Source organism: Chiloscyllium plagiosum, unplaced genomic scaffold (assembly GCF_037043375.1).
Source record: "Chiloscyllium plagiosum isolate Xiang-an unplaced genomic scaffold, Cpla_swu_hap1 HiC_scaffold_31, whole genome shotgun sequence".
In the NCBI taxonomy this organism is placed as follows: Eukaryota; Metazoa; Chordata; class Chondrichthyes; order Orectolobiformes; family Hemiscylliidae; genus Chiloscyllium; species Chiloscyllium plagiosum.
Window position 1 is genome coordinate 76,596,470 of NW_028270169.1, and position 144,179 is coordinate 76,740,648.

The 144,179-nt window shown below is 44.3% G+C and overlaps 18 non-coding genes across 18 annotated transcripts; all 18 read right to left on the minus strand.

The window, feature by feature from the left end:
• Window positions 1–30,987: 30,987 nt before the first annotated feature.
• trnal-caa (transfer RNA leucine (anticodon CAA)) lies at window positions 30,988–31,060 on the minus strand. Its single transcript has one exon. It is a non-coding gene; the product is annotated as a tRNA-Leu (tRNA).
• A 1,540-nt stretch (window positions 31,061–32,600) lies between these two features.
• On the minus strand, window positions 32,601–32,682 carry trnal-uag (transfer RNA leucine (anticodon UAG)). The gene has a single exon. It is a non-coding gene; the product is annotated as a tRNA-Leu (tRNA).
• Window positions 32,683–35,520: 2,838 nt separating this feature from the next.
• Window positions 35,521–35,602, minus strand: trnal-uag (transfer RNA leucine (anticodon UAG)). The gene is given in 2 exon segments: window positions 35,521–35,557; window positions 35,565–35,602. It is a non-coding gene; the product is annotated as a tRNA-Leu (tRNA).
• A 1,644-nt stretch (window positions 35,603–37,246) lies between these two features.
• Window positions 37,247–37,319, minus strand: trnav-uac (transfer RNA valine (anticodon UAC)). Its single transcript has one exon. It is a non-coding gene; the product is annotated as a tRNA-Val (tRNA).
• A 1,121-nt stretch (window positions 37,320–38,440) lies between these two features.
• trnal-uag (transfer RNA leucine (anticodon UAG)) lies at window positions 38,441–38,522 on the minus strand. The gene is given in 2 exon segments: window positions 38,441–38,477; window positions 38,485–38,522. It is a non-coding gene; the product is annotated as a tRNA-Leu (tRNA).
• Window positions 38,523–40,166: 1,644 nt separating this feature from the next.
• On the minus strand, window positions 40,167–40,239 carry trnav-uac (transfer RNA valine (anticodon UAC)). The gene has a single exon. It is a non-coding gene; the product is annotated as a tRNA-Val (tRNA).
• Window positions 40,240–41,367: 1,128 nt separating this feature from the next.
• Window positions 41,368–41,449, minus strand: trnal-uag (transfer RNA leucine (anticodon UAG)). The gene has a single exon. It is a non-coding gene; the product is annotated as a tRNA-Leu (tRNA).
• A 1,644-nt stretch (window positions 41,450–43,093) lies between these two features.
• On the minus strand, window positions 43,094–43,166 carry trnav-uac (transfer RNA valine (anticodon UAC)). Its single transcript has one exon. It is a non-coding gene; the product is annotated as a tRNA-Val (tRNA).
• A 4,056-nt stretch (window positions 43,167–47,222) lies between these two features.
• On the minus strand, window positions 47,223–47,304 carry trnal-uag (transfer RNA leucine (anticodon UAG)). The gene has a single exon. It is a non-coding gene; the product is annotated as a tRNA-Leu (tRNA).
• Window positions 47,305–50,150: 2,846 nt separating this feature from the next.
• Window positions 50,151–50,232, minus strand: trnal-uag (transfer RNA leucine (anticodon UAG)). The gene has a single exon. It is a non-coding gene; the product is annotated as a tRNA-Leu (tRNA).
• A 2,846-nt stretch (window positions 50,233–53,078) lies between these two features.
• Window positions 53,079–53,160, minus strand: trnal-uag (transfer RNA leucine (anticodon UAG)). Its single transcript has one exon. It is a non-coding gene; the product is annotated as a tRNA-Leu (tRNA).
• A 2,846-nt stretch (window positions 53,161–56,006) lies between these two features.
• On the minus strand, window positions 56,007–56,088 carry trnal-uag (transfer RNA leucine (anticodon UAG)). Its single transcript has one exon. It is a non-coding gene; the product is annotated as a tRNA-Leu (tRNA).
• An 8,701-nt stretch (window positions 56,089–64,789) lies between these two features.
• trnal-uag (transfer RNA leucine (anticodon UAG)) lies at window positions 64,790–64,871 on the minus strand. Its single transcript has one exon. It is a non-coding gene; the product is annotated as a tRNA-Leu (tRNA).
• Window positions 64,872–67,717: 2,846 nt separating this feature from the next.
• trnal-uag (transfer RNA leucine (anticodon UAG)) lies at window positions 67,718–67,799 on the minus strand. The gene has a single exon. It is a non-coding gene; the product is annotated as a tRNA-Leu (tRNA).
• A 2,846-nt stretch (window positions 67,800–70,645) lies between these two features.
• Window positions 70,646–70,727, minus strand: trnal-uag (transfer RNA leucine (anticodon UAG)). Its single transcript has one exon. It is a non-coding gene; the product is annotated as a tRNA-Leu (tRNA).
• Window positions 70,728–72,372: 1,645 nt separating this feature from the next.
• trnav-uac (transfer RNA valine (anticodon UAC)) lies at window positions 72,373–72,445 on the minus strand. The gene has a single exon. It is a non-coding gene; the product is annotated as a tRNA-Val (tRNA).
• A 4,056-nt stretch (window positions 72,446–76,501) lies between these two features.
• On the minus strand, window positions 76,502–76,583 carry trnal-uag (transfer RNA leucine (anticodon UAG)). The gene has a single exon. It is a non-coding gene; the product is annotated as a tRNA-Leu (tRNA).
• A 1,644-nt stretch (window positions 76,584–78,227) lies between these two features.
• On the minus strand, window positions 78,228–78,300 carry trnav-uac (transfer RNA valine (anticodon UAC)). The gene has a single exon. It is a non-coding gene; the product is annotated as a tRNA-Val (tRNA).
• Between the last annotated feature and the right edge of the window lie 65,879 nt (window positions 78,301–144,179).

Genomic DNA, 144,179 nt, shown 5'->3' on the forward strand with positions numbered 1-144,179 from the left:
CAACTCCCAACCCAAGTGAACCTCCTGTGCCTGTACATCCTTGCTAATGTAAGGGGACCAAACCTGTACACAGTACTACAGGTGTGGCCTCACCAGCACCCTGTACAGCTGCAGCATAACCATCCCTCTAGCAATGAAGGACAATATTCCCTTCACTGCCATAATTACCTGCTGCACCTGCAAACCAACTTCCTGTGATTCATGCACAAGGACACCCAGCTCCCTCTGCACAGCAGCATGCTGCAAGTTTTCACCATTTCATCATCAGTTTGCTGTTAGTCCAACCAAAATGGATATCCTCACATTTCCCAACATTGTCCTCCATCCACCAGATCTTTACCCACTCACTTAACCTATCTGTATCCCTGTGCAGACTGACAGTGGCCTCTGCAGACATTGCTCTCCCTTATCTTTGTATCAAATGTGAACTCTGACACCGTACACTTGGTCCTCAACTCCAAAACACTTGTGTAAATTATAAACAGTTGTCGTGCCAACAGTAATCCAAACAACTATTTATCACCATTCTTTATTTTTTGTTGGTTAACCGATCCTGTATCAATGATAATTACCCACAATGCCATGCATCTTTACCTTATTCAGCAGCCTTTTGTGTGGCAACTTATCGAATACCTACTGGAAATCCAGATACACCACATCCACCGAGTCCGCCTTGTCCAACGCGCTCGTCGAATCTTCAAATAATTCCAGTAAATGCGTTATACATGACCTACGTTCCATGAATCCATGCTGTGTCTGTTCAATGAGACAATTTCTACCCAGATATCTCACCACTACTTCCTTGAGAGATTCAAGCATTTTCTCCAATAAAGAAGTTACGCTAACGGGTCCTTTTTGAAAAATAGTGGCACCACATTGGCAGCTTCCATTCCGTCAAAACCATCCCAGAATCCAACAAATTTTAGTGAATTATCATGAGTTGTATTAGCTATTCCACCCGCACCCCGCCCCCCCCCCCCCCCGCCATTTCTTTTTTTTTCCCTGGGATGCATTCCATCAGGGCCAGGAGATCCATTTACCTTTAGGCTGTTATCTTTCCCAACATAAACTCTTTACTGAGAATGATTGCATCTCTGTCCTCATCTGCCATTCCCTCCATAGGCCTGCGATGATGAGAGTACATAGACAGTATGTTCCTGTTATAGCCAAGGCTAGTAGGAGTAGAGAATACTGCCTGTCGAGAGAAGTTGAAGGCCTGGTCAAGAAAATGAAGGAGGGATATGGCAGGTACAGACAGCTGGGTTTGTGTGACTCCCTAGAGGAGTGTAGGGGCAGTAGGAGTATAGTCGAGGTAAACCACAAGGGCAAAAATGGGACATGAGATAGCTTTTAGGAAATAGGTTTAAGGAGAATCCAAAGTGATTGTACAAATACACTAAGGACAAACGAGTAACCAGGCAGAGAATAGGTACCCGCAAAAATCATCAAGGCTGTCTGTGAAACCGCAGGAGGTGGGAGAGATTCTATATGAGATTCTTTTACTGAAAGAGGATGTGGCAGCTAGAGTGTTTGGAGAAATAAATAGTGATAACGTGATAAGTGTCCACATTACAGAGGAGGGGGTACTGGATGTCTTAAACGGTAGCAAGGTGGATAAATCTCTGGGACCGGCTCAGGTGTAACCCAGAACTTTGTGGGAATCTAGGGAAGTATTTGCTGGACCCCTCGCTGAGATATTTGTGTCATTGATAGTCACAGGTGAGGTGCTGGAAGATGGGCGCAATTATTTGAGAAAGATGGGAAGGAAAGGCCAGGGAACAATAGACCAGTGAGTCTAAAATCAGTGGCAGAGAAGTTGTTGGATGTGATTCTCGGAGACATGATTTACATGTAATTGGAAAGGCAAGAAGTGATGAGGGAGAGGCAGCATGGCTTTGTATATGGAAGTCACTAACTTGGACTCCAGGAAGACACAAGGTTCTACATAACAGACTGGTTAGCAAGTTTGCGACTGTAGAATACAGGGAGGACTAGCTATTTAGATACAGAATTGTCTAGAAAGTCATAGAGATGTATAACATGGAAACAGACCCTTCAGTCCGTACCGTCCATGCCAACTACTTACCCAACCCAACAACTGTGTGATAAATATGCTGTCAGGCTGGGTGCTGGGTCCACTGCTTTTTGTCATTTATATCAATGGTTTCTATGTGAATAAATGAGGTATGGTTAGTAGGTTTACACTAGACACCAAAATTGGAGGTGTAATGGACAGTGAAGACGTTTACCTCAGTACATTGGGACTTCAATCAAATGGGCGAAGGGGTGGCAGATGGGTTTAATTTAGATAAATATGAGGTTCTGCATTTTGGAAAACCAAATCAGATCAGGGCTTGTACACTTAATGAGGAGGTCTTGGGGTGTGTTGCTGAACAAAGAGACCTTGGAATGCAGGTTCACACTTCCTTGAAAGTGGAATCTTGGTAGGCTAGTGAAGAAGGTGTTTTGTATTGAGCATAGGAGTTGCGACATTATTTTGGGGCTGTACAGGGCATTGATTCAGCTACTTCTCGAATTATGCTTTCAATCCTGGTCTCCCCGCTATAGGAATGATGTTGTGAAACGTGAAAGGATTCAGAAAAGATGCACAAAGATGTTGCCAGGGTTGAGAGTTTGAGATATAGGGAGAGGCTGAATTGGCTGGGGCTGTTTTCCCTGGGACATCGCATGCTGAGAGGTGACCTCAGTGGTTGACACACTCGTGAGGGACATGGTGATGGTGAACAGCCAGGGTATTTTTCCCACGTTAGGTGGGTCCAAATCCAGAGAGCACAGGCTTACGTTGTGAGGGAAAAGATTTAAAAGGGAAGTGAGGGGCAATGTTTTCAAGCTGAACATGGTATATGTACGGAATGAGCTGCCAGAGAAAGTGTGGAGGCTGGTACAATTGCAACATTTAAAAGGCATCTGATTGGATATGTGATCAGGCAAGTTTGAGAAGGATATGAGCCAAGTCCTGGCAAATGGGATGAGATTAATTTAGGATATCTGGTGGACATGGACAAGTTGGATCAAGGGGTCAGTTTCTGTGCTGTACATTTCTATGACATTAATAAATTAAAATTAAGATCGGTTTCTCTTTTATGGAGAGTTAGCAGAAGGTCAGAAAATTCTCCTTGGAGCTGAGAAGGTTAAGCAGTGATTTCAACGAGCAGCAGAATTGTTTCCAGGAAATTTAATTTACAGAGAGACAGCATGAGAAATTATTAACATTGTCACAATTTTTATGAACTACTTTCAGGTAACTGACAAATAATTCAGGGTAAAAACGTGAAGATTATTTTACTCAGTAAGTTCTGAGCATCTGGAACAGTTTGATCGACAGCTGGATGCAGATTCAGTAGTTATTGTCAAAACAAATTTGCAATTTTCCTTCTTAAAGGAAAGATTTGGGGGGCTATGTCCAAATGGAAGGTGAGTTGGGACTGACTGGCACCATCTCCAGAGGGAGAGTGTACAGCCCCATTGGGCTGAATAGCCCCCAGCCCCTGTTCTCTGAGATACTGTCCCATTCACTGTGAATGATAAAGCTCATCACAGGGCAGAGCCATAGACATGTACAGCATGAAAACACACTCTTTGGTTAAACTGGTCTATGCCGACCAGATATCCCAACCTAATCTAGTCCCATTTGCCAACATTTGGCACATATCCCTCTACTCCCTTACTATTCATATACCCATCCAGATGCCAAATAGTATAATTGTACCAACCTCCTCCACTTCCCGAGAGAAGATTCCATCCACGCACCAACTCCACTGTGAAAGAAATTGCCCCTCAGATCCATTTTAAGTCTTTCCCTTCTCATCTTAAACCTATGCCCTCTCGCTCTGGACTCCTCCATCCCAGGGAAGAGACCTTGTCTATTTATCCTATCCATGCCCCTCATGATTTAATAAACCTTTGAGGTCACCCCTCAGCCTCTTATGCACCTGGGAGGATCCCACCACTTCTGTCACAATGGAGCCTGGCTGATTGACACAGCTTCAGACGAATAGGACAGTTGGCGTGATCCTCCAGCCAAAAGAAGTGAATGAGGGGTGGGTCCAGCGGGCCAACACCTGACCATGAGCTTTGCAGGCGCAGTGTCACTGTGAGGGGGGAGGGGTCTCAGTGAGTGGAAAGGGACGAGGAGAGAGATGGAGTTAGTGTGGACTGGGAGGGTTGATAAACACGATTTCAGTCTGCTAGACCTGAAAAAAATACTCGGGGTAAATTAAAACCAAAAGTAAATCACGCACAACAACCAGCATCTGTGAAGAGAAATCAGTTTGCATTTGGATCCGGTGACGCTTACTCAGGTACTGATATTACTGAGAAAACAACGATTGGTTTATATGCAGAAGATAGGGACTAAGGAGTAAATGATAGGTGGGGTTAGAGTCCAAAGAGAGAGAGAAAGAGAGAGGAGCAGTTGGACAAAGGAGTGGATGTCAATCTGGCTGGGGGAGGGTAAATAGCTGTTTATGGGGACTGTTAGTGGTTACCCATATTTAGTGTGGAATAGCAGGCTATGTAATAACAAGGCCTGGTATGTGAGGTAGGGGGCAAAGAAACTAGAACGTGGGAGAGTTCAGGACCTAAAATTATTGAATTCGATGTTGAAGTCAGAGGACTGCAGGGTCCCCGAGTGGGAGATGAAGTGTTGTTCTTCCAGCTTGCTTTAAAGTGTGGCGCTGGAAAAGCACAACAATTCAGGCATCATCCAAGGAACAGGAGAATCGGCATATTGGGCATATATGCACTTAATCAGAAATGTGGGAGTGGGGGAAGCGGGCTGAGAGATAAATAGGGAGGGGTGTATGGAGTTGGGGGGGAAGGGAGCTAGGAAAAGACTAGGTAGATGTAGATGGGGTAGTGGTGAGAGAGTGGAATGGATAATTGGGAAGGAAGATGGACAGGTGGGACAGTTTAAGAGGCCAGTGCTGAGTTGGAGGGTTGAATCTGTGATAAGGTGGGGGAGAGGAAATGAGGAAACCTTGATGCTGTGTGGTTGAAAAGTCCCATGGTGAAAGATGAGGTGTTCTTCCACCAGGCGTCGGGTGGCTCGGATTTGGGGGTGGCTGACACCCAGGAATTGCATGTCCTTGGCAGCGTGGTGGCGGAGGGGGGTAGCTGAAGTGGTTGGCCACAGGGCGGTGGGCTTGGTAGGTGCATGTTCCCTGAAATATTCCACAAGTTGGCATCCTGACTCCCCACTGTAGAGGAGACCACATCGAGAGCAAAGGACACAAAAGGTGAGGTGTTTGGATGTGCAGGAAAATCTCTGCTGGATATGAGAGGGTCCTGTGGTGCCTTGGATGGAGGTGAGGGAGGAGGTGTGGGCACAGGTGGCAAGTGAAGATGCTGGGAGTGGAGAATACTTTGGTGGGGAGCATGGATCTAATGAGGAAGTGACAGAGGGAATGGTCTCTGGAATGCTGAAAGGGGTGGGGAGGGAAATATATCTCTGGTGGTGAGGTCTGATTGTAGGTGGTTGAAATGGCAGACGATGATGCATTGTATGTGGGTGGAAGGTGAGGACTAGGGGGATTCCATCCTTTTTGCAGTTGGAGATGTGGGTGCCAAGGGCAGTTGTGTGGGAAGTGGAGGAGATACATGGGAGGGGAAATTGCAGTCCTTGAAATCGGAGGCCATTTGGTATGTTCTGAAGTGTTCTGCCAGCTTGCATCAAGCTTCACTGGAACACTGCAGTAAGCATGAGACAGAGATGTTGGCCTGGGAACAGCCTTGTGTGTTAAAGTGGGGGGCAAGTGGATGCTCCGGGTCTTTTTTGCAACAGAACGTAGATCATCAGCCGCCATTTCCACCACCGCTACTGAGATGCTACCAGGTTCCTGCCTCCTCCCTTAACAGCTTTCCGCCCTCCCAGCCGGATCGTTATCCACACTTTTGTCTTTCCAAATGTTCCAGTCTCTCTTTGGGCTCTGTCTCCACCTATTATTTACTCTTTAACCCCTATCTCCTGTAGTCCAAAGATGTGCAGGTTAGGAGAATTGGCCCAGCTAAATTTCACGTCTTGTTCAGGGATGTGCATTAGTCCAGGGAATTGGTGAGTAATAGGGTAGGAGTATGGGTCTGGGTGGGTGTGGAATTGTTGGGCCGAAGGGCCTGTTTCCTGTGGGGATTCTAATTTTCCCAGCTGCCATCGGTTCTGAGGAAGGGTCACTGGACTCGTGATGACCCTTGGTGTGTGCAGGAGGAGGAAACGGGAAAGGGGAGAGTGGCAGCAGAAACTGGATGAAATGTATCAGTGTAGACTGGACTCTGTGCAGGTCGTTAATCTGAATTAGAAACTCTTGGTCCCACATTTGCAGCAAAGTGGAAGATGGCTTGGGCCTCAGGCAGTGAGAGGTGCTGGGTTATGGCTGCCATCTTTATCTGGGGCCAAGGTACAGCAAGGAGCATGCACGTGTCCTCTTCCGGGGTGGGGGTGGTGTGATTTGAAGAGGAGCATCCAACACATACCATAAGAAGTGTTTGCCTTCACTCTTCATCTTGCACTGACTATAAGCTTTGTTTTGTGAATTCATTTTGTGGATATTAATTGAGACTGGGATCTCAAAAGTAAGTTTCTACAGTCCACAGAGTCATCACGATCTGAATAGCATTGGCATTTAACTGTGAAAGGAGAAAGGTTTGTCTGTTCTGTCTGTGGGAAAATATTTTCAATATTTTTGTCAAGCAAAAAGCAGAAAGATGTTCAAGTTCATGTTTGGATCACCCTTTGGATATGTGTTTAATCTTGGCCCTGTAGCTGTGGAAGGAGGTAATGGCCTGAGAGAGAGCGCAGATTTATCCAAATTACACCTCGTCTCTTTGCAGGAACTGTCAGATTTAGTCTCAATCATCCACTTTACGATGTTAACTCCCTACTTCCAATTCCCTGCAAATTTCTCATTGAAATTCCTTTCGGACTCAAATTCCAGGACCATTTCAGATGGAATGTTCCAGATTCTGACAACTGTCTGTTCATTCAGAAACTGCTGAAGTCCATTTTGACTCTGGGGTGACAAAGGGCTGAACTGAGAGATGAGATGCTGTTCCTGAGCTCCCATTGAGATGCATTGGAACCGTACAGGAGGCTGAGGGCAGTGTCGGTAAGAGCAGACAATGACAATGACAGGGCTGCACTGTGAGGGCTGCATGAATCAATGGGGGTGTTTTGGAGTTGGGTGTAAACAGAGTGAGGTGAGACAGGGAGAAGGTGAAGCTGAAACTCCGTTTTACTTCAGGCCTTTCAGAAATTGACAGTCCCAATGGGAATAATCAATTTGTCAGTGATACCTGCAGAGTCTTTCAGTTTTTAAAAGTACAACATATCAGCTAAAGTAAAGATTTTTTTAAATTATAATGGGCATGTTTGAAGTGAAGGAAGGTTGCTCACTCATTTAAATTCTCTTAATGGGAGTAACTAGATGAATGTAGTGAGATGTTGTTACTGGAGCCTTCAGACCTGTGGTGTGCTCCTCTTGCACATGTGGGACATAAGGGATGCTTCCAGTGTCCGTGACGACTATGTGCGCAGGCAGTGTGCCCATCTGTAGCTACTGAGAAACTGTTTTTCAGACCTGGAGCTGAGAGTGGACTCACTGTGGAGCAATACTGAGAATGTTATGGACAGCACGGTTAGTGAGTTAGTCACACTGCAGGTGAGGGTTACACTGGCAGAAAGGGAATGGGTGACCATCAGATCAAGTAAAAGGCTCAGGGGGGGAGTGCAGGACTCCCCAGCGGTTATTCCCTTCTCATACAGATACTGTGCACCGCTTGGGATTCTATAAGGGGGGAACAGGTGGGGTGGCCTCTCAGAGGAAATCAGCAACAGCCAGATTCATGACAACGCAGATAGCTCCGCTGCACAGAACGGGAGGAGGGAGAATGGCAGAGCTATAGCGACAGGGGATCCACTAGTCAGGGTCCGAGACAGGCGCGTCTGTGACCACAGACATGAACCTGGGACAGTAGAATTGAACCCAGGTCCATTAATTAATAAGTGCACAGACCAATAAAGGGCAGCGTCCCAAATGCAACCTTCAGCACTTGATCACCCTGAAGCTCTACTTTCCAGGGACTGTGCACTTGTTCTGAGCCCTTCAGAGGGATTGAAGGGGCTGTGGAGAAAACAGGAACAGGGTTGTGTTGCAGATCTATAAAATAACTGTCTCCCTCCTGTCTCGGTCTCCCCCCTCTGTCTCCCACCTTCCATCGTACCACCTCCCCACCGCAGGGAAAAGACCTTATGTATTTACCCTATCCATGCCCCTACTGATTTTATAAACCTCTATAAGGTCACCCATCACCCTCTGACGCTCCAGGGGAAACAGTGTATTCAGCCTCTACCTGTAGCTCAAATCCTCCAACCCTGGCAACATTCTTGTAATTCTTTTCTGAACCCTTTCAAGTTTCACAATGTTGTTTTGATAGGAAGGAGACCAGAATTGCACACAATATTCCAAGAGTGACCTAACCAATGTCCTGTACAGCTGCAATATGATCTCCCAACTCCTATACTCAATATTCTGACCAATAAAGGAAAGCATACTATACACCTTCTTCACTATCCTATCTTCCTGCGATTGCTTTCAAGGAGCTATGAACCTGCACTCCAATGTCTCTTTGTTCAGGAGCACTCCCGAGGACCTTACCATTAAGTGTAAACATCCTGCTAATATTTGCTTTTCCAAAATGCAGCACCACACATTTATCTAAATTAAACTCCATCTGCCACTCCTCAGCACATTCAACCATCTGATCAAGATCCCGTTATAATGTGAGGTAATCCTCTTTACTGTCCACTACACCTCCAATGTTGGTGTCATCTTACTAACAATACTTCCTATATTCACATCCAAATCATTTATATAAATTATGAAAATTAGTGGATCCAGCACCGATCCTTTGTGACACTCCACTAGTCACAGGTCTCCAATCTCAAATGCAACCTTCCACCACTACCCTCCGTCTTCTACCTTTGAGCCAGTTTTGTATCCAAATGGCTAGTTCTCTCTATCTTCTGTGAGATCTAACCTTGCTAACTAGTCTCCCATGGGGAACCTTGTTGAGCACCTTACTGAAGTCCATGTAGATCGTTTCCACCGCTTTGCCCTCATCAATCCTCTTTGTTACTTCTTCAAAAAAATTGACTCGTTCATGAGAGGTGATTTCTCACACACAAAGCCGTTATTAATATCCACGACTTAACTGTACATTGGGGTCTGCGTCATCCAATTATAGGTGTTAATATTGTGGATAAAGTTCATGTACACCAGCTTTGTGTTAGTGACTGTGTCTTGAATCTTGTTAATAACACCAATGCCGGTTAGTTCCTTTTGAACGGCAGTCCTTCCGTCTGCTCTGTCTCCTCCATCCCCACCGTAGACAGTAAGTGGGAGAAGCTCATGTAGTTTCCATGTGAGTGAGACTGAGAAAATCTTCCCTTCATTCCACTAGCCCACCAGGAAATGGTGGTAGTGTCCTGACCTTTGAACCACGAGGTTTGGGTTCAAAGTTGAGTAACAGCATCTTTGAAGAGGCTGTTTGGAAAACATGCCCAAGCTCCCAACTGTCCCTGCCTGAGCCTCCAAACAGAATCTGCCTGTAGTTTCTCTCCTGTCAGACTCTCCCATTGCAGAGTTTGTCCAGGATCCCCTCCTGCTGCTGCACTTCTCCTGTCCCTCACTGACCTGTCCATCCCCCAGTGTCCTCCACATTCATTCATTGTTTACCATCCCATTGTCCCAGTCTTCCAGCCCCGCCCCCTCCACCCTATTGGGCAGCAACTGCTGTCAATCACCCAGGCTCCTGTGTGATCTGGAGCATGCTCTGTAGGAGGGGCAACCAGTGCACAGGCGCAGTGCTGGCCAATTGTTGGCATATGTGCAGTATGGGTCAGTGCCAGGGAGGGAGGCTGTGGATGTGTGGGATTAATCTGTCATTGGCTGCTCCCTCCCTTCCTCCCTCTGAGAACAGAACCCAGGGGAATGGTCCCAGCCCTGGTATCGTGACAAGTGGTCAGCGTATCAGTGGGGGGAGCATTTTGCAGAAAGTTATCAGAACTCCTGTGAAGATTCAGGAATGTCATGGAAAGGAACAAGGATGGGCCTCCAATTAAAGTTCTAATTTGGTTCATTTTAGTTCAACCAGATATGATTTGGCCAGTGTGTGCAGGATAGTTCTTGTCAGAGGGTCGGTGTGGGGAAAATAAATAAGTGATTCCAGATTGGGGAAAAAAATCAGTTTGGGTCTGACCAGGAAGGAAACCCTGGGAGGTGGAGGAGGATTCACCAACACCCAAGAGGCTCTGAGTCAGAGTAATACACTTCATTAGATTAGATTTCCTACAGTGAGGAAACAGGCCCTTCGGTCCACACCGACCGTCGGAAGAGTAACCCACCCAGACCCATTCCCATGGCCGATTCACCTGATCTGTGCATCTTTGGATTGTGGAAGGAAACCGGAGCACCCGGAGGAAACCCACGCAGACACTGGGAGAATGTGCAAACTCCACACAGGCAGTCACCCAAGGCTGGAATCGAACCTGGGACCCTAGTGCTGTGAGGCAGCAGTGCCATCATGCCACCCTTTGTTTTTGGTTCTTAGCCTGCAGGCAGGAGCAAGGAAGCTGAATTCAAGGAGAGGAGAGAGAGTGTGAGAACTGGGTGTGGAGGAAAGGAGTGAGGAGATTGGTTTGGTCTTCAGTTAACAAGAGAGAGAAATTGTGAGACTGAGATTTAAAGCTTTGGGGTAACAAGGAAACTACAATTTAATACTATCATTGTCTTAGAAAGATCCATCCGGTATTAACGGTAGTATCTTGTTTTCTCTGTACGGTACTGAAATGGTGGATTTGCAGATGAGAAATTCAAATTGAACTTCATGTTCAGTTTTGATAGTTGCTTGATCCGTGCCGATCTGAATATCATTGGCCTTTTCATGTGGAAGGAAAGGTGTGTATTCTGTCCGTGTGCAAATATTTCAAATATCACTGTGACTGGAAAAACTACTGAGACACAGCCAAGTCCATGTTAGCGTGGTGACTGTGGAGAGAGATTTCATTTGTTTTTAAAAGTCTGAAAAACATGGCACATTTCCCTGGAACAATTAAGTTACAGATTTGTTTTGTATGAGGACAAGGTTTTAATTAACCATGCAACCAGAAAGAGACCAGGATACCTGCACCATGGAACAAATGATGAAAACAGGGTTGTTGTCAAGGAGTTAATTATCGATCATGGATTGTAATTCATTGGCGTTGTCACATCGGTTCCAGCGCCGTGGGGAAATATTGGAAATGTGATGAATGTAATGTAGGTTTCAGTTATTAAACTGTAAAAAGTGCAGAAGAAATTTACAAAGATTTTTGCCAGGGCTCTGAGTTATAGGAAGAGGTTGGACAAGCAAGGATTTGTTTTGTTTAGAGCAGAGGAAACGGGGGGGGGGGGGTCTTTTCTAGAAGTGTATAAGACCATTAGAGGCATGGGTAAGGTGAACGCACTCAGTCTTTTGCCCAAGGAATCAAGGACTGGAGGGCATCAGTTTAAGGTTATAGGAGAAAGAATGAAAGGGAACCTAAGGGGCAACAGTTTTACACAGAGGGTCGTATGTATATGGACTGAGCTGCCAGTGGAGGTCGTTGAGGTGGGCACATTAACAAAATGTAAAATACATTTGGACAAATACATGGATAGCAAAGGGTCAGAAGCAGATGGGCCAAGTGCAGAGAATTCGGGTTCACGTGGATGGACATTTTGGACGGCATGGGCCAGTTTGGGCCAAAGGGCCAGCCTCTGCTATAGGATGCTCTGACTCCAAGTATATTTACTATTTCTCCTGCGGTCTCTGGTAGCACCCTAGGATGGATTTCATCTGAGCAAGGAGACTTATCTACCTTTAGCTCCATTAGCTTTCCCAGCTCTAACGTTTTTTGATGATGGTTGTTTTTTGGTCCTCACCTTCCTCAGTCTCCTTATCAATTACTGGCATGTTCTTCGTATCCTCCACTGTGAAGACTGACTGCTGTGTACTCATATTCCTGAACCCTGATGGATAGGAATAACTGGACACAGAACTCTGAGAAGTCTTCTTTGAGTCTTTATTGATGAAACATGGCAGTTGCATGGATAGTGTACATGCAAAACACCTCCAGGCAGCATCAGGTAACTCCCCGCCTGTCCGGTGTTCCACTCCCATTCTTATACCTTTGTGGTTTGTGGTTTTGAGTGGAGGCTGTCGCTCAATATTTTCTCCAAGGCAACGGCAGTTAAAAAGTCGCGTTCAGCTCAACACTTTGTGGTTAAATCACATATCCCTCCCCCACACCCCTGCGGCTCAGTCACGTATCTGACAGGCACTTCAGTTTCAGTGAGGCTGTCTGTCAGGATTCTGATGTGGAAGAACTGGTGTTGGAGCGGGGTGGGCAAAGTTTAAAAACCACACATCACCAAGTTGTACTTCCAAATAAACCTGTTGGACTATAAGTTTTTGCAGTGTGCTGTGAGTTTTAACTTGATCAGGATTATCTCTATGGTAACAGTTAAGTGCTTCAACAATTACAGAGGCCATATGTTCCCCACATAATAGGTTCCCCTCTAGCAGTGCAAACTGCTATTCTGGCCCTGGGGATAGCTACTCAATCCCATCTAGCTTTCTGTGGATCTTTAAAGTTTTTTCTAATCTCCTAGTCACTCCTTGGTCTTTGCCAATTTGTATGCTTTCTATTTCAATTTGATAGACTCCCTTATTTCCTTAGACACCCATGGCAGATTACTCCTTTTCCTACAGTCCTCCCTTTTCACTGATATATGCTTTTGCTGAGCAGTTTGAAAAATTCTTTGATATTCCTCCACTGTCTGTCAACTGTCCCACTCTAAAGTCTTTGCTTCCAGTCTACATTAGCCAACTCCTGCCTCACCCTATTGTAGGTCTCCTTTGTTTAAGCACAGGATCTTGCGATTGGATTTAATCTTCCAGCTTTCCTTCTGTATTCTAAATTCAACCATACTTAACACAAGTCTTTTATCAGATTGCGAGGTGAGGCGATGTTACCTGGGTGTTTTGGTTTTCATTGTCAGAGACATTCACTTTGTGATAAATTATAGGATAGATATTCACAACAGAGTATTCTGGACGGTGTGAATGTACTACACAGTCTAAAACCATAAATTACTGTCTCCCCTCAGTTTACATGATTTGAGATGCCGGTGTTGGACTGGGGTGAACAAAATTTTAAAAATCACACAACGCCAGGTATAGTCCAACAGGTTTAATTGGAAGCACACGAGCTTTCGGAGTGTCGCTCCTTCATCATGATCCAATTAAACCTGTTGGACTATAACCTGTTGTTGTATGATTTTTAACTCACCTCAGTTTAAAATTGCAAAATCATTATCTCCTACATACTTCCTCACTATCTAAGTTTGGAACGCTAATCCACCTGACTATCCTGCTTTTTCCAAAAATCTCCTTTGGTGAAGTTGGTGAGTTTTGGATTCAGCTTTCCAGTTATTACCGTAAGAAGATAAGACCTGGGCACAGGAGAGGCAATGTAGCCCTTCGAACCAGCTCCACCATTTAATATGGTGATGATTGAGCTCACCTCGGTCTCAGCTGGATTTTCCTGTCTGCTCTCTCTCACCCTTCAACTCATTGCAAATTCAACATCTGTATCTCTTCAGTAAATGTGCTCATTGTCCTGGCATCCACCGCATTTTGAATAGGGAATTCCACAGATTCACAGCACATTGAGATAAGTACATTCTTCTTCATGAGAATAGAATAGATTCCCTACAGTGCAGAAACAGGGTATTCGTCTATGGAGTCCACACCAACCCGATAATGAGCATCCCATTCAGACTCACCCATTCCCTGTATTTCCCATGGTTAATGGCTTAACTTGCACAGGCATGGACACTGTGGGAGTTTAGCATAGCCAATCCACTTAACCTGCACATCTTTGGACTGAGAAATGAAACTGGAGCACCCAGAGGAAACTCGCACAGACACGGGGAGAACGTGTAAACTCCACACAGTCGCTTCAGGCTGGAATCAAATCCAGGTCCCTGACGCTGTGAGTCAGCAATGCTAAACATTGAGCCACCTCTGCTTAAATCATCTCCTCCTATTAACCACCCCACGCCCCAGTTGGCTGAATCTATATTCCTTACATCAGAAAATCAGGTTGTGGAAGCAGATGTCTCAGTAAAACCCAGTGACAGTCCATATGTTCTGTGTGTCTGAATGGGGATCCTATACACAACACCCTGCAGTCCACACTTTTCATTTTCTTTCCAGAGACATGGCTCCAATGGCTTCATGGGGGCTACAACTCCCACAATCCCTGAAGCAGGGACCACACGTGTGTGGAGAAACCCGTCACTGTACATGTATAGAATGTTGGCGGGTTTTGGAGCATGTGTTTTGGGTAAGTATACTTTGCGGAAAGTATTTCACACTGTGTGATTGGCTGGAGGAAGAATGCATCTGCTTATGGTATTGAAAAGTTGGGGGGTCAAATTGTTACCACACCCATGTAGGACCATTCTCCATCCCCAATTCATTGTAATAGTGGGAATCAACTAATGGGGAACGAAGAAGGATCTGACCCATTCTCCCAGACTGAAGGTCCCTCTTCTGTCCAGGATCTGCCACCTCCCTTTCTGTTTCCTTTTGTTTCATTCTGTTGTTATATTATTGACTTGCAGCAACTGAAGGGAAAGGAAATGAACCCAGAAAGGGTGCAGAGTCTAACCAGGGACGGGAAGTGGTGGTTTATCAGCAACTCCCGTGAGAATGGGAAGTGTGTACATTAGGGGGTAGCAGAGTCAGAATGGTGGGAGAGCGTAAGTGGGCTGGAGGGTTACGGCTTTGGGGGAAGAAAGAGGAAACATATTCCAGAGAAACGAGAATTAATTGTCTGCTCTGAATTTCTAATCTGTACATATTCCTTTATACAGGGTGCTAGATGGTGAAGATTTGCAGACTGAAATCTCAACATCATGTGCCGATCGTCATAAAGTTAACCAGAATTTGAAGTACCAAAGATGGAGAATCACTCGGCCAAAATCCTGCAACACTCTCCCTCCCAGCATTATCGGTCTATCTGCGCCAAATGGACTGTGAATGGTACAAGACAGCAGCTCACTACCATCTTCTCAAGGGTAACGAGAGATGGGGAATAAATGCTGGCTGAGCCAGTGATGCCCATATCCTGGAAATGGTTTCTATCTCTAGTTGCTGAAACCCAATTGATGTTACTGCAGGATGAAGAGGGAGGCTGAGTACATCCTCCAGGAAGAGCACCATCACATTACCCCCACCTACACCCACACAGTAACACAGCAACGTAACTGGAACAAAAGGCAGTGAAGCCAAAGGAGGGCTTAGATATAGTTCTTTGAGATAAAATCATCAAAGGGGATTGGAACACAGCAGGAACAGGAGACTGAGCTGGATGGTCAGCTGCTTCCCATTGAATGGTGGAGCAGGATCGAAAGGCCTCCTCCTTCTGCTATCTCCCAGGTATGTACATAACCATGGAGCCCGGGTAGGAAGAAGTGAGCAGGGCACGGATTCTCCAGCCGATTGCACTTCCACATCAGTTTTCAGCGAGGGATGGTTTGATGGATTTTATTTAACATTTAGGTCTTTCACACAAGGTTTGTGACTTTGTTTTGCTTTAAATGTAAACGTTTATTCCACAATAAATAAATCTAAAAGAAAAGACACGGAATATCTAAATATGAAAGTTTTAATGTTTCAAATGCCCTTTAGAACAAAATCGTGTCTACTCCTGTACACCATCACTACCCAGTTACTCACACTCTAGGGAAACATTCCCTCCCTTTCTGAACCTTTGTTTTGCTTTAACCGCTTTTCAGTTCGCGTTCTCTGTGCTGTGAAGCATTCTTTTTTCTCCTGCACAGAAGTGTTATCACATTCGGCGGAGCAACCTTCCCACCATCAACATCATCATTCCACCGTTTTGGTTTTTGTTAATATATAATCACCGGCAGTAAACTATTTGTAAACCAATTGAATATTTCCAAACAAAGCCCATTACGGGCCAAGCAAACCATCACAAGTGACAGAATGGGAAGGGACTGTATCAAAGTAAAGTTGTGGGGATGGGGCAGCGGTGGAGATAAAGCACTGTATTCCCTGCAGTGCTCACCTCTATCTAAAGGCATCGAGAGCATTGACACACACCACATGCTCCTTCTCCAAGGACACCCTGCTGTGTAGCCTTTATCCTCAATCATAGAATAGAATCCCGATAGTGGGGAAGGAGAGCATTGGCCCGTCAAACCCCACCGACCTTTTGAAGAACATCACGCCCAGAGCACTCTATCCCTGTAATACTGACTTTCCCATGGCTATTCACCTTGTCTGCACATTCCTGGATCCTGTGGACAATTTAGCACAACCGATCCACCTGAACATCACATCTTTGGACAGTGGGAGGAAACCAGAGCACCTGGAGGGGACCCACACTGTCATGGGGAGAATGTGGGAACTCCACACAGGCCGTCGGCCAAAGCTGGACACCAAGCTTGTACCTGATGCTGTGAAGCAGCTGTGCTACAATCACAATTTAAATCAAAACAGATGATATCTGCTCATTGTCACATTGCTGTTTGTGGAGACTTATGCCCAGAGAGACATCCTGAGATTCATAAAGTAGCAATATGAATTCAGTCAACTCCAGCCCAGTTAATGTTATTAACAGCCACACATCAGTACTCCAACAGTGTCATCATGTACAAGGTCCAGTCCTGACTCTGATGAACAGTAACTGCAGAATCAGAGTCCTGCAGTGATGTGTGAACTCTACCCCACATGGAGAAGGGGGATGACCACTTCCCTGTGTGCACTTACTGGTCTCTCAGTCCTGTTGAAGATGCAGCAAATCCCTTGTCACACAGAGAGGTAAACAGCTTCTACCTCGTGTGGTCTCGCTGTGGTATCAGCAGGCCGGATGAATCACTGAATCCCTTGCACATTGAGCGTTTGAATGGCCTCTCCCCTGTGTGGCCTCGCTGGGGTCTCAGGGGGGAAGGATGAATCACTGAATCCCTTCTCACACACTGAGCATCTGAATGGCCTCTCCTCTGTGTGGTCTTACTGAGGTCTCAGGAGGCAGGATGCATCACTGAATCCCTCTCACACACTGAGCATCTGAATGGCCTCTCCCCCTGTGTGGGCTCACTGGGGTCTGGGGGGAGGGATGAATCACTCAATCCCTTCTCACACACTGAGCATCTGAATGGCCTCTCCCCCTGTGTGGGCTCACTGGGGTCTCAGCAGCTGCGGCATTTGAGTGTGTCTAATCCCACACTGGGAGCAAGTGAATGACATTTTCCCCTGAGTGAGTTCTCTGGTGTTTCAGCTGGTCAGAGGACTGAGTAAACCCTTTCCCACAAACTGAACAGGTGAATGGCCTCTCCCCAGTGGGAATGCACTGATGTCTTTGCAGATGAGAAGAGATTTGAATGAATCCTTTATCATACATGGAGCAAGTGAAGGTTCTCAATCCTCTGTGCCCTCTCTGGTGCCTCAGCAGATTGCAAGATCGAGTAAACCCTTTCCCACACGCGAGGCAGGTGAGCAGCCTCTCCGCAGTGTGACTGTGTTGGTGAGTGTCCCACTGGGAGGGGTAGGTGAATTCCTTCGTTCCTTCCCCACATTTACACAGCCTCACGCTGGTCCTGTAATCATGGTGTCTTCCCAGATCACATGACCAGTTAAATCCTCAACCATGCGCACAACATGGGAATGGTTTCTCTGGGCTGGGAATGCTGCTTTCCCTTCCATATTACCCATAATGATCAGGACCTGTGGAATTGGGTGGCTCTCATATCGCTTTCAAGTGTGAATTTCCCATCCGTGAATCCTTTGGTAGTAAAACAAGTTTATCTCTGTCCTTATTGCAATAATATTGTAGGAGGAATTGAGAACAGTTCGTAATTTACTCTATTGTTCGTTTCTGATCAGGATCTGATTTCTCTGCTCTCAAGGTTGACATCAGTCTGTCTCACACATTGTTTCTATCCCTTTAAATTGGAACAGCAGTGAAGGACAGTGTTCCTTTAAACAGCCAGCCTCTGCACATGCTCCAATGGCTCAAATGAGCAACTTAAAGCTGGAGCTATGCTTTCGTGTCTCCATGGGAATGGGGAGAAGCTGGAAAAGAGGCTGGATCAATGAAAGGAAGTGAATTTCCCAGGCTTTGGAGAAGCAAAGACAAAACTGCAGGACAGAGTCTGAGTGGGACTAAGTTTTTTTTTATCAATCGCAACTTTAGTTTTTTTTTTTGTCCCTCTGACTCCTACCTCATCCCACAACGCCCAGCTCCAGCTTTTCCTTTAGTTCTCTGAACGTGGAAAACTTGAACAATGCAATGATCTCAGTTATGTGTCCCACTGTCATCATGATGCTGAAAGTAAGTTCGCAACATTTTAAACAACTTTGTGCACTTAACCAGCAGAACTGACACCTCCTCCATTACTTACACTTCTTGACCCATGATACCAGCTTCTATGACAGTTATAATTCTTTGACCACTTGGTTAAAGCCAGGTAAGTCAGTTCCAACAACTATTAATAGATCGTATCGAAAGAGGGTGCCCCTCAACTGACATTCATTTCCCAAATGTGTTTTTTTTTTCTTTGAAAACACTTGACATGGCTGGCAACCTGGCAATACAGCATACAGTAAATTGACAGTCTCATTAGCCACTTCCAATCCATGAAGCAGCCAGTAACATACACCAGTGAATTGATTTCTAACAACAGCATTGCCCTCTCAGGAGAGATTGAGGAGAATGAAGCTGTCTTCTTGAGCGTATCTGAACATGAAACACTTGAAATGAATAAAATTTTAAAGAGCTCAGTAGGATCGATACAGTAAGGATGTGCTCCCTGGCTGGTGTGTCTGGAATGAAATAAACACTAACTGTGGTATCTTTAACCAGCGTCCCCTTCAGCTGCATCAATGTTGTGTATTTCTGAGCTCATCCAGTTTCACTGTCTTGAGCATTCCCATTGTTAACTGCTGTAATGTTGGGGGCCATGCAAATTCATGAGATTTGGAATTCTATTCCCAAACCTCAACCGTCTGTCATTCACTTTTACTCACTGAGACACTCCTTCAATTTGCCCTCTTTACCAAACTTTCCTTCGCCTGCTCTGATTTTCCCTTATTTGGCTCAGAATTAAGTGACCACAGAACTTTTATAGTGTAAAAGGAGGCGATTTGGCTCATCAGCTCCCCAAAGAATCCTCTTCCCTCATGCTTTTCTTCTATCTTTTCCCCATTCTTCCTCTTCCGATGTTGAAGAGAGGCAAGGTGGCGGAGTGGTTAGCACGGCTACCTCACAGCGCCTGCCACCCGGTTTCAATTTCCACCTTGAGCAACTGTCTGTGTGGAGTTTGCACATTCTCCCCATGTCTGCGTAGGTTTCCTCCCACTGTCCAAAAATATGCAGATTAGCTGAATTGGCCATGCTAATTTGCCCGTAGTGTTAGGTGTAGGGGAATGGGTCTGGGTAGGTTGCTCTTCAGAGGTTCAGTGTGGAATTGTTGGGCCGAAGGGCCTGTTTCCACACTGTAGGGAATCTAATGTTCACTTCATTGTACCTGGCTCCATTAGCAGTGGATTCCTAATCTCAACCTTTTGCAGAATGAAAATGGTTTGTCTAAATGTCGCATGTGCATCGTTGCCAATTACATTGCATCGGTGCCTCACCATTCATGATTCTTTCACAAATGTGAACAGTTGGATTAGGATTCCTTTTTAGCAGCTTCCCTTCCATCCGGGCTGCAGGTTATGTTTGCAGTCAGGAGGAGTCCATGGACAGTGTACATATTCACTGTGACAGGTTCTAGCCTCTGTGCAGTTCCCTGAATGGTCAGCTTCCCAACATTCAGTGACGTATCAGTTCCATGTTCCTGATCCTGAGCTGTGCACGGTGGAAGCCACAGGGATGTTGAAGGGTCTTCACTTGGTTAAAACTAATCTGTAGAACCAGAATGCACAGCATGAGAGAGGCGGGTTACTGTCTCAACAATAGTTAGAGGAGAATATGAGAGTCCACTTGGTCCATCAAGTCCACTCTGCCATTCATCAAAGTCATCGCTCACCCAATTGTGGCCTTCCCTTCATTTTCCTGGCAGGACTTGCTTCTTCTCTGTCCGTTTGTCTGTGCCTGGTTAACAAGCGAGATGAAGTGTGCAGGGACAAGCAGTGGACTTGATACCTGGTTATCCAGCGAGATGAAGTGTGCGGGGACAAGCAATGGACTTGATGCCTTCCAGAACTATTGGACCCTTAGAACACAGGGTGTCTAACAGACATGGAGAAACACATTCTGATTAAATTAGACAGCTTCCCATGTCCCATTCCATTGTTTTGGACTTTGTTGCTGATTTTGGTTTATTTTAAATTTTGGTTTATTTTAAATTGATTGGATTAAAAATTAAGTATAGAAAACAGCGAAGAGGAAGCCCCTTCAGATCGCTATACAGAGGCTGTAAGCTCTCCCACGGACTGTATAAAAAGCCAATGGACTGTTCTCAGCCTCTGCCCAGTGCTCTCTCCTTTCACATTGGTGAGGGTGCTGACTGGGTGACAGGTTACCATCCCTGATGAACATGAGTGAATCCTTTGGTAATTAAACAACAATCTGATAGGTTTTATGTTCACTATTCCATACTGACAAACCCACCAATTACTACATTAATTCCCCCTGATTTCACAAGCTGCCTTTCAGTTTATTCTTTATCTCAAACATTGAAAAATTATGTCAATTCTAAAGTGTTTTATAAAATGGGGACATGCAGTTAAGAGACAGATCAAACATCACCCCAAGATCAAAGAGAGATACTTCATTTAATATAAAATGTATAGTGCTAGCTTTTAGAACATTTAGAGTGAGGAGAAACTGTACTTATTCTGTGTGGTCTGGGCTTCACGTTAACATGTGCCTTTTTGAAACTAAACCAATGTCACATGGACAAGAAACTGTGGATATGGCGGGGTGGTTGGGGGGGGGGGGGGACTGTGGGAAGGCTTTCAATTACCCATCCAATCTGTAAACACATTGGTAAAGTCAGATCAGGGAGAAACGTTCACCTGGTCGAAGTGAGGGAAGGAATTCATAAAGTCCTCTCACCTCCTGGCTCAGCAGTGTCTTCACTCCGTTCTGCTGCTCTGTGTGTGACAAGGAATTCATTCAGACCTCCAACCTGCTGACACACCAGTGAGCCCACACTGGGGAGAGACTGTTCCCCTGCTCTGCGTGTGACAAGGAATTCATTCAGACTTCCCACCTGCTGACACACCAATGAGAGCACACTGAGGAGAGACTGTTCCCCTGCTCTGAATGGGACGAGGAGTTCATTCCGAAAATCCACCTACTGACACACCAGTGAGCCCACACTGGGGAGAGACTGTTCCCCTGCTCTGTGTGTGACAAGGAATTCATTCAGACCTCCCACCTGCTGACACACTAGTAGGTCCACATTGGTGAGAGAGTGTTCCCCTGCTCTGAATGTGGGAAGAAATGCACTGTCATTCTTGGTGAATTAATTACCAGCGAGTTCCCACAGAATGACAATGATTGGATTTTTGATTTTGTTTGTTCACAGGATCATCGCATCCCTTTCTGGGGCAGCATTTATCAACCAATAAAACTATCCAGAGGATATTGAATAATCAACCACATTGTCATGTCTCAGTATTCACATGTCGGCCCGACCAGGTGAAGATGGCAGCTTCCCTTCATGAAAGGGTATGAGTGAACCAAATGGGAATTCAAACCAATTGACGGGATACAATGAGGCGAACCTTTTTATACTCCAGAATTATATTACATGCGAATTTCACTATTTGCAAACTACTGTCAGTTGGAGTTCCTTAACCACACAATTTTACCGTGACAGCAAAGTTTTCTTTCAGGCAAAGTTGCATTATTGTTTAAGCAACTTATACTGTGAATAAGGTATAACAGTATACCTGCTTCATTATGTTTAAATATTGTGTGCGTGTTTTTACACTGATTATGCAGAACATGATTACCTGGAGCAGTTGATCAAATGGCACACTCCTGGTCTCGATAGGTGCAGGTTAATAAAGGTTTTGTTGCTATGTATGGTGAGCATGCAGTTTTGTTGATCAGCTCTTACACCAGTAGTTAACTATCCAGATTCTATGTCACATAGCCATGAGACAAGAGGGTTCAAATAATTGATTGACACAGTAAGAAACCGGCCTGAGAAGCAGATTATTTCTGGGTTCAGTCCTGGATATGGTTTATATATGAAAATAGCATATAGGAATATATTGGAGAGCAGGAGGCTGACCTTCAACAATAACAAGACTGCCCCATTATTCGCCAACAGCCAGTTGGTCTTCTGTATCAGTGAACCATAGGATACTTTCTTCATATATCATTCATTTCTTAATTAGTCAAATGATTCATTCTTAAACTCGATAAATTCTTTGGAAATTTCGATAAATTGCCAACTGCATATCGTCAGTAATTTTAATCATGAACCACCTAAAATCAACAAACTCCATATCCCGAAAAATAGTCTGAGGTTGTGGATCAACCACGCATTAGGAAGGATGGCAGAGTCCCTGAGAAGGGGACAGATCACCCACACATTGGGAAGGATGGCAGGGTCCCTGAGAGGGGGCAGACCACCCACACAATTGGAAGGATGGCAGGGACCCTGAGAGGGTACAGTTTATCCACACATTGGGAAAAATGGCAGTGTCCATGAGAGGGGGCAGATCACCCACACATTGGGATGGATTGCAAGGTTACTGAGAGGGGGCAGATCACCCATACATTGAGAAGGATTGCAGGGTCTCTGAGAGGGGGCAGATTATCCACACATTGGAAGGATGGCAGGGTCCCTGAGAGGGGACAGACCACCCACACATTGGGATGGATGGCAGGGTTTCTGAGAGGGGGCAGATCACCCATACATTGGGATGGATGGCAGGGTTACTGAGAGGGGACAAATCACCCATACATTGGAAAGTATCGCAGGTCCCTGAGAGGGACAGATCATCCACGCATTGGGAAGCATGGCAGTATCCCTGAGGTGAGGATAGATCACACACATATTGGGAAGGATGGCAGGGTCATTGAGAGGGGGGACAGATCACCCAAACATTGGGAAGGATAGCAGGGTCCCTGAGAGGGGGCAGATCACCCATACATTGGAAAGGATGGCAGTGCCCCTGAGAGGGGCTGATTACACAAACATTGGGAAGGATGGCAGGTTCCCTGAGAGGGGGCAGATCACCCATACATTTGGAAGGATGGCAGGATGCCTGAGAGGGGGCAGATTATCCACTCATTGGAAAACATGGCGGGATCCATGAGAGGAGGCAGATAACCCAGACAATGTGAAGGAAGGCAGTGTACCTGAGATGGGGGCCAATCACACACACATTGGGAAGGATAGCAGTGTCCCTGAGAAGGACAGATCACTCACACATTGGGAAGGATGGCAGGGTTCCTGATAGGGGACAGTTCACCCAAAGTTTGGGAAGGATGGCAGGGTCACTGAGAGGGGGCTGATGATCCACATAATGGGAAGGATGGCAGGATTACTGAGAGGGGGACAGTTCACCCAAAGTTTGGGAAGGATGGCAGGGTCACTGAGAGGGGGCTGATGATCCACATAATGGGAAGGATGGCAGGATTACTGTGAGGGGGACAGATCACCCACACATTGGGAAGGATGGCAGGTTCCCTGAGAGGGGGCAGATCATCCACACATTGGGAAGGATTGCAGAGTCCCTGAGAGGGGACAGATCACCCAGACTTTGGGAAGGATGGCAGGGTCACTGAGAGGGGGCAGATCACCCACACATTGGGCAGGATGGCAGTATCCCTGAGAGGGACAGATCACCCAGACTTTGGGAAGGATGGCAGGGTCCCTGAGATGTGGCAGATCACCCACACAATGGGAAGGATGGCAGGGTCACTGAGAGGGGGGCAGATCACCCACACAATGGGAAGGATGGTAGAGTCACTGAGGGGGACTGATTAACCATACATTGCAGAGGATGGCAGGGTCCATGAGAGGGGGCATATCACCCACACATTGGGGAGGAGAGCAGGGTCCATGAGAGGGGGCAGATCACCCACATATTCGGAAGGATGGCAGTGTCCCTGAGAGAGGGTAGATCACCCACATATTGGGAAGGATGGCAGTATCCCTGAGAGAGGACAGATCACCCACACTTTGGGAAGGTTGGCAGGTTCCCTGAGAGGGTACAGATCACCCACACATTGTGAAGGATGGCAATGTCCCTGAGAGGAGACAGATCACCCACACATTGGGACGGATGGCAGAGTCCATGGAAGGGGTCCAATCACCCACGCAATGGGAAGGATGACAGGGTCACTGAGAGGGGGCAGATCACCCACACATTGGGAAGGATGGCAGAGTCCCTGAGAGGGTGGAGATCACCCACACTTTGGGAAAGATGGCAGTATACCTGAGAGGGGGCAGCTTACCGACACATTGGGCACGATGGCAGGGTCCGTGAGAGGGACAGATCACCCACACATTGGGAAAGATGGCGGTATCTCTGAGAGGGGCAGATCAGCCACACATTGGTAAGGTTGGCAGGTTCCCTGAGAAGGGGCAGATCACCCACATATTGAGAATGATGGCAGTGTCCCTGAGCGGGAGAGACCACCCACTCATTGGGAAAGATGGCAGTGTCCCTGAGAGGGGGCAATTCACTAATTCATTGGAAAGGATGGCAGGATCCCTGAGAGAGGGCAGATCACCCACACAATTGGAAGGATGCCTGTGTCCCTGAGAGGGTGCAGGTCACCCAAACATTTGGAAGAATGGCAGTTTACCTGAGAGGGGCAGATCACCCACACATTGGAAAGGATGGCAGGGTCCCTGAGAGGGGCAGATCACCCACACAATGGGAAGGATGGCAGGGCCCCTAAGAAGGGAACAGAAGACCCACACATTGGGAAGGATGGCAGGGTCCCTGTGAGAGGGCAGATCACACACGAAGTGGGATGGATGGCAGTGTCCCAGAGAGGGACAGATCAACCACACACTGGGAAGGATGGCGGTGTCCCTGAGAAGGGCAGATCACACACACTTTTTGAAGGATGGCAGGGTCCCTGAAAGGGGGAAGATCAACAACACAATGGGAAGAATGGCAGGATCCCTGAGATGTGGCAGATCACCCACACATTGGGAAGGATGGCAGGGTCTCTGAGAGGGGGCAGATCACCACACAATGGGCAGGATGGCAGGATCACTGAGAGGGGAGATATCATCCATGCATTGGAAAGGGTAGCAGGGTCCCTGGGAGTGGGCAGATGACCCACACATTGGGAAGAATGGCAGGGTCCCTGAGATGTGGCAGATCACCCACACATTGGGAAGAATGGCAGGCTCTCTGAGATGTGGCAGATCACCCACACATTGGGAAGGATTGCAGGGTCTCTGAGATGTGGCAGATCACCCACACATTGGGAAGGATTGCAGGGTCTCTGAGAGGGGGCAGATCACCCACACATTGGGAAGGATGGCAGGGTCTCTGAGAGGGGGCAAATCACCAACACATTGGGAATGATGGCAGGGTCCCTGAGAGAGGGCAGATCACCCAAACAATGGGAAGGATGGCAGTGTCACTAAAGGGGGACAGATCACCCATACAATGGGAAGGATGGCAGGATCACTGAGAGAGGGACAGATCACCCACATATTGGGAAGGATGGCAGGGTCACTGTGAGAGTGGCAGATCACCCTCACAATGGGAAGGATGGCAGGGTCACTGAGAGAGGGGCAGATCACCCACATATTGGGAAGGATGGCAGGGTGCCTGAGGGGGGCAGATCAACCACACATTGGGAAGTGTGGCAGGGCTCCTGTGAGGGACAGATCTCCCACACATTTGGAAAGATGGCAGTGTCCCTGAGAGGGGACAGATCACTCACACATTGAGAAGGATGGCAGGGCCCCTGAGAGCGACATATCACCCACACATTGAGAAGGATGGCAGGGTCCCTGAGAGGGGGCAGATCACCCACACATTGGGAAGGATGGCAGGGTCACTGAGAGAGGAACAGATCACCCATACATTGGGAATGATGGCAGGGACCCTGAGAGAGGGCAGATCACCCACACAATGGGAAGGATGGCAGTGTCCCTGAGAGGAGGCAGGTCACCCACACATTGGGAGGATGGCAGGGTCCTTGAAAGGGGCAAATCAGCTACACATTGCGAAGAATGGCAGGTTCCCTGACAGGGGGCAGATCACCCACACTTTGGGAAGGAAGGCCCTGTCTCTGAGAGGGGACAGATCACCCACACATTGGGAAGGATGGCAGGGTCCCTGAGAGGGGACAGATCACCCACACATTGGGAAGGATGGCAGTGTCCCTGAGAGGAACAGATCAACCACATTGGCGAATTGGAGAGTGAAGGGAGTTTTGACAGAGTTTATGGGTTTATGATTGGTGTAGATAATGTAGATGAAAACAGATTATTCCTATCAACTGAAGGAAATGGACGATGAGATACAAACGTTAAGATTTTGGACCGATTGACAGGGTGGATTTGATGAAGTGGTTACGCGGAAGGGATTCTATACCCATTGTATCTTAATGATAGATAGTGGAGCTGAGCATGGTGAAGCGCTGTATTTAATCTCCAGTTTCCGTCAAACCATGGGTTTGAATTATCCCAGTACCAGAACCACAAGTGACGTACCTCACATAGTCACATCGATGGGCCTGGGTAATTTCCAGTTTTTGATTGTTCCTTTTCCTCTGTGTGTTTGCAGACGCCTCAAACTCTCTGACACTCTCGGTGATATAAGCAGAAAATTGGTGACAGACTCTGAAGACAGTGAGAGCTCCAGCTGTTCACCGCCGTTCAGATCCCCGCTAACCTTCCTGCTTTAGAGAAATCGGCATGCCTGGTTGGTGGCAGGCTGTGTGGCTCAAATGGGCAGCAGCGGGCTGCAAGATAAAGGTTGGTAGTTTGAGACCATCCAGGTTTGGAGCTTGGGTTGTTCCAGATCAGACTATGGGAATACCACCCTACCTCCATTTAAACCGGAAAATCCATGGCAAGATTGATTTGCAACCCAAACCATTGATGATTCTGTGTTCCCTGACCCCACACGGAGTACGATAAGGACAAACACTGCTCTCTCCAGTCCCCCCGCTGTCAACAAAAGGTGGCCACTGCAGCTCCCTGCACAGCCCTGGGACACAGCTTACAGAAACTCCCCCCTCATGAACGGCGCTTCCCGTGTGAAAATTTTACATTTAATACGGTTACGGCTGCAATCCAACCCCTGTCCCCAAGACAGCTTCTAAGCTGCAGGATTTTGTGATGAGAACAGTGTTATGACGTTGAAGGTGTGCCCTCCACCTTTAAATGAGAGTGAATGCTGTTCAGAACTGACAGCTGACAAATACCTGTGATGACCAGCTAGCAGTCTCAGCGTGCACTGGAAAATTGGAAAGATGTAACATTTGGCTGTGAAACAAGTCGGAGTTGGTTTCTAATTAGGAAACAATTCCTATTTTACCAATCAGTTTAAATTATGTCTCAAAATACTAAAATCCAATCGCGTTTCAATTTGGTGTTTAGCAACACTGCAGAACCGAGGACTTCCATAATGTTGCCTCCACTGACCATTCTCCATGAAACATGCACAGGTCCTCAGCTGAGGAATTTTGTGGGGAAACTTAGCTCCTTGGCTTTGAACCGGGCCGTCTGCCCAAGGAAAGTAAATGTGGTACTGCTTTTAGTGGAAGGATCAGAGCACGGTAACTCAACTCTGAAAGAGAATGGTTACCTGCGTTGCACACATCTGTGCATATTCAGAACCAGTTGGAGAAAACCGAAACAATGTTTCACCCAGTAATGAAACAGGATTGCATTATTTTTCACCACTCGAGCATGTATGAGCGAGAAAATTCAAAGTCACGTTTGCTGATATGAACAGCAAGTTAGAAAGCTCTGCTCATGTCAGTCTGAAAGGCTGCCATCGGGAATAAGGCTATTCGTGCCGGATTTTGACGCGGGGCGCTTATGTGTATGAGGTGACTCCAACACCCACTACACGACAGAAAGCATTCCCGCAAGTAACTGGTCTTCAGAGTCGTAAAAGCAGTACCACATTTACAGCCGTTTCATCTTTATGTTTCCAGGAGCTGGTTGTTCTCCAGCGTAACTGGCATCATTGAAAAATTAAGAAAATCACGTGGAAATTGCTCACAAAGTATAATTGTCAGGGGCGCACAGTTTGGAATGTAGGGCTAGTCTGAAAATGCCGGGACAACTTTCCTTTCATCGTCAGGCATAACCTTAAGGAAGGTTTGTCAACGGAATACTTACGTTTTTGCTTTCGGCAATATACGGTGAGGTGAAAACTGGAGAGCATCGGTTTAAGGTGAAATTGGTAAAATATAAAAAAGGATTAGAGGCACCTTTCCCACACAGAAGGCTGTGCGTGTATGGAATCAGCTACCAGATGAAGTGGAGGAGGCGAGGACACTCAGAAGATTTCAAAGGCAATTGGATGAATTTCTGGATAGCAAGGGTTTAGTGGGATAGGGGCTAAATGCTGAGAATTTTTTTAAAATGCACTTTCAGAGATTTCGAAGCATTAATGCTGTTCTGGGGACAGTCCGAGGGCAATCAGCCATAAACGACTCCAAGATCCTTCAGCAGAGCAATTCCATATTATGCTCCCAACATATATTGGAATCTTAGTGCACTGTCACCTCCCGAAAAACTCTGAAATGAGGGAAAACAAAGAACCGAATATGAATGGGCCATGAAAAGTGAATATTCCCAAACACAGTCTCGTTTAGATTAGTTAGCCCATCCGATCAGCAGTGCCTGCTGCCCATGTCTCCAGGACAGAAGTGAAGGATATGAGAGAAATGTAAGACCATATGACATCACAATTAACCGGAATTATTTACCCTTTCGCCAGAACACCAAATAACGAGAAGTAAAGTCACTGCAGGATTTTGTTTCACACCAGCGATGAAATATCAATCTCCGTTCGGTTTCAGCAAAAACAGTGAACAACACAACTTGGCCGGAATATGAAGCAGTAGTGGAACCGCATGAGGCTCGGGATTTTCGTGTGGGAGGCGAATGAGAACACGACAGCGTGGACACTGGCAGGTTGGAGAGGGTGCACTCTCCCACATCAGAGATACATTTCCAATAAGCAAAGTTAGCTGGTCGTGTTGGAATTTAAACACTGAACATCAACACGCTGCAGTAAAATAGGCAAAGCACACAAATGGTGGGATTGAAACACACGCCTCGTTCGAGATTCGAACCACAACACAGCGCCTCCGACCACTTGGCCACAAGACCAGCCGCCGCAGTCGCACATTTTCTTACACTTTCAATGATGCGCCTGCAAAACAACAGAATCAAAGTCCCAGGGAAAGAGTTCCCCCAATCCCTGTCCTGCTCGCCCTGCTGCTTGGATCTGCCCAGCTACAATATCCGTTTTGCAGCAGATAATGATAACCCTTCAATCCACACAAAAACCAATGGGAAGCTGATCCTACTTTTTGAGACTCGTTTCAGCCACAAATGTGATGTCTGTATGAGAGAATTATGATTCGATTATGATTCAACAAAGAAACCATGAGCTGCCTGACATTACTGGAAATGCGATTCTTGCCTGGTAAATAATTTCTCCCATTGCTGCAAGATAAAGGTTCGTTTACGCGGAACATGAACCATACCGGACTACAGGGAAAATGCACAAAGCTGAGCAGGCCGTGTTCCACATCATACCGTGCAGGATACTTACGGTTACGACATCTGTTATGCAGATTTAACGTCCCAAAGAATATTCTCGACCTGAAAAGTGGAGGCAGCATTCCAATCCGAGAAGGAAAGATCACTGCAGAGATGTTCACTCCTGGACATGAGTTGGAAACCTGTGTGGAAATCGACGAGAAGCGACTCAAAACATTTTGCTAAATGCCATGGTGCTTTTTAGAAATGCAGTTTCTGTTCACCTCAATCTAAAAGGCAGTTTCTGAACATAGTAACAGAAGGCAAAAGGTAATTAGCTCACCCCACCCCCTTCTCCGGAAGTGGTGCTAACTGCCCTTGAGTGCTTTTTGTTCTCGATGTGAAGAGCTCTCACGCCTGAGTCACCTTCACGTCTCGCTGCTGAGTGAATCACAAAGAAGGACTTTCACCAGAGCTGCAACTGCCTCACTTCCCCACTCGCCCTCCCCGTGTACATTTTCCTGCTCGTCAGTGATTTAAAGAAAACCAAATGGATGCGATGTCATTCTGTAGCCTCTCTGTCGATTCCTCCGTTTCAGTTCCAACATGACTTAGATCTCGGGGCGCACCTTAATACTAGCGACGCTATGAAATCACAGGTCCAGCGGTTCCTCTGAGAGTGTAATTTCTTTCATTGCTGTTGCTGGTTGAATGAGCCACTAACGTGCGACTTGCTCCAAACATGATTCAGGACCTCTGGTGCCAATTCTCGCACGTTGAATAACGACAGACAGCTTCCAAATGAGGGCTTTCAGAGACGACTTTGGGCTACATTTGACAGACAGACAAGTTCAGGAATTCGTGGTGCGCTGTGACACCAGCGCATCAGTTTCTTCCCTGTCTTTGAACCGGGCCGCCTGCGCAAGGAATGCAAATGCGGTACTGCTTTTCGTGGAAGGATCAGAAAGTGGAAACTACACTCTCAAACAGAATGGCATATGATCAGAACCAGGTTGGAGAAAAACTTTACAATGCTTTGCACAGTAATTAAATGGAATTGCATTACATTACATTTCACTACGAGAGCAGATGTTCAAGCAAATTCGAAGGCAGGTTTGCAGATGGGAAAGCAAGCAAGAAAACTCAGTTCTTGTCCATGGAAAAGGCAGCAGCTGAAGAACAAAGCAGTTTCTGCCCAGTTTTGAACTGGGGACCTTTCGCGTTTGAAGCGAACGTGATGACCACTACACTACAGAAACAAGCTGCAGGCGCGCGTCCTGCAGCTCAGTGGCATCCAGCACTGAAAGTTGAAGCCATTCCACGTTTCACCTTTCTGTTTCCAATGTCTCGTTGTTGTCCAGCGGAATTGACATCTTCAAAACGTAAAAAAAAGACATGTGAAATTGATGACAAAATATAGACAAAGATGTCGTTAATGTTTGTACCGTAGGGCGAGTTGGAATAGTTTGGGACGACTTTTCCTGCAGCGGAACGGCTGCGACATGATCTGATGGAACGGTTGTAAACTGAGTATTTATGTGTTTTACCCAAGTTGGGGTGAGTTGAAAACTCGAGAGCATAGGTTTAAGGTGAGTGGGCTAAAATTGACAAAGGACCTGAGGCACATTTCCCACACAGAAGGTTGTGCGTGTTTGGAATGATCTACCAGAGGAAGTGGAGGAGGCTATTACTCTCAGAAAATTGCAAAAGTAATTGGATGAGTTTCTGGATAGGATGGGTTTAAAGGGATAGGGGCCAAATGCTGGGAAACGGGTTTTGTTTAATTTTGGCTATATGGTGAGCATAGAGGAGATACACCGAAGTATCTGTTTCCACGCGGTGTGCGCCAATAACATTGTGTTGCTTACACCGGCTGTAAAGGATTACTTTTTAGCGGAGTTTGCCGTCGCAGTCTGTGGCACAATCATTTAGTCTGTTCGACTGCTCACGGGAAAGGTGGTATTGTGAAACACTGCAGAAACGAACGACTTCCTTACTTTTGCTCCGACTGACCATACTCCGGGAAATTTTCCCAGATTCTCAGTTGAGGATTTTTGCAGCTGGAAGTTACCTCAGAAACCCTGTTAATTCGTAATGTATTGAGCGAATCGCAAAACACAAAGCATTTAACACGGAACACAAACAAAACTGGCAAACCAAATGCATTTTCAGACACAGGGATGCATGAATGCTAAATGTGAGACAGGCCGGGGGCATGAGTCATAAAGTAATCTCACAACAAACAACAGGGCAATTCCAAACTACTCTTTCAAACATACTGCAGCCTGAGTGCACCACCACTTCCCAGACAATGCTGAAAAGAGAGAAAGAAAGAACACAATAAGAATGGGCCATAAAAAAGTGAATTTCACCAATCACAGTCTCGATTACATTACCTTTCCCTTCCGATGTCGCCAGGACAGAAATAAAGGAAATGGGAGAAATTCAAAAACATGTGACATCGCAATTCATTGGAACGATTTTCCCATTGGCCAGAAAACAAAATAACGACGTGTCGTGCCACCGCAGGACTTTGTTTCACAACAGCAATGAAATAACAGTCGCCATTCGGTTCCAGTAAACGCTCAACTTGTCTGGGACAGCAGAGCTGTTTGCGATTTTCCACGCGGGAGGCGAACACGATCATGACAGCACAGACACCGGAAAAGCCGGAACTTTCCCACACCACAGTTAATTGCCCGGGAAGCAAACCCATTTTTCTTCGGTTTTCAACAGAAATGCAGCAGGAGTCGAAACAGAATTGAAACAAGCTGCGTCGTTGAAAACGGTCAGCAGAAATGGCAGCGGTGGGATTCGAACCCACGCCTCTGTCGAGACAGGAGCCTAAATCCAGCGCCTTAGACCGCTCGGCCACACTACCAGCCAGCCGCGCTTCCCCATTTTCTTGCACTTCCAATTGTGCTCCTGCATAACAGCAGATGCAAAGCCACGTGAAAAGGGTTCCATGATCCCTCTCCGACTCGCACAGCTGCTGGGATGTGCCCGTCTACAATATCAATTTCGCAGCAGATAATGATAGCCCATCAATCCAGACAACTATCAATGGTAAGCTGAGTCTATCTTCTCAGAATCTTTTCAACTACAAATGTATCTGTGAGTGCGTGAGAACATACGATCGGTTATGATTTGGTCAAATTACCATGAGCTGCTTGACATTACTGCAATTTCGATTCTTGCTTTGTTAAATGATTTCACCCTTTGATCGAAACAGGACAACTTTCACGTTTACACGGAACATGAAACACACCGGACTACAGGGAAAATGCACAAAGCTGAGCAGGCCGTGTTCCACATCATACCGCGCAGCATCGTTTCAGTCACTCTTTTGCAGAATAAGAGTCCCAAAGAATGTTCTTCACCCTAAAACCGGAGGTAGCATTACAATCCGAGAACGACAGATCACATTGTGAGGATGCTCTGACCTCGGAGCCAGTTCGAGATGCCACTTTCCTTGCCTTTTTGCCTTAACCGTGCAATTCGCTGCAGAGATGTTCACACTGGATATGAGCCACATGGATACCAACTGTGTCGACGAGAAGCGACTCAATAAATTTTGCTAAATTCCACGGTGCTTATTAGAAATGCAGTTTCTGTTCACATCAATCTAAAAGGCAGTTTCTGAACATAGTAACAGAAGGCAAAAGGTAATTAGCTCACCCCACCCCCTTCTCCGGAAGAGGTGCTAACTGCCCTTGAGTGCTTTTTGTTCTCGATGTGAAGAGCTCTCACGCCTGAGTCACCTTCACGTATCTGGCTGCTGAGTGAATCACAAAGAAGGAATTTCACCAGAGCTGCAACTGCCTCACTTCCCCACTCGCCCTCCCTGTGTACATTTTCCTGCTCGTCAGTGATTTAAAGAAAACCAAATGGATGCGATGTCATTCTGTAGCCTCTCTGTCGATTCCTCCGTTTCAGTTCCAACATGACTTAGATCTCGGGGCGCACCTTAATACTAGCGACGCTATGAAATCACAGGTCCAGCGGTTCCTCTGAGAGTGTAATTTCTTTCATTGCTGTTGCTGGTTGAATGAGCCACTAACGTGCGACTTGCTCCAAACATGATTCAGGACCTCTGGTGCCAATTCTCGCACGTTGAATAACGACAGACAGCTTCCAAATGAGGGCTTTCAGAGACGACTTTGGGCTACATTTGACAGACAGACAAGTTCAGGAATTCGTGGTGCGCTGTGACACCAGCGCATCAGTTTCTTCCCTGTCTTTGAACCGAGCCGCCTGCGCAAGGAATGCAAATGCGGTACTGCTTTTCGTGGAAGGATCAGAAAGTGGAAACTACACTCTCAAACAGAATGGCATATGATCAGAACCAGGTTGGAGAAAAACTTTACAATGCTTTGCACAGTAATTAAATGGAATTGCATTACATTACATTTCACTACGAGAGCAGATTTGTTCAAGCAAATTCGAAGGCAGGTTTGCAGATGGGAAAGCAAGCAAGGAAACTCCGTTCTTGTCCATGTAAAATGCGGCAGTTGAAGAACAAAGCAGTTTCTGCCCAGTTTCGAACTGGGGACCTTTCGCACGTAAGGCGAACGTGATGACCACTACACTACAGAAACAAGGCGCAGTCGCCGCTGCTAAGGCTCAGTGGCATCCAGCACTGAAAGTTGAAGCCCTTTCTCCTTTCTGTTTCCAATAGCTCGTTGTTTCATGGGACTTGTTTAATTTTGGCTATGTGGTGAGCATGGACGAGATACACCGAAGTATCTGTTTCCACGCGGTGTGCGCCAATAACATTGTGTTGCTTACACCGGCTGTAAAGGATTACTTTTTAGCGGAGTTTGCCGTCGCAGTCTGTGGCACAATCATTTAGTCTGTTCGACTGCTCACTGGAAAGGTGGTATTGTGAAACACTGCAGAAACGAACGACTTCCTTACTTTTGCTCCGACTGACCATACTCCGGGAAATTTTCCCAGATTCTCAGTTGAGGATTTTTGCAGCTGGAAGTTACCTCAGAAACCCTGTTAATTCGTAATGTATTGAGCGAATCGCAAAACACAAAGCATTTAACACGGAACACAAACAAAACTGGCAAACCAAATGCATTTTCAGACACAGGGATGCATGAATGCTAAATGTGAGACAGGCCGGGGGCATGAGTCATAAAGTAATCTCACAACAAACAACAGGGCAATTCCAAACTACTCTTTCAAACATACTGCAGCCTGAGTGCACCACCACTTCCCAGACAATGCTGAAAAGAGAGAAAGAAAGAACACAATAAGAATGGGCCATAAAAAAGTGAATTTCACCAATCACAGTCTCGATTACATTACCTTTCCCTTCCGATGTCGCCAGGACGGAAATAAAGGAAATGGGAGAAATTCAAAAACATGTGACATCGCAATTCATTGGAACGATTTTCCCATTGGCCAGAAAACAAAATAACGACGAGTCGTGCCACCGCAGGACTTTGTTTCACAACAGCAATGAAATAACAGTCGCCATTCGGTTCCAATAAACGCTCAACTTGTCTGGGACAGCAGAGCTGTTTGCGATTTTCCACGCGGGAGGCGAACACGATCATGACAGCACAGACACCGGAAAAGCCGGAACTTTCCCACACCACAGTTAATTGCCCGGGAAGCAAACCCATTTTTCTTCGGTTTTCAACAGAAATGCAGCAGGAGTCGAAACAGCATTGAAACAAGCTGCGTCGTTGAAAACGGTCAGCAGAAATGGCAGCGGTGGGATTCGAACCCACGCCTCTGTCGAGACAGTAGCCTAAATCCAGCGCCTTAGACCGCTCGGCCACACTACCAACCAGCCGCGCTTCCCCATTTTCTTGCACTTCCAATTGTGCTCCTGCATAACAGCAGATGCAAAGCCACGTGAAAAGGGTTCCATGATCCCTCTCCGACTCGCACAGCTGCTGGGATGTGCCCGTCTACAATATCAATTTCGCAGCAGATAATGATAGCCCATCAATCCAGACAACTATCAATGGTAAGCTGAGTCTATCTTCTCAGAATCTTTTCAACTACAAATGTATCTGTGAGTGCGTGAGAACATACGATCGGTTATGATTTGGTCAAATTACCATGAGCTGCTTGACATTACTGCAATTTCGATTCTTGCTTTGTTAAATGATTTCACCCTTTGATCGAAACAGGACAACTTTCACGTTTACACGGAACATGAAACACACCGGACTACAGGGAAAATGCACAACGCTGAGCAGGCCGTGTTCCACATCATACCGCGCAGCATCGTTTCAGTCACTGTTTTGCAGAATAAGAGTCCCAAAGAATGTTCTTCACCCTAAAACCGGAGGTAGCATTACAATCCGAGAACGACAGATCACATTGTGAGGATGCTCTGACCTCGGAGCCAGTTCGAGATGCCACTTTCCTTGCCTTTTTGCCTTAACCGTGCAATTCGCTGCAGAGATGTTCACACTGGATATGAGCCACATGGATACCAACTGTGTCGACGAGAAGCGACTCAATAAATTTTGCTAAATTCCACGGTGCTTATTAGAAATGCAGTTTCTGTTCACATCAATCTAAAAGGCAGTTTCTGAACATAGTAACAGAAGGCAAAAGGTAATTAGCTCACCCCACCCCCTTCTCCGGAAGAGGTGCTAACTGCCCTTGAGTGCTTTTTGTTCTCGATGTGAAGAGCTCTCACGCCTGAGTCACCTTCACGTATCTGGCTGCTGAGTGAATCACAAAGAAGGAATTTCACCAGAGCTGCAACTGCCTCACTTCCCCACTCGCCCTCCCTGTGTACATTTTCCTGCTCGTCAGTGATTTAAAGAAAACCAAATGGATGCGATGTCATTCTGTAGCCTCTCTGTCGATTCCTCCGTTTCAGTTCCAACATGACTTAGATCTCGGGGCGCACCTTAATACTAGCGACGCTATGAAATCACAGGTCCAGCGGTTCCTCTGAGAGTGTAATTTCTTTCATTGCTGTTGCTGGTTGAATGAGCCACTAACGTGCGACTTGCTCCAAACATGATTCAGGACCTCTGGTGCCAATTCTCGCACGTTGAATAACGACAGACAGCTTCCAAATGAGGGCTTTCAGAGACGACTTTGGGCTACATTTGACAGACAGACAAGTTCAGGAATTCGTGGTGCGCTGTGACACCAGCGCATCAGTTTCTTCCCTGTCTTTGAACCGAGCCGCCTGCGCAAGGAATGCAAATGCGGTACTGCTTTTCGTGGAAGGATCAGAAAGTGGAAACTACACTCTCAAACAGAATGGCATATGATCAGAACCAGGTTGGAGAAAAACTTTACAATGCTTTGCACAGTAATTAAATGGAATTGCATTACATTACATTTCACTACGAGAGCAGATTTGTTCAAGCAAATTCGAAGGCAGGTTTGCAGATGGGAAAGCAAGCAAGGAAACTCCGTTCTTGTCCATGTAAAATGCGGCAGTTGAAGAACAAAGCAGTTTCTGCCCAGTTTCGAACTGGGGACCTTTCGCGCGTAAGGCGAACGTGATGACCACTACACTACAGAAACAAGGCGCAGTCGCCGCTGCTAAGGCTCAGTGGCATCCAGCACTGAAAGTTGAAGCCCTTTCTCCTTTCTGTTTCCAATAGCTCGTTGTTTCATGGGACTTGTTTAATTTTGGCTATGTGGTGAGCATGGACGAGATACACCGAAGTATCTGTTTCCACGCGGTGTGCGCCAATAACATTGTGTTGCTTACACCGGCTGTAAAGGATTACTTTTTAGCGGAGTTTGCCGTCGCAGTCTGTGGCACAATCATTTAGTCTGTTCGACTGCTCACTGGAAAGGTGGTATTGTGAAACACTGCAGAAACGAACGACTTCCTTACTTTTGCTCCGACTGACCATACTCCGGGAAATTTTCCCAGATTCTCAGTTGAGGATTTTTGCAGCTGGAAGTTACCTCAGAAACCCTGTTAATTCGTAATGTATTGAGCGAATCGCAAAACACAAAGCATTTAACACGGAACACAAACAAAACTGGCAAACCAAATGCATTTTCAGACACAGGGATGCATGAATGCTAAATGTGAGACAGGCCGGGGGCATGAGTCATAAAGTAATCTCACAACAAACAACAGGGCAATTCCAAACTACTCTTTCAAACATACTGCAGCCTGAGTGCACCACCACTTCCCAGACAATGCTGAAAAGAGAGAAAGAAAGAACACAATAAGAATGGGCCATAAAAAAGTGAATTTCACCAATCACAGTCTCGATTACATTACCTTTCCCTTCCGATGTCGCCAGGACGGAAATAAAGGAAATGGGAGAAATTCAAAAACATGTGACATCGCAATTCATTGGAACGATTTTCCCATTGGCCAGAAAACAAAATAACGACGAGTCGTGCCACCGCAGGACTTTGTTTCACAACAGCAATGAAATAACAGTCGCCATTCGGTTCCAATAAACGCTCAACTTGTCTGGGACAGCAGAGCTGTTTGCGATTTTCCACGCGGGAGGCGAACACGATCATGACAGCACAGACACCGGAAAAGCCGGAACTTTCCCACACCACAGTTAATTGCCCGGGAAGCAAACCCATTTTTCTTCGGTTTTCAACAGAAATGCAGCAGGAGTCGAAACAGCATTGAAACAAGCTGCGTCGTTGAAAACGGTCAGCAGAAATGGCAGCGGTGGGATTCGAACCCACGCCTCTGTCGAGACAGTAGCCTAAATCCAGCGCCTTAGACCGCTCGGCCACACTACCAACCAGCCGCGCTTCCCCATTTTCTTGCACTTCCAATTGTGCTCCTGCATAACAGCAGATGCAAAGCCACGTGAAAAGGGTTCCATGATCCCTCTCCGACTCGCACAGCTGCTGGGATGTGCCCGTCTACAATATCAATTTCGCAGCAGATAATGATAGCCCATCAATCCAGACAACTATCAATGGTAAGCTGAGTCTATCTTCTCAGAATCTTTTCAACTACAAATGTATCTGTGAGTGCGTGAGAACATACGATCGGTTATGATTTGGTCAAATTACCATGAGCTGCTTGACATTACTGCAATTTCGATTCTTGCTTTGTTAAATGATTTCACCCTTTGATCGAAACAGGACAACTTTCACGTTTACACGGAACATGAAACACACCGGACTACAGGGAAAATGCACAACGCTGAGCAGGCCGTGTTCCACATCATACCGCGCAGCATCGTTTCAGTCACTGTTTTGCAGAATAAGAGTCCCAAAGAATGTTCTTCACCCTAAAACCGGAGGTAGCATTACAATCCGAGAACGACAGATCACATTGTGAGGATGCTCTGACCTCGGAGCCAGTTCGAGATGACACTTTCCTTGCCTTTTTGCCTTAACCGTGCAATTCGCTGCAGAGATGTTCACACTGGATATGAGGCACATGGATACCAACTGTGTCGACGAGAAGCGACTCAATAAATTTTGCTAAATTCCACGGTGCTTATTAGAAATGCAGTTTCTGTTCACATCAATCTAAAAGGCAGTTTCTGAACATAGTAACAGAAGGCAAAAGGTAATTAGCTCACCCCACCCCCTTCTCCGGAAGAGGTGCTAACTGCCCTTGAGTGCTTTTTGTTCTCGATGTGAAGAGCTCTCACGCCTGAGTCACCTTCACGTATCTGGCTGCTGAGTGAATCACAAAGAAGGAATTTCACCAGAGCTGCAACTGCCTCACTTCCCCACTCGCCCTCCCTGTGTACATTTTCCTGCTCGTCAGTGATTTAAAGAAAACCAAATGGATGCGATGTCATTCTGTAGCCTCTCTGTCGATTCCTCCGTTTCAGTTCCAACATGACTTAGATCTCGGGGCGCACCTTAATACTAGCGACGCTATGAAATCACAGGTCCAGCGGTTCCTCTGAGAGTGTAATTTCTTTCATTGCTGTTGCTGGTTGAATGAGCCACTAACGTGCGACTTGCTCCAAACATGACTCAGGACCTCTGGTGCCAATTCTCGCACGTTGAATAACGACAGACAGCTTCCAAATGAGGGCTTTCAGAGACGACTTTGGGCTACATTTGACAGACAGACAAGTTCAGGAATTCGTGGTGCGCTGTGACACCAGCGCATCAGTTTCTTCCCTGTCTTTGAACCGGGCCGCCTGCGCAAGGAATGCAAATGCGGTACTGCTTTTCGTGGAAGGATCAGAAAGTGGAAACTACACTCTCAAACAGAATGGCATATGATCAGAACCAGGTTGGAGAAAAACTTTACAATACTTTGCACAGTAATTAAATGGAATTGCATTACATTACATTTCACTACGAGAGCAGATTTGTTCAAGCAAATTCGAAGGCAGGTTTGCAGATGGGAAAGCAAGCAAGGAAACTCCGTTCTTGTCCATGTAAAATGCGGCAGTTGAAGAACAAAGCAGTTTCTGCCCAGTTTCGAACTGGGGACCTTTCGCGCGTAAGGCGAACGTGATGACCACTACACTACAGAAACAAGGCGCAGTCGCCGCTGCCAAGGCTCAGTGGCATCCAGCACTGAAAGTTGAAGCCCTTTTTCCTTTCACCTTTCTGTTTCCAATAGCTCGTTGTTTCATGGGACTTGTTTAATTTTGGCTATGTGGTGAGCATGGACGAGATACACCGAAGTATCTGTTTCCACGCGGTGTGCGCCAATAACATTGTCTTGCTTACACCGGCTGTAAAGGATTACTTTTTAGCGGAGTTTGCCGTCGCAGTCTGTGGCACAATCATTTAGTCTGTTCGACTGCTCACTGGAAAGGTGGTATTGTGAAACACTGCAGAAACGAACGACTTCCTTACTTTTGCTCTGACTGACCACACTCCGGGAAATTTTCCCAGATTCTCAGTTGAGGATTTTTGCAGCTGGAAGTTACCTCAGAAACCCTGTTAATTCGTAATGTATTGAGCGAATCGCAAAACACAAAGCATTTAACACGGAACACAAACAAAACTGGCAAACCAAATGCATTTTCAGACACAGGGATGCATGAATGCTAAATGTGAGACAGGCCGGGGGCATGAGTCATAAAGTAATCTCACAACAAACAACAGGGCAATTCCAAACTACTCTTTCAAACATACTGCAGCCTGAGTGCACCACCACTTCCCAGACAATGCTGAAAAGAGAGAAAGAAAGAACACAATAAGAATGGGCCATAAAAAAGTGAATTTCACCAATCACAGTCTCGATTACATTACCTTTCCCTTCCGATGTCGCCAGGACGGAAATAAAGGAAATGGGAGAAATTCAAAAACATGTGACATCGCAATTCATTGGAACGATTTTCCCATTGGCCAGAAAACAAAATAACGACGAGTCGTGCCACCGCAGGACTTTGTTTCACAACAGCAATGAAATAACAGTCGCCATTCGGTTCCAGTAAACGCTCAACTTGTCTGGGACAGCAGAGCTGTTTGCGATTTTCCACGCGGGAGGCGAACACGATCATGACAGCACAGACACCGGAAAAGCCGGAACTTTCCCACACCACAGTTAATTGCCCGGGAAGCAAACCCATTTTTCTTCGGTTTTCAACAGAAATGCAGCAGGAGTCGAAACAGCATTGAAACAAGCTGCGTCGTTGAAAACGGTCAGCAGAAATGGCAGCGGTGGGATTCGAACCCACGCCTCTGTCGAGACAGGAGCCTAAATCCAGCGCCTTAGACCGCTCGGCCACACTACCAGCCAGCCGCGCTGCTCCATTTTCTTGCACTTCCAATTGTGCTCCTGCATAACAGCAGATGCAAAGCCACGTGAAAAGGGTTCCATGATCCCTCTCCGACTCGCACAGCTGCTGGGATGTGCCCGTCTACAATATCAATTTCGCAGCAGATAATGATAGCCCATCAATCCAGACAACTATCAATGGTAAGCTGAGTCTATCTTCTCAGAATCTTTTCAACTACAAATGTATCTGTGAGTGCGTGAGAACATACGATCGGTTATGATTTGGTCAAATTACCATGAGCTGCTTGACATTACTGCAATTTCGATTCTTGCTTTGTTAAATGATTTCACCCTTTGATCGAAACAGGACAACTTTCACGTTTACACGGAACATGAAACACACCGGACTACAGGGAAAATGCACAAAGCTGAGCAGGCCGTGTTCCACATCATACCGCGCAGCATCGTTTCAGTCACTGTTTTGCAGAATAAGAGTCCCAAAGAATGTTCTTCACCCTAAAACCGGAGGTAGCATTACAATCCGAGAACGACAGATCACATTGTGAGGATGCTCTGACCTCGGAGCCAGTTCGAGATGCCACTTTCCTTGCCTTTTTGCCTTAACCGTGCAATTCGCTGCAGAGATGTTCACACTGGATATGAGCCACATGGATACCAACTGTGTCGACGAGAAGCGACTCAATAAATTTTGCTAAATTCCACGGTGCTTATTAGAAATGCAGTTTCTGTTCACATCAATCTAAAAGGCAGTTTCTGAACATAGTAACAGAAGGCAAAAGGTAATTAGCTCACCCCACCCCCTTCTCCGGAAGAGGTGCTAACTGCCCTTGAGTGCTTTTTGTTCTCGATGTGAAGAGCTCTCACGCCTGAGTCACCTTCACGTATCTGGCTGCTGAGAGAATCACAAAGAAGGAATTTCACCAGAGCTGCAACTGCCTCACTTCCCCACTCGCCCTCCCTGTGTACATTTTCCTGCTCGTCAGTGATTTAAAGAAAACCAAATGGATGCGATGTCATTCTGTAGCCTCTCTGTCGATTCCTCCGTTTCAGTTCCAACATGACTTAGATCTCGGGGCGCACCTTAATACTAGCGACGCTATGAAATCACAGGTCCAGCGGTTCCTCTGAGAGTGTAATTTCTTTCATTGCTGTTGCTGGTTGAATGAGACACTAACGTGCGACTTGCTCCAAACATGACTCAGGACCTCTGGTGCCAATTCTCGCACGTTGAATAACGACAGACAGCTTCCAAATGAGGGCTTTCAGAGACGACTTTGGGCTACATTTGACAGACAGACAAGTTCAGGAATTCGTGGTGCGCTGTGACACCAGCGCATCAGTTTCTTCCCTGTCTTTGAACCGGGCCGCCTGCGCAAGGAATGCAAATGCGGTACTGCTTTTCGTGGAAGGATCAGAAAGTGGAAACTACACTCTCAAACAGAATGGCATATGATCAGAACCAGGTTGGAGAAAAACTTTACAATACTTTGCACAGTAATTAAATGGAATTGCATTACATTACATTTCACTACGAGAGCAGATTTGTTCAAGCAAATTCGAAGGCAGGTTTGCAGATGGGAAAGCAAGCAAGGAAACTCCGTTCTTGTCCATGTAAAATGCGGCAGTTGAAGAACAAAGCAGTTTCTGCCCAGTTTCGAACTGGGGACCTTTCGCGCGTAAGGCGAACGTGATGACCACTACACTACAGAAACAAGGCGCAGTCGCCGCTGCCAAGGCTCAGTGGCATCCAGCACTGAAAGTTGAAGCCCTTTTTCCTTTCACCTTTCTGTTTCCAATAGCTCGTTGTTTCATGGGACTTGTTTAATTTTGGCTATGTGGTGAGCATGGACGAGATACACCGAAGTATCTGTTTCCACGCGGTGTGCGCCAATAACATTGTCTTGCTTACACCGGCTGTAAAGGATTACTTTTTAGCGGAGTTTGCCGTCGCAGTCTGTGGCACAATCATTTAGTCTGTTCGACTGCTCACTGGAAAGGTGGTATTGTGAAACACTGCAGAAACGAACGACTTCCTTACTTTTGCTCTGACTGACCACACTCCGGGAAATTTTCCCAGATTCTCAGTTGAGGATTTTTGCAGCTGGAAGTTACCTCAGAAACCCTGTTAATTCGTAATGTATTGAGCGAATCGCAAAACAGAAAGCATTTAACACGGAACACAAACAAAACTGGCAAACCAAATGCATTTTCAGACACAGGGATGCATGAATGCTAAATGTGAGACAGGCCGGGGGCATGAGTCATAAAGTAATCTCACAACAAACAACAGGGCAATTCCAAACTACTCTTTCAAACATACTGCAGCCTGAGTGCACCACCACTTCCCAGACAATGCTGAAAAGAGAGAAAGAAAGAACACAATAAGAATGGGCCATAAAAAAGTGAATTTCACCAATCACAGTCTCGATTACATTACCTTTCCCTTCCGATGTCGCCAGGACGGAAATAAAGGAAATGGGAGAAATTCAATAACATGTGACATCGCAATTCATTGGAACGTTTTTCCCATTGGCCAGAAAACAAAATAACGACGAGTCGTGCCACCGCAGGACTTTGTTTCACAACAGCAATGAAATAACAGTCGCCATTCGGTTCCAGTAAACGCTCAACTTGTCTGGGACAGCAGAGCTGTTTGCGATTTTCCACGCGGGAGGCGAACACGATCATGACAGCACAGACACCGGAAAAGCCGGAACTTTCCCACACCACAGTTAATTGCCCGGGAAGCAAACGCATTTTTCATCGGTTTTCAACAGAAATGCAGCAGGAGTCGAAACAGCATTGAAACAAGCTGCGTGGTTGAAAACGGTCAGTAGAAATGGCAGCGGTAGGATTCGAACCCACGACTCTGTCGAGACAGGGGCCTAAATCCAGCGCCTTAGACCGCACGGCCACAATACCAGCCAGCCACGCTTCCCCATTTTCTTGCACTTCCAATTGTGCTCCTGCATAACAGCAGATGCAAAACCACGTGAAAAGGGTTCCATGATCCCTCTCCGACTCGCACAGCTGCTGGGATGTGCCCGTCTACAATATCAATTTCGCAGCAGATAATGATAGCCCATCAATCCAGACAACTATCAATGGTAAGCTGAGTCTATCTTCTCAGAATCTTTTCAACTACAAATGTATCTGTGAGTGCGTGAGAACATACGATCGGTTATGATTTGGTCAAATTACCATGAGCTGCTTGACATTACTGCAATTTCGATTCTTGCTTTGTTAAATGATTTCACCCTTTGATCGAAACAGGACAACTTTCACGTTTACACGGAACATGAAACACACCGGACTACAGGGAAAATGCACAAAGCTGAGCAGGCCGTGTTCCACATCATACCGCGCAGCATCGTTTCAGTCACTGTTTTGCAGAATAAGAGTCCCAAAGAATGTTCTTCACCCTAAAACCGGAGGTAGCATTACAATCCGAGAACGACAGATCACATTGTGAGGATGCTCTGACCTCGGAGCCAGTTCGAGATGACACTTTCCTTGCCTTTTTGCCTTAACCGTGCAATTCGCTGCAGAGATGTTCACACCTGGATATGAGCCACATGGATACCAACTGTGTCGACGAGAAGCGACTCAATAAATTTTGCTAAATTCCACGGTGCTTATTAGAAATGCAGTTTCTGTTCACATCAATCTAAAAGGCAGTTTCTGAACATAGTAACAGAAGGCAAAAGGTAATTAGCTCACCCCACCCCCTTCTCCGGAAGAGGTGCTAACTGCCCTTGAGTGCTTTTTGTTCTCGATGTGAAGAGCTCTCACGCCTGAGTCACCTTCACGTATCTGGCTGCTGAGTGAATCACAAAGAAGGAATTTCACCAGAGCTGCAACTGCCTCACTTCCCCACTCGCCCTCCCTGTGTACATTTTCCTGCTCGTCAGTGATTTAAAGAAAACCAAATGGATGCGATGTCATTCTGTAGCCTCTCTGTCGATTCCTCCGTTTCAGTTCCAACATGACTTAGATCTCGGGGCGCACCTTAATACTAGCGACGCTATGAAATCACAGCTCCAGCGGTTACTCTGAGAGTGTAATTTCTTTCATTGCTGTTGCTGGTTGAATGAGCCACTAACGTGCGACTTGCTCCAAACATGATTCAGGACCTCTGGTGCCAATTCTCGCACGTTGAATAACGACAGACAGCTTCCAAATGAGGGCTTTCAGAGACGACTTTGGGCTACATTTGACAGACAGACAAGTTCAGGAATTCGTGGTGCGCTGTGACACCAGCGCATCAGTTTCTTCCCTGTCTTTGAACCGGGCCGCCTGCGCAAGGAATGCAAATGCGGTACTGCTTTTCGTGGAAGGATCAGAAAGTGGAAACTACACTCTCAAACAGAATGGCATATGATCAGAACCAGGTTGGAGAAAAACTTTACAATGCTTTGCACAGTAATTAAATGGAATTGCATTACATTACATTTCACTACGAGAGCAGATTTGTTCAAGCAAATTCGAAGGCAGGTTTGCAGATGGGAAAGCAAGCAAGGAAACTCCGTTCTTGTCCATGTAAAATGCGGCAGTTGAAGAACAAAGCAGTTCCTGCCCAGTTTCGAACTGGGGACCTTTCGCGCGTAAGGCGAAGGTGATGACCACTACACTACAGAAACAAGGCGCAGTCGCCGCTGCTAAGGCTCAGTGGCATCCAGCACTGAAAGTTGAAGCCCTTTTTCCTTTCACCTTTCTGTTTCCAATAGCTCGTTGTTTCATGGGACTTGTTTAATTTTGGCTATGTGGTGAGCATGGACGAGATACACCGAAGTATCTGTTTCCACGCGGTGTGCGCCAATAACATTGTGTTGCTTACACCGGCTGTAAAGGATTACATTTTAGCGGAGTTTGCCGTCGCAGTCTGTGGCACAATCATTTAGTCTGTTCGACTGCTCACTGGAAAGGTGGTATTGTGAAACACTGCAGAAACGAACGACTTCCTTACTTTTGCTCCGACTGACCATACTCCGGGAAATTTTCCCAGATTCTCAGTTGAGGATTTTTGCAGCTGGAAGTTACCTCAGAAACCCTGTTAATTCGTAATGTATTGAGCGAATCGCAAAACACAAAGCATTTAACACGGAACACAAACAAAACTGGCAAACCAAATGCATTTTCAGACACAGGGATGCATGAATGCTAAATGTGAGACAGGCCGGGGGCATGAGTCATAAAGTAATCTCACAACAAACAACAGGGCAATTCCAAACTACTCTTTCAAACATACTGCAGCCTGAGTGCACCACCACTTCCCAGACAATGCTGAAAAGAGAGAAAGAAAGAACACAATAAGAATGGGCCATAAAAAAGTGAATTTCACCAATCACAGTCTCGATTACATTACCTTTCCCTTCCGATGTCGCCAGGACGGAAATAAAGGAAATGGGAGAAATTCAAAAACATGTGACATCGCAATTCATTGGAACGATTTTCCCATTGGCCAGAAAACAAAATAACGACGAGTCGTGCCACCGCAGGACTTTGTTTCACAACAGCAATGAAATAACAGTCGCCATTCGGTTCCAGTAAACGCTCAACTTGTCTGGGACAGCAGAGCTGTTTGCGATTTTCCACGCGGGAGGCGAACACGATCATGACAGCACAGACACCGGAAAAGCCGGAACTTTCCCACACCACAGTTAATTGCCCGGGAAGCAAACCCATTTTTCTTCGGTTTTCAACAGAAATGCAGCAAGAGTCGAAACAGCATTGAAACAAGCTGCGTCGTTGAAAACGGTCAGCAGAAATGACAGCGGTGGGATTCGAACCCACGCCTCTGTCGAGACAGGAGCCTAAATCCAGCGCCTTAGACCGCTCGGCCACACTACCAGCCAGCCGCGCTTCCCCATTTTCTTGCACTTCCAATTGTGCTCCTGCATAACAGCAGATGCAAAGCCACGTGAAAAGGGTTCCATGATCCCTCTCCGACTCGCACAGCTGCTGGGATGTGCCCGTCTACAATATCAATTTCGCAGCAGATAATGATAGCCCATCAATCCAGACAACTATCAATGGTAAGCTGAGTCTATCTTCTCAGAATCTTTTCAACTACAAATGTATCTGTGAGTGCGTGAGAACATACGATCGGTTATGATTTGGTCAAATTACCATGAGCTGCTTGACATTACTGCAATTTCGATTCTTGCTTTGTTAAATGATTTCACCCTTTGATCGAAACAGGACAACTTTCACGTTTACACGGAACATGAAACACACCGGACTACAGGGAAAATGCACAAAGCTGAGCAGGCCGTGTTCCACATCATACCGCGCAGCATCGTTTCAGTCACTGTTTTGCAGAATAAGAGTCCCAAAGAATGTTCTTCACCCTAAAACCGGAGGTAGCATTACAATCCGAGAACGACAGATCACATTGTGAGGATGCTCTGACCTCGGAGCCAGTTCGAGATGCCACTTTCCTTGCCTTTTTGCCTTAACCGTGCAATTCGCTGCAGAGATGTTCACACCTGGATATGAGCCACATGGATACCAACTGTGTCGACGAGAAGCGACTCAATAAATTTTGCTAAATTCCACGGTGCTTATTAGAAATGCAGTTTCTGTTCACATCAATCTAAAAGGCAGTTTCTGAACATAGTAACAGAAGGCAAAAGGTAATTAGCTCACCCCACCCCCTTCTCCGGAAGAGGTGCTAACTGCCCTTGAGTGCTTTTTGTTTTCGATGTGAAGAGCTCTCACGCCTGAGTCACCTTCACGTATCTGGCTGCTGAGTGAATCACAAAGAAGGAATTTCACCAGAGCTGCAACTGCCTCACTTCCCCACTCGCCCTCCCTGTGTACATTTTCCTGCTCGTCAGTGATTTAAAGAAAACCAAATGGATGCGATGTCATTCTGTAGCCTCTCTGTCGATTCCTCCGTTTCAGTTCCAACATGACTTAGATCTCGGGGCGCACCTTAATACTAGCGACGCTATGAAATCACAGGTCCAGCGGTTCCTCTGAGAGTGTAATTTCTTTCATTGCTGTTGCTGGTTGAATGAGCCACTAACGTGCGACTTGCTCCAAACATGATTCAGGACCTCTGGTGCCAATTCTCGCACGTTGAATAACGACAGACATCTTCCAAATGAGGGCTTTCAGAGACGACTTTGGGCTACATTTGACAGACAGACAAGTTCAGGAATTCGTGGTGCGCTGTGACACCAGCGCATCAGTTTCTTCCCTGTCTTTGAACCGGGCCGCCTGCGCAAGGAATGCAAATGCGGTACTGCTTTTCGTGGAAGGATCAGAAAGTGGAAACTACACTCTCAAACAGAATGGCATATGATCAGAACCAGGTTGGAGAAAAACTTTACAATGCTTTGCACAGTAATTAAATGGAATTGCATTACATTACATTTCACTACGAGAGCAGATTTGTTCAAGCAAATTCGAAGGCAGGTTTGCAGATGGGAAAGCAAGCAAGGAAACTCCGTTCTTGTCCATGTAAAATGCGGCAGTTGAAGAACAAAGCAGTTCCTGCCCAGTTTCGAACTGGGGACCTTTCGCGCGTAAGGCGAAGGTGATGACCACTACACTACAGAAACAAGGCGCAGTCGCCGCTGCTAAGGCTCAGTGGCATCCAGCACTGAAAGTTGAAGCCCTTTTTCCTTTCACCTTTCTGTTTCCAATAGCTCGTTGTTTCATGGGACTTGTTTAATTTTGGCTATGTGGTGAGCATGGACGAGATACACCGAAGTATCTGTTTCCACGCGGTGTGCGCCAATAACATTGTGTTGCTTACACCGGCTGTAAAGGATTACATTTTAGCGGAGTTTGCCGTCGCAGTCTGTGGCACAATCATTTAGTCTGTTCGACTGCTCACTGGAAAGGTGGTATTGTGAAACACTGCAGAAACGAACGACTTCCTTACTTTTGCTCCGACTGACCATACTCCGGGAAATTTTCCCAGATTCTCAGTTGAGGATTTTTGCAGCTGGAAGTTACCTCAGAAACCCTGTTAATTCGTAATGTATTGAGCGAATCGCAAAACACAAAGCATTTAACACGGAACACAAACAAAACTGGCAAACCAAATGCATTTTCAGACACAGGGATGCATGAATGCTAAATGTGAGACAGGCCGGGGGCATGAGTCATAAAGTAATCTCACAACAAACAACAGGGCAATTCCAAACTACTCTTTCAAACATACTGCAGCCTGAGTGCACCACCACTTCCCAGACAATGCTGAAAAGAGAGAAAGAAAGAACACAATAAGAATGGGCCATAAAAAAGTGAATTTCACCAATCACAGTCTCGATTACATTACCTTTCCCTTCCGATGTCGCCAGGACGGAAATAAAGGAAATGGGAGAAATTCAAAAACATGTGACATCGCAATTCATTGGAACGATTTTCCCATTGGCCAGAAAACAAAATAACGACGAGTCGTGCCACCGCAGGACTTTGTTTCACAACAGCAATGAAATAACAGTCGCCATTCGGTTCCAGTAAACGCTCAACTTGTCTGGGACAGCAGAGCTGTTTGCGATTTTCCACGCGGGAGGCGAACACGATCATGACAGCACAGACACCGGAAAAGCCGGAACTTTCCCACACCACAGTTAATTGCCCGGGAAGCAAACCCATTTTTCTTCGGTTTTCAACAGAAATGCAGCAAGAGTCGAAACAGCATTGAAACAAGCTGCGTCGTTGAAAACGGTCAGCAGAAATGACAGCGGTGGGATTCGAACCCACGCCTCTGTCGAGACAGGAGCCTAAATCCAGCGCCTTAGACCGCTCGGCCACACTACCAGCCAGCCGCGCTTCCCCATTTTCTTGCACTTCCAATTGTGCTCCTGCATAACAGCAGATGCAAAGCCACGTGAAAAGGGTTCCATGATCCCTCTCCGACTCGCACAGCTGCTGGGATGTGCCCGTCTACAATATCAATTTCGCAGCAGATAATGATAGCCCATCAATCCAGACAACTATCAATGGTAAGCTGAGTCTATCTTCTCAGAATCTTTTCAACTACAAATGTATCTGTGAGTGCGTGAGAACATACGATCGGTTATGATTTGGTCAAATTACCATGAGCTGCTTGACATTACTGCAATTTCGATTCTTGCTTTGTTAAATGATTTCACCCTTTGATCGAAACAGGACAACTTTCACGTTTACACGGAACATGAAACACACCGGACTACAGGGAAAATGCACAAAGCTGAGCAGGCCGTGTTCCACATCATACCGCGCAGCATCGTTTCAGTCACTGTTTTGCAGAATAAGAGTCCCAAAGAATGTTCTTCACCCTAAAACCGGAGGTAGCATTACAATCCGAGAACGACAGATCACATTGTGAGGATGCTCTGACCTCGGAGCCAGTTCGAGATGCCACTTTCCTTGCCTTTTTGCCTTAACCGTGCAATTCGCTGCAGAGATGTTCACACCTGGATATGAGCCACATGGATACCAACTGTGTCGACGAGAAGCGACTCAATAAATTTTGCTAAATTCCACGGTGCTTATTAGAAATGCAGTTTCTGTTCACATCAATCTAAAAGGCAGTTTCTGAACATAGTAACAGAAGGCAAAAGGTAATTAGCTCACCCCACCCCCTTCTCCGGAAGAGGTGCTAACTGCCCTTGAGTGCTTTTTGTTTTCGATGTGAAGAGCTCTCACGCCTGAGTCACCTTCACGTATCTGGCTGCTGAGTGAATCACAAAGAAGGAATTTCACCAGAGCTGCAACTGCCTCACTTCCCCACTCGCCCTCCCTGTGTACATTTTCCTGCTCGTCAGTGATTTAAAGAAAACCAAATGGATGCGATGTCATTCTGTAGCCTCTCTGTCGATTCCTCCGTTTCAGTTCCAACATGACTTAGATCTCGGGGCGCACCTTAATACTAGCGACGCTATGAAATCACAGGTCCAGCGGTTCCTCTGAGAGTGTAATTTCTTTCATTGCTGTTGCTGGTTGAATGAGCCACTAACGTGCGACTTGCTCCAAACATGATTCAGGACCTCTGGTGCCAATTCTCGCACGTTGAATAACGACAGACATCTTCCAAATGAGGGCTTTCAGAGACGACTTTGGGCTACATTTGACAGACAGACAAGTTCAGGAATTCGTGGTGCGCTGTGACACCAGCGCATCAGTTTCTTCCCTGTCTTTGAACCGGGCCGCCTGCGCAAGGAATGCAAATGCGGTACTGCTTTTCGTGGAAGGATCAGAAAGTGGAAACTACACTCTCAAACAGAATGGCATATGATCAGAACCAGGTTGGAGAAAAACTTTACAATGCTTTGCACAGTAATTAAATGGAATTGCATTACATTACATTTCACTACGAGAGCAGATTTGTTCAAGCAAATTCGAAGGCAGGTTTGCAGATGGGAAAGCAAGCAAGGAAACTCCGTTCTTGTCCATGTAAAATGCGGCAGTTGAAGAACAAAGCAGTTCCTGCCCAGTTTCGAACTGGGGACCTTTCGCGCGTAAGGCGAAGGTGATGACCACTACACTACAGAAACAAGGCGCAGTCGCCGCTGCTAAGGCTCAGTGGCATCCAGCACTGAAAGTTGAAGCCCTTTTTCCTTTCACCTTTCTGTTTCCAATAGCTCGTTGTTTCATGGGACTTGTTTAATTTTGGCTATGTGGTGAGCATGGACGAGATACACCGAAGTATCTGTTTCCACGCGGTGTGCGCCAATAACATTGTGTTGCTTACACCGGCTGTAAAGGATTACATTTTAGCGGAGTTTGCCGTCGCAGTCTGTGGCACAATCATTTAGTCTGTTCGACTGCTCACTGGAAAGGTGGTATTGTGAAACACTGCAGAAACGAACGACTTCCTTACTTTTGCTCCGACTGACCATACTCCGGGAAATTTTCCCAGATTCTCAGTTGAGGATTTTTGCAGCTGGAAGTTACCTCAGAAACCCTGTTAATTCGTAATGTATTGAGCGAATCGCAAAACACAAAGCATTTAACACGGAACACAAACAAAACTGGCAAACCAAATGCATTTTCAGACACAGGGATGCATGAATGCTAAATGTGAGACAGGCCGGGGGCATGAGTCATAAAGTAATCTCACAACAAACAACAGGGCAATTCCAAACTACTCTTTCAAACATACTGCAGCCTGAGTGCACCACCACTTCCCAGACAATGCTGAAAAGAGAGAAAGAAAGAACACAATAAGAATGGGCCATAAAAAAGTGAATTTCACCAATCACAGTCTCGATTACATTACCTTTCCCTTCCGATGTCGCCAGGACGGAAATAAAGGAAATGGGAGAAATTCAAAAACATGTGACATCGCAATTCATTGGAACGATTTTCCCATTGGCCAGAAAACAAAATAACGACGAGTCGTGCCACCGCAGGACTTTGTTTCACAACAGCAATGAAATAACAGTCGCCATTCGGTTCCAGTAAACGCTCAACTTGTCTGGGACAGCAGAGCTGTTTGCGATTTTCCACGCGGGAGGCGAACACGATCATGACAGCACAGACACCGGAAAAGCCGGAACTTTCCCACACCACAGTTAATTGCCCGGGAAGCAAACCCATTTTTCTTCGGTTTTCAACAGAAATGCAGCAAGAGTCGAAACAGCATTGAAACAAGCTGCGTCGTTGAAAACGGTCAGCAGAAATGACAGCGGTGGGATTCGAACCCACGCCTCTGTCGAGACAGGAGCCTAAATCCAGCGCCTTAGACCGCTCGGCCACACTACCAGCCAGCCGCGCTTCCCCATTTTCTTGCACTTCCAATTGTGCTCCTGCATAACAGCAGATGCAAAGCCACGTGAAAAGGGTTCCATGATCCCTCTCCGACTCGCACAGCTGCTGGGATGTGCCCGTCTACAATATCAATTTCGCAGCAGATAATGATAGCCCATCAATCCAGACAACTATCAATGGTAAGCTGAGTCTATCTTCTCAGAATCTTTTCAACTACAAATGTATCTGTGAGTGCGTGAGAACATACGATCGGTTATGATTTGGTCAAATTACCATGAGCTGCTTGACATTACTGCAATTTCGATTCTTGCTTTGTTAAATGATTTCACCCTTTGATCGAAACAGGACAACTTTCACGTTTACACGGAACATGAAACACACCGGACTACAGGGAAAATGCACAAAGCTGAGCAGGCCGTGTTCCACATCATACCGCGCAGCATCGTTTCAGTCACTGTTTTGCAGAATAAGAGTCCCAAAGAATGTTCTTCACCCTAAAACCGGAGGTAGCATTACAATCCGAGAACGACAGATCACATTGTGAGGATGCTCTGACCTCGGAGCCAGTTCGAGATGCCACTTTCCTTGCCTTTTTGCCTTAACCGTGCAATTCGCTGCAGAGATGTTCACACCTGGATATGAGCCACATGGATACCAACTGTGTCGACGAGAAGCGACTCAATAAATTTTGCTAAATTCCACGGTGCTTATTAGAAATGCAGTTTCTGTTCACATCAATCTAAAAGGCAGTTTCTGAACATAGTAACAGAAGGCAAAAGGTAATTAGCTCACCCCACCCCCTTCTCCGGAAGAGGTGCTAACTGCCCTTGAGTGCTTTTTGTTTTCGATGTGAAGAGCTCTCACGCCTGAGTCACCTTCACGTATCTGGCTGCTGAGTGAATCACAAAGAAGGAATTTCACCAGAGCTGCAACTGCCTCACTTCCCCACTCGCCCTCCCTGTGTACATTTTCCTGCTCGTCAGTGATTTAAAGAAAACCAAATGGATGCGATGTCATTCTGTAGCCTCTCTGTCGATTCCTCCGTTTCAGTTCCAACATGACTTAGATCTCGGGGCGCACCTTAATACTAGCGACGCTATGAAATCACAGGTCCAGCGGTTCCTCTGAGAGTGTAATTTCTTTCATTGCTGTTGCTGGTTGAATGAGCCACTAACGTGCGACTTGCTCCAAACATGATTCAGGACCTCTGGTGCCAATTCTCGCACGTTGAATAACGACAGACATCTTCCAAATGAGGGCTTTCAGAGACGACTTTGGGCTACATTTGACAGACAGACAAGTTCAGGAATTCGTGGTGCGCTGTGACACCAGCGCATCAGTTTCTTCCCTGTCTTTGAACCGGGCCGCCTGCGCAAGGAATGCAAATGCGGTACTGCTTTTCGTGGAAGGATCAGAAAGTGGAAACTACACTCTCAAACAGAATGGCATATGATCAGAACCAGGTTGGAGAAAAACTTTACAATGCTTTGCACAGTAATTAAATGGAATTGCATTACATTACATTTCACTACGAGAGCAGATTTGTTGAAGCAAATTCGAAGGTAGGTTTGCAGATGGGAAAGCAAGCAAGGAAACTCCGTTCTTGTCCATGTAAAATGCGGCAGTTGAAGAACAAAGCAGTTTCTGCCCACTTTCGAACTGGGGACCTTTCGCGCGTAAGGCGAACGTGATGACCACTACACTACAGAAACAAGGCGCAGTCGCCGCTGCTAAGGCTCAGTGGCATCCAGCACTGAAAGTTGAAGCCCTTTTTCCTTTCACCTTTCTGTTTCCAATAGCTCGTTGTTTCATGGGACTTGTTTAATTTTGGCTATGTGGTGAGCATGGACGAGATACACCGAAGTATCTGTTTCCACGCGGTGTGCGCCAATAACATTGTGTTGCTGACACCGGCTGTAAAGGATTACTTTTTAGCGGAGTTTGCCGTCGCAGTCTGTGGCACAATCATTTAGTCTGTTCGACTGCTCACTGGAAAGGTGGTATTGTGAAACACTGCAGAAACGAACGACTTCCTTACTTTTGCTCCGACTGACCATACTCCGGGAAATTTTCCCAGATTCTCAGTTGAGGATTTTTGCAGCTGGAAGTTACCTCAGAAACCCTGTTAATTCGTAATGTATTGAGCGAATCGCAAAACACAAAGCATTTAACACGGAACACAAACAAAACTGGCAAACCAAATGCATTTTCAGACACAGGGATGCATGAATGCTAAATGTGAGACAGGCCGGGGGCATGAGTCATAAAGTAATCTCACAACAAACAACAGGGCAATTCCAAACTACTCTTTCAAACATACTGCAGCCTGAGTGCACCACCACTTCCCAGACAATGCTGAAAAGAGAGAAAGAAAGAACACAATAAGAATGGGCCATAAAAAAGTGAATTTCACCAATCACAGTCTCGATTACATTACCTTTCCCTTCCGATGTCGCCAGGACGGAAATAAAGGAAATGGGAGAAATTCAAAAACATGTGACATCGCAATTCATTGGAACGATTTTCCCATTGGCCAGAAAACAAAATAACGACGAGTCGTGCCACCGCAGGACTTTGTTTCACAACAGCAATGAAATAACAGTCGCCATTCGGTTCCAGTAAACGCTCAACTTGTCTGGGACAGCAGAGCTGTTTGCGATTTTCCACGCGGGAGGCGAACACGATCATGACAGCACAGACACCGGAAAAGCCGGAACTTTCCCACACCACAGTTAATTGCCCGGGAAGCAAACCCATTTTTCTTCGGTTTTCAACAGAAATGCAGCAGGAGTCGAAACAGCATTGAAACAAGCTGCGTCGTTGAAAACGGTCAGCAGAAACGGCAGCGGTGGGATTCGAACCCACGCCTCTGTCGAGACAGGAGCCTAAATCCAGCGCCTTAGACCGCTCGGCCACACTACCAGCCAGCCGCGCTGCTCCATTTTCTTGCACTTCCAATTGTGCTCCTGCATAACAGCAGATGCAAAGCCACGTGAAAAGGGTTCCATGATCCCTCTCCGACTCGCACAGCTGCTGGGATGTGCCCGTCTCCAATATCAATTTCGCAGCAGATAATGATAGCCCATCAATCCAGACAACTATCAATGGTAAGCTGAGTCTATCTTCTCAGAATCTTTTCAACTACAAATGTATCTGTGAGTGCGTGAGAACATACGATCGGTTATGATTTGGTCAAATTACCATGAGCTGCTTGACATTACTGCAATTTCGATTCTTGCTTTGTTAAATGATTTCACCCTTTGATCGAAACAGGACAACTTTCACGTTTACACGGAACATGAAACACACCGGACTACAGGGAAAATGCACAAAGCTGAGCAGGCCGTGTTCCACATCATACCGCGCAGCATCGTTTCAGTCACTGTTTTGCAGAATAAGAGTCCCAAAGAATGTTCTTCACCCTAAAACCGGAGGTAGCATTACAATCCGAGAACGACAGATCACATTGTGAGGATGCTCTGACCTCGGAGCCAGTTCGAGATGCCACTTTCCTTGCCTTTTTGCCTTAACCGTGCAATTCGCTGCAGAGATGTTCACACTGGATATGAGCCACATGGATACCAACTGTGTCGACGAGAAGCGACTCAATAAATTTTGCTAAATTCCACGGTGCTTATTAGAAATGCAGTTTCTGTTCACATCAATCTAAAAGGCAGTTTCTGAACATAGTAACAGAAGGCAAAAGGTAATTAGCTCACCCCACCCCCTTCTCCGGAAGAGGTGCTAACTGCCCTTGAGTGCTTTTTGTTCTCGATGTGAAGAGCTCTCACGCCTGAGTCACCTTCACGTATCTGGCTGCTGAGTGAATCACAAAGAAGGAATTTCACCAGAGCTGCAACTGCCTCACTTCCCCACTCGCCCTCCCTGTGTACATTTTCCTGCTCGTCAGTGATTTAAAGAAAACCAAATGGATGCGATGTCATTCTGTAGCCTCTCTGTCGATTCCTCCGTTTCAGTTCCAACATGACTTAGATCTCGGGGCGCACCTTAATACTAGCGACGCTATGAAATCACAGGTCCAGCGGTTCCTCTGAGAGTGTAATTTCTTTCATTGCTGTTGCTGGTTGAATGAGCCACTAACGTGCGACTTGCTCCAAACATGATTCAGGACCTCTGGTGCCAATTCTCGCACGTTGAATAACGACAGACAGCTTCCAAATGAGGGCTTTCAGAGACGACTTTGGGCTACATTTGACAGACAGACAAGTTCAGGAATTCGTGGTGCGCTGTGACACCAGCGCATCAGTTTCTTCCCTGTCTTTGAACCGGGCCGCCTGCGCAAGGAATGCAAATGCGGTACTGCTTTTCGTGGAAGGATCAGAAAGTGGAAACTACACTCTCAAACAGAATGGCATATGATCAGAACCAGGTTGGAGAAAAACTTTACAATGCTTTGCACAGTAATTAAATGGAATTGCATTACATTACATTTCACTACGAGAGCAGATTTGTTCAAGCAAATTCGAAGGCAGGTTTGCAGATGGGAAAGCAAGCAAGGAAACTCCGTTCTTGTCCATGTAAAATGCGGCAGTTGAAGAACAAAGCAGTTTCTGCCCACTTTCGAACTGGGGACCTTTCGCGCGTAAGGCGAACGTGATGACCACTACACTACAGAAACAAGGCGCAGTCGCCGCTGCTAAGGCTCAGTAGCATCCAGCACTGAAAGTTGAAGCCCTTTTTCCTTTCACCTTTCTGTTTCCAATAGCTCGTTGTTTCATGGGACTTGTTTAATTTTGGCTATGTGGTGAGCATGGACGAGATACACCGAAGTATCTGTTTCCACGCGGTGTGCGCCAATAACATTGTGCTGCTTACACCGGCTGTAAAGGATTACTTTTTAGCGGAGTTTGCCGTCGCAGTCTGTGGCACAATCATTTAGTCTGTTCGACTGCTCACTGGAAAGGTGGTATTGTGAAACACTGCAGAAACGAACGACTTCCTTACTTTTGCTCCGACTGACCATATTCCGGGAAATTTTCCCAGATTCTCAGTTGAGGATTTTTGCAGCTGGAAGTTACCTCAGAAACCCTGTTAATTCGTAATGTATTGAGCGAATCGCAAAACACAAAGCATTTAACACGGAACACAAACAAAACTGGCAAACCAAATGCATTTTCAGACACAGGGATGCATGAATGCTAAATGTGAGACAGGCCGGGTGCATGAGTCATAAAGTAATCTCACAACAAACAACAGGGCAATTCCAAACTACTCTTTCAAACATACTGCAGCCTGAGTGCACCACCACTTCCCAGACAATGCTGAAAAGAGAGAAAGAAAGAACACAATAAGAATGGGCCATAAAAAAGTGGATTTCACCAATCACAGTCTCGATTACATGACCTTTCCCTTCCGATGTCGCCAGGACGGAAATAAAGGAAATGGGAGAAATTCAAAAACATGTGACATCGCAATTCATTGGAACGATTTTCCCATTGGCCAGAAAACAAAATAACGACGTGTCGTGCCACCGCAGGACTTTGTTTCACAACAGCAATGAAATAACAGTCGCCATTCGGTTCCAGTAAACGCTCAACTTGTCTGGGACAGCAGAGCTGTTTGCGATTTTCCACGCGGGAGGCGAACACGATCATGACAGCACAGACACCGGAAAAGCTGGAACTTTCCCACACCACAGTTAATTGCCCGGGAAGCAAACCCATTTTTCTTCGGTTTTCAACAGAAATGCAGCAGGAGTCGAAACAGCATTGAAACAAGCTGCGTCGTTGAAAATGGTCAGCTGAAATGGCAGCGGTGGGATTCGAACCCACGCCGCTGTCGAGACAGGAGCCTAAATCCAGCGCCTTAGACCGCTCGGCCACACTACCAGCCAGCCGCGCTTCTCCATTTTCTTGCACTTCCAATTGTGCTCCTGCATAACAGCAGATGCAAAGCCACGTGAATAGGGTTCCATGATCCCTCTCCGACTCGCACAGCTGCTGGGATGTGCCCGTCTACAATATCAATTTCGCAGCAGATAATGATAGCCCATCAATCCAGACAACTATCAATGGTAAGCTGAGTCTATCTTCTCAGAATCTTTTCAACTACAAATGTATCTGTGAGTGCGTGAGAACATACGATCGGTTATGATTTGGTCAAATTACCATGAGCTGCTTGACATTACTGCAATTTCGATTCTTGCTTTGTTAAATGATTTCACCCTTTGATCGAAACAGGACAACTTTCACGTTTACACGGAACATGAAACACACCGGACTACAGGGAAAATGCACAAAGCTGAGCAGGCCGTGTTCCACATCATACCGCGCAGCATCGTTTCAGTCACTGTTTTGCAGAATAAGAGTCCCAAAGAATGTTCTTCACCCTAAAACCGGAGGTAGCATTACAATCCGAGAACGACAGATCACATTGTGAGGATGCTCTGACCTCGGAGCCAGTTCGAGATGCCACTTTCCTTGCCTTTTTGCCTTAACCGTGCAATTCGCTGCAGAGATGTTCACACCTGGATATGAGCCACATGGATACCAACTGTGTCGACGAGAAGCGACTCAATAAATTTTGCTAAATTCCACGGTGCTTATTAGAAATGCAGTTTCTGTTCACATCAATCTAAAAGGCAGTTTCTGAACATAGTAACAGAAGGCAAAAGGTAATTAGCTCACCCCACCCCCTTCTCCGGAAGAGGTGCTAACTGCCCTTGAGTGCTTTTTGTTCTCGATGTGAAGAGCTCTCACGCCTGAGTCACCTTCACGTATCTGGCTGCTGAGTGAATCACAAAGAAGGAATTTCACCAGAGCTGCAACTGCCTCACTTCCCCACTCGCCCTCCCTGTGTACATTTTCCTGCTCGTCAGTGATTTAAAGAAAACCAAATGGATGCGATGTCATTCTGTAGCCTCTCTGTCGATTCCTCCGTTTCAGTTCCAACATGACTTAGATCTCGGGGCGCACCTTAATACTAACGACGCTATGAAATCACAGGTCCAGCGGTTCCTCTGAGAGTGTAATTTCTTTCATTGCTGTTGCTGGTTGAATGAGCCACTAACGTGCGACTTGCTCCAAACATGATTCAGGACCTCTGGTGCCAATTCTCGCACGTTGAATAACGACAGACAGCTTCCAAATGAGGGCTTTCAGAGACGACTTTGGGCTACATTTGACAGACAGACAAGTTCAGGAATTCGTGGTGCGCTGTGACACCAGCGCATCAGTTTCTTCCCTGTCTTTGAACCGGGCCGCCTGCGCAAGGAATGCAAATGCGGTACTGCTTTTCGTGGAAGGATCAGAAAGTGGAAACTACACTCTCAAACAGAATGGCATATGATCAGAACCAGGTTGGGGAAAAACTTTACAATGCTTTGCACAGTAATTAAATGGAATTGCATTACATTACATTTCACTACGAGAGCAGATTTGTTCAAGCAAATTCGAAGGCAGGTTTGCAGATGAGAAAGCAAGCAAGGAAACTCCGTTCTTGACAATGTAAAATGCGGCAGTTGAAGAACAAAGCAGTTTCGGCCCAGTTTCGAACTGGGGACCTTTCGCGCGTAAGGCGAACATGATGACCACTACACTACAGAAACAAGGCGCAGTCGCCGCTGCTAAGGCTCACTGGCCTCCAGCACTGAAAGTTGAAGCCCTTTTTCCTTTCACCTTTCTGTTTCCAATAGCTCGTTGTTTCATGGGACTTGTTTAATTTTGGCTATGTGGTGAGCATGGACGAGATACACCGAAGTATCTGTTTCCACGCGGTGTGCGCCAATAACATTGTGTTGCTTACACCGGCTGTAAAGGATTACTTTTTAGCGGAGTTTGCCGTCGCAGTGTGTGGCACAATCATTTAGTCTGTTCGACTGCTCACTGGAAAGGTGGTATTGTGAAACACTGCAGAAACGAACGACTTCCTTACTTTTGCTCCGACTGACCATACTCCGGGAAATTTTCCCAGATTCTCAGTTGAGGATTTTTGCAGCTGGAAGTTACCTCAGAAACCCTGTTAATTCGTAATGTATTGAGCGAATCGCAAAACACAAAGCATTTAACACGGAACACAAACAAAACTGGCAAACCAAATGCATTTTCAGACACAGGGATGCATGAATGCTAAATGTGAGACAGGCCGGGTGCATGAGTCATAAAGTAATCTCACAACAAACAACAGGGCAATTCCAAACTACTCTTTCAAACATACTGCAGCCTGAGTGCACCACCACTTCCCAGACAATGCTGAAAAGAGAGAAAGAAAGAACACAATAAGAATGGGCCATAAAAAAGTGAATTTCACCAATCACAGTCTCGATTACATTACCTTTCCCTTCCGATGTCGCCAGGACGGAAATAAAGGAAATGGGAGAAATTCAAAAACATGTGACATCGCAATTCATTGGAACGATTTTCCCATTGGCCAGAAAACAAAATAACGACGAGTCGTGCCACCGCAGGACTTTGTTTCACAACAGCAATGAAATAACAGTCGCCATTCGGTTCCAGTAAACGCTCAACTTGTCTGGGACAGCAGAGCTGTTTGCGATTTTCCACGCGGGAGGCGAACACGATCATGACAGCACAGACACCGGAAAAGCCGGAACTTTCCCACACCACAGTTAATTGCCCGGGAAGCAAACCCATTTTTCTTCGGTTTTCAACAGAAATGCAGCAGGAGTCGAAACAGCATTGAAACAAGCTGCGTCGTTGAAAACGGTCAGCAGAAATGGCAGCGGTGGGTTTCGAACCCACGCCTCTGTCGAGACAGGAGCCTAAATCCAGCGCCTTAGACCGCTCGGCCACACTACCAGCCAGCCGCGCTTCCCCATTTTCTTGCACTTCCAATTGTGCTCCTGCATAACAGCAGATGCAAAGCCACGTGAATAGGGTTCCATGATCCCTCTCCGACTCGCACAGCTGCTGGGATGTGCCCGTCTCCAATATCAATTTCGCAGCAGATAATGATAGCCCATCAATCCAGACAACTATCAATGGTAAGCTGAGTCTATCTTCTCAGAATCTTTTCAACTACAAATGTATCTGTGAGTGCGTGAGAACATACGATCGGTTATGATTTGGTCAAATTACCATGAGCTGCTTGACATTACTGCAATTTCGATTCTTGCTTTGTTAAATGATTTCACCCTTTGATCGAAACAGGACAACTTTCACGTTTACACGGAACATGAAACACACCGGACTACAGGGAAAATGCACAAAGCTGAGCAGGCCGTGTTCCACATCATACCGCGCAGCATCGTTTCAGTCACTGTTTTGCAGAATAAGAGTCCCAAAGAATGTTCTTCACCCTAAAACCGGAGGTAGCATTACAATCCGAGAACGACAGATCACATTGTGAGGATGCTCTGACCTCGGAGCCAGTTCGAGATGCCACTTTCCTTGCCTTTTTGCCTTAACCGTGCAATTCGCTGCAGAGATGTTCACACCTGGATATGAGCCACATGGATACCAACTGTGTCGACGAGAAGCGACTCAATAAATTTTGCTAAATTCCACGGTGCTTATTAGAAATGCAGTTTCTGTTCACATCAATCTAAAAGGCAGTTTCTGAACATAGTAACAGAAGGCAAAAGGTAATTAGCTCACCCCACCCCCTTCTCCGGAAGAGGTGCTAACTGCCCTTGAGTGCTTTTTGTTCTCGATGTGAAGAGCTCTCACGCCTGAGTCACCTTCACGTATCTGGCTGCTGAGTGAATCACAAAGAAGGAATTTCACCAGAGCTGCAACTGCCTCACTTCCCCACTCGCCCTCCCTGTGTACATTTTCCTGCTCGTCAGTGATTTAAAGAAAACCAAATGGATGCGATGTCATTCTGTAGCCTCTCTGTCGATTCCTCCGTTTCAGTTCCAACATGACTTAGATCTCGGGGCGCACCTTAATACTAACGACGCTATGAAATCACAGGTCCAGCGGTTCCTCTGAGAGTGTAATTTCTTTCATTGCTGTTGCTGGTTGAATGAGCCACTAACGTGCGACTTGCTCCAAACATGATTCAGGACCTCTGGTGCCAATTCTCGCACGTTGAATAACGACAGACAGCTTCCAAATGAGGGCTTTCAGAGACGACTTTGGGCTACATTTGACAGACAGACAAGTTCAGGAATTCGTGGTGCGCTGTGACACCAGCGCATCAGTTTCTTCCCTGTCTTTGAACCGGGCCGCCTGCGCAAGGAATGCAAATGCGGTACTGCTTTTCGTGGAAGGATCAGAAAGTGGAAACTACACTCTCAAACAGAATGGCATATGATCAGAACCAGGTTGTAGAAAAACTTTACAATGCTTTGCACAGTAATTAAATGGAATTGCATTACATTACATTTCACTACGAGAGCAGATTTGTTCAAGCAAATTCGAAGGCAGGTTTGCAGATGGGAAAGCAAGCAAGGAAACTCCGTTCTTGTCCATGTAAAATGCGGCAGTTGAAGAACAAAGCAGTTTCGGCCCAGTTTCGAACTGGGGACCGTTCGCGCGTAAGGCGAACGTGATGACCACTACACTACAGAAACAAGGCGCAGTCGCCGCTGCTAAGGCTCAGTGGCATCCAGCACTGAAAGTTGAAGCCCTTTTTCCTTTCACCTTTCTGTTTCCAATAGCTCGTTGTTTCATGGGACTTGTTTAATTTTGGCTATGTGGTGAGCATGGACGAGATACACCGAAGTATCTGTTTCCACGCGGTGTGCGCCAATAACATTGTGTTGCTTACACCGGCTGTAAAGGATTACTTTTTAGCGGAGTTTGCCGTCGCAGTGTGTGGCACAATCATTTAGTCTGTTCGACTGCTCACTGGAAAGGTGGTATTGTGAAACACTGCAGAAACGAACGACTTCCTTACTTTTGCTCCGACTGACCATACTCCGGGAAATTTTCCCAGATTCTCAGTTGAGGATTTTTGCAGCTGGAAGTTACCTCAGAAACCCTGTTAATTCGTAATGTATTGAGCGAATCGCAAAACACAAAGCATTTAACACGGAACACAAACAAAACTGGCAAACCAAATGCATTTTTAGACACAGGGATGCATGAATGCTAAATGTGAGACAGGCCGGGGGCATGAGTCATAAAGTAATCTCACAACAAACAACAGGGCAATTCCAAACTACTCTTTCAAACATACTGCAGCCTGAGTGCACCACCACTTCCCAGACAATGCTGAAAAGAGAGAAAGAAAGAACACAATAAGAATGGGCCATAAAAAAGTGAATTTCACCAATCACAGTCTCGATTACATTACCTTTCCCTTCCGATGTCGCCAGGACGGAAATAAAGGAAATGGGAGAAATTCAAAAACATGTGACATCGCAATTCATTGGAACGATTTTCCCATTGGCCAGAAAACAAAATAACGACGAGTCGTGCCACCGCAGGACTTTGTTTCACAACAGCAATGAAATAACAGTCGCCATTCGGTTCCAGTAAACGCTCAACTTGTCTGGGACAGCAGAGCTGTTTGCGATTTTCCACGCGGGAGGCGAACACGATCATGACAGCACAGACACCGGAAAAGCCGGAACTTTCCCACACCACAGTTAATTGCCCGGGAAGCAAACCCATTTTTCTTGGGTTTTCAACAGAAATGCAGCAGGAGTCGAAACAGCATTGAAACAAGCTGCGTCGTTGAAAACGGTCAGCAGAAATGGCAGCGGTGGGATTCGAACCCACGCCTCTGTCGAGACAGGAGCCTAAATCCAGCGCCTTAGACCGCTCGGCCACACTACCAGCCAGCCGCGCTTCCCCATTTTCTTGCACTTCCAATTGTGCTCCTGCATAACAGCAGATGCAAAGCCACGTGAAAAGGGTTCCATGATCCCTCTCCGACTCGCACAGCTGCTGGGATGTGCCCGTCTACAATATCAATTTCGCAGCAGATAATGATAGCCCATCAATCCAGACAACTATCAATGGTAAGCTGAGTCTATCTTCTCAGAATCTTTTCAACTACAAATGTATCTGTGAGTGCGTGAGAACATACGATCGGTTATGATTTGGTCAAATTACCATGAGCTGCTTGACATTACTGCAATTTCGATTCTTGCTTTGTTAAATGATTTCACCCTTTGATCGAAACAGGACAACTTTCACGTTTACACGGAACATGAAACACACCGGACTACAGGGAAAATGCACAAAGCTGAGCAGGCCGTGTTCCACATCATACCGCGCAGCATCGTTTCAGTCACTGTTTTGCAGAATAAGAGTCCCAAAGAATGTTCTTCACCCTAAAACCGGAGGTAGCATTACAATCCGAGAACGACAGATCACATTGTGAGGATGCTCTGACCTCGGAGCCAGTTCGAGATGCCACTTTCCTTGCCTTTTTGCCTTAACCGTGCAATTCGCTGCAGAGATGTTCACACCTGGATATGAGCCACATGGATACCAACTGTGTCGACGAGAAGCGACTCAATAAATTTTGCTAAATTCCACGGTGCTTATTAGAAATGCAGTTTCTGTTCACATCAATCTAAAAGGCAGTTTCTGAACATAGTAACAGAAGGCAAAAGGTAATTAGCTCACCCCACCCCCTTCTCCGGAAGAGGTGCTAACTGCCCTTGAGTGCTTTTTGTTCTCGATGTGAAGAGCTCTCACGCCTGAGTCACCTTCACGTATCTGGCTGCTGAGTGAATCACAAAGAAGGAATTTCACCAGAGCTGCAACTGCCTCACTTCCCCACTCGCCCTCCCTGTGTACATTTTCCTGCTCGTCAGTGATTTAAAGAAAACCAAATGGATGCGATGTCATTCTGTAGCCTCTCTGTCGATTCCTCCGTTTCAGTTCCAACATGACTTAGATCTCGGGGCGCACCTTAATACTAGCGACGCTATGAAATCACAGGTCCAGCGGTTCCTCTGAGAGTGTAATTTCTTTCATTGCTGTTGCTGGTTGAATGAGCCACTAACGTGCGACTTGCTCCAAACATGATTCAGGACCTCTGGTGCCAATTCTCGCACGTTGAATAACGACAGACAGCTTCCAAATGAGGGCTTTCAGAGACGACTTTGGGCTACATTTGACAGACAGACAAGTTCAGGAATTCGTGGTGCGCTGTGACACCAGCGCATCAGTTTCTTCCCTGTCTTTGAACCGGGCCGCCTGCGCAAGGAATGCAAATGCGGTACTGCTTTTCGTGGAAGGATCAGAAAGTGGAAACTACACTCTCAAACAGAATGGCATATGATCAGAACCAGGTTGGAGAAAAACTTTACAATGCTTTGCACAGTAATTAAATGGAATTGCATTACATTACATTTCACTACGAGAGCAGATTTGTTCAAGCAAATTCGAAGGCAGGTTTGCAGATGGGAAAGCAAGCAAGGAAACTCCGTTCTTGTCCATGTAAAATGCGGCAGTTGAAGAACAAAGCAGTTTCTGCCCACTTTCGAACTGGGGACCTTTCGCGCGTAAGGCGAACGTGATGACCACTACACTACAGAAACAAGGCGCAGTCGCCGCTGCTAAGGCTCAGTGGCATCCAGCACTGAAAGTTGAAGCCCTTTTTCCTTTCACCTTTCTGTTTCCAATAGCTCGTTGTTTCATGGGACTTGTTTAATTTTGGCTATGTGGTGAGCATGGACGAGATACACCGAAGTATCTGTTTCCACGCGGTGTGCGCCAATAACATTGTCTTGCTTACACCGGCTGTAAAGGATTACTTTTTAGCGGAGTTTGCCGTCGCAGTCTGTGGCACAATCATTTAGTCTGTTCGACTGCTCACTGGAAAGGTGGTATTGTGAAACACTGCAGAAACGAACGACTTCCTTACTTTTGCTCCGACTGACCATACTCCGGGAAATTTTCCCAGATTCTCAGTTGAGGATTTTTGCAGCTGGAAGTTACCTCAGAAACCCTGTTAATTCGTAATGTATTGAGCGAATCGCAAAACACAAAGCATTTAACACGGAACACAAACAAAACTGGCAAACCAAATGCATTTTCAGACACAGGGATGCATGAATGCTAAATGTGAGACAGGCCGGGGGCATGAGTCATAAAGTAATCTCACAACAAACAACAGGGCAATTCCAAACTACTCTTTCAAACATACTGCAGCCTGAGTGCACCACCACTTCCCAGACAATGCTGAAAAGAGAGAAAGAAAGAACACAATAAGAATGGGCCATAAAAAAGTGAATTTCACCAATCACAGTCTCGATTACATTACCTTTCCCTTCCGATGTCGCCAGGACGGAAATAAAGGAAATGGGAGAAATTCAAAAACATGTGACATCGCAATTCATTGGAACGATTTTCCCATTGGCCAGAAAACAAAATAACGACGAGTCGTGCCACCGCAGGACTTTGTTTCACAACAGCAATGAAATAACAGTCGCCATTCGGTTCCAGTAAACGCTCAACTTGTCTGGGACAGCAGAGCTGTTTGCGATTTTCCACGCGGGAGGCGAACACGATCATGACAGCACAGACACCGGAAAAGCCGGAACTTTCCCACACCACAGTTAATTGCCCGGGAAGCAAACTCATTTTTCTTCGGTTTTCAACAGAAATGCAGCAGGAGTCGAAACAGCATTGAAACAAGCTGCGTCGTTGAAAACGGTCAGCAGAAATGGCAGCGGTGGGATTCGAACCCACGCCTCTGTCGAGACAGGAGCCTAAATCCAGCGCCTTAGACCGCTCGGCCACACTACCAGCCAGCCGCGGCTCCCCATTTTCTTGCACTTCCAATTGTGCTCCTGCATAACAGCAGATGCAAAGCCACGTGAAAAGGGTTCCATGATCCCTCTCCGACTCGCACAGCTGCTGGGATGTGCCCGTCTACAATATCAATTTCGCAGCAGATAATGATAGCCCATCAATCCAGACAACTATCAATGGTAAGCTGAGTCTATCTTCTCAGAATCTTTTCAACTACAAATGTATCTGTGAGTGCGTGAGAACATACGATCGGTTATGATTTGGTCAAATTACCATGAGCTGCTTGACATTACTGCAATTTCGATTCTTGCTTTGTTAAATGATTTCACCCTTTGATCGAAACAGGACAACTTTCACGTTTACACGGAACATGAAACACACCGGACTACAGGGAAAATGCACAAAGCTGAGCAGGCCGTGTTCCACATCATACCGCGCAGTATCGTTTCAGTCACTGTTTTGCAGAATAAGAGTCCCAAAGAATGTTCTTCACCCTAAAACCGGAGGTAGCATTACAATCCGAGAACGACAGATCACATTGTGAGGATGCTCTGACCTCGGAGCCAGTTCGAGATGCCACTTTCCTTGCCTTTTTGCCTTAACCGTGCAATTCGCTGCAGAGATGTTCACACCTGGATATGAGCCACATGGATACCAACTGTGTCGACGAGAAGCGACTCAATAAATTTTGCTAAATTCCACGGTGCTTATTAGAAATGCAGTTTCTGTTCACATCAATCTAAAAGGCAGTTTCTGAACATAGTAACAGAAGGCAAAAGGTAATTAGCTCACCCCACCCCCTTCTCCGGAAGAGGTGTTAACTGCCCTTGAGTGCTTTTTGTTCTCGATGTGAAGAGCTCTCACGCCTGAGTCACCTTCACGTATCTGGCTGCTGAGTGAATCACAAAGAAGGAATTTCACCAGAGCTGCAACTGCCTCACTTCCCCACTCGCCCTCCCTGTGTACATTTTCCTGCTCGTCAGTGATTTAAAGAAAACCAAATGGATGCGATGTCATTCTGTAGCCTCTCTGTCGATTCCTCCGTTTCAGTTCCAACATGACTTAGATCTCGGGGCGCACATTAATACTAGCGACGCTATGAAATCACAGGTCCAGCGGTTCCTCTGAGAGTGTAATTTCTTTCATTGCTGTTGCTGGTTGAATGAGCCACTAACGTGCGACTTGCTCCAAACATGATTCAGGACCTCTGGTGCCAATTCTCGCACGTTGAATAACGACAGACAGCTTCCAAATGAGGGCTTTCAGAGACGACTTTGGGCTACATTTGACAGACAGACAAGTTCAGGAATTCGTGGTGCGCTGTGACACCAGCGCATCAGTTTCTTCCCTGTCTTTGAACCGGGCCGCCTGCGCAAGGAATGCAAATGCGGTACTGCTTTTCGTGGAAGGATCAGAAAGTGGAAACTACACTCTCAAACAGAATGGCATATGATCAGAACCAGGTTGGAGAAAAACTTTACAATGCTTTGCACAGTAATTAAATGGAATTGCATTACATTACATTTCACTACGAGAGCAGATTTGTTCAAGCAAATTCGAAGGCAGGTTTGCAGATGGGAAAGCAAGCAAGGAAACTCCGTTCTTGTCCATGTAAAATGCGGCAGTTGAAGAACAAAGCAGTTTCTGCCCACTTTCGAACTGGGGACCTTTCGCGCGTAAGGCGAACGTGATGACCACTACACTACAGAAACAAGGCGCAGTCGCCGCTGCTAAGGCTCAGTGGCATCCAGCACTGAAAGTTGAAGCCCTTTTTCCTTTCACCTTTCTGTTTCCAATAGCTCGTTGTTTCATGGGACTTGTTTAATTTTGGCTATGTGGTGAGCATGGACGAGATACACCGAAGTATCTGTTTCCACGCGGTGTGCGCCAATAACATTGTCTTGCTTACACCGGCTGTAAAGGATTACTTTTTAGCGGAGTTTGCCGTCGCAGTCTGTGGCACAATCATTTAGTCTGTTCGACTGCTCACTGGAAAGGTGGTATTGTGAAACACTGCAGAAACGAACGACTTCCTTACTTTTGCTCCGACTGACCATACTCCGGGAAATTTTCCCAGATTCTCAGTTGAGGATTTTTGCAGCTGGAAGTTACCTCAGAAACCCTGTTAATTCGTAATGTATTGAGCGAATCGCAAAACACAAAGCATTTAACACGGAACACAAACAAAACTGGCAAACCAAATGCATTTTCAGACACAGGGATGCATGAATGCTAAATGTGAGACAGGCCGGGGGCATGAGTCATAAAGTAATCTCACAACAAACAACAGGGCAATTCCAAACTACTCTTTCAAACATACTGCAGCCTGAGTGCACCACCACTTCCCAGACAATGCTGAAAAGAGAGAAAGAAAGAACACAATAAGAATGGGCCATAAAAAAGTGGATTTCACCAATCACAGTCTCGATTACATTACCTTTCCCTTCCGATGTCGCCAGGACGGAAATAAAGGAAATGGGAGAAATTCAAAAACATGTGACATCGCAATTCATTGGAACGATTTTCCCATTGGCCAGAAAACAAAATAACGACGTGTCGTGCCACCGCAGGACTTTGTTTCACAACAGCAATGAAATAACAGTCGCCATTCGGTTCCAGTAAACGCTCAACTTGTCTGGGACAGCAGAGCTGTTTGCGATTTTCCACGCGGGAGGCGAACACGATCATGACAGCACAGACACCGGAAAAGCCGGAACTTTCCCACACCACAGTTAATTGCCCGGGAAGCAAGCCCATTTTGCTTCGGTTTTCAACAGAAATGCAGCAGGAGTCGAAACAGCATTGAAACAAGCTGCGTCGTTGAAAACGGTCAGCAGAAATGGCAGCGGTGGGATTCGAACCCACGCCTCTGTCGAGACAGGAGCCTAAATCCAGCGCCTTAGACCGCTCGGCCACACTACCAGCCAGCCGCGCTTCCCCATTTTCTTGCACTTCCAATTGTGCTCCTGCATAACAGCAGATGCAAAGCCACGTGAAAAGGGTTCCATGATCCCTCTCCGACTCTCACAGCTGCTGGGATGTGCCCGTCTACAATATCAATTTCGCAGCAGATAATGATAGCCCATCAATCCAGACAACTATCAATGGTAAGCTGAGTCTATCTTCTCAGAATCTTTTCAACTACAAATGTATCTGTGAGTGCGTGAGAACATACGATCGGTTATGATTTGGTCAAATTACCATGAGCTGCTTGACATTACTGCAATTTCGATTCTTGCTTTGTTAAATGATTTCACCCTTTGATCGAAACAGGACAACTTTCACGTTTACACGGAACATGAAACACACCGGACTACAGGGAAAATGCACAAAGCTGAGCAGGCCGTGTTCCACATCATACCGCGCAGCATCGTTTCAGTCACTGTTTTGCAGAATAAGAGTCCCAAAGAATGTTCTTCACCCTAAAACCGGAGGTAGCATTACAATCCGAGAACGACAGATCACATTGTGAGGATGCTCTGACCTCGGAGCCAGTTCGAGATGCCACTTTCCTTGCCTTTTTACCTTAACCGTGCAATTCGCTGCAGAGATGTTCACACCTGGATATGAGCCACATGGATACCAACTGTGTCGACGAGAAGCGACTCAATAAATTTTGCTAAATTCCACGGTGCTTATTAGAAATGCAGTTTCTGTTCACATCAATCTAAAAGGCAGTTTCTGAACATAGTAACAGAAGGCAAAAGGTAATTAGCTCACCCCACCCCCTTCTCCGGAAGAGGTGCTAACTGCCCTTGAGTGCTTTTTGTTCTCGATGTGAAGAGCTCTCACGCCTGAGTCACCTTCACGTATCTGGCTGCTGAGTGAATCACAAAGAAGGAATTTCACCAGAGCTGCAACTGCCTCACTTCCCCACTCGCCCTCCCTGTGTACATTTTCCTGCTCGTCAGTGATTTAATGAAAACCAAATGGATGCGATGTCATTCTGTAGCCTCTCTGTCGATTCCTCCGTTTCAGTTCCAACATGACTTAGATCTCGGGGCGCACATTAATACTAGCGACGCTATGAAATCACAGGTCCAGCGGTTCCTCTGAGAGTGTAATTTCTTTCATTGCTGTTGCTGGTTGAATGAGCCACTAATGTGCGACTTGCTCCAAACATGATTCAGGACCTCTGGTGCCAATTCTCGCACGTTGAATAACGACAGACAGCTTCCAAATGAGGACTTTCAGAGACGACTTTGGGCTACATTTGACAGACAGACAAGTTCAGGAATTCGTGGTGCGCTGTGACACCAGCGCATCAGTTTCTTCCCTGTCTTTGAACCGGGCCGCCTGCGCAAGGAATGCAAATGCGGTACTGCTTTTCGTGGAAGGATCAGAAAGTGGAAACTACACTCTCAAACAGAATGGCATATGATCAGAACCAGGTTGGGGAAAAACTTTACAATGCTTTGCACAGTAATTAAATGGAATTGCATTACATTACATTTCACTACGAGAGCAGATTTGTTCAAGCAAATTCGAAGGCAGGTTTGCAGATGGGAAAGCAAGCAAGGAAACTCCGTTCTTGTCCATGTAAAATGCGGCAGTTGAAGAACAAAGCAGTTTCTGCCCAGTTTCGAACTGGGGACCTTTCGCGCGTAAGGCGAACGTGATGACCACTACACTACAGAAACAAGGCGCAGTTGCCGCTGCTAAGGCTCAGTGGCATCCAGCACTGAAAGTTGAAGCCCTTTTTCCTTTCACCTTTCTGTTTCCAATAGCTCGTTGTTTCATGGGACTTGTTTAATTTTGGCTATGTGGTGAGCATGGACGAGATACACCGAAGTATCTGTTTCCACGCGGTGTGCGCCAATAACATTGTGTTGCTTACACCGGCTGTAAAGGATTACTTTTTAGCGGAGTTTGCCGTCGCAGTCTGTGGCACAATCATTTAGTCTGTTAGACTGTTCACTGGAAAGGTGGTATTGTGAAACACTGCAGAAACGAACGACTTCCTTACTTTTGCTCCGACTGACCATACTCCGGGAAATTTTCCCAGATTCTCAGTTGAGGATTTTTGCAGCTGGAAGTTACCTCAGAAACCCTGTTAATTCGTAATGTATTGAGCGAATCGCAAAACACAAAGCATTTAACACGGAACACAAACAAAACTGGCAAACCAAATGCATTTTCAGACACAGGGATGCATGAATGCTAAATGTGAGACAGGCCGGGGGCATGAGTCATAAAGTAATCTCACAACAAACAACAGGGCAATTCCAAACTACTCTTTCAAACATACTGCAGCCTGAGTGCACCACCACTTCCCAGACAATGCTGAAAAGAGAGAAAGAAAGAACACAATAAGAATGGGCCATAAAAAAGTGGATTTCACCAATCACAGTCTCGATTACACTACCTTTCCCTTCCGATGTCGCCAGGACGGAAATAAAGGAAATGGGAGAAATTCAAAAACATGTGACATCGCAATTCATTGGAACGATTTTCCCATTGGCCAGAAAACAAAATAACGACGTGTCGTGCCACCGCAGGACTTTGTTTCACAACAGCAATGAAATAACAGTCGCCATTCGGTTCCAGTAAACGCTCAACTTGTCTGGGACAGCAGAGCTGTTTGCGATTTTCCACGCGGGAGGCGAACACGATCATGACAGCACAGACACCGGAAAAGCTGGAACTTTCCCACACCACAGTTAATTGCCCGGGAAGCAAACCCATTTTTCTTCGGTTTTCAACAGAAATGCAGCAGGAGTCGAAACAGCATTGAAACAAGCTGCGTCGTTGAAAATGGTCAGCAGAAATGGCAGCGGTGGGATTCGAACCCACGCCGCTGTCGAGACAGTAGCCTAAATCCAGCGCCTTAGACCGCTCGGCCACACTACCAGCCAGCCGCGCTTCTCCATTTTCTTGCACTTCCAATTGTGCTCCTGCATAACAGCAGATGCAAAGCCACGTGAAAAGGGTTCCATGATCCCTCTCCGACTCGCACAGCTGCTGGGATGTGCCCGTCTACAATATCAATTTCGCAGCAGATAATGATAGCCCATCAATCCAGACAACTATCAATGGTAAGCTGAGTCTATCTTCTCAGAATCTTTTCAACTACAAATGTATCTGTGAGTGCGTGAGAACATACGATCGGTTATGATTTGGTCAAATTACCATGAGCTGCTTGACATTACTGCAATTTCGATTCTTGCTTTGTTAAATGATTTCACCCTTTGATCGAAACAGGACAACTTTCACGTTTACACGGAACATGAAACACACCGGACTACAGGGAAAATGCACAAAGCTGAGCAGGCCGTGTTCCACATCATACCGCGCAGCATCGTTTCAGTCACTGTTTTGCAGAATAAGAGTCCCAAAGAATGTTCTTCACCCTAAAACCGGAGGTAGCATTACAATCCGAGAACGACAGATCACATTGTGAGGATGCTCTGACCTCGGAGCCAGTTCGAGATGCCACTTTCCTTGCCTTTTTGCCTTAACCGTGCAATTCGCTGCAGAGATGTTCACACCTGGATATGAGCCACATGGATACCAACTGTGTCGACGAGAAGCGACTCAATAAATTTTGCTAAATTCCACGGTGCTTATTAGAAATGCAGTTTCTGTTCACATCAATCTAAAAGGCAGTTTCTGAACATAGTAACAGAAGGCAAAAGGTAATTAGCTCACCCCACCCCCTTCTCCGGAAGAGGTGCTAACTGCCCTTGAGTGCTTTTTGTTCTCAATGTGAAGAGCTCTCACGCCTGTGTCACCTTCACGTATCTGGCTGCTGAGTGAATCACAAAGAAGGAATTTCACCAGAGCTGCAACTGCCTCACTTCCCCACTCGCCCTCCCTGTGTACATTTTCCTGCTCGTCAGTGACTTCAAGGAAACCAAATGGATGCGATGTCATTCTGTAGCCTCTCTGTCGATTCCTCCGTTTCAGTTCCAACATGACTTAGATCTCGGGGCGCACCTTAATACTAGCGACGCTATGAAATCACAGGTCCAGCGGTTCCTCTGAGAGTGTAATTTCTTTCATTGCTGTTGCTGGTTGAATGAGCCATTAACGTGCGACTTGCTCCAAACATGATTCAGGACCTCTGGTGCCAATTCTCGCACGTTGAATAACGACAGACAGTTTCCAAATGAGGGCTTTCAGAGACGACTTTGGGCTACATTTGACAGACAGACAAGTTCAGGAATTCGTGGTGCGCTGTGACACCAGCGCATCAGTTTCTTCCCTGTCTTAGAACCGGGCCGCCTGCGCAAGGAATGCAAATGCGGTACTGCTTTTCGTGGAAGGATCAGAAAGTGGAAACTACACTCTCAAACAGAATGGCATGTGATCAGAACCAGGTTGGAGAAAAACTTTACAATGCTTTGCACAGTAATTAAATGGAATTGCATTACATTACATTTCACTACGAGAGCAGATTTGTTCAAGCAAATTCGAAGGCAGGTTTGCAGATGGGAAAGCAAGCAAGGAAACTCCGTTCTTGTCCATGTAAAATGCGGCAGTTGAAGAACAAGGCAGATTCGGCCCAGTTTCGAACTGGGGACTTTTCGCGTGTAAGGCGAACGTGATGACCACTACACTACAGAAACAAGGCGCAGTCCACGCTGCTAAGGCTCAGTGGCATCCAGCACTGAAAGTTGAAGCCCTTTTTCCTTTCACCTTTCTGTTTCCAATAGCTCGTTGTTTCATGGGACTTGTTTAATTTTGGCTATGTGGTGAGCATGGACGAGATACACCGAAGTATCTGTTTCCACGCGGTGTGCGCCAATAACATTGTGTTGCTTACACCGGCTGTAAAGGATTACTTTTTAGCGGAGTTTGCCGTCGCAGTCTGTGGCACAATCATTTAGTCTGTTCGACTGCTCACGGGAAAGGTGGTATTGTGAAACACTGCAGAAACGAACGACTTCCTTACTTTTGCTCCGACTGACCATACTCCGGGAAATTTTCCCAGATTCTCAGTTGAGGATTTTTGCAGCTGGAAGTTACCTCAGAAACCCTGTTAATTCGTAATGTATTGAGCGAATCGCAAAACACAAAGCATTTAACACGGAACACAAACAAAACTGGCAAACCAAATGCATTTTCAGACACAGGGATGCATGAATGCTAAATGTGAGACAGGCCGGGGGCATGAGTCATAAAGTAATCTCACAACAAACAACAGGGCAATTCCAAACTACTCTTTCAAACATACTGCAGCCTGAGTGCACCACCACTTCCCAGACAATGCTGAAAAGAGAGAAAGAAAGAACACAATAAGAATGGGCCATAAAAAAGTGGATTTCACCAATCACAGTCTCGATTACATTACCTTTCCCTTCCGATGTCGCCAGGACGGAAATAAAGGAAATGGGAGAAATTCAAAAACATGTGACATCGCAATTCATTGGAACGATTTTCCCATTGGCCAGAAAACAAAATAACGACGTGTCGTGCCACCGCAGGACTTTGTTTCACAACAGCAATGAAATAACAGTCGCCATTCGGTTCCAGTAAACGCTCAACTTGTCTGGGACAGCAGAGCTGTTTGCGATTTTCCACGCGGGAGGCGAACACGATCATGACAGCACAGACACCGGAAAAGCCGGAACTTTCCCACACCACAGTTAATTGCCCGGGAAGCAAGCCCATTTTGCTTCGGTTTTCAACAGAAATGCAGCAGGAGTCGAAACAGCATTGAAACAAGCTGCGTCGTTGAAAACGGTCAGCAGAAATGGCAGCGGTGGGATTCGAACCCACGCCTCTGTCGAGACAGGAGCCTAAATCCAGCGCCTTAGACCGCTCGGCCACACTACCAGCCAGCCGCGCTTCCCCATTTTCTTGCACTTCCAATTGTGCTCCTGCATAACAGCAGATGCAAAGCCACGTGAAAAGGGTTCCATGATCCCTCTCCGACTCGCACAGCTGCTGGGATGTACCCGTCTACAATATCAATTTCGCAGCAGATAATGATAGCCCATCAATCCAGACAACTATCAATGGTAAGCTGAGTCTATCTTCTCAGAATCTTTTCAACTACAAATGTATCTGTGAGTGCGTGAGAACATACGATCGGTTATGATTTGGTCAAATTACCATGAGCTGCTTGACATTACTGCAATTTCGATTCTTGCTTTGTTAAATGATTTCACCCTTTGATCGAAACAGGACAACTTTCACGTTTACACGGAACATGAAACACACCGGACTACAGGGAAAATGCACAAAGCTGAGCAGGCCGTGTTCCACATCATACCGCGCAGCATCGTTTCAGTCACTGTTTTGCAGAATAAGAGTCCCAAAGAATGTTCTTCACCCTAAAACCGGAGGTAGCATTACAATCCGAGAACGACAGATCACATTGTGAGGATGCTCTGACCTCGGAGCCAGTTCGAGATGCCACTTTCCTTGCCTTTTTGCCTTAACCGTGCAATTCGCTGCAGAGATGTTCACACTGGATATGAGCCACATGGATACCAACTGTGTCGACGAGAAGCGACTCAATAAATTTTGCTAAATTCCACGGTGCTTATTAGAAATGCAGTTTCTGTTCACATCAATCTAAAAGGCAGTTTCTGAACATAGTAACAGAAGGCAAAAGGTAATTAGCTCACCCCACCCCCTTCTCCGGAAGAGGTGCTAACTGCCCTTGAGTGCTTTTTGTTCTCAATGTGAAGAGCTCTCACGCCTGAGTCACCTTCACGTATCTGGCTGCTGAGTGAATCACAAAGAAGGAATTTCACCAGAGCTGCAACTGCCTCACTTCCCCACTCGCCCTCCCTGTGTACATTTTCCTGCTCGTCAGTGATTTAATGAAAACCAAATGGATGCGATGTCATTCTGTAGCCTCTCTGTCGATTCCTCCGTTTCAGTTCCAACATGACTTAGATCTCGGGGCGCACCTTAATACTAGCGACGCTATGAAATCACAGGTCCAGCGGTTCCTCTGAGAGTGTAATTTCTTTCATTGCTGTTGCTGGTTGAATGAGCCACTAACGTGCGACTTGCTCCAAACATGATTCAGGACCTCTGGTGCCAATTCTCGCACGTTGAATAACAACAGACAGTTTCCAAATGAGGGCTTTCAGAGACGACTTTGGGCTACATTTGACAGACAGACAAGTTCAGGAATTCGTGGTGCGCTGTGACACCAGCGCATCAGTTTCTTCCCTGTCTTTGAACCGGGCCGCCTGCGCAAGGAATGCAAATGCGGTACTGCTTTTCGTGGAAGGATCAGAAAGTGGAAACTACACTCTCAAACAGAATGGCATATGATCAGAACCAGGTTGGAGAAAAACTTTACAATGCTTTGCACAGTAATTAAATGGAATTGCATTACATTACATTTCACTACGAGAGCAGATTTGTTCAAGCAAATTCGAAGGCAGGTTTGCAGATGGGAAAGCAAGCAAGGAAACTCCGTTCTTGTCCATGTAAAATGCGGCAGTTGAAGTACAAGGCAGTTTCTGCCCAGTTTCGAACTGGGGACCTTTCGCGCGTAAGGCGAACGTGATGACCACTACACTACAGAAACAAGGCGCAGTCGCCGCTGCTAAGGCTCAGTGGCATCCAGCACTGAAAGTTGAAGCCCTTTTTCCTTTCACCTTTCTGTTTCCAATAGCTCGTTGTTTCATGGGACTTGTTTAATTTTGGCTATGTGGTGAGCATGGACGAGATACACCGAAGTATCTGTTTCCACGCGGTGTGCGCCAATAACATTGTGTTGCTTACACCGGCTGTAAAGGATTACTTTTTAGCGGAGTTTGCCGTCGCAGTCTGTGGCACAATCATTTAGTCTGTTCGACTGCTCACTGGAAAGGTGGTATTGTGAAACACTGCAGAAACGAACGACTTCCTTACTTTTGCTCCGACTGACCATACTCCGGGAAATTTTCCCAGATTCTCAGTTGAGGATTTTTGCAGCTGGAAGTTACCTCAGAAACCCTGTTAATTCGTAATGTATTGAGCGAATCGCAAAACACAAAGCATTTAACACGGAACACAAACAAAACTGGCAAACCAAATGCATTTTCAGACACAGGGATGCATGAATGCTAAATGTGAGACAGGCCGGGGGCATGAGTCATAAAGTAATCTCACAACAAACAACAGGGCAATTCCAAACTACTCTTTCAAACATACTGCAGCCTGAGTGCACCACCACTTCCCAGACAATGCTGAAAAGAGAGAAAGAAAGAACACAATAAGAATGGGCCATAAAAAAGTGAATTTCACCAATCACAGTCTCGATTACATTACCTTTCCCTTCCGATGTCGCCAGGACGGAAATAAAGGAAATGGGAGAAATTCAAAAACATGTGACATCGCAATTCATTGGAACGATTTTCCCATTGGCCAGAAAACAAAATAACGACGAGTCGTGCCACCGCAGGACTTTGTTTCACAACAGCAATGAAATAACAGTCGCCATTCGGTTCCAGTAAACGCTCAACTTGTCTGGGACAGCAGAGCTGTTTGCGATTTTCCACGCGGGAGGCGAACACGATCATGACAGCACAGACACCGGAAAAGCCGGAACTTTCCCACACCACAGTGAATTGCCCGGGAAGCAAACCCATTTTTCTTCGGTTTTCAACAGAAATGCAGCAGGAGTCGAAACAGCATTGAAACAAGCTGCGTCGTTGAAAACTGTCAGCAGAAATGGCAGCGGTGGGATTCGCACCCACGCCTCTGTCGAGACAGGAGCCTAAATCCAGCGCCTTAGACCGCTCGGCCACACTACCAGCCAGCTGCGTTTCTCCATTTTCTTGCACTTCCAATTGTGCTCCTGCATAACAGCAGATGCAAAGCCACGTGAAAAGGGTTCCATGATCCCTCTCCGACTCGCACAGCTGCTGGGATGTGCCCGTCTACAATATCAATTTCGCAGCAGATAATGATAGCCCATCAATCCAGACAACTATCAATGGTAAGCTGAGTCTATCTTCTCAGAATCTTTTCAACTACAAATGTATCTGTGAGTGCGTGAGAACATACGATCGGTTATGATTTGGTCAAATTACCATGAGCTGCTTGACATTACTGCAATTTCGATTCTTGCTTTGTTAAATGATTTCACCCTTTGATCGAAACAGGACAACTTTCACGTTTACACGGAACATGAAACACACCGGACTACAGGGAAAATGCACAAAGCTGAGCAGGCCGTGTTCCACATCATACCGCGCAGCATCGTTTCAGTCACTGTTTTGCAGAATAAGAGTCCCAAAGAATGTTCTTCACCCTAAAACCGGAGGTAGCATTACAATCCGAGAACGACAGATCACATTGTGAGGATGCTCTGACCTCGGAGCCAGTTCGAGATGCCACTTTCCTTGCCTTTTTGCCTTAACCGTGCAATTCGCTGCAGAGATGTTCACACCTGGATATGAGCCACATGGATACCAACTGAGTCGACGAGAAGCGACTCAATAAATTTTGCTAAATTCCACGGTGCTTATTAGAAATGCAGTTTCTGTTCACATCAATCTAAAAGGCAGTTTCTGAACATAGTAACAGAAGGCAAAAGGTAATTAGCTCACCCCACCCCCTTCTCCGGAAGAGGTGCTAACTGCCCTTGAGTGCTTTTTGTTCTCGATGTGAAGAGCTCTCACGCCTGAGTCACCTTCACGTATCTGGCTGCTGAGTGAATCACAAAGAAGGAATTTCACCAGAGCTGCAACTGCCTCACTTCCCCACTCGCCCTCCCTGTGTACATTTTCCTGCTCGTCAGTGATTTAAAGAAAACCAAATGGATGCGATGTCATTCTGTAGCCTCTCTGTCGATTCCTCCGTTTCAGTTCCAACATGACTTAGATCTCGGGGCGCACCTTAATACTAGCGACGCTGTGAAATCACAGGTCCAGCGGTTCCTCTGAGAGTGTAATTTCTTTCATTGCTGTTGCTAATTGAATGAGCCACTAACGTGCGAATTGCTCCAAAACATGATTCAGGACCTCTGGTGACAATTCTCGCACGTTGAATAACGACAGACAGCTTCCAAATGAGGGCTATCAGAGACGACTTTGGGCTACATTTGACAGACAGACAAGTTCAGGAATTCGTGGTGCGCTGTGACACCAGCGCATCAGCTTCTTCCCTGCCTTGAAAACGGGCCGCCTGCGCAAGGAATGCAAATGCGGTACTGCTTTTCGCTGAAGGATCAGAACGCGGGAACTGCACTCTCAAACAGAATGGCGTATGTTCAGAACCAGGTTGGAGAAAACCTTAACAACGTTTCCCCCAATAATTTAATGGAATTGCATTACTTTTCACCCCGAGAGCAGGTTTGCGTGAGCAAACTCAAATCCAGGTTTGCGAATGGCAAAGCAAGCAAGAAAGCTCCATTCCCGCTCGTCTAAAAGGCTCCTGTTGGGAACAGGGCTGTTTCTGCCCACTTTCATACTGGGGAACCTTTCCTGTGAAAGGCGAACGTGATAACCATGACACTTCAGAAACAAGTCGCGCCGGGAGCTGTTGCTGTTCAGCGGTGTCCAGCACTTACATTTGCTGCCGTTCTACGCTTCATCTTTCTGTCTCCAATAGCTCGTTGTTGTCCAGCGTTATTGGCATCATCGAAAAGGTTAGAATATCACGTAAAATTGCTTACAGAATAGAGACAAGGATGTTGTCAGGGTGACAATGTTTGGACTGCAGGGTGAGGCAGTACGGAAAGTTTGTAAACTGAGTGTTTCAGTTTTTTACCCAAGGTGGGGCGAGTTGAAAACTCGAGAGCATAGGTTTAAGGTGAGAATTTCCATAATTTTAAGAGAGACCTGAGGCACCTTTTCCACAGAAGGTTGTGCGTGTTTGGAATGAGCTACCAGAGGAAGTGGAGGAGGCTAGTACACTCAGAAGATTTCAAAGGCAACCGAATGAATTTCTGGATAGGAAGGGTCTAGAGGGATAGGAGCCACAATTAGACACACAGGACTTGAACAATTATTAAATATTACATATTAGCAACAATTGTTCTTGTAAACAGTTCATAGCAAACTTGAAAATGATTAAAAATCTCATATTGCTATCCATAATGTGTAGAACTGAGCAGTAATTATTGGAATCCAAAACATTCAGCAGCGTCTTAACTTATAAGGCCCAATATTAATCCAACGATTACTGTGAACATTCAAATGCTGTTAGTGCATGATGGGAAATGATTGGTTTGTTTGTGGATGTGTTGACCTGAAATATAAGATACATCTTTCATTGTAATACTGGCACTAATAAATAATGGAGTCAGCTATTATGTGAATCTTGCGATGCATGTTACAAAACATCAACTAAATTTCTGTATGACTGTTGGAATGACAATGAATTGACAATTAGTTTTAGAATTCTGACAAAGTAAATTATACAATATTTCCCAACGAGTTTGCTCTGATGTCGATTAGATATTTAGTAAAGTAAATGAACTGAGAATTAAAATACTGGTATGATGAGTTCGATAAAAACTGACACGTAGCAAGTATTGATCAGAATTGTGCTGTCATTTAAAACTCTCAGTTATCGAAGAATTCTAAGCTTCGTGGTGCTGCTAGAATTACAATATGTAATTGTTGCAATTTTTGTGTCATTAATGTTTTGACATTTATGACAGAATAACAAAGAAAATAAGTGGATAAAGAACATAGGTATGAGAAAAATACAGTCAATGGCATTTATAGAGAAATTGCTTTGAATATTGTCTCTGGAAAAAAAAACTGCTGATCATGTTTAATGGGGATCTGATCAAAATGTACTGAGTCACAATTACACTTTTGTATGGGTGATTGAGCTGGATTGCCCATACCGTGAACTTGCGTCATCTCAATACATGCTTTGAATTTTTTTAGATTAGATCTCCCACAGTGTGGAAACTGGGCCTTCAGGCCAACAAATCCACACCGACACTCCGAAGAGTAACCCACCCAGTCCCATTTCCCTCTGACTAATGCACCTAACACTATGGGCAATTTAGCACAGCCAATTCACCTGACCTACACATCTTCGGACTGTGGGAAGAAACCAGGGCAAACCCACACAGATACGGAGAAAATGTGCAAACTCCATACAGACAGTTGCCCGAGGCTGGTATTGATTACTATGAGCATTCTCAGCTGTAAGTATTTTAGTTTGATTATTGCCCTAGGAAAGATGTAGCATGTAAATAATACAAAGGTATCTCTTGCTTATCTTTCTGTGGGGCGATAGCATTATTTTAATAGCATTTTGCTGTGACCTTGGTTGGATATTAATTAAGACTGGTAACACCCTGTGGATTAAAATATAGTAGCTGGCTTTAAGGATAGATGAAAAATAAGAACCATTCACCGAATGTTGAACAAAATTATTTTTTTTGCTCAAAAATGCAGGGAATACATGAAAAAAGTATATGTATTGGTTTCCTTGTAGAGCATCGTTATTTAAAATTATGTCATTATTCTTATCAATGTTGATATATTTGTGTCAGAATTAGGAAGAAAAAATGCATAGAGTCAAAGTGAACATTATACTGAACAAAAGCTACATTAAATGTCATTTGACTGAAAAAGGAATTTTCATAAATACGTCATCAATGTACATTGACATATAACATTAAAATAAGAATGACAAGACTGGAACAAGTTCAAAGCAGTTTTCTAATTATGAAACGAAAACAATAAACAGTTTGCAGCACGCATGAATTAAAGAAGCAATCTTTAATGTGACATGTCAGCTGAAGACCACTTCCCATTTTCCAGAAATGCAGACTGCCAAAAATTCAAAATTTAGTGTTGTTGAGTAATACAGTAAAATGTGTGCAACATGAGCTTTCTCTTGCACACAGGAAAGAACAAGAAAATGTAAAAGATTTTCAGCATGAAATAGATTTATTTCTTAGTATTGCAGTCAATATTCATTCAAAAGTGTAATTGTTGGTTTAAGCAGCAGACATTGTGTTTCATTACTGAGCTGAAATGTCAGATATAGATTGCATTTATTGGATGGACTGAGGGCCAAAAGTTTACCGTGGTAATTGCTCTCAGGAACAATAAAATACTTAGGTTACTCTACTGAACAGTAATTAGATGCTCATGAAGATCTGTGTTCCCCAATGTGCTGTGTTTTGTGTGAGCACTGATTTCAATAATGCAGATGGAATAATTTGGTATCAATGATCTTATTTAAAATTAATGAAATTTTGATGCTAGCATTGCTTTGGAAACACACTTAAACCATCATGCAATAAATGAGAGTTACGCAAAGTCAACTTTCAAATGAAAATACTCCGATATTTTCGAAACATTTCAATCTGACATTCAGTGTACATAGGTGAGTGATTTTTTTTTTTAAATTCAGACAATTCATAACCTAAACAATAATTTAAAAATAACTTTGAGTAAAGGATATAAAGACATTAGAAAAATTACAACATTTAGTTACAAATGCAGGAAATCAGCTGATTGATGAATAATAGGAAATGGCATTTGTTTATTTTATTGAAGAAGAAATTGATTTTCTTTTCATGGAGAATAAGCTTTTATATGTTTTAGTTGTTTGAGCAAAGCTTTTTGGAAAAAGAATTGATGAATATCCTTACTTCAACTCTTTCTTCTTTAAGACAGCAACATTCTCAAATATTTTCGAAGGAATACCGAACCAGCAGAATTAAATGTATGCTTTTCTATGTGGCCTGAAGAAAATAAATAGCATTGTAATTACTGGAATGAACGACAGATTAAAAACTCATGTTGACTTGAAAGGCAATTCAACAGTGTTGCCATCATTAAAATAAAACTTGATGCTCACAATGATTGAGAGATTATATACTGCCATAATTTTATACTTGTTCATATACTGAGTTGGAATTCCACATTGATATATCATACTAGATTGAACAATTATTAGATATTAGCAACAGTTAGATTGTCAAAATCCTATCAGTCAGTTTAAGAATAATGAGAAATCTCATCTTGCTGTGTGACTGAGCAATGTATAGAAACAAACAGGAATTATTCCAATAAAAGGTAATTATAGTTCTCTGAATTTTAAAGTCTGAGATTATTGTGATTATTCAAATGGGTAAATATCAGATATTTACAAAGAGTGTTTGATGGGAAGTCATTGGTTCCATTGTGGGATAGTTGAGCTGAAAAAATGGATTTTATATTGTAGTATTCATGCTAAGATACAAATGATAAACATAAAATGTGAATCTCACAACATTTGATAGAAAGACTAATTGAAATAATTGTGTAATAATTGCAATGATAATGAATGGATAATTAATGTTGTAATGGAAGCAAATAAAGTGATTCAATATCTTAACAGCACTTTGCTGCGATGTTCATTGGATAGTCATGAAGATTGGTAAATAAAGGAATACAATACAGGTTTAAAGACCGAACACACAAAAAACAGATCCATTCAGTGATCATTGGACAAAATTTTCTTTTTGTTCAATAATGGAGGAAATGCAAGAATTTTATTTTGATCCATTGATTTCCTTGTAGAGCTATGCTATTTAAAATTATATAATTATTATTCTGATCAATGTTTAGATATTTGTGTCAGAATTAGGAAGAAAATAAACTGACAGTGAAAGTGAATTTATAGTGAATAAAAGATGCATTGAATGACATGTGGTTTAAAAAGGATTTGTATAATTGTGTAATTATTGCACATTGATAAATAATGTTGAAATAAAAATCAAAAAAACAATATATTCAAAGCATCCTTTTTTTACAATTAAAATTAAAATAATAATCATTTTGACGAACATGATTTGAAAAAGAAAACAGGCATTTAATGTGATATTTTACCTGAAGACAGCTTTGCTTTTTCAAAAAGTAGGTCTTCCAAGAATTGAACATTTCGTGTGTTTGTTGAACGAACAAACAAATGGATGTAACTGCACTTTTTCTTGCATGCAACAAACTTCATAAAAATTTTAAAAGAATTTTAGTATGTAAAAGATGTAGGTCTTAGTGGGATGATTTTAAACACAACACAAGTTTGTATTGAATTGAATTCTAGTCAAAGCAAGTCAACAGGAATCCACTATTAAAAGAAAAGTCAATAGGATTGCATTATTGAACTAAACATCAACTGGGACTGCAATATTACAATAAAAAACTGCTTTCGATGAATGGGAAACTACAATGTAATATGGTTGCATCAGTTGATGTACTGTGCCATAATATCATACTTAAAGCTGGATATACTGTATTTGAACAATGTTAAAAAATTTTTGGCTACAATCTGGATTACAAAAAGTTCATTGCAACTATGTTAATGATGAGAACTGTCAGGTTGTTATGTAACTACGTAATGTGTAGAGATGAACAGTAATTATTGGTGTGAAAAGAAATCAGACATGACTTGATTTATATGTCTGAACGTTAACGTCATGATTCCTGAGCGTATTCAAATAAGAAATAATAAGGTATTTACTGCAAGTGCTGGAATGAAAGTCATTGTTTATTTAGTGGGTGTGTTGACCTGGAATAAATAATTTGTTTTTCATTGTAATATGAAACAGTAAGAAATAATGGACTTAACTAAAATGCAAATCTCATGTTGTTACAAAGACTAAACTGAATTACTGTCTGATTATTGGAATGACAATGAAATGAAAATTAGTGTTAGAAGTCTTACAACTTAAATAACTCAATATTTCTAAACAAGATTGCTCTGATGTTGATTAGATATTCATTAAAATCAGTGCACTGTGAATAAAAATGTTGGAATAATGGTGTGCAAAAAGCACCTCAGATATGCTGTACTCATTGATCAGAATTATTTTGCCATTCAAAATTCTCAGCTTTTCAATATTCTATTTGTTTTATCTCGGGTTTGCTTCTGAAGAAAAATAATTCATAATTGTAGTTACTTTATGTATCATCAATATTTAGACATTTGCGCTAAAACATGGAAGAAAACAAGTAGACAAGGAAAATTAATATTACAGAATGAAAGTCAATGACATTGAGTGGTGAAGAATGGTATTCAATATTTTCTCTGAAGAAACAAATACGTTTAATGTATATGACTCCAAAATGTTTGCAGATATCGATATAACGAGCTTCAATTACACTTTTGTAGTGATGATTAGACTGGACAATGAGAAAACTTAGAAATATTCAGGAATGTCAACATTTAGCATCCATTGAATGGGATGATAACGAAATATTTGTTGTGCTTATTGAGCTCAAGGACAATAAGATACTTCAGAAGAGTGTTCTACTCAGCAGTAATTAGATGGCCTTGAACATGGTCATGTCGTCTTTGTGCAGGGTGTGTGTACACTTTGATTTCCCAAACGTGGAGCTGTTTTACAAAGAAGTTCATACTTCCTTCCTTTGGTTTTCTTGCAGACAGCTCTCCTTTATAATTCATATAATTTATTATGGTCAGTATTTCGACATTTATATCAGAATTCAGAAGAAAATGAGAAGCAATTAACATGAGTATTTTCATGAATGAAAACAATAAATAAAATTTACAGTGGCAATTTTCAGTGTTTTCTCTTAATAAGCAGATGAAGTTTTTTTTAATAGACATGAGTACAAAGTATTTGTACTAAGCGAAAATGAAATGTTTTGCCAACTTTGGACTGGGAACCTGTTCTAAAACTTGTAACGAATCAGGATCATCAACATCTCGATATATGTTGGTGCTAGCGTCCTCAGCCATCTGTAATTAAAAAAGTGACTATTGGTTTTAACTGCGTATGTCCTGTGTAATTACCGAACAAAAATATAAGGTAACGATTGAATTCATTGGATAGAATGATCAGTAAATGTTTCCTGTGGTGCTTGCTCTCAGGAACAAGAAGGAACTTACTCAGGTGATTCTACTCAGCATTAATTATATGATCATCAAGACTTTTGTGTGGCTCGATGTGCCATTTTGTGTGAGCATTGATTTCAATAACATTAAGATTTTTTTATGTGATATAGGAATGGATTAACAATTGGGTGTTAAAGATCATAATTAAAGCCACTGTTGTAAGAAATTACTCTAATTCCTTTGTGAATCACATTTAAAAACAACATGTGATCAGTGAGACATTTGCAACTTCGATTTTCAAGTGAACGCACCAATATTTTCAAAGCATTTTAAATTCACACTGAATATGAGTAGGCGAGAGGAAAATAAAATGAGCTCTCAGTACATCAATCGAAGTGGAAGGAGAAATTTAATTTGATCAAATGATGGAGCAATAATGAGATGAATTACAACATTTTGTTGTATAATAAAGGTAATCAAGAGACTGAAGGACAATAGGAAATGACATCTGTTTCATTTACTGAAGGAGAAATCAGTTTTTTTATCTTGCATAGTACAGAAAAAGGACTGATGTACGTGATTTTCTGAAATGCATATTGTTTATGTGTTAAATGTTTATTGAAACTCTTTTCAGGATTGAATTCAGAGAATATATTATATGTGAACATTCCTGAGCTGATTGGCAGTAAAATGCTATTGCTCACCATATGGATCATAATTGGATTCTTTTTTTAGTTCCCTACAGTGGGGAAACAGGCCCTTTGGCCCAACAAGTCCATAGCGACCCTCCGACGAGTAACCCATTTCCCTTTCACTAGTGCACCTTTCACTACGGGCAATTTAGCATGGCCAATTCACCTGACATACACATCTTTGGACTGTGGGAGGAAGGCGGAATGCCCAGACGAAACCCACACAGACACGGGGAGAATGTGCAAACTCGTCACAGACAGTCGCCCGAGGCTGGAATCGAATCTGGGACCCTGGTGCTGTGAAGCCACAGTGGTAACCACTGACCCACCGTGCCCCCCCCCCCCCCACTTTTTGTAGGATATTTTAAACAAAAAAATCATTATTTAAATAGTTTTAGTTTTAAAAACTACAATGTTCTCAAATTTAAAATTTTCAGATACTATAATGAGATACATAGTTTTGTTAGTGACCTGAAGATAATAAATCGCAGAGTTCTGTGATTATGGAAATGAACAACAGGTAGAAGCAAATCCAATGTTGGATTGAAAAACAATTCAGTCTCCGCTTCGATATTTTTGAACCAACATTCTTGGCTGCTCTGACACATGTCTGCTGAAGGTGGGAATTCAATCCACGCCTCGTCGTCTTGTAGTAGAGACATTACCAGAGCTCCACAAGGCCCTTCATTATGTTCTCATCAAGGAATGGTGGGAGTATTGTCACATCCTCATTGTGGTTATGCGAACGAAAACTAAACAAGATTCATTGCGATAATTTGCCTGATTCTGTGTGTAATGGACTAACAATGAAATAGTAATTCACAATAATAACGGTACAAAGCACAAATGGTCATACATAAAAATTAATATCATGATAATTAAATGAAAGACATGTAGACATAATCGTGTGATATTGTAAATTCATTAAAATAAATAAAACTATTCAATATGTTTAAAGTATTTGTTCTTATAATAAAAAGACAATCATAATTTTTTGCAACATTAAGAAATCAGAAAAAAGTGTTATTCAATGTGACTATTCAGTTGCAGCCAAATTCCCTTCCTTCCACTACTGTACAACTTTCAACAATTCAAAATTTACTCTTACTGAAAAAGGAAAGAGCAAACAGCTGTAAATTCTTTTTCTTGTTTACACAAAAAAACTCACAAAAATTGAACTATTTTTTCACATCAAAATATTTCACTCAGTTTGATCAGAAATTTAAGCATTGAAGAAAAATATAATCAATTCAAAACACACATCGATATTCACAATAATTGGGAGATTGAACACTGCAAATCCTTTTCATCCGTTGATGTACTGAGCCATAATTCAACTGTTATACCCCTTATTGTACTGAGCAACTATTAGATATTAGCAATAACTAAATTATTAATATGCTATGAGTGAGCTGAATATTAATGAGAAATCTCACATTGCTAGTTGAACAAGCAATATGTATAAATAAACAGTATTTATTGGATAAAATGTCTTTAGATATCTCATTATGGATGGCGCTGTGATTACTTTGACTGTTAATATGAGTAGCAATCAGCTATTTCCAATGAGCATTGTATGGAAAATTAATGCTTTTGTTTTATGAACATGAATAAAATGCTTTGGTTTAGACAATAGACAATAGACAATAGGTGCAGGAGTAGGCCATTCAGCCCTTCGAGCCTGCACCGCCATTCAATATAATCATGGCTGATCATTCCTAATCAGTATCCTGTTCCTGCCTTATCTCCATAACCCTTGATTCCACTATCTTTGAGAGCTCTATCCAACTCCTTCTTAAATGAATCCAGAGAGTGGGCCTCCACTGCGCCCTGTGGCAGAGCATTCCACACAGCCACAGTTTATTGTAGTATTGGCACTAAGAAATAATGGATTAAGGTAAGATATGAATTTCAGAAGTTTTCTGACAGGTTTCTAGTCAAACTATCAGTGAAAAATTATGGCTCAGTACAAATATTTGAAACACATGCCTTAAAGATATTTGTTAATTCAGAACACAAAATGAAAAATTAACTGTGTAAATGTCATTGACCATATCTTTCGATTATACTCAAGTTTGTTGTTTTCCTATTTTATTCCTAATTTTGACAGTCACGGTTAAATATTCATTATATTAAATGTCATGTGAGTTACACATTATTGCACTTGAAATGAGCATAGAACATTGACCTGTGCAGCACAGGAATGGACACTTTCCCAATGACATCATCCCGAGCATGATGCCAAATGAAACTCCTCCCTTCTGCCTGCCCTTGGCCCATAACCCTCCGTCCTTCTATATTCATGTGCCAATCTAAATGACTGTTAAACGCTCCAATTGTATCTGCCTTCACCACCACCCCAGAAGTCCATTCCAGACACCTAACACTCTCTGTAAAATATATATTTGCCCCTTGCATCTCCTTTGAAGTCCCCACCATCCACTCACCCCACCCCTCCACCTTAAGTGCATGCCACATAGTTTTTGACATTTCAATTCTCAGAAAATCATTCTGACTGTTAACCTTATCTATGCATCTCATAATTTTGCCTGATCTGATCAAGTCTCCCCTCAAAGTCCACTGCTCCAGAGAAAATATCCTGAGCTTTTCTGGCATGTCATTATAGTTCATACCCACTAAAAAAGGCAGCATCCTAGTAAGCACCCTCTGCGTCCTCTCCGAAGCCACTGCATCCTTCCTGTAATGTGGTGAACATAATTGAACACAGTACTCTAAGTATGACCTAACCAAAGTCTTATAAAGCTGCAACATGACAACCTGACTCTGGTAATCAATTTGCTCACCAATAGAGACAGGCATGCCAAATGCCATCTTTACCACCTTATCTACTTGCATGTTCTCTTTAAGGGAGACGTGGACTTGAATGACACGATTCCCATGAACAACAAAGCTGTTCAGGGTCCCGTCTTTCACCATATACTTTTCCTTATTATTTAATCTCTCAAAGAGCAGCACCTCACACTTACATGGATTAAACTCCATCTGCTATTTCTCCTCCCATATCTGCAGCTTTTCTATGTCCCACTGTAATATTTCGTAACCCTCCACACATCCACTATTCCCCCAACCTTTGCATTTACGAATACATCATTTATATTTTCATCTAAGTCATTTTTTGTACGCCATAAACAACAGAGTCCCAGGACAGATCCTGTGGAAGAACGAGGGAAAATAAGGGAAATATAGAATTCTTGAATAAATGAGACTCTTGAATGACAAAACAATTCTGATCAATAATCTCTGAATGTTATTAAAAAGAAACAATATTTTAATCCTCAGTTTACCACTCTTAGTGAATATCTAGTCAAGATCAAAGCAAACCGTTTTGGAAATATTGAATCATTTTAATTGTTGAGTTCTAACATTATATGCCTTTACAGAATGAGGGTGTCGCTGTATAGGCCAGCAGTTATTTCGCATTCCTAACTGCCCAGAGGACAGTTGAGAGTCAGCCACGTTGTTGTGGGTTTGGAGTCAGACCTGCCGTGGTGGGATTCAAATTTGGGTCCCCAGAACATCATCTGGATCTCTGGATTAACAGGCTAGCAATAATGCTACTAAGCCATTGCCTTCTCTATAAAGATTTTTTAAATTTTAACTATCACACCTTAATGAAATTTAGTCTTTCTAACAAGCATCATGAGATTCCCCCTTTATTTTTAATACATTATTTCTTAATGCCAGTATCATCATGAAATATTAACATTTTGTTCTGGTCAACACACCAGTAATCAACCAAAGATTTTTCACCCATCACTCATAGTAAATATCTGATACTCTTTCATCTCACTACTCATTTTAATGGAAGGATTATTAATCAGCTTTATCAATTATAAGAAGTCTAATGAATTTTCACAACAATATTTCAGTTCTCACCAACATATCGTACAGTCACATTGCAATACAAATTTTCTCATTATTCTTAAATTTGTTTTCAGCTATTTTAAACCATTTTCTTGCGAATAACGAACAGGTTTAACTCCAATATATCCAGCTGTCGATGTGGAATTATTTAGTACATCAATTGACTCAAAAACACATTGCACTCTACAATCTCCCAAACATAGCGAAATTTAATTTCATGGGTGGAAACTTAGTTAGATTGATTTGATTATATTTCACTTGATTGTTCACATTTATTGTAGTTCTTGCTAAAAATCCATTAAATTTCCAATGAATTAATTAAATCCCACATGTTTGGAAAAAGGGAATTTGCTTTTAGCTGATCTGTCATCTTTAATACCTTTTCTTCTTTCCCAATTCATGCACATTGTTTTTAAATTTTTAGTTCAATGTATGAAAAAGTGATTTGAAGATACAGAAATGTTAAAGCTTTTATCCCAAATTATTTGTCAATGTACAATATTTCACAAGTGTGTCACATTTCTTCTTTCTACCAAATGTCATGGATTGTACCTTTCACTAAAAAGGATAATCACATTCATTATCTATTCACGTTCTGTCTAATTCTGTCCCAAACATCTAACCACTGATTGCGGTTAAAATTTGACAAATTATAAATTACCTTTCTCTCCAAGAAATACAATGGAAAGAAGAGAGAATTCTTGAATCGCCTGCATTTTTGAATGAAAATATAATTCTGTTTGATAATGACCATTAGTTTTCTATCAACCGAGTTACCTTGTTTTAATCCTGTTTACTGATCTTAATGAATATTTAATCAACATCAAAGTAAGCTACTTTGAAAGCACTGAAACAGTTTTCTTTTTTAGAATTCTAACATTAATTATAAATAAAAACGGAAAGATCTGTAGATGCTGTAGATCAGAAACAAGAACTTGAAATTTCTGGGAATCAAAAATACATTATTTCCAATTTATGACCTTTGCAATGCAGTTTAAGTTTCATTTAGGTAAATGAATAACTGTTGAATTATATTGAATCATTTGATTTATTGTTAGTCTTCACTGATTCTCCCTTCAACTTCCTGCGAATTATCACACGATTTATATTTAATTAAGACCCATTGTTGTTTAGCTCCAACATTATTATTTTTGTCAGTCCATTACACACAGAAAGTATCTGATTCCATCCCAGTCCAATTATTTTCATAAATATCTGAGCAGTTTTCATGAGAGTATCTACAGTAAACATGTGATTATAGTCCTCCCATTCCTGAGTGGGAACATTATGGAAAACTCTTATGGAGCTCCGGTAATGTCTCTACGAGTAGACCAGGATTCAATTCCCACCTTCCACAGAGGTGTATCAAAGCACCTCTGAAATTTGATGAGAAAATATATAAATATCTACCGAATTGCTTTTCACTCTAACATTAAATCCACTTGTAAGTTTTGTTCATTTTAATGATCACAATACCTCCAAATTATTTGCTTCGGGTCACGAATTAAGTATGAATGTCATTATGCTGCTTTTAAATTCCTCCAAAATTTTAAGAACTTTATAGTCGTAAAGAGTTTACAGTCTTTACGACTGTAAAGGTGAGAGGGGAAAGATTTAAAAGGAGCCTGAGGGTCAACTTTTTGCGCCGAGTGTGGTGCGCATATGAAATGAGCTGTCAGAGGAAGTGGTAGAGGTTGGTACAATTACGACATTTAAAATACTCTTGGACAGTTAGGTGGCGAGGAAAAGTCCAGAAGGTTATGGGCCAAATGCAGGTAATGGGATTAGTTCAGTTTACAAAACCTGGTCGGCATGGACAAGTTGGGCTGAATGGCCTGTTTTCGTGCTGTATCCATCTCCGTTTCTTCAATACACAAATTGTTACGATTGAAAAAGGAAAGAGCAAGTGGGTTTTAAGTTCACTTTGCAACCTTAAAAAGTGACATGAATTATAAAGAATTTTATAACATCTAAAATAGTCTGTGATTAGAAATACAAATAAATATGATCATTGAAGTGAAATATAATGAAATCAATTCAACTCTGTTTCCATGGTTAAAATATAAATTGATATTCAGAATGATTGTGAGTTTGTACACTGCAATGTCTTCACATTAGTTCGTATGCTGAGATATAATTCCACATTTACACACATTACTGAACTGAGCAATTATTGGCTATTAGCAACACATAGATTTTCAAAATTCTATTAGTGCAGTTAGAAGAATCAGAAATGTGATTTTGCAATGTGTAGCGATGAACAGAAATTATTGCAGTGAAAACCTCAATCAACAAGGGTGAGATTACTGTGATCATTCATATGAGCAAAAGTCAGATACCTGTATTTACAATGAGATTTGGATGGGAAGTCGTAGATTCCATTATGGGATAGTTGACCTCAAAGAAAAATGCATATTCATATTGTCGTATTGTTCCAATGGATTAAGTTAAAGAATAGATTAAATTAATTCATGAATTTCACTATAACCTTCAAAGGACAAACTTAAATTATTTCACAATTATTGTAATGATAATGACTCGATAATTATTTTTGTTAACCTAAACAAATATATTGACTAAATATTTTGAAAGTACTTTGCTCTGATGTTGATTGGATGTTCATTAAGATCGGTAAACTGAAGAATAAAATATATTAATGGATTGAAGACAAAATGAGCCATTCAGTAATTTTGCTCAAAAATGCAGATGATACAAGAATTATGTATTTCGTTCTATTGGTTTACTTGAAGGAACATGTATTTTTAATTGATGTAAGTTTGCAGTGCCCATGATCTATAAAAGCAAACATTCATTTAATGTGATTAATCAGCTGAAGGATACATTCCTCTTTTGCTTTTTTTTTAAAGCAGGACTTTCAAGAATTCAAAAATGATTAAATTTGTTGAACTGAACAGCAAATCTATGTGACTTCACTTCGCACAAAAACAGCACAGGAAATGTAGAACTGGATGTGGCATTCAAAACAAGATAAATGTTTGTACTGAATTGAAATCGAAGCAAGTCAAACAGGATTCCACTATTAAAATAAAAATCAATTTGCATCCCATTACTGAACTAAAAATCAACTAGGATGGCACTATTACCATAAAAACGAGCATTTGCTATAATTGTACAATGATACCATGCGATATGTGTACATCAGTTGATGTACTGAAACATGATTCCAAACTTAAAGCTGGATCTACTGTATTTGAACAATTATTAAATATTGGAAACAAGAAATAATTTGTATTTAAATCAGTGAATGTCAAACTTTAAATTGGCAAGAAATCTCATATTGCTGTGCAACTGTGTGATGTGTAGAAATGCACAGAAATTATTGGAGTGAATAGCAATCTAACATGTGTTAAATAATAAGATTGAATACTAATTTCATGATTATTTTGCGCATTCACATCAGAAGGGATAATATGTTTACTCTGAGCGGTGGATGGGAAATCATGGGTTCTTTTGCAAATGTGTTAACCTGGAAAGAATGATTACAATTTTTCATTTTAATATTGATGCTAATAAACAATGGATTAAACTAAAATGTGAATCTCACGATGCCTGTCACAAAGACTAAACAAAATTACTGTCTGATTATTGGAATGGCAATAAATTGATAATTAATGTTAGAGGTCTGGCAAATTAAATGATTAAATATTTTCAAATTAGTTTGCTCTAATGTTGATTAGACATTCATTAAGATTGTGAATTGAAGATTAAAATGACATGGTGATGTTTTGAAAAACAAAAGACATTGAGGGATTATTAATCAGTATTGCTTGGTTCATAATTCTCAGTTATTTAAGAATTCCTTTCCCTGCTTTTCTTCTCAATGAAAATAGTACATTGCCTGCAATTTTTCATATCATCAATATTTAGACATTCAAGTCACAATTAGGACAAAAATAACTAGATGAGGAATGTGGGTATCCTATAAAAATACAGTCACTGGCATTTACAGAGGATTTTTTCAATATTTGGTCTGAATAAACAAATGAGTAATTTTCATGGAGATTTGTTTTAAAATCTTGCAGTTATTGATGTACTCAGCCACAATTACACATTTATAATTGATGATTGCACTGGAAAATTATTGGAAATCTTTCAAATATTCAGGAATATCATCACATATACATTTTAATATTAATATCCTCAGGCATTATTATTAAAGAGTGATTATCAATCTGATCAACATGTAGTGGGCGGCACGGTGGCACAGTGGTTAGCACTGCTGCCGCATAGCGCCAGAGACCCAGGTTCAATTCCCGCTTCAGGCGACTGACTGTGTGGAGTTTATGCGTTCTCCCCGTGTCTGCGTGGGTTTCCTTTGGGTGCTCCGGTTTCCTCCCACAGTCCAAAGATGTGCAGGTTAGGTGAATTGGCCATGCTAAATTGCCCGTAGTGTTAGGTAATAAGGGGTATGGGTGGGTTGCTCTTCGGTGGGTCGGTGTGGACTTGTTGGGCCGAAGGGCCTGTTTCCACACTGTAAGTAATCTAATCTAATCTAGTGGATGGGGTGATAACCAGATGTGTGCTGTGGATATACAACCCAAGCAAATGTTACCTACGAAGCATTTTCCACTGAACAGTAATTACATGGCCTTGAAGACAGTCATGTGTTTTTATGTATCACCGTGTTTGTGTGCACACTGATTTCAATAATGTTAAGCGGTTTTAAATGGTTTGGAAATGGCTCATAGTCGAGTGATAAAGGTCCTACTATGTCCATGAACTGGATTGGAAGCTTCCAGCAGGGTGACTCCAACACCCTTTAATATTGCCATGGTGGAGAAGTGTAAAGTGCTGAGCCACTGGCAGGAAGTCACTGGAGCAATTAACAGGAATGTTTTACAGAATTAAAGACACAGTAAATTAAAATTACAGTGGCAACTTTCAGTATTTGCTCTGAATAGGCAGATTTAGGGCGGCACGGTGGCACAGTGGTTAGCACTGCTGCCTCACAGCACCAGAGACCCGGGTTCAATTCCCACATCAGGCGACTGACTGTGTGGAGTTTGCACGTTCTCCCCGTGTCTGCGTGGGTTTCCTCCGGGTGCTCCGGTTTCCTCCCACCATCCAAAGATGTGCAGGGTCAGGTGAATTGGCCATACTAAATTGTCTGTAGTGATAGGTAAGGGGTAAATGTAGGGGTATGGGTGGGTTTCGCTTCGGCGGGTCGGTGTGGACTTGTTGGGCCGAAGGGCCTGTTTCCACACTGTAATCTAATCTAATCTAAAAAAAAGTCAAGATGACAGCAACTCTGGATGAAACTCCTCCAATACACAACTATTTAGCTGATTGTAACTGAAACTTTGTGATCTCTTTGACTTGAGTTTCCACTGTTCTCCGTAAAATTACAGTGGCAACTTTCAGTATTTGCTCTGAATAGGCAGATTTATTTTTAATGGACACGAACTCAAAATATTTACATCTATGATTGTACTCAGGCAAAATTACACAATTTTTGTGGTATTTGAACTGGAAAGCAGTTTGGAAGCTTGCTACAAATTAGAACTATCAACATTTCAATCGTTTTGCTGTTGCATCCTTGATAATTCATGATAAAGTATGACTATTGCTTTAAGCAACAAGAATCATATGCAATTACTGAATTGCAATCTTAGATATCAATTGTATTTCTTGGATGGAATGACAACCAAATGTTTCCTGGGTTTATTGATCTCAGGAACAATAAGAAACTTACTCAGATTGCTATACTGAACAGTAATTATGGAATTCCCTCAGCGTGGAAGCATATTATTCAGCCCATCAAGTGCACACTACTACACCGAAGATTATCCCACCCAAACTCATCTCCCTTCCATATTCCTGTAACCTTGCATTATAGCCAAGAAGACCTTTGTGGGGCTTTATGTGCAATAGTTTGTGTGAGTATTGATTTCAATAACATTGATATATTTTATATGATGTAACAACAGATTGATAATTGGATGTTAAGATCTTAGTTAAAGTCAACAAATGTTTGGCTTTTACTGGAATTCCACCAGGAAACATTCTTAATCCACAATGCAACAAGCAAGATATGTGAGAGATGTGAAAAGCTTATTTTCAAATGAACACATTCCAATATTTTCAAAGCATTTTAATTTTACAGTCAAAATGAACAGGTAAATGGAAAAATAAAAACAATTTTCTGACAATTCATAAATTGAAAAATAATTTAAAAATCATTTTTATGAAAGGACAGAGTAATATTTAGATGAATCACAACATTTAGTTACAAAGTAGTTAATCAGTTGACTGACAAGAAATAGGTAGTTTACTGTTAGTTTACTGAAGAAGAAATCAACTTTATTTCAAATTTATAGTATGAAAGAATAATGTTTCATGTGTTTCGATTTTTTCAAAGGGGCAAGTCCAAACAAAAAAGAATGATCAATTGGATTTAGACATTTTAACCTTTAGATTACATTAGATTCCCTACAGTGTGGAAACAGGCCCTTCGGCCCAACAGGTCCACACCAACCCTGCAAAGAGAAACCCACCCAGACCCATTCCCCTACATTTACCCCTAACTAACCCATCTAACGCTACGGGCAATTTAGAATGGCCAATTCACCTAACCTGCATATCTTTGGACTGTGGGAGGAAACCGGAGCACCTGGAGAAAACCCACGCAGACACGGAGAGCATGTGCAAACTCGACACAGACAGTTGCCACACAGAATTGAGGCAGCAGTGCTAACCACTGAGCCACCGTGCCACCCAAATTCTGCGCCATTTCTGCAACATTCTCAAATATTCTTCAGGAACTTATAAGCAACGTAATTAGATACAGGTATCCCCCGCTATCCGAAAGTAGAGCATTGCAATGAAACCTTTCATGAGCTGAAATGGGGTAAATCGAAAAAGCATTAATTTGTATGGGGAAAAAAAATCCCCCAATTTCCTAAAAGCAAAAATCCACTTTGGATTTCTTTCAGCGAGAGGAAACACGTACTAAGGTAATTATTTTGGAAAAGCAAAGTGGCGTAAAACAAACTTTTTCAAAGTGGGGGACACCTGCACACATATTTCTTGGTAATGTGACAAAAATAACAATCAGATTTTGTGATTATTGCAACGAATAATAGATAGAAGCAGATCTAATATTGGATTGAAAAGTCTGTGCTTAGGTAATTTATAATCAACATTCAGAGTTGTTCTGATACAGTTCAGTTGAAGGTGTGATTTGAAACCTTGCCTCCTGGTCTTGTAGTAGAGACACTACCACAGCTCCACAAGCTCCTTTGAAAATGTTCCCACCCAGGACGGGCAGGACTGTAATGGCATATTTAATGTGGTTACTCAAATGAAAACTAATCAGCTGTTTATTGCAGTAATTGGAGTGTGAATTAATTAAGTAGTTTGTGTGTGTAATGGACTGGAAATGAAATAGTAATTTACATAAATGATAGAGTAAAGGAATGATGTTCTTAAGTAAATAGGAATCTCATGACAATTCTTCCAACGACAAATTGACTGCGTGATCATTGTACGTTGATTTAAAAAAAATGCATCAGTCATTCAATGTGAATATTCAGCTGAAGACAATTTCTCTTCCTTCCAAGAATGCACAACTTCTACAAATTCAAAATTAACAGTCTTTGATAAAGAAAGGAACAAACAAATGTCAATTCTACTTTCTGTACATAAAAGTGAGATGAATTTTAAGTAAGTTTTACGAATGAGTAAAGGAAACTCTTACTGTTAGCATGAAGTAAAATATAACCAAATCAATTCAAATTTGTTTCCTCAGTTAAAATACAATTTGATAGTCACTGTAATTGAGACGTTATAGACTGCAATATCGTTATATTAATTCAATACTGAGACATAATTCCACATTTATACCCCTAACAGTGAAGGGAACGTGGGCCACGAGTTGGAAGAGGTATGGGAGGTCCTTAATGGTTGATATGCTCCAACAGGTTGATGTTAAGACGGAGGATGTGCTGAAAATATTGCAAAACATGGGGATAGATATGTCTCCTGGGCCAGAACGGATGAAACTAAGGTCGTTATGGGAAGGAAGGGAAGGGATTGCTGTGCATTTCGCAAAGGTGTTTGCATCCTCACTGTCCACTGGAGTTCCACCAGATGTTGGAAACCATTATTCAATGTTCAAGAAAAGGATTGGGATAATCCTGGAAATTATAGACAAGTCAGTCTTGCATCAGTTGTGGGCAAATTACTGGAAAGGATTCTGAAAGACAGGATTTATGATTATTTGGAATAGTATAGTCAGCATGGAGCAGGTTATGCCTCACAAACCTTAATGAATTCTTTAAAGATGTGACAAAACACGTTGATTCCAGAACAGTGTATGTGATGTATATGGATTTTAGCAAATTGTTTGATATGGATCCTATGGTAGATTCATTCAGAAAGTAAGGAGACATGGGATACAGGAAACCTGTCTGTCCAGATAATAAATTGGCTGGCCCACAGATGACAGAGTGACAGTAGATGGAAACTATTCAGCTTGGAGAATGGTGACGAGTGGTGTTCTGCAAGATTCTGTTCTGGGACTTCTGCTCTTTGTGATTTTTTATAAATAACATGGATGAGGAAGTGGAAGTGTGGGTTAGTAAGTTTGCCGATGACACAAAGGTTCGTGGAGTGGTGGATCGTGTGGAAGGCTGTTGAAGGTTGTAATAGCACATTGACAGGATGCAGAGCTGGGCTGAGAAATGGCGGATGGAGTGCCACCTGGGAAAGTGTGAGTGATTCATTTTGGAATATCAAATTTGAATGCAGAATACAGGGTTAAAGGCAGGATTCCTGGCAGTGTGGAGGAACAGAGTGACCTTGGGGACCATATCCATAGTGCCCTCAAAGTTGCCACTCAAGATGATAGGGTTCTCAAGAAGGCGTATGGTGTGTTGGCTTTCATTAGCTGGGGGATTGAGTTTCAGAGCCAGGAGGTTATGCTGCAGCTTTATAGGGCCCTGGTTAGACCACACTTGGAATATTGCGTTCATTTCTGCTCGCCTCATTTTGGGAAGGATGTGGAGGCTTTTGAAAGGGTGCAGAGGAGATTTACCAAGATGCTGCCAGGACTGCAGTGCAGGTCATATGAAGAAAGGTTGAGGGAGCACGGGCTTTTCTCATTGGAGTGAAAGAGGATAAGAGGTGGCTTGATATAGACGTACAAGATAATGAGAGGGATAGATAGAGTGGATAACCAGACACTTTTTCCAAGGATGGATGTGCTGATCACAAAAGATAATTTTTAGGTAAATGGAGAACGTTTTAGGGGATGTCAGAGATAGTTTTTTACAGATAATGATGGGTGCGTGGAATGCACTGCCACTGGTGGTCAGAGAATCAGATCCATCAGGGACTTCTAAGTGACTTTTGTATGATAGTAAAATGAAGGATATGGAGGTTAGTTTGATCTTAGTGTAGGATAAAAGGTCAGCACAATGTCGTGGGCCAAAGGGTCTGTGCTGTGCTGTTTTATTCTACATTCTATGTGCTGAAATGAACAATTATTATATATTAGCAACAAAGAGATTTTCAAACTTCTATTAGGGAACTTCAGAATAATGATAAATCTCATCTTACAATGTGACTGTGCCATGTGCAGAAATGAACAGGAATTGTTGCAGGGAAAATTACGGTTTTCTAAATTTAAAGGGCTGAGATTACAGCGATCATTCAAGTGAGCAAAAATCAGGTTTTTACAATGCGTGTTTCATCAGAAATGATTGATTCTTTTGGAGGTGTGTTGATCTGAAATAAAATGGATTTTTATCTTACTGTATTGGTACAAGGAAACAGTGGATTAAATTCAAATATGAACCCACTCTACTTGTCAGCAAGACTAAGTTAAAGCATTGTGTAATAATTGTAATGCCAATGACTTAATAATTGCTGTTAGAATCCTGAAAAAAGAATATATTGTACTATTTGCCCTACCAGTCAATAAATTAATTTAAAATGTCAACCTCAGTATACTTGTTAGCCAGACTGATTTAAATTATTATGCAATTATTGTGATGGTAATCACTTGATAACGAATGCTGGAGCTTAAACGTCTAGACTGGGTGTGCGGCTGGTGGTGAAGGAACCAACAAGAGAAAAAAGACATACCTGACCACATCCTTACTAATCTGCTTGCTGCAGAAGTATCTGTCCATGAGAATATTGGTAAAAGTGACTACTGGGCTTGTGGACATGAAATCCTGCGTTAACATTGAGAATAACCTCCATCGTGCTGTGTGGCACTATCACCGTGCTAAATGGGACAGATTTCAAATCATTCTAGCAGCTGGGCATCGGTGAGGCGCTGTGGGCCATCAACAGCAGTAGAACTGTATTCCAGCACCCCCATGACTGGCATACCCTCCACTGAATGATGAACATGAAGCCAGGGTATCAACGCTGGTTCAATGCAGACTGCATGAGGGAATGCAAGAAGCAGCATCAGGCAAACCAAAAAATTAGGTGTCAACCTGGTGTAGCTACCAAACAGGGCTGCTTGCGTGCCAAATGGCATAAACAGCAAGTGGTAGACAGAACTAAGCAATCCCACAATTAATGCATCAGATTTCAGAATTGCAGTCCTTCCACATTCAGTTGTGAATTGTGGTGGACACGAAAACAGCTCACTGGAGGAGGAGACTTCGCAAATATCCCCATCGTCAATTATGGGGAAGCCCAGCACATCAGTGCAAAAGGTAAGGCTGATGCATTCGGAACAATCTTCAGTCAGAAGTGCCGAGTGAATGATCCATCTCGGGATCCTACAGTGGTCCTAGCATCACAGATTCCAGTCTCCAGCCAATTCGTTTCACTCTACGTGATATCAAAATGTGGCTGGAGGTACTGGATACTGCAAAGGCTATGGATTCTGACAACATTCCAGCAATAGTACTGAAGAAGTATGCTCCAGAACTTGCTGCTCTCTTAGCTAAGCTCTTCCAGTACAGTTACAACATTGGCATCTAACCGACAATGTGGAAAATGGCCCAGTTATGTCCTGTACACAAAAAGCAGGACAAATCCAACCGGCCAGTTACTGCCCAATCATTCGCCTCTCCAACATCAATGAAGTGATGGAAGGGCTCAGCAACAGTGCTGCCAAGCAGCATTTCCTCAGCAATTACCTGCTCGGTTACGCCCAGTTTGGGTTTGCCCAGCGTCATTCAGCTCCTGATCTCATTACTGCCTTGGTTCAAACATGGACGGAACAGCTGAATTCCAGAGGTGAGGTAAGAGTGACAGCCCTTGACATTAAAGCTGCTTTTCACTGAGTATGGCATGAAGGAACTCTCGCAAAATTGGTAACAATGGGTACCGGGGGCAAACACTCCGCTGGTTAGATTCATACCCGGCATCAAGAAAGATGGTTGTGGTTGTGGAGGGTCAGTAATCTCAGCTCCAGGACATCTCTGCAGGAGTCCCTCAGGGTAGCGTCCTCGGCCCAACAATCTTCAGCTGCTTCATCAATGACCTTGCCACGGTCAGAAGTGGAACGTTTGCCGATGATTGCACAGTGTTCAGCACCATTCACGATTCCTCAAGTATTGAAGAAGTCCATGCTCAAATGAAACAGGATATGCACAATACGCAGGATTGGGCCGACAAGTGGCAAGTAACATTTGCGCCAGACAATGACCATCACCAACGAGAGACATTCTAACCACTGCCCCTTTACATTCAACAGCATTACCATCACTCCATCTCCCACTGTTACCATTGACCAAAAACTAACGGACTCACCACATAAACACAGTGGCTACAAGAACAGGTCAGAGACTCGGGTACTGTGACAAGGAACTCACCTCCTGGTACCTGAAAGTCTATCCCCCATCTACCAGGCACAAGTCAGGAGTGCGATGGAATACTCTCCACTTTCCTGGACGGGTGCAACCCCAATGACACTCAAGAAGCTCGACAGAATCCAGGAAAAAGCAACCTGTTTGATTGGCACCACATCTACAAGCATTCAATCCCTCCACCGTCAGCGATCAGTAGCAGAAGTGTATACTATCTACATGGTGATCTGCAGAAATTCACCGAAGCATCTTAGACTGCACCTTCCAAACCCACGATCACTTCCATCCAGAAGGACAAGGGCAGCAGGTACTTGGAAACATCACCACCTACAGGTTTCCCTCAAAGCCACTGACAACCTTGCCTTGGCAATATATATTTGTTTCTTCACAGTCATTGGGCCAAAATCCTGGAATTCCCTCCCTAATGGCATTGTGGGTCAAAAACCCACAACAAGTGGACTGCAGCGATTCAAGTAATCAGCTCAGCACCATCTTCTCAAAGGCAAATAGGGATGCCCAAGTCACACAAATTAATTTTATAAAAACAATTGAAGGAATCACTGAGGATGGAAAGGACACAAAATGTACTCTGTGTTGAGGATTTCAATGTTCACCATCAAGAGTGGCTCGGTGGCAGTACTACTGATGGAGTTGGTTGGGTCCTAAAGGACATAGCTGTAAGCCTGGGTCTGCAGTCGTTGGGGAGGGAATCAACAAGAGGGAAAAACATACCTGAGCTCATTCTTACCAATCTGCCAGTTGCAGATGCATCTATCCATGACGGTATCAGTAAGAGCAACCACAGTATAGACATTGTGGAAACAAGTACCACCTTCAAATTGAGAATAACCTCCATCGTGTTGTGTGGCAGTATGACCGTGCTAAATGGGACAGACTTTGAAACGATCTAGCAGCTCAAGACAAGGTGTCCATGAGGCACTAGGCCCCCAGGAGTAGCACAATATGTAACCTCATGGCATGACATATCCCCCACGCAACTATGACCATAAAGCCAGGGGGTCAATCCTGATTCAATGGAGAGTGCAGGAGAGCATGCCAGGAGTAGCATCAAGCATGCCTAAAAATGAGGTGCCAATCAGGTGAAGCGACCAAACAGCAAACTTGCATGTCAAACTGTATAAGCAGCAAGTAATAGAGCTAAGTGATGCAGCAGCCAAAAGATCAGATCTAAGTTCTGCATTCCTGCCACATCCAGTCGAGAATGGCTGTGGACAATTTAACAACTCACTGGAAGAGGAGGTTCCACCAGTATTCCCATTGACAATGATGGGAAAGCGTAGCACATCAGTGCAAAAGATAAGGCTGAAACTTTCTCGGAGCTAAATATTCAAAGTCTTACATCCAAACGAAAACACAGGCAGATGGGCAGGGGTTGCCTGATCAGTAAGAAATGAAGTTAAATCAATAGCATAAATGAAGTGGAGTCAGATAATGTAGATTCACGAAGGTAAAAACACCATAATGGGAGTTATCTAGAGACCTCCAAGAAATAGTCAAGATTTGGGGCGTAACACACATGAGGAAATAGAAAAAGCATGTAAGAAAAGCATGGTTACAGTAATCGGGGGGATTTCAAAATGCAGGGGGACTGAGAAAATAGGGCTGACAGTAGATTGCAACAAAATTAATCTATGGAATTTCTGGAAGATGGCTTTTCAGAGCAGCTTGTGGACCCCAGCAGAGAACAGACAGTACCGGATTTAGTGTTGTGCAATGAGGCAACCTTCATAAGGGAGATTAACTTGAATGAACCCTGAGGTGGCAGTGACCCTAATATGATAGAATTTACTTGGCAGTTTGAGAGAGGGAAGGTGGAATCAGATGTAACTCTATTACAGCTAAATAAAGACAACTACTGAGACATGAGGGAGAAGCTGGAGAGAATTGACTGGGAGAAGAGCCTAATAGGACAGATAATGGAACAGCAATGGCAGGGGTTTCTGGGAGTTATCCGGGTGACACAGCAAACATTCATCCCGAGGAGAAAGACACGTATTAAAGAGGGCATGAGGCAATCATGGCTGACTCGGGAAGTCAGGGACAGCATAAAAGCAAAAGAGAAATCACATCATGTGGCAAAGTGCAGTGGGAAAACAGAAGATTGGGAAGCCTAGAAACACCAATGGAGGATAATGAAGAAAGAAATAAGGAGGGAGTAGATTAAGCATGAGGGAAAGCTAGTCAGTAATATTAAAAACAAGATTGCCAGAGTGTTTCGAGATATACAAAGTTCAAAAGAGGCAAAAGTGGACATTGGGCCGTTGGAAAATAACGCTGGCAGAGTAGTTACGGCTAACAAAGAAATGGGTGAGGAACTGAATAAGTACTTTGCATCAGTCCTCACGGTGGAAGACACGAGCAATATCCCAAAACTTTAAGAGAGTCAAGGGGACAGAGATGAGTACGGTGGCCATCACCAAGGAGAAGATGCTGGAAAACTGAAAGGTCTGAAAATAGATAAAACAACTGGACCAGATGTACTACTCCCCAGAGTTGTGAAGGCAATAACTGAAGAGATAGTGGTGGCTTTAGTTGTGAGCTTTCAGGTATCACTGGACTCAAGGCGGGTCCCAGAGGACAGGAAAATTGCTGATATAACCCCCCAGTATAAGAAGGATGTAAGGTAAAAGAAGTTATCAGCTGATAAGCCTGGCCTCAGTCGTTGATAAATTGTTAGTTAATATTACTGACAAAATGTTACCAACTGGTTACTTCAATTCCAATGCAATCTTTACAAACAGACCAAGTAGCTTTTAGGTGACAACAACTTTTCTAATAACTTTTCTCAATCTCTCTCTCTCTCTCCTTGTTTTTCGTTAGACAATGGAGGGAGGGCTGGAAACACCACAGTGATGTAAGATATGTGTAATAAGTGAGGCATTGACTTGTAGACTCCTCGCAGTGAAGCAACACATTCACTGCATCATAAACATAAAACAACATTTCAACCCCACTCACACCCAGCGTGACAGAAATAAAATGTGGATTGGTTGGACAGGCTGGGTTTGTTTCAGCTGGAGTTTGGGAGAGTGAGAGGTGACATGACTGAAGTGCATAAGATCCTGAACGGTTTGAGAAGGAGGATGTTGAAAGGATGTTTCACTTGTGGGTCATTCCTGAACCAGAGGGAACTGCTTTAAAATTGGGTTTCTGCTTTCAGGACAGAGCTGACGAGATTTGTTTCCTCTCAGAAGGCTGTGCAACTTTGGAACTCTCTGCCGCAGAAGGTGGGTGCACTGAGTATTTTAAGACACAGGTTGATAGATTCTCGATAAAGGGCGTTGGGGGGAGATGGAATGCAAATCACGAACAGATCAGGCCTGGTCTTTTTGAATGGTGGAGCAGGCTCGTGGGGATGAATGGTCACCTTCTGATTCTCTCTCACATGATCATAGGACTGAGAGCTTTGTTTAAAATACATTCACTGGATGTAGTTACCACTGGCTAGGGCAGCATTTATTACCCAGCCAGCAGGTAAGAGTCAACCACATTGCTGTGGGTCAGTAGTCACATGTAGGCCAGACCAGGTAACAATGGCAGCTTCCTTCTCTAAAGGACATCAGTGAACCCAGGTGGGTTTTTCCTGACAATCGACGATAATTCATGGTCATCGATAGCCTCATATTTCTAGATTTACACTGAATTCAAATTCCACATCTGCCGTGGTAGGATTTGAATCAGGGTCCCCAGAATAATAACGGTTCAGCAATGATACCATGAGGCTGTTACCTATCTACAAAGGGAGAGTTTTAAGTTTGGAAACCAAAATCTTGATCAAACAAGTGGATGTTAAGGAGAGCCTATGGAATGAAGGAGAGTCGAAGGGAATAGGGGAAGAGAATTATCAAGCCTGGATTCAAGGCAGCTGAAACTAAAGCCACCAACAGGGAGGAGAATAAAATAAGAAACTGTCAAGCAGCTGGAATTGGATAAGTGCAGATACCTCAGGGAGGTGTGGAACTACACGGATGGACAGGGTGAAGGCACGGGTAGGTTTAGAAGCAGCAAACCAAATTTTGAAATTATCTTTCTGAACGCAATGCAGATCAGGTTAAACCTGAGGTAGATGTCTTACGCAACTTGCTGTAAGGACACAGACAGTAGAATCTGAGATGATCATGAGGAAATGGAGGTAGCATTTTGGAGACAAGCTTGGACTGTATTGGAGTAGTCACGCTGAGAGGGATCAAATGTTGGATGGAGGGTTTCAGCAGCTGATGGACTGATGCTGAGGAGAGACAGTGAAAACTGAGCAAGTGACCATTGCCTAATAGGACAGAGAAACTGATCATCACGAGAAACTGACTGACCACATGGCTGTCAGTGAATCCAACACAAGTGAATGGAAACATTGCCCAGAGCCTGTTTCTGAAACATTCAACACAACCAGGAAATTGAAAGTGAATAATTAGCTGAAAACAAGGCCACTGCTCTGTTAGAGTCAAAACCATTCAATGTTGAGTTACTTAACATTACTGATTAACAGAATAGTCTAATCTGCAGAAAGTACTCTTCCAGAATCATGGTAAAAGGGGAAATAAAAAAGCAGTGACATAATGAAACAACTGCTTGTATGAAAACAGCTCAGACCAAAGGGGCAGAATCCTCAACAAACTGACAAACGCAGATACCATCAGATTTGTGGACAGAGATTGGAATTCTTTGGAAAAACCGTTCCCTGCTGATGGTGTGTGCTGGAAACCATTCTCAGTGTGATCTGCCACTTCTTTCCTTTGAAATGAATTTTTGCTTGCCCTAAGAAAAGCAGGCGTATTGCTCACTGACCCCCTGATTTACAGACAAAGGACATTAGCGACAGTCCATTGCACACAACAAGAGTTTAGAATACAACAGATTCTAGTGAAACCAACAATGCAACGAAAAAGGCGAATTAATCTTTATACTCATGGAGCCTCTCTCAATCAAATAATCCCGGTCAATTTCTAAACGTTTTTAAACTATTCATATCAAGGTATACATATTTGTTTCCTATCCTAATTTCCTCCAAAATATCTGATTATTCTCTTGAAAATATATTTTAGATGTTCAATTAATAATCACAATTTATTTCAAATTATTCCTAGTGCTGAACAACTTGCAAACTAAAATATTTTTTCATGTCAATATGGACACTCTATAACAAAGTTTTCAGTTCAATCATATGTCCAAATATTGTTTCGGTTCATTATTGCAGTGAAGATAAAATTAAAGTCTGTTTTTTTCTGATATCCTTCCATTACTTTATGCCCTGATTACAATGCATGGTCTAACAGTTGACAAGCATTGAATAACATTGAATTTTCAATGCAAGAACTGGTACAAATAATCACATATTATTGAGCTCATTTATGGTTGTTGATTTCCAGGATTATTTTCACAGTATGATCACGTTAATTTCACTTAAATACTGACAGTAGAATTTTCACCTCTATAATTATGTCGAGTGAATCTCAAATTATTCTTATTTCAAGTAAAACCAAATTTACATTTTGTTCTGTTTTATTCCAGGAATGACGGAATGTTACATTATTATGAGAAACAGGAACAAGTGAAGATGGTGGCTCTCAGATGTGAGGCCTTAAAGCTAAAGGGCCAGATCATAGTTATAGTGGGGGAGGTACCTAGTGCCCCGCTCTCCTCAGAAAGCAGTGAGGATGGTGACACTGAGTGGAACGGGTTAGATGATAAAGCTCCCATGCATGGACAGAGGAACGGCCATGGATGGTATGGTCCACCATTCTGTAAGGCCCGGAAGGCAGTGTCTATGGCACCACTGGGCATCAAAGCTCAAACTTGGACAGACGGGAGGGGCAGCAAATGGAACTGACAGAAACCAAACCTGAACCGTTCACCTGGCTGAACGACAGATGTTGGTGAATGAACACCCAGCCTGGTAGAGAAATGGTAATAATGGGTCTTATTGGGAGAATATGGATGAATTAGTTGAGGTACACAGTCTCACCAATGATGATGTGCATACCCTCCTTCAAGCCAAGATGCCCTGACGTGTACAGCAGAACCTGTCGCTGCAATGAGAGGTTGCTGGTGTGACCCGGTTCCCCCCAGAGCACAGCCGATCAATGGCTCCAGACATTTACAGATATTGCAGGAACACACTGGGGAAGAGGACAGACCGAATGGGCTAAAATAACCTTGGTGACTCAGGGACCCATGGGTAATACAGAGGATAATACAGAGAGGAAGCCTGAGGTGTGTAAGGACCACAGGGGATGACCAAACCCCATCCTGCGATGATGAAATCAGTTTGATGTATTTAAAATGGTACTACATTTAACTGTAATTATAAACATGGGACTCCCAGTGGGAGATAATTCTAACAACATTCTGAATTGGACCATGAGAACTGAGGCAAACTCAGAAACACAGGGGAATACCCTGGGAGGGTAACCAGATCCACAATGTTACAAGGGAAGCAGGAAAGAGCACAGAGCCAGGGAATGTAGGCAGAGAGAGGGAGATAGGTGTTCACATTGTGTGTGGCCTGTATTCACATGTGCACATGCATAACTCATGAATATTTATTGACGCGCTGTTAAGGGGCCAGCACCGCATTATGCGAATATGGAGCATCTTTATCAGTTACCGATAAGGATTTACTACTCACCCCCTCAATGACTAAAATAAGAGCAGTCGGAGAGGGAACTCAGGAAGCTGGATGAAATAAACCTGTCCCTATGTAGACCGGGAGTATGACAAAATGTATTCAGATATAGAGGTGTGAAACTCAAAAAGGGACCATTCTGGGAGTTGCTCCTATTTATTCTAAAATGGCAACTATTGATGTCAACACGTGAATTTAAACATGGGGATGCTCCGGCCAGGACTGGGACAGAAAGAAAAGGAGAGGCAACCTCTCCGGAGTAGCTACATTGCAGGGAGACTGGGACAGTCAGAGAATCTGGTGGGTTATAGCTCGGACCCACTCAGCGGTGTGCGTAACTCAAACAGGAATGTGGGTTATTATCTATCGACCCTGTAGAGATCGAGGGCCCTCTCACTCCCCACACAAACGGGATCTCATCAAAGCTGGGGCAGGGGAGGCAGTAATTGTGACAGTGATAGATTGACAGAAGCTGGAAATAGTCTGGGTCCATACCTGTGGACATTGAATGGCAGACGAGAGTGATGTTTACTGACTGAGGAGAACAGGCCACCAGGATACTATTACCTCAGGGATCCCGCAATATTACAGTATATCCCACCGATGTGTGTTTGATGGATTTAGTCACACTGATCTTACCAACACCTCATCACCTCAATCAGTGAGAAAGAACATATCTAGGTATTAAACAGGGTATTGGAGCAGGTTAGCCAGGCCAGGCTTAAAACTAACGCATAGAGAGTGCAACTGGGAAGGTAGGGAGAGACGGAACTGGGACATCATATTGGGGAGATCAAATCAGGAAGGGAGAGGCGACAGTCCCAGCGGGAACAAAAACTATGATGATAAAATTATCTACCCACACACCGTAAAGGGATCAGGCAAACTTTAGGATTGTTTAATTATTGTGGGAATTTTGTGAGGAATTATCCAGAAATAGAGAACCATCGCGAGCCCTGGCAGAAGCGCGGACATTAACCAGGGGTGAGGGAGGCAAAATGCACACAGTCAGCATGCCTTTGGTATAGTTCAGGACTGGGATCGGTGAAGGTATATCACCCTGTCTGGGGGCCACATTGAGCATGAAGAATAGGTCAGAGAGTTAGTGGAAGCAGCTAACTTTCCCAGTGAAGCAGCAATAATGAAGATTAGAGCTCACAGGAAAGTAGAAACCCCACACCAACGCGGTAGTTGGTGAGCATGGGTGAGCATACTTACTGAAACATTGCAGACATTTGAGGAGGATGCAGTGGCAGTAGCTACAGAAGCAAGAAAGGAAAGTTTAAAGACATTTCCAGAAACAGTCCCATAGCAGGAGAAACAGGAATGGGAAAAGGGTGGGGCAGTAATAGGACATAGGATGATCTAGCAGTGCCACTGTATAAGACAAACATTATTAAAAACTTATCATGGGCTGGCCCATATTGAGCAGGATAAAATGCAATATCGGATGATCAACTACAGGGGTGCTCTGGAACAAGAAGATTTTGCCGAAGGGGTGTAGTCTGTACACAGTGTGAGCCAGGGAAAACAATCAGGATAAAATGGAGGCAGTAGCAGGGACCCAGGGGCGCACGGGAACAATTACAGATGGATTTTATATACACCCCCATCCCAATCCCAGGAAAGGAAATCCTGCTGGGTCTTAATAAACAGGTTTACTCAGTGGGCGGAAGCATCCCCCTGCAGATTCTGACCAAGGGGCACATGTTCCAGGAAACGAAGTTAAGCAGCTCTGTGGCCTGTTTGGTACTGAGCATAAATCCCATCTCACATACCACCCCCAGAGCTCAGGGACGGTAGAAGGAATGAAGCAGACACTGAAAGATAGTCTGACTAAGGCCCTGACAGAGACAGGCAGGGATGGGTTAGTGTACTCCCCACAATCCTAATGAAACTGACTTCAACCCCAGCAAAGGGAACAGAGCAACCCCCCTTTGAATTAGTGACCGGATGGACTATGCAGATGCCAGAGGGTATGGTATTGGGAGGGCAGGAGATGTACAATGGCAAGGATAGGGTGAAACAATTTGTGAAAGAACTGACAAAGCAACTGCATGAGCTGAGAGGGGAAGTTGCAGACGGATAGAGACTCAGAGACTGGGAAAGGGAGCTCACAAACATCCGAGCTGACATCCCGAACCCAGGAGATCGGGTCAGGGGGGAAATATTTGTGGAACGTATGGAAGAAACACATCAAAATGCTGGACTTGGCTGGGGGAACCACAGAATTCCAGAGAGGGAACTATTTCATCATGCATTAGTAAGAAGCTCTGAATAAACATTGGTCGTGCTGCCCACACAGAACTCAAGGCTCCTCTTTGATATTTCTCCCCGCAACAGATGTGCTGGGGTATGTTGCCGGCTGGAGGTCTGTGACAAGTGCCTCTGTTCTACAAGGATCAGAGCTGGGACATCTGTTGTTTGTAATACATATAAATGAATAGCCTGAAAATGTAAACGATTTATTTAGCAAGTTTGGAGATGGCACAAAGTGAAGAAGTTGTGAATCGTGAAGAATGCTGTCAAAGGAAACATCAAGGACGAGATCAGTTGGAAGGTTATGCAGAGAAATTGTAGATAGATTTTAATTCAGACAAGTGTGACGTGATGCGTTTTGGGCGGCTCATTGTAAGAGGAATGTATACACTAAAATGAAGTGCCCTGAGCAGCATTGATATACAGAGGTGCAAGTTCACCGCTCACTGAATGTGGTGAAGGAGGTGGATGGCAGGCTTGCCTTCTCCTGTCAGGGGACTGAATATAAAACTGTCATTAGGCCACCTTTGCAGTATTGTGTGCTGTTTTGAGCACCGCATTATAAGGAGGATGTGGAGGCTTTGGAGAGGGTGGAAATGGGTTTACCAGGATGTTGCCTGGATTGGGAGAGGTTGGAAAATCTTGGATTGTTGTCTTTGGAAAGTCAGTGGCTGTGGAGTGATCCGAGAGGCACAGACAGAGTGAATAATCTGAATCCTTTTCCAAGTGGAAATGACCAATTCCACAGGTCATAGATTTTAGGGGAGAGGAGGCAAGTTTAAAGGAAATGAAAACCGAAAGAACAGCAGATGTTGTAAACCAGAAAGAAAAACAGAAGTTTCTGGAAAAGCTCAGCAGTTCTAGCAGAATCTGTGAAGAGAAATTAGTTAACATTTCTGTGGAAGGGGGACTGGATCCGAAACTTTAACTGATTTTTTCTTCACAGATGCTGCATGACCTGCTGAGCATTTCCAACAACATCTGTGCAAGTTAAAAGGGAGTTGTGTCAGACAAGTTTCTTATGCAGGAGGTGGTCAGTGACTAGAATGTACTTGCCTGACAGATGGTAAAAGCAGAAACAATCACAATGTTGAAGAGGCATTTGGACAGACAGATAAGCAGGCCTGGGTTGGCAGGGATATGGATCATATACAGGCAGATGGAATCAGTTTGGAATAGCATCATGATCAGCACAGACATGGTGGGCCGATTATTCCGGTGCTATACTGTTGTGTTTTCCAGGGGGGAGAATGTGTGGAGCGAGAGAGAATATTTTGAGTATAATACGTCTCTTCTTTAGAACACACAGTAAGGTGATGCATTTTGAGAGAAGCAATGTAGAAAGGCAATATATATTTGAATGGCAAAGACATAGAGAGCAGGACAGCAGGAACGCGGGACAATGTGTACAAATCCTGACAGGACAGAGAACGTAAAGTGTTTTGAGTAAACGTATAGGATGCTGGGCTTCATTAATAGAGGGAATGTTAACATACTCATGGAAAAGATGCTGACCGTTGACAAAGTTCTAGTTAGGTCACAATCAATCATTGCATCCAATTGTGGTCAACAGATTCCTGGTCAGGATGAGGAAGTTAAAATACCACAGAGGGGCCTGTTACATACTTTGCTTCTCTTTCAGGATGCATTGGCGACTCAAGGGTTAAACATTCACCTGCCAAAGGTCTTACTGCCGTATTGTAAGAGTACAAGGCCTGTACTCTTCCAGTACAGACTGAACACCTAGTAGGAGTGAGGCAGACCGTATCTTCGAAATAGAACCTCTTGGAGCCACATATGAGGATTCCACCATAACCCCAGACAGAGCAATTTGCCCTTTCCAGACAAGACTGAGAGCCCTGGGCACAACTCTGTTAAACTGCCACCTGCTCCCATTCTCTCACTTCCCCTCCATCTTCGCATAGGTACGTGAATCCCCCATTTACTGAAAGAAGAACCCTTCTGCCTTAATCTCTTCCCGTCAACACATAATCATGGACAATACGATAATCAGTTTCTGTAATCCATCACACATTATCACAGGACATTGGCATTCATCAAGCTTTGTAAATTCATAATTACTAGCTTTAAACTATGTAATGGCAATCGCCCATGTGACTGATATGCCTTTCTGGATTAGTGGTGCTGGAAGAGCACAGCAGTTCAGGCAGCATCCAAGGAGCTTCGAAATCGACGTTTCGGGCAAAAGCCCTTCATCAGGAATAAAGGCAGTGAGCCTGAAGCGTGAAGAGATAAGCGAGGGGAAGGTGGGGGTGGGGAGAGAGTAGTATAGAGTACAATGGGTGAGTGGGGGAGGAGATGAAGGTGATAGGTCAGGGAGGAGATGGTGGAGTGGACAGGTAGAAAAGGAGCTAGGCAGGTCGGACAAGTCCGGACAAGGCATGGGGACAGTGATGAGCTGAAAGTTTGAAACTAGGATGAGGTGGGGGAAGGGGAAATGAGGAATGCTGTTGAAGTCCACATTGATGCCCTGGGGTTGAAGTGTTCCAAGGCGGAAGATGAGGCGTTCTTCCTCCAGGCGTCTGGTGGTGAGGGAGCGGCGGTGAAGGAGGCCCAGGACCTCCATGTCCTCGGCAGAGTGGGAGGGGGAGTTGAAATGTTGGGCCACGGGGCGGTGCGGTTGATTGGTGCGGGTGTCCCAGAGATGTTCCCTAAAGCACTCTGCTCGGAGGCGCCCAGTCTCCCCAGTGTAGAGGACACCGCATCGGGAACAACGTATACAATAAATGATATTAGTGGATGTGCAAGTAAAGCTTTGATAATGTGGAAGGCTCCTTTAGGGCCTTGGATAGAGGTGAGGGAGGAGGTGTGGGCTTAGGTTGTACAGTTCCTGCGGTGGCAGGGGAAAGTGCCAGGATGGGAGGGTGGGTTGTAGGGGGGCGTGGACCTGACCAGGATGTCACGGAGGAACGGTCTTTGCGGAAGGCGGAAAAGAGTGTGGAGAGAAATATATGCCTGGTGGGGGGGGGGGGGGTCTGTTTGAAGGTGGCGTAAATGTCGGCGGATGATTTGGTTTATGCGAAGGTTGGTGCGGTGGAAGATGAGCACCAGGGGCGATCTGTCCTTGCTATGGTTGGAGGGGTGGGGTCTGAGGGCAGAGGTGCGGGATGTTGACGAGATGCGTTGGAGGGCATCTTTGACCACGTGGGAGGGAAATTACGGTCTCTGAAGAAGGAAGCCATCTGGTGTGTTCTGTGGTGGAACTGGTCCTCCTGGGAGCAGATCCGGCGGAGGCGGAGGAATTGGGAATATGGGATGGCATTTTTGCAAGAGGTAGGGTGAGAAGAGGTGTGATCCAGGTAGCTGTGGGAGTCGGTGGGTTTGTAAAAAATGTCAGTGTCAAGTCGGTCGTCATTAATGGAGATGGAGAGGTCCAGGAAGGGGAGGGAGGTGTCAGAGATGGTCCAGGTAAATTTAGTGTCAGGGTGGAATGTGTTGGTGAAGTTGCTGAATTGCTCAACCTCCTTGCAGGAGCACGAGATGGCGCCAATGCATCATCAATGTAGCGGAGGAAGAGGTGGGGAGTGGTGCCGGTGTAATTACGGAAGATCAACTGCTCAACGTAGCCAACAAAGAGACAGGCATAGCTGGGGCCCGTACGTGTGCCCATGACTACCCCTTTGGTCTGGAGGAAGTGGGAGGATTCAAAGGAGAAATTGTTAAGGGTGAGGACCAGTTCGTCCAAACGAATGAGAGTGTCGGTGGAAGGGTACTGTTGGGGACGTCTGGAGAGGAAAAAACGGAGGGCGTGGAGGTCCTGGTCATGGCGGATGGAGGTGTAGAGGGATTGGATATCCATAGTGAAAATGAGGCGTTGGGGGCCGGGGAAACGGAAGTCTTGGAGGAGGTGGAGGGCGTGGGTGGTGTCACGAATGTATGTGGGGAGTTCCTGGACAAGGGGGGATAGGACAGTGTCGAGGTAGGTAGAGATGAGTTCAGTGGGGCAGAAGCATGCTGAGACAATGGGTCGGCCAGGGTGGTCAGGCTTGTGTATCTTGGGAAGGAGGTAGAACCGGGCAGTTGGGGGTTCCCGAACTATGAGGTTGGAAGCTGTGGGTGGGAGATATGCCTTTGTTTAATTCTTATTCAATATTCTTATTCAATATACTGTCTCTGTGGGTAAGGCAGAGATTCGTGAAGATGAGTCTGTACAGGTAGACATTCGGCTACTTTAGAGATGCTTTAAAATTCTTGCCAGCTGTCTGATAATAAAGCTACTGCTGTTGTACAGAAAACTTGTGTCATCTGGATATGTGGAACAAAACAGACATTAACAAGGAAGGATATGAGTGATCTTCAGGGTTAGGAGTACAGACTTACTGGAGTGGTTCGCTGATGAAGAAAATGCAGTCACTGAATTGATTTGAAGAGATTGCTATTTTCTTTGAAATAAACAAGTTAAATATATTGTTGATAAAGCTGTATAAAATTATAACAGACCTAGATATAGCAGACAAAAATATCTGTATTTGATAGGTGTTGGCACAAGAATTAAGACCAGATGTGAGGTTTTGAGACAGTGGGAGATGAGTAAGTGTCTCTGCTGTATTGGCTGGAAATATTGCAGAACATGCTGCCTATTACGGTGGTGCAAGCAGAAAAGATAAATGATTGATAAAAACAATTAGATCAGATCTGAGGGAAATAAAATCGCAGAGTTTGGGGGACGGATGGGGAATGAGAATGTTGGATTCTGCTACAGAGAGCCAGCTTGGATTTGATGGGCCTCTTTCTGAGCTATAATGCATTTTATTTGGACCTACTTAACTTGCTCTGGTCACCAATTAAATTGTCATTTAGATAAATCTGCTCAGTGTTCCTACTCAGACCAATGCAGGCTGTCCCTCCACAGCAGGAGATAATGTTTACTGCTTTATACTAGGTTCTGGGTGGGGGAGAGGGGGCGGGCTAACGGTGTGTGTAACAGTCTGCTAGGATTTATCTGAAATGGAAAAACACCAGTGCAGCCAGACTAGGGACCGACTCTGGAAATGTGGGGAATGCCAGAAGGGAATTCTTTACCCATCCCACCTGGAAACTGGCCAAACCAGTCAGACTGGGGAGAAGCTGTTCACCTGCTCTGTGTGTGTGTGTGGGTGGGTGGGGGGGGGGGGCGGGGAGGGGGGAAGGGGGGAAGGATTCACTCAGGCATCTATCCTGCTGAGACACCAGTGAATTTACTCATAACCACAAGTTGATTTTTTCTCTCTTGTTCACATCAAGTAATGAACAATGGTTTTGGCAGTTCATAAAGTTTTGCACATAGAGAACGTAGCTTTGGAAATCTTCACAACATCGTTGAACGTGTACAGATTCACACTGAGTAGAGACTTTTATTTCCCTTTATTCATTCACAGGATGAGGGTATCGCTGGCCAGGCAGCATTTACTGCCCATCCCCAATTGCCCAGGGGGCAGGTAAGAGTCGACCACATTGCTGTGGGTCTGAAGTCACAATGTGGGCCAGATCAGGTAAGGATGACAGCTTCCTTCCTGAAAGGGCATTACTGAAGGAGATGGGTTTTTCTGACAATCGATTAATCGTCATCATTAGATTCTTAAATTCCAGAATTTTGTTTAATTGAAATCAAATTCCCCCGAGTGCTGCAGCAGGCCTTGAACCCAGGTCTTCAGAACTTTATCTGGGGCTTTGGATTAACTGTCTAGCGACAATACCGCTCGGCCAATACTTCCCCACATCGCTGTCCATCTGCACAGAGTGAACAGCGGTTTTCTGGTTCATCAGAACAGGGTAATCACACATACGTTTGCTGAATAATTGCAGGAGTTGGATGTTGATTGGAAATTGACATCCATCTCTGAACCATGGATTCTGGGGTTTGTTTCTATTGTCTTGTTATCTTTTGGGGATAAAAACAGTTTCAATTAACTTTCTATTAATTGCATGGCAATCAAGTCGATCCCATAACTCTCAGGCAGATTAGTTTCTTTTGAAGGGCTCTCCATCTCCCCAAACTCCTCCATCCTCACCTCCAACAGTACAATAATCTCACAGAGTCTCTTTGTGACTATGAATGAGACGATCTGATCAGCTGCTTCTTTCCCTACTCCTAGGTCACGTTGGATCTTAATCTCCCCTTGCTGCAGTTGTGATCCTGCAACATTGTACTGTGATGCTCGCATTTCATTTCTTGGCCTATCAGTGTTCATGATACTGCATGTAGCTTCTTGCATATACGGCTTACAGTGCAAGAGTTTAGCTCTTTCCTTCCACCAACAGCAGTAGAATTGTACTCCAACAAAACTTACGGAATCAGGGCCCAGCATATTCCCCAACTTGCCTCTTACCATCAAACCAGAGAATCAATCCTCATTCAACTGAGAGAATTCCGGAGGGCATGTCAGTAACAGCAGCATGAATACTTAAAAATGAGGTGTTAACCTGATGAAGTTACCAAAGAGGACTACTTGTTTGCCAAACAGCATAAGCAGCAAGTGATAGACAAAGTGAAACAACAGAACAGATCTAAGATCTGCAGTCCAACCACATCCAGTTGTGAATGAGGTCAGAGCACAGCTGGAGTTCTGAGGATAGTTCTCTTCAAGATATTAACCAACAAGAATGTTAGACTGGATTAATTATCATAAAACTCAAGTCCGTTTGATATTCCTATATTTACAATCAGTGTTCAATTCACCAAATGTCGCTGAAGGTAAAGATAATCTTCAAGTGATTGTAACAGTGGAGACATCTGAATACTTGATCAGCAAATTAAAGCCTGTTGTGTTTAGATAGTAATAATTTTAAAGAGATTTTAAAAAGTAAGGTGACTTGAGTATAATGGAAGAAGTTGATTGGTGGGTAGCTGATAATCTTGTTTTAATCTGAAGTTAATTTAGGATTAGTTAACAAATAAACACATGGTAGGGAATTCCAGCCCCATGGAGTGCACATCCAGTTCCATGTGGGAAAGCCAGGACACTTCTTGTATCAGCGACAACCACAAGAACATGGAGGTTACACGGGAAATGACAGGAACGCTCGTTTGACCACGGCTAAAGTACAGCACACATTTCTGATCTTCACATTCCAGGGTTGATGTGATCACACCAAAGAGGGTACAGAAGAGATTGATCAGAATGTTTCTACAATTGGAAAATTTCTGCTCTAAGGAAAGGTTGGATAGGCTGGGGATGTTTTCTGAGGAAGATGAGCTGAGATATAATTGAAGTGATACAATGCTGAGCAATCCAGACCGAGTGGATAGGAAGGAGCTATTTATAACAGAGAGGTCGGTAACTGGAAATTTTAGATTGAAACTAATTCTCAGAAAGATCGGGGGAAGAATTCATTTCACTCGGAGATGGTGGGAGGCAGGTGGCAGAGGCAGTAACCAGCATCACATTAGAATAAAAGGACATGGATGTAACTGAAATGCTGGAACATGCAGGGCAATGGACTAAAGTCTGCAGAATGGGATCAATGTGATTTATTTGATATTTCCCTAGAATATTAAACTCCAGTCAAATTTCAGAATTTATGAGCGTCATCAGATTTGAACTCTAAATGTCGGAATAAATTTATCAGAAATTTGCAGCACAGATATAGGCCACTTGTACCATCCTCTATGTGTTGGCTGTAATAGAATTACCCAGGCTTTACAGCTTTCTGTCCTCATCATTCAGAACTATAACTTCAGACTGCGTATTCTGCCCTCTGTGTCGTTATAATCTGTTTTTCAATGTATTTCTTTGACAGCTGCTCACCTTATTTCCTGGTTTCTTTCCCAGCCCTAACTCCATTCCCTGTGGCCTTGAGGGACTACCATTTCTGCAATTTAATCTCTCCTGCCTTCCCCCATGTGACAGAGTGTCTTTTTGTCCTTGTCTCATCCCCACCTTACTCACAACCTGTTACATTTCTGATGGTTCCCAGACCGCTGTAACTTTCACTGTGTCCCCTTGGGTCAATGGCACGAGTTTTGAATTCTCTTCCTCCAGAGATAATTGGAAATCTTTCTGGTTGCAGTTTCCCCCAGATTTTATTTTTAAAAAGAGCATTTATGTCAGATTGAAGTATTCGTGAACCTTCATCCGCAATTCCGCCCATTTGGATGTAATCTGTGACCCTCCCACAGATGTGCAGGTGTATTCTATTGGTCGTGCTAACAAGATCTGCAGTGTGCAGGTTCAGCGGGTTGGGTTAGCCATGGTAAATGTGGGGTTATGGAGGTAGGGTGGGAAAGCAGGTCATTCCAGGCTCGACAGATAGAATCGCCTCTTTCTGCACCTACGGGATTCTGTGACTCTAACTAGTTGTGATTGTCATCACGTTTTCCTAACGGCAGGTTCATTCAGCTCAGGTAGACATGCTGCCTTTGTGTTTCTGTTGGTTCTCACGCAATCCTTTCCTTCTGTTTTACAGCAATTTCACACTGTACGTGAGGGTGAGAATGAATTTGTAAATACAAATACACCAACCGAAACCCGCATAGGTCAGGAACTGATTCTGCTGCTGGCATCACTCACAAGGAACAGAAAAATAATAAAGGATTCGTCACAAATCTTACAGGAACATAGAGGTTATAATCACGAGGAAAGGCTTAACAACTCAAAATGTTTTTTTCTCAAGAAAAGAGGAGGCTGAGGGACAACCTGGCATAAGTAGGAAGCTTTGTTTTTGAGGGTTCAGAGATTTGAGGTTGGGTCTGAAGCATGGTTCATTGCCCCAAGTCAAAGTTGCTATCTAGATGTGTATCTTTCTTTTATATTTCTGTCTGAGTTAACAATCAGATGGGTAGGTCAGTGTCTGAGTGTTTTCCCAAATCCCTGATTGAATTGGCCTCCTCAACAATATCAGGTGCCTCACCACTCACTGGGTAATGGAGAAACTCTGCCGTTACAATGAGAATGGTTTTTGCTGTCACCTCTCCTCGTGCTTCCGCCTAATCCCAACTTCCCTTCATTAAATCTCAGCTGCCTCGAGCCCACCCACATAGACATGCTGAAGAGCATGACAGGAGAATGGATTGAAACCGAGAGTTCAATACCCAGAATGAAAGGGAAGAAGGAAATAAACTGGGTTTGTGGATCCCAGGGTAATACAGACTCCAGGCTGAGTCCTTTGTGGGCATTCCCGCAGTAGTACGAGGCAGCATTCCATGATGAGAGTTAAAACCGGGTGGCAAGACAGAGAGCCACTGAACATTAGCAGGTTTAGCTCAAACACAGGAAGTTTGTTCAGTCAGTAACAGTGTGTTAGACATCGAGGTGAAGTGAACAGTGAGGGGAAATGTTGCTAAAAGCTGCAGATGGACAACTTTCATTGGAACAGGAGGAGGCCATTCAGCCCTTCAACCCTGCTCTGCCATTCAATGGATCATGGCTGATTTGTGGCCTAACTTGCAATTTTCAAGACCCTCCAAACTCATCAATAAACTCCTCTGCAACAGACAGGATGAAGATGAAAAACTAACCATCTGCAAATGCTGGGAAATCAGAAACAAAACCAGACATTGCTGGAAAAATTCAACAGATCTGGCAGCATCTGTGGAGAGTGAAACAGGTTCTGGTGTGAGGGGAATGAGATTGTCAATAGCAACTGAGAAAACAGGAGGACGTGCTCAATCAGAATAAAACCCATTTTGGTCTTGCACTTTTAATTCAACTGCAAAAAGTATTCATTATTATTTCCGAAATAGGATACTAGACCGGAAATCAACTCTTCATGTCATTGGGCATGGGAAACTATTAATTCTGACCCGGACCAGCCAACATGTGAATCCAAACCCTGAATAATGTGGTTGACTCTGAACCATTTCCTGGGCAGTCAGAATGGATGACAAATGCTGCCCCAGTAAGTGATGCTGTCATCCCATGAACAAACAAAACAAATCCAATCGCTATGGTTCCTTGTGAACTCGCTGGTGTTTCATCAAGCTGGATATCTGAGTGAATTGCTTCCCACACTCAGAGCAGGTGAATGGCCTCTCCCCAGTGAGTATTTGCTGGAGTACAGTGAGGCTGGATGGTGTACTGAACCCAGTCCCACAGTGAGAGCATCTGAATGGTCTCACAATGGTCTCCTGTGACAGGAAGAGATGATATTCACCTTCCCGGGGGATGGTGGGTACAGATACCTCCAAGAGGGATCCAGTGAGAGTTGATTGGGACAAACTGTTCGCATGCATGGTAGAATCAATAATGAGGAGGCACCGATGTAAAGGTATTGACAAAGGAAGCGCATGTGACATGAGACAAAACAATTTCCTGCAGAGAAAGTTTATGGTCAGGAATGCACTGCCAAAAAGTGTGGTGAATCAGATACAATGAAGAGAATCGAATTGAACAGTTATTGGAAGAGGACGAATGGGAAGGTCTATGGGGTGAAGTTAAAGAATGGCATTCAGTGAGGTGATGAGCCAATCAGCCTCCTTTTGTCCTTCTGTGAACATTTCATTCTGAGCCCTCTAAGGAAATATCAGAGCAGGGATTGTGAAGGGGTCAGATTGAGTGACGGCCTCGGTGAACAAAAGTGAGACACAGACACAGAGGGGTGTTGGGATGGATTGAATCAAATGTTATCAATTTGCATGGCCCCCAAACAGCAGTTACAAACGGGAGTGATCAAGAGATTTGAATTAGAGCAGCAAATACATCTTAAACATTTATACAGCTAAAGGGGATGCTGGGTAAAGATATTACAGTTAGTGCTGACTTCATTCCAGATATACCAGCCAGGGAGCACATCCTTCCTGTATCTGTCCTATCGAGCTCTTGAAGAATTTTGTTCATTTCAAGTGTTTCTTAGATACTCCAGAGAAGACAGTTTCATGCTCTTCAATCTCTCCTGCCAGGGCAATGCTGTCGTCAGAATTCAAGTCACTGGTGCATGTAACTGGCTGCTTCATGGACTGGAACTGGCAATTGAGACTGTAAGGTTACTGTATAAAATATCTTCAACTGTATTGCCAGATTGCCAGACACATGAGGGGCTTTAAGAAAAAAACACAACTTAAGGGCATTGAGTGTCAGAGCACTTCCTGTTGTGGGACATCCTGTTCAGGTACAATTTATTGATAACTGTTAGAATTGACCTGCACTGGCTCCGTAGAAGTGGTCAGAGCATTATAACTCTCATTGGAGCAGGTAATACATTTCTCATGGGTTAAAACGTTTAAATAATAGAATAGGTATGGGTTCTTCTGGTAAAGTGTGCAAAGTTATTCAAAATGGTCCTAATTTACTTTCAGAAACAAATGAGAGAAAGTCACATTACTGAGGTCATTGCATTAGTCCTAATTTAGAAGTTCAGGAGAACTGATGGAAAAGCTGGTGTTCGGAGGTGTAATAATGATCGGGAAAAATTGTTTTACAGAGAGAGAGAGTTCCCAGATGGGAAACTCAGCTTTAACATCACATCAACTGCAGAGTCATCCAATTCCGCAGGTCCTGATCCTTATTGTTAATAAGGAAGGGGAAAGCGGCATTCCCAGCCCAGAGAAATCATTCCCATGTTTCGCATGTGGTCGAATATTTAACTGGTCATGTGATCTGGGAAGACACCATTATGACGGGACCAGGGCGAGGGTATGCAAACATGAGGATTGTGGGAAGGAAATTTCCTACCCTCCCAGTGGGACACTCACCGACACACTCACACTGTGGAGAGGCCGCTCACCTGCCTCACGTACGGGAAAGGGTTTACTCGATCTTACAATCTGCTGAGGCACCAGAGATGGCACAGTGGATTTAGACCCTTCACCTGCTCAATGTGCTAGAAAATATTCATTCAAATCTCCCACCTGTGGAGACATCAGTGCATTCCCATCGGGGAGAGGCCATTCACCTGCTCAGTGTGTGGGAAAGGATTCACGCAGTGACCTGCTGAAACATCAGCGAGCTCACTCTGGGGAAAGGTCATTCACTTGCTCTCAGTGTGGAGGGAGAATCACTCAAATGCAGCACCTGCTGAGACCCCAGTGAGCCCACACAGGGGAGAGACCATTCAGATGGTCAGTGTGTGAGGGGGGGGAATTCCGTGATTCATCCCACCCCCTGAGACCCCAGCGAGCCCACACAGGGGGAGAGACCATTCAGATGGTCAGTGTGTGAGTGAGGATTCAGTTATTCATCCTGTCCCCTGACACCCAAGCGGGTTCACACTGGGTAGAAGCTGTTTACCTCTCTGTTTGACAAAGGATTTGCTGAGTCTTCAACACGACTGAGAGCCCAATGAGTGGTCACAGGGAAGTGGTCACCCACCTGCTTCGTGTGGGGTAGAGTTCACACATCACTGCAGGACTCTGATTCTGGAGTTACTGTCCATCAGAATCAGCACAGGACCTTGTATATGACGACACTGTTGGAGTTTTGATGTTGTGGTTGTTCATCACATTAACTGGGCTGGAGTTGACTGAATTTATATTGCCACTTTCTGAACCTCAGGGTGTCTCTCTATGCACTTAGTCTCCACAAACAGCAATGTGACAATAAGCAATGATAATCTGTTTTGATTTAAATTATGATCATAGCACTGCTGCTTCACAGCACCACGTACAAAGTTGGAGTCCAGCCTTGGTCAATGTCGAGTTCCCACATTCTCCCCATGATAGTGTGGGTCCCCTCCAGGTGCTTCCTCCCACAGTCCAAAGATATGCAGGTTAGGTGGACCAGTCGTGCTAAATTGTCCACAGTGTCCAGGAATGTGCAGACTAGGTGGATCAGCCATGGGAAATGCACTGTTGCAGGGATGGAGTGCTCTGGCTGGGATGTTCTTCGGATGGTCGGTGGGATTTGATGGGCCAATGCTCTGCTTCCACACTGTCGGGATTCTATTCCATGATTGAGGATAAAGGCTACACAGCAGGGTGTCCTTGGAGAAGGAGCATGTACTGTGCATCAATGCTGTCGATGCCTTGAGATGGAGGTGGGCACCGCAGGGGATACAGTGCTTTATCTTCACCGCTGCCCCCTCCATACAACTCTACTTTGATTTAGTCCCTTCTCACTTTGTCACTTATAATGGTTTGCTTGGCCCTTAATGGGCTTTGTTTGGAAATATTCAATTGGTTACACAAATGATTGGTTACTGCTGGTGATGATATATCTCGATTAGAGTGGTGCTGGAAAAGAACAGCAAGTTAGGCAGGATCCAAGGAGTAGGAAAAGCAAGGTTTAGGTAAAATCCCTTTTCTTCACCACTCTAATCTAGGCTCTGGCTTCCAGCATCTGCGGACCTCACTTTTGCACTGCTGGTGATTATGTTAACCAAAAGCAAAATGGCGTAATGATGATTTTGATGGTGGGAAAGTTACTGTGATAACATTTCTGGGTCGGAGAAATGGAGAAAAAGAAAGCTTCACAGCTCACAGAATGAGAACTGAAAAGCAGTTAAATCAAACCAAAGGTTCAGACAGGGAGGGAATATTTTCCCGGAGTTTGAGTAGCTGCAAAGTGATGGGGTCCGGGAATAGACAGGATTTTGTTTTACAGAGGTTGAAAGTTTTAAAACTGTTATATTCAGACAGTTTAATTTATTTTCTTTAATTTTATTTGCTGTGCAAAAACTTTTACAACATTTTAAAACCAAAATTTACAAACCTTGTGTTAAAGATAAATGTTAAATAAAATCCATCAAACCATCCCTCACTGAAAAAAGATGTGAAAGTTCAATCTCCTGGAGAATCCCTGCCCTGCCTACTTCTTCCTACCTATATACATACCTGGAAGATAGCAGCAGGAGGAGACCATTCAGCCTTTCAATCCTACTCCACCATTCAATGGGAAACAGCTGACCATCCAGCTCAGTCTCCTGTTCCTGCTGTGCTCCAATCCCCTTTCATGACTTTATCTTGAAGAACAATATCTAAGTCCTCCTTTGGTTTCACTGCCTTTTGTACCAGTGACGTTGCTGTGTTACTGTGTGGGTGTAGGCAGGAGTCATGTGATGGTGCTGCCTCCTGGAGGATGCACTCAGCATCCCTTATCATCCTGCAGTAACATCAACTGAGTTTTAGCAACTAGAGATAGAAACCGTTTCCAGGATATGGGCATCACTGGCTCAGCCAGTATTTATTCCCCATCTCTAGTTACCTTTGAGAAGATGGTAGTGAGCTGCTGTCTTGAACCATTCACAGTCCATTTGGCGCAGATAAACCGACAATGCTGGGAGGGAGAGTGTTGCAGGATTTTGGCCGAGTGATTCTCTATCTTTGGTTCTTCAAATGCTGGTTAACTTAATCACAATCTGCACATGATGTTGAGATTTCAGTCTGCAAATCTTCACCATCTAGCACCCTGTATAAAGGAATATGTACAGATTAGAAATTCAGAACAGACAATTCTAGTTTCTCTGGAATATCTTCTTCCCCTTTCTTCCCTCAAAGCTGTAACCCTCCAGCCCACTTACTCTCTCCCACCATTCTGACTCTGCTACCCCCGAATGTACACCCTCCACATTCTCATAGCATTACTGATAAAAAGATCCATGCCACCAATTCCCTTCCCTGGTTAGACTCTGCACCCTTTCTGGGTTCACTTCCTTTCCCTTCAGTTGCTGCAAGTCAATAATGTAACAGCAGAATGAAACAAAAGGAAACAGAAAGGGAGGTGGCAGATCCTGGACAGAAGAGGAACCTTCAGTCTGGGAGAATGGGTCAGATCTTTCTTTGTTTCCCACGGTTGATTCCCACCATTACAATGAATTGGGGAGAGAGAGTGGTCCTACATGGGTGTAGTGACACTTTGACCCCCCAACTGATCAATACTATGAGCAGATGCATTCCTCCTCCAGCCAATCACAGTGTGAAATACTTTCCACAAAGTATACTTACCCAAAGCACATGCTTCAAAACCCACCCATTTTCTGTACATATACAATGCTGGGTTTCCCCACACACGTGTGGTCCCTGCCTCAGGGATTGTGGGAGTTGTAGGCCCCATGAAGCCACTGGAAACCTGTCTCTGGAAAGTGATTGAAAAGTGTAGGCTGGAGGGTTGTGTGAGGGACCCCATTCAGACACACAGAACATATGGACTGTCATTGGGTTTTACTGAGAAATCTGCTTCCACAACCTGATTTTCTGATGTAAGGAATATAGATTCAGCCAACTGGGGCGTGGGGTGGTTAATAGGAGGAGCAGACTTTAAGCAGAGGTGGCTCAATTGTTAGCATTGCTGACTCACAGCGTCAGGGACCTGGATTTGATTCCAGCCTTAGGCGACTGTGTGGAGTTTACCCTTGTCTGTGCAAGTTTCCTCTGGGTGCTCCAGTTTCATCTCTCAGTCCAAAGATGTGCAGGTTAAGTGGATTGGCTATGCTAAATTCCCACAGTGTCCAAGCCTGTGCAGGTTAAGCCATTAACCATGGGAAATACAGGGAATGAGTGAGTCTGAATGGGATGCTCATTATAGGGTTGGTGTGGACTCCATGGACGAATACCCTATTTCTGCACTGTAGGGAGTCTATTCTATTCTCATGAAGAAGAATGTACTTATCTCAATGTGCTGTGAATCTGGGGAATTCCTTATTCAAAATGCAGTGGATGCCAGGGCAATGAGCAAATTTACTGAAGAGATACAGATGTTAAATTTGCAATGAGATGAAGGGTGAGAGAGAGCAGGTAGGAAAATCCAGCTGAGACCGAGGTGAGCTCAATCATCATGGTATTAAATGTTGGAGCTGGTTAAAAGGGCTGCATTTCCTCTCCTGGGCCCAGGGCTTATCTTCTTACGGTTATAACTGGAAAGTTGAATCCAAAACTCACTAGCTTCACCAAAGGAGATTTTCGGAAAAAGCAGGATAGTCAGGTGGATTAGATAGTGAAGAAGCATGTGGAAGATAATGATTTTGCAATTTTAAAATGAGATAAGTTAAAAATCACAACAACAGGTTATAGTCCAGCAGGTTTAATTGGATCATGATGAAGGAGCGACTCTCCGAAATCTAGTGTGCTTCCAATTAAACCTGAGGGACTATAACCTGGCGTTGTGTGATTTTTAAAATTTTGTACACCCCAGTCCAACACTAGCATCTCCAAATCATGTGAACGGAGGGGAGACAGTGATGTATGGTTTTAGACTGTGTAGTACATTCACACCCCGTCCAGAATACTCTGTTGTGAATATCTATCCTGTACTTTATTACAAAGCCAAGGTCTCTGACAATGAAAACCAAAACACCCAGGTAACATCGCCTCACTTCATAATCTGATAAAAAGACTTGTGTTAAGTATGATTGAATTTAGAATACAGTTGGAAAGCGGGAAGATTAAATCCAATTCCAAGATCCTGTGCTTAAACAAAGGAGACTACAATAGGATGAGGCAGGAGTTGGCTAACGTAGACTGGAAGCAAAGACTTTAGGGTGGGACAGTTGACAGACAGTGGAGGAATATCAAAGAATTTTTCAAACTGCTCAGCAAAAGTATAGATCAATGAAAAGGAAGGACTGAAGGAAAAGGAGTAATCTGCCATGGGTGGCTAAGGAAATAAGGGAGTATATCAAATTGAAATAGAAAGCATACAAATTGGCAAAGACCAAAGAGAAACTAGGAGATTAGAAACATTTTAAAGATCAACAGAAAGCTAGATGGGATTGAGTAGCTATCCCCAGGGTCAGAATAGCAGTTTACACTGCTAGAGGGGAACTTATTATGTGGGGAGCATATGGCCTCTGTAATTGTTGAAGCACTTAAAACTGCTACCATAGAGATAATCCTGATCAAGTTCAAACTCACAGCACACTGCAAAAGCTTATAGTCCAACAGGTTTATTTGAAATTACAACTTGGTGATGTGTGGTTTTTAAACTTTGCCTACCCCAGTCCAACACCAGTTCTTCAACATCAGAATCCTGACAGACAGCCCCACTGAAACTGAAGTGCCTGTCAGATACCTGACTGAGCCACAGGGGTGTGGGGGAGGGGTATGTGATTTAACACAAAGTGTTGAGCTGAACTCGACTTTTTAACTGCCGTTGCTATGGAGATAATATTGAGAGACAGCCTCCATTCAAAACCACAAACCACAAAGGTATAAGAATGGGAGTGGCACATCGGACAGGCGGGGGATTACTGATGCTGCCTGGAGGTGTTCTGCATGTACACTATCCAGGTACCTGCCATGTTTTATCAATAAAGACTCAAAGAAGACCTCTCAGAGTTCTGTACCGAGTTATTCCGATCCAGCAGGGTTCAGGAATATGAGTACACAGCAGTCAGTCTTCACAGTGGAGGATACGAAGAACATGCCAGTAATTGACAAAGAGACAAAGGAAGGTGAGGACCAAGAAACAACCATCATCACGAAAGCGTTAGAACTGGGCAAGCTAATGGAGCTAAAGGTGGACACGTCTCCTTGCTCAGATGAAATACATCCCAGGGTGCTAATAGAGATAGCAGGAGAAATAGCAAATATACTTGGAGTCAGAGCATCCCAAACTGGCCCATGCCCGCCAAAATGCCCATCACGTGAACCACATTTCCCTGCACTTGGCCCATCTGCTTCTGACCCATTGCTATCCATGCATTTGTCCAAATATTTTTTACATGTTGTTAATGTACCCACCTCAACCACTTCCACTGGCAGCTCAGTCCATTTACATAACACCCTCTGTGTAAAACAGTTGCCCCTCAGGTTCCCTTTCATTCTTTCTCCTATAACCTTAAACTGATGCCCTCCACTCCTTGATTCCCTGGGCAAAAGACTGAGTGAATTCACCTTACCCATGCCTCTCATGGTCTGAGAGACTTCGAGAAAAGATTCCCCTCCCCCCCACCCCGTTTCCTCTGCTCTAAACAAAAAAAAATCCTTGCTTGTCCAACCTCTTCCTAGAACTCAGACCCCTGAGCCCTGGCAAAAATCCTTGTAAATTTCTTCTGCACTTTTTCCCGTTTAATAACTGAAACCTACAGTACATTCATCACATTTCCACTATTTCCCCACGGCGCTGGAACCGACGTGACAACGCCAATGAATTACAAGCCATGATCGATAATTAACTCCTTTACAACAATCCCGTTTTCATCGTTTGTTCCATGGTGCAGGTATCCTTGTCTCTTTCTGGTTGCTTGGTTAATTAAAACCTTGCCCTCATACAAAACAAATCTGTAGCTTAATTGTTCCTGGAAAATGTGCCATGTTTTTCAGACTTTTAAAAATAAACAAAATCTCTCTCCACAGTCACCACGCTAACATGGAGTTGGCTGTGTCTCAGTATTTTTTTCCAGTCACAGTGATGTTTGAAATATTCACCCATGGACAGAATACACACCTTTCCTTCCACATGAAAAGGCCAATGATATCCAGATCGCCACGGATCAAGTAACCATCAAAACTGAACATGAAGTTCAATTTGAATTTCTCATCCGTAAATCCGCCATTTCAGTACTGTACAGAGAAAACAAGATACCATCGTTAATACCGGATGGATCTTTATAAGACAATGATAGTATTAAATTGTAGTTTCCTTGTTGCCCCAAAGCTTTAAATCTCAGTCTCACAATTTCTTTCTCTCTTGTTAACTGAAGACCAAACCAATCTCCTCACTCATTTCTCCACACCCAGTTCTCACACTCTCTCTCCTCTCCTTGAATTCAGCTTCCTAGCTCTTGCCTGCAGGCGAAGAATAAAAAAAAAGGGGGTGGCACGATGGCACTGCTGCCCCATAGCACTAGGGTCCCAGGTTCGATTCCAGCCTTGGATGAGTGTCTGTGTGGAGTTTGCACATTCTCTCCGTGTCTGCGTGGGTTTCCTCTGGGTGCTCCGGTTTCCTCCCACAATTCAAAGATGCGCAGTTCAGGTGAATCGGCCATTGGAAATGGGTCTGGGTGGGTTACTCTTCCGGCGGTCGGTGTGGACTGGTTGGGCTGAAGGGCCTGTTTCCACACTGTAGGAAATCTAATCTAATCAAGTCTATTACTCTGACTCAGAGCCTCCTGGGTGTTGGTGAATCCTCCTCCACCTCCCAGGGTTTCCTTCCTGGTCAGACCCAAAATGATTTTTTTTTCCCAATCTGGAATCTCTTATTTATTTCCCCCAACACGGACCCTCTGATAAGAACCAGCCTGCACACACTGGCCAAATCCTATCTGGTTGAACTAAAATGAACCAAATTAGAACTTTAATTGCAGGCCCATCCTTGTTCCTTTCCATAACATTCCTGAATCTTCACATGAGTTCTGATAACTTTCTACAAAATGCTCCCCCCCACTGATACGCCGACCACTTGTCATGATACCAGGGCTGGGACCATTCCCCTGGGTCCTGTTCTCAGAGGGAGGAAGGGAGGGAGCAGCCAATTACACATTAATCCCACACATCTACAGCCTCCCTCCCTGGCACTGACCCATGCTGCACATATGCCAACAATTGGCCAGCACTGTGGCCGTGCACTGGTCTCCCCTCCTACAGAGCATGCTCCAGATCACACAGGAACCTGGGTGATTGACAGCAGTTGCTGCCCAATAGGGTGGAGGGGGCGGGGCTGGAGGACTGGAGTACTGGGACAATGGGATGGTAAACAATGAATGAATGTGGAGGACACTGGGGGATGGACAGCTCAGTGAGGGCCAGGAGCAGTGCAGCAGCAGGAGGGGATCCTGGACAAACTGAGCAATGGGAGAGTCTGACAGGAGAGAAACTACAGGAAGATTATGTTTGGAGGCTCAGGCAGGGACGGTTGGGAGCTTGGGCATGTTTTCCAATCAGCCTCTTCAAAGATGCTGTTACTCAACTTTGAACCCAAATCTCGTGGTTCAGAGGTAAGGAGACTACCACCATTTCCTGGTGGGCTAGTGGAATGAAGGGAAGATTTTCTCAATCTCACTCACATGGAAACTCCATGAGCTCCTCCCACTTACTCTCTACGGTGGGGATGGGGGAGACAGAGCAGACGGAAGGGACTGCCTTTCAAAAGGAACTAACCGGCATTGTGTTATTAAAAATATTCAATACGCAGTCACTAACACAAAGCTGGTGTACATGAACTTTATCCAGAATATTAACACCTATAATTGGGTGACGCAGACCCCAATGTACAGTGTTAAGTACATTGATATTAATAACGGCGTTGTGTGTGAGAAAGCACCTCTCATGAACATGAGTCAAATTTTTTTGAAAAATTAACAAAGAGGATTGATGTGGGCAAAGCGGTGGAAACGATCTACATGGACTTCAGTAAGGTGTTCAACAATGATCCCAATGGTTGACTGGTTAGCAAGGTTAAATCTCACGGACGATAGAGAGAACTAGCCATTTGGATACCTAACTGGCTCAAAGGTAGAAAACGGAGGGTGGTGGTGGAAGGTTGCTTTTCAGATTGGAGACCTGTGACAAGTGGGGTGTCACAAAGTATTGGTGCTGGATCCACTAATTTTCATCATTTATATAAATGATTTGGATGTGAATATAGGAAGTATTGTTCGTAAGATGACACCAAAATTGGAGGTGTAGTGGACAGTGAAGAGGATTATCTCAGATTACAACAGGATCTTGATCAGAGGGTCGAATGTGCTGAGGACTGGCAGATAGAGTTTAATTTAGGTAAATGTGAGGTGCTGCATTTTGGAAAAGCAAATATTAGCAGGGTGTATACACTTACTGGTAAGGTCCTCGGGAGTGCTGCTGAACAAAGAGACCTTGGAGTGCAGATTCATAGCTCCTTGAAAGCAGAATCGCAAGTAGATAGGATAGTGAAGAAGGTGTTTAGTATGCTTTCCTTTATTGGTCAGAGTACCGAGTACAGGAGTTGGGAAGTCATAGGAGTTGGGAGGTCGTAATGCTGCTGTACAGGGCATTGGTTAGGTCACTCTTGGAATATTGCGTGCAATTCTGGTCTCCTTCCTATCAAAGCAATATTGTGAAACTTGAAAGGGTTCAGAAAAGAATTACAAGCATGTTGCCAGGGTTGGAGGATCTTAGCTACAGGGAGAGGCTGAATACACTGTTTTCCCTGGAGCGTCAGAGGCTGATGGGTGATCTTATAGAGGTTTATAAAATGAGTCGGGGCATTGATAGGGTAAATAGACAAGGTCTTTTCCCTGCGGTGGGGGAGGAGGCACGAGGGGTGTGGGAGACCAAGGCAGGGGGAGAAACCGAGAGACGAGGGAGACAGTTATTTTATAGATCTACAACACAACCCTGTTCCTGTTTTCTCCCTATCCCGTTCAATCCCTCTGAAGGGCTCAGAACAAGTGCATCGTCCCTGGAAAGTGGAGCTTCAGGGTGGTCAAGTGTTGAAGGTTGCATTTGGGACGCTGACCTTTATTGGTCTGTGCACTTATCAAGAAATGGACCTGGGTTCAATTCCACTGTCCTGGATTCATTTCAGTGGCCAAAGACACACCTGCCTCTGACCCTGACTACTGGATCCCCTGTCACTACAGCTCTGCCATTCTCCTTCCTCCAGTTCTGGGCAGCGAAGCTATCTGTGGTGTCATGAACCTGGCTGTTGATTTTCGCCGAGAGTCCACCCCACCTGTTCCCCCCTTATAGAATCCCAAGCGGTGCACAATTTCCGTTTGAGAAGGGGAATGATCACTGAGGAGTCCTGCACTTCCTTCCTGAGCCTTTTACTTGATCCGATGGTCACACATTCCCTTTCTGCCTGTATAACTCTCATCTGCAGTGTGACTAACTCACTAACTGTGCTGTCCATAACATTCTCAGTATTGCTCCACAGTGAGTCCACTCTCAGCTCCAGGTCTGAAAAACAGTTTCTCAGTAGCTACAGATGGGCACAGTGCCTGCACACATAGCCGTCACGGACACTGGAAGCGCCCCTTATGTCCCACATTGTGCAAGAGGAGCACACCACGGGTCTGATGTCTCCTGCAACAACATCTCACTACATTCATCCAGTTACTCCCATTAAGAGAAATTAAATGAGTGAGCAACCTTCCTTCACTTCAAACATGCCCATTATAATAAAAAAAATCTTTACTTAAGCTGATATGTCGTATTTTAAAAACCTTAAATACTCCGCAGGTATCACTGACAAATTGGCTATTCCCATTGGGACTGTGAATTTCTGAATGGCCTGAAGTAAAACGGAGTTTCAGCTTCACCTTCTCCCTGTCTCATCTCACTCTGTTTACATCCAACTCAAAAACACTTTCATTGATCCAAGCAGCACTCACAGTGCAGCCCTGTCATTTTCATTGTCTGCTCAAACCGACACTGCCCTCAGCCTCCTATACTGTTCCAATGCACCTCAATGGGAGCTCAGGAACAGCATCTCATCTTTCAATTCAGCCCTTTGTAACCCCAGAGTCAAAATGGACTTCAGCAGTTTCTGAATGAATTGACAGTTGTCAGAATCTGGAACATCCCACCTGAAATGGTGCTGGAATTCGAGTCCACGAGGAATTTCAATGAGAAATTTGCAGGGAATTGGAAGTAGGGAGTTGACAGGTTAACATCATAAAGTGGATGATTGGGTCTAAATCTGACAGTTCCTGCAAAGAGACGAGGTGTAATATGGATAAATCTGTGCTCTCTCTCAGGCCAATACTTCCTTCCACAGCTGCATGGCCAAGAACTAAACACATACCCAAAGGGTGATCCAACCATGAACTTGAACATCTTTCTGCTTTTTGCTTGACAAAAATATTGAAAATATTTTCCCACAGACAGAACAGACAAACCTTTCTCCTTTCACAGTTAAATGCCAATGATATTTAGGTCGTGATGACTCTGTGGACTGTAGAAACTTGCTTTTGAGATCCCAGTCTCAATTATTCTCAATTAATATCCTATAAAATGAATTCACAAAACAAAGCTCACAGTCAGTGCAAGATGAATAGTGAAGGCAAACACTTCTTTTGGTATGTGTTGGATGCTCCTCTTCAAATCGCACCGCCCCCACCCAGGAAGAGGACACCTGCATGCTCCTTGCTGTACCTTGGCCCCAGATAAAAATGGCAACCATAACCCAGCACCTCTCACTGCCTGAGGCCCAAAACCATCTTCCACTTTGCTGCAAACATGGGACCAAGAGTTTCTAATTCAGACTAACGACCTGCACAGAGTGTAACTAAACCCTCCCAGTCTACACTGATACATTTCATCCAGTTTCTGTTGCCACTCTCCCCTTTCCAGTTTCATCCTCCTGCACACACCAAGGGTCATCACGAGTCCAGTGACCCTTCCTCAGAACCGATGGCAGCTGGGAAAATTAGAATCCCCACAGGAAGCAGGCCCTTCGACCCAACAATTCCACACTCACCCAGACCCGTTCCCATACCCTATCACTCACCATTTCCTCGGACGAATGCACATCCCTGAACACTACGGGAAATTTTGCTGGGCCAATTCTCCTAACCTGCACATCTTTGGACTACAGGAGATAAGGGTTAAGGAGTTAATAATAGGTGGGGACAGAGCCCAAAGAGAGACTGGAACATTTGGAAAGACAAAAGAGTGGATAACGATCCGGCTGGGAGGGCGGAAAGCTGTTAATGGAGGAGACAGGAACCTGGTAGCATCTCAGTAGCGGTGGTGGAAATGGCGGCTGATGATCTACGTTCTGTTGCAAAAAAGACCCGGAGCATCCAGTTTCCCCCCACTTTAACACACAAGACTGTTCCCAGGCCAATATCTCTGTCTCATGCTTCCTGCAGCGTTCCAGTGAAGCTTGATGCAAGCTGGCAGAACACTTCAGAACATACCAAATGGCCTCCGATTTCAAGGACTGCAATTTCCCCTCCCGTGTATCTCCTCCACTTCCCACACCACTGCCCTTGGCACCCGCACCTCCAACTGCAACAAGGATGGAATCCCCCTAGTCCTCACCTTCCACCTACATACAATGCATCATCGTCTGCCATTTCCACCAACTACAATCAGACCTCACCACCAGAGATATATTTCCCTCCCCACCCCTTTCAGCTTTCCAGAGACCATTCCCTCTGTGACTTCCTCATTAGATCCATGCTCCCCACCAAACTATCCTCCACTCCCAGCACCTTCACTTGCCACCTGTGCCCACACCTCCCCCCTCACCTCCATCCAAGGCACCACAGGATCCTCCCACATCCAACAGAGATTTTCCTGCACATTCAAACACCTCACTTTTTGTGTCCTTTGCTCTCGATGTGGTCTCCTCTACAGTGGGGAGTCAGGATGCCAACTTGTGGAATATTTCAGGGAACACGCACCAACCAACCCCACTGCCCTGTGGCCAACCACTTCAGCTACTCCCCCCCCCCTCCGTCGCCACGCTGCCAAGGACATGCAATTCCTGGGTGTCACCCACCCCCAAATCAGAGCCACCCAACGCCTGGAGGAAGAACACCTCATCTTCTGTTCAAGAAGGGGAGTAGGGATAACCCTAGTAACTATAGGCCGGTGAGTCTCACTTCTGTTGTGGGCAAAATCTTAAAGAGAATTGTAAGGGATAGGATTTATGAACATCTGGATAGGAATAATGTGATCAAGGATAGTCAGCATGGTTTTGTGAAGGGCAGGTCGTGCCTCACGAACCTTATTGAATTCTTTGAGAAGGTGACTAAGGAGGTGGACGAGGGGAAAGTGGTAGATGTGGTGTATATGGATTTTAGTAAGGCGTTTGATAAGGTTCCCCATGGTAGACTACTGCAAAAAATACGGAGGTATGGCATTGAGGGTGAGTTGGAGGTTTGGATTAGGAGTTGGCTGGCTGGAAGAAGACAGAGGGTAGTAGTTGATGGCAAAGGTTCATCTTGGAGTGCCGTCACTAGCGGTGTTCCGCAAGGATCTGTTTTGGGACCATTGCTGTTTGTCATTTTTATAAATGACCTGGAGGAGGGGTTAGAAGGTTGGGTGAGCAAGTTTGCGGATGATACGAAAGTCGAAGGAGTTGTAGACAGTGAGGAAGGATGTGGCAGGTTACAGCGGGATATAGATAAGCTGCAGAACTGGGCAGAAAGGTGGCAAATGGAGTTCAATGTAGCTAAGTGTGAGGTGATTCACTTTGGTAAGAGTAATAAAAAGATGGGGTACTGGGCTAACGGTCGGATACTTGGTAGCGTGGATGAGCAGAGGGATCTTGGTGTCCATGTACACAAATCTTTGAAAGTTGCCACCCAGGTAAATAGTGCGGTGAAGAAGGCATATGGCATACTGGCTTTTATTGGTAGAGGAATTAAGTTCCGGAGTACTGAGGTCATGTTGCAGTTGCATAAGACTCTGGTGCGGCCGCATCTCGAGTATTGTGTGCAGTTTTGGTCGCCATACTATAGGAAGGATGTGGAGGCACTGGAACGGGTGCAGAGGAGGTTTACCAGGATGTTGCCTGGTATGGTAGAAAGATCGTATGAGGAAAGGCTGAGGCACTTGGGGTTGTTTTCATTGGAGAAAATAAGGTTTAGGGGTGACTTGATAGAGGTGTATAAGATGATTAGGGGTTTAGATAGGTCGACAGTGAGAATCTTTTTCCACGTATGGAGTCAGCTATTACAAGGGGGCATAGCTTTAAATTAAGGGGGGGGGGGTAGGTATAGGACAGATGTTAGGGGTAGGTTCTTTACTCAGCGAGTCGTGAGTTCATGGAATGCCCTGCCAGTAGCAGAGGTGGACTCTCCCTCATTATGGGCATTTAAGCGTACATTGGATAGGCATATGGAGGATCGTGGGCTAGTGTAGGTTAGGTGGGCTTGGATCGGCGCAACATCGAGGGCCGAAGGGCCTGTACTGCGCTGTATTCTTCTATGTTCTATCTTCTACCTTGGAACTTATCAACCACATGGCATCAAGGTTTCCTCATTTCCTCTCCCCCACCTTATCACAGATTCAACCCTCCAACTCGGCACTGGCCTCTTGAACTGTCCCACCTGTCCATCTTCCTTCACAATTATCCATTCCACCCTCTCACCACGACCCCATCTACCTCTACCAAATCTCTTCCCATCTCCCTTCCCCCCAACCCCACACACCCCTCCCTATTTATCTCTCATCCCGCTTCCCCCACTCCCACATTTCTGATGAAGTGCTTATATGCCCAATATGTCGATTCTCCTGCTCTTTGTATGCTGCCTGAATTGCTGTGCTTTTCCAGCGCCACACTTTAAAGCAAGCTGGAAGAACAACACTTCATCTCCCACTCGGAGACCCTCCAGTCCTCTGTCTTCAACATCGAATTCAATCATTTTCGGTCCTGAACACTCCCACGTTCTAGTTTCTTTGCCCCCTACCCAACATATCAGGCCTTGTTATTACATAGCCTGCTATTACACACTACCTATGGTTAGCCACTAACAGTCCCCATAAACAGCTATTTACCCTCCCCCAGCCAGGTTGATATCCACTCCTTTGTCCAACTGCTCCTCTCTCTCTCTCTCTCTCTCTTTGGACTCTATCCTCACCTATCATTTACTCCTTAACCCCTACCTTCTCCATATAAACCAATAGTTTTTTCTCAGTAATATCAGTACCTGAGGTAGGATCACCGGATCCAAAATGCAAACTGATTTCTCTTCACAGATGCTGTCAGATCTGCTGTGCTTTTCCAGTACATTCTGGTTGTTGTGTGTTATTTGCAGCATCCGCAGTTCTTTTGGTTTTCATTTACCCCGAGTATTTTTTTCAGGTCTAGCAGACTGAAACAGTGCAAATCAACCCTCCCAGTCCCTTCACACACACTGAGACCCCTCACAGTGACACTGCGCTTGCAAAGCTGATGGTCATGTGTTGGCCCGCTGGACCCACCCCTCATTCACTCCCATTGGCTGGAGGATCACGCCAACTGTCCTATTGGTCTGAAGCTGTGTCAATCAGCCAGGCTCCATTGTGACATCAGTGGTGTTATCCTCCCAGGTGCATCAGAGGCTGAGGGGTGACCTCAAAGGTTTATTAAATCATGAGGTGCATGGACAGGATAAATACACAAGGTCTCTTGCCTGGGATGGAGGAGTCCAGAGCGAGAGGGCATAGGTTTAAGATGAGAAGGGGAAGATTTAAAATGGATCTGAGGGGCAATTTCTTTCACACTGGAGTTGGTGCGTGGATGGAATCTTCTCTTGGGAAGTGGGGGAGGTTGGTACAATTATACCATTTGACATCTGGATGGGTATATGAATAGTAAGGGAGTAGAGGGATATGTGCCAAGTGTTGGCAACTGGGTCTAGATCAGGTTGGGATATTTGATTGGCGTATACCAGTTTAACCAAAGAGTGTGTTTTCATGCTCTGCCCTGTGATGAGCTTCATCATTCACAGTAAATGGGACAGTATCTCAGAGCACAGGGGCTGGGGGCTATTCAGTCCAATGGGGCTGTACACTCTCCCTCTGGAGATGGTGCCAGTCTATCCCAACTCACCTTCCATTTGGACATCGCCCTCCAAATCCTTCCTTTAAAAAGGAAAATTGCAAATTTGTTTTGACAATAACTACTGAATCTGCATCCAGCTGTCGATCAAACTGTTCCAGATGCTCAGAACTTACTGAGTAAAATGATCTTCACGTTTTTACCCTGCATTATTTGCCAGTTACCTGAAAGTAGTTCATAAAAATTGTGACAATGTTAATAATTTCTCATGCTGTCCCTCTGTAACTTAAATTTCCTGGAAACAATTCTGCTCCTCGTTGAAACCTTCTCAGCTCCAAGGAGAATTTTCTGACCTTCTGCTAACTCTCCAGAAAAGAGAAACCGATCTTAATTTTAATTTATTAGTGTCATAGAAATGTACAGCACAGAAACAGACCCCTTTGTCCAACTTGTCCATGCCCACCAGATATCCTAAATTAATCTCATCGCATTTGCCAGGACTTGGCTCATATCCTTCTCAAACTTGCCGAATTACATATCCAATCAGATGCCTTTTAAATGTTGCAATTATACCAGCCTCCACACTTTCTCTGGCAGCTCATTCCATACACATACCATGTTCAGCTTGAAAACATTGCCCCTCACATCCATTTTAAATCTTTTCCCTCACACCTGAAGCCTGTGCTCTGGTTTTGGACCCACCTAACGTGAGAAAAAGGCCCTGGCTGTTCACCATCACCATGTCCCTCACGAGTGTATCAACCACTGCGGTCACCTCTTAGCATCCCATGCCCCAGGGAAAACAGCCCCAGTCAATTCAGCCTCTCCCTATATCTCAAACTCTCAACCCTGGCAACATCTTTGTGCATCTTTTCGGAATCCTTTCAAGTTTCACAACATAATTCCTGTAGCGGGGAGACCAGGAGTGAAAGCAGAATTTGTGAAGTAGCTGAATCAATGCCCTGTACAGCCCCAAAATAATGTCACAACTCCTATACTCAATACAAAACACCTTCTTCACTAGCCTACCTAAGGTTCCACTTTCAAGGAAGTGTGAATCTGCATTCCAAGGTCTCTTTGTTCAGCAACACTCCCCAGCACCTCCTCATTAAGTGTACAAGCCCTGCTCTGATTTGCTATTCCAAAATGCAGAACCTCATATTTATCTAAATTAAACCCATCTGCCATCCCTTAGCCCATTTGATTGAAGTCCAATTGTACTGAGGTAACCTTCTTCACAGTACATTACACCTCCAATTTTGGTGTCAAGTGTAAACCTACTTACCATACCTCATATATTCACATAGAAATCATTGATAAAAATGACAAAAAGCAGTGGACCCAGCACCCATCCTGACAGCATATTTCTCACACAGTTGTTGGGTTGGGTAAGTTGTTGGCATGGACGGTACGGACTGAAGGGTCTGTTTCCATGTTATACATGTCTATGACCTTCTAGATAATTCTGTATCTAAATAGCTAGTCCTCCCTGTATTCTACAGTCGCAAACTTGCTAACCAGACTGTTATGTAGAACCTTGTGTCTTCCTGGAGTCCAAGTAATTGACTTCCGTGTACAAAGCAATGCTGCCTCTCCCTCATCACTTCTTGCCTTTCCAATTACATGTAAATCATGTCCCTGAGAATCACATCCAACAACCTCTCTGCCACTGATTTCAGGCTCACTGGTCTATTGTTCCCTGGCCTTTCCTTCCCACCTTTCTCAAATAATTGCGCCCATCTTCCAACACCTCATCTGTGACTATCAATGTGACAAATATCTCAGCGTGGGGTCCAGCAAACACTTCCCTAGCTTCCCACAAAGTTCTGGGTTACACCTGAGCAGGTCCCAGGGATTTATCCACCTTGCTACTATTTAAGACATCCAGTACCCCCTCCTCGGTAATATGGACACTTATCACGTTATCACTATTTATTTCTCCCAACACTCTAGCTGCCACATCCTCTTTCAGTAAAAAAAATCTCATATACAATCTCTCCCACCTCCTGCGGTTCCACAGACAGCCTTGATGATTTTTGAGGGTACCTATTCTCTGCCTGGTTACCCGTTTGTCCTTAGTGTATTTGTACAATCACTTTGGATTCTCCTTAAACCTATTTCCTAAAGCTATCTCGTGTCCCATTTTTGCCCTAGTGGTTAACCTCGAGTATACCCCTACTGCACCTACACTCGTCTAGGGAGTCACACAAACCCAGCTATCTGTACCTGCTATATCCCTCCTTCATTTTCTTGACCAGGCCCTCAATTTCTCTCGACAGGCAGCATTCTCTACACCTACCAGCCTTGACTTTAACAGGAAAATACAGTCTATGTACTTTCATCGTCGCAGGCCTATGGAGGCAATGGCAGATGAGGACAGAGAAGCAATCATTCCCAGTAAAGAGGTAATGTTGGGAAAGATAACAGCCTAAAGGTACATGGGTCTCCTGGTCTTGATGGAATGCATCCCAGGGAAAAAAAAAAGATGGCTGGGAGGGGAGGGGAAATAGCAAATACAACTCGTAATAATTCACTAAAATTTGTTGGATTCTGGGATGGTTTTGACAGACTGGAAGCTGCAAATGTGGTGCCACTATTTTTCAAAAAGGATCTGTTACCCTAACTTCTGTAGTGGAGAAAATGCTTGAATCTCTCAAGGAAGTAGTGGTGAGATATCTGGGTAGAAATTGTCTCATTGAGCAGAAACAGCATGGATTCATGAAAGGCAGGTCATGTATAACACATTTACTGGAATTATTTGAAGATACGACGAGCGCGTTGGAAAGGGGGACGCGGTGGATGTGGTATATCTGGATTTCCAGCAGGTATTCGACAAGTTGCCACACAAAAGGCTGCTGTATAAGGTAAAGATGCATGGCATTGTGGGTAATGTACTATCATTGATACAGGATCGGTTAACCAACAAAAAGTAAAGAATGGGGATAAATAGGTGTTTGGATTACTTTTGGCACTACAACGGTTTATAATTTACACAAATGTTTTGGAGTTGAGGACCAAGTGTACGGTGTCAGAGTTCACATTTGATACAAAGATGAGGTAGAGCAATGTCTGTAGAGACCATTGTCAGACTGCACAGGGAGACAGATAGATTCAGAGAGTGGGTAAGGATCTGGCAGATGGAGGACAATGTTGGGAAATATGAGGTTATCCATTTTGGTTGGACTATCAGCAAACTGATGATGTAAAGGTGAAAACTTGCAGCATGCTGCTGTACAGATGGAGCTCGGTGTCCTTGTGCATGAATCACAGGAAGTTGGTTTGCAGGTGCAGCAGGTAATTAAGACAGTGAAGGGAATATTGTGCTTCATTGCTAGAGGGATGGTTATGCTGCAGCCGTACAGGATGCTGGGGAGGCCACACCTAGAGTACTGTGTACAGGTTTGGTCCCCTTACCTTAGCAAGGATGTATTGGCACTGTCGGGAGTACAGAGGAGAGTCACTAGTTTGAGTTGGGAGTTGAGAGGGTTGGCGTATTGGAGAGATTGAGAAAACTGGTTCTATAGTCATTGTAATTTAGAAGAATGGGAGGTTAGAGACGAAATAATAAAATTATGAAGGGAGTAGATAAGATAGAAGCAGGGAGGTTATTTCCACTGAGGACGGGTGAAACTAGAGCATAACCTCAAAATAAGGGGGAGCAGATTTAGGACTGATTTCAGGCAGAGTTTCTTCAGCTAAAGGGTTGTGAATCTGTGGAATTCCCTGCCGAGTGCAGCATTTGATGTTACCAACTTGAATGTCTTTAAGCCAAAATGTTGATTTGTGAACAGGAAAAGAATTAAGGGTTATGGTGAGTGAGCAGGAATGTGGAGCTGAGGCCATGAATAGATCAGCCCTGATCTTGTGGATGGCAGAGCAGGCTTGAGGGGCCAGATGGCTTACTCCTGCTCGCATTCCTTATGTTCTCATGTTCCCACTTTCCAGCCGTCCCTTTCCCTGGGAATAACCTCCCGCAAACAAATTTTGAAAGTGCTTGCCTTGTGCTGTCAAAATTGGCCTTTGTCTAAATTAGAACCTTAACTTTTAGATCTGGTCTATTATTTTCTGTAACTATTTTAAAACTAGGAGAATTATCAGAGAATCCCGACAGTGTGGAATAAGACCATTCATCTTATCACATCAACACTGACCCTCAGAGCCGC